General features: G+C 52.8%; 10 protein-coding genes across 26 annotated transcripts; 5 read left to right on the forward strand and 5 right to left on the reverse strand.

Annotated features, from left to right (window-relative positions):
- Positions 1 to 12769: 12769 nt before the first annotated feature.
- Positions 12770 to 34975, reverse strand: NUMBL (NUMB like endocytic adaptor protein). 4 transcript variants are annotated; one of them, XM_044257330.1, is made up of 10 exons: positions 34396 to 34975; positions 30303 to 30387; positions 28590 to 28729; positions 27464 to 27538; positions 27290 to 27364; positions 26186 to 26326; positions 19082 to 19271; positions 17184 to 17486; positions 14989 to 15111; positions 12770 to 14171 (listed from the first exon to the last, which is right to left on the reverse strand). In XM_044257330.1, the coding sequence occupies exons 1-10, from the start codon at positions 34507 to 34509 to the stop codon at positions 13546 to 13548; spliced, it is 1872 nt and encodes a 623-aa protein (XP_044113265.1). In that variant the 5' UTR covers positions 34510 to 34975; the 3' UTR covers positions 12770 to 13545. The 4 variants fall into 4 exon arrangements, with proteins under 4 accessions (XP_044113265.1, XP_044113263.1, XP_044113267.1 ...); XM_044257328.1 differs by having other exon boundaries at positions 17184 to 17489; XM_044257332.1 differs by lacking the exon at positions 34396 to 34975 and adding an exon at positions 33945 to 34066.
- An 87-nt stretch (positions 34976 to 35062) lies between these two features.
- COQ8B (coenzyme Q8B) lies at positions 35063 to 53594 on the reverse strand. Of its 5 annotated transcripts, none has more exons than XM_044257335.1 (15): positions 53542 to 53594; positions 53012 to 53116; positions 52750 to 52869; positions 52538 to 52604; positions 50805 to 50882; positions 47815 to 47937; positions 47579 to 47664; positions 46276 to 46416; positions 46103 to 46184; positions 45275 to 45368; positions 42681 to 42822; positions 42428 to 42535; positions 39691 to 39756; positions 36328 to 36414; positions 35063 to 35913 (listed from the first exon to the last, which is right to left on the reverse strand). In XM_044257335.1, the coding sequence occupies exons 2-15, from the start codon at positions 53111 to 53113 to the stop codon at positions 35632 to 35634; spliced, it is 1578 nt and encodes a 525-aa protein (XP_044113270.1). In that variant the 5' UTR covers positions 53114 to 53116; positions 53542 to 53594; the 3' UTR covers positions 35063 to 35631. The 5 variants fall into 5 exon arrangements, with proteins under 5 accessions (XP_044113270.1, XP_044113271.1, XP_044113269.1 ...); XM_044257336.1 differs by having other exon boundaries at positions 53538 to 53558; XM_044257334.1 differs by lacking the exon at positions 53542 to 53594 and adding an exon at positions 53411 to 53526.
- A 3107-nt stretch (positions 53595 to 56701) lies between these two features.
- Positions 56702 to 72869, forward strand: ITPKC (inositol-trisphosphate 3-kinase C). The gene is made up of 7 exons (XM_044257338.1): positions 56702 to 57897; positions 61668 to 61767; positions 64846 to 65059; positions 65633 to 65837; positions 68620 to 68721; positions 69329 to 69400; positions 71433 to 72869. The coding sequence occupies exons 1-7, from the start codon at positions 56818 to 56820 to the stop codon at positions 71634 to 71636; spliced, it is 1977 nt and encodes a 658-aa protein (XP_044113273.1). The 5' UTR covers positions 56702 to 56817; the 3' UTR covers positions 71637 to 72869.
- Positions 72870 to 73755: 886 nt separating this feature from the next.
- On the reverse strand, positions 73756 to 79344 carry C7H19orf54 (chromosome 7 C19orf54 homolog). Of its 3 annotated transcripts, XM_044257340.1 has the most exons (6): positions 78340 to 79344; positions 76454 to 76522; positions 75900 to 76024; positions 75457 to 75586; positions 75294 to 75364; positions 73756 to 74576 (listed from the first exon to the last, which is right to left on the reverse strand). In XM_044257340.1, the coding sequence occupies exons 1-6, from the start codon at positions 78651 to 78653 to the stop codon at positions 74239 to 74241; spliced, it is 1047 nt and encodes a 348-aa protein (XP_044113275.1). In that variant the 5' UTR covers positions 78654 to 79344; the 3' UTR covers positions 73756 to 74238. The 3 variants fall into 3 exon arrangements, with proteins under 3 accessions (XP_044113275.1, XP_044113276.1, XP_044113277.1); XM_044257341.1 differs by lacking the exons at positions 75294 to 75364; positions 75457 to 75586; XM_044257342.1 differs by lacking the exons at positions 73756 to 74576; positions 75457 to 75586 and having other exon boundaries at positions 75300 to 75375; positions 75905 to 76024.
- Positions 79345 to 79625: 281 nt separating this feature from the next.
- Positions 79626 to 90294, forward strand: SNRPA (small nuclear ribonucleoprotein polypeptide A). Of its 2 annotated transcripts, none has more exons than XM_044257343.1 (7): positions 79626 to 79723; positions 80180 to 80272; positions 82885 to 83057; positions 85646 to 85825; positions 87476 to 87649; positions 87992 to 88080; positions 89913 to 90294. In XM_044257343.1, the coding sequence occupies exons 2-7, from the start codon at positions 80200 to 80202 to the stop codon at positions 90070 to 90072; spliced, it is 849 nt and encodes a 282-aa protein (XP_044113278.1). In that variant the 5' UTR covers positions 79626 to 79723; positions 80180 to 80199; the 3' UTR covers positions 90073 to 90294. The 2 variants fall into 2 exon arrangements, with proteins under 2 accessions (XP_044113278.1, XP_044113279.1); XM_044257344.1 differs by lacking the exon at positions 79626 to 79723 and adding an exon at positions 79976 to 80091.
- Positions 90295 to 92309: 2015 nt separating this feature from the next.
- On the forward strand, positions 92310 to 94523 carry MIA (MIA SH3 domain containing). Its single transcript, XM_044260565.1, has 4 exons — positions 92310 to 93201; positions 93279 to 93412; positions 93899 to 94009; positions 94345 to 94523. The coding sequence occupies exons 1-4, from the start codon at positions 93075 to 93077 to the stop codon at positions 94366 to 94368; spliced, it is 396 nt and encodes a 131-aa protein (XP_044116500.1). The 5' UTR covers positions 92310 to 93074; the 3' UTR covers positions 94369 to 94523.
- A 691-nt stretch (positions 94524 to 95214) lies between these two features.
- Positions 95215 to 103896, forward strand: RAB4B (RAB4B, member RAS oncogene family). Of its 5 annotated transcripts, XR_006385531.1 has the most exons (9): positions 95658 to 95763; positions 96543 to 96623; positions 96866 to 96980; positions 98355 to 98417; positions 98514 to 98668; positions 99666 to 99761; positions 99868 to 100000; positions 101054 to 101561; positions 103527 to 103896. XR_006385531.1 is itself a non-coding variant. In XM_044257353.1 (8 exons), exons 1-7 carry the CDS (start codon positions 95345 to 95347, stop codon positions 99981 to 99983), a joined length of 642 nt encoding a protein of 213 aa, XP_044113288.1. In that variant the 5' UTR covers positions 95215 to 95344; the 3' UTR covers positions 99984 to 100000; positions 103527 to 103896. The 5 variants fall into 5 exon arrangements, 4 of the variants coding, with proteins under 4 accessions (XP_044113288.1, XP_044113285.1, XP_044113289.1 ...); XM_044257353.1 differs by lacking the exons at positions 95658 to 95763; positions 101054 to 101561 and adding an exon at positions 95215 to 95360; XM_044257350.1 differs by lacking the exon at positions 101054 to 101561 and having other exon boundaries at positions 95659 to 95763.
- A 1463-nt stretch (positions 103897 to 105359) lies between these two features.
- Positions 105360 to 114019, forward strand: EGLN2 (egl-9 family hypoxia inducible factor 2). The gene is made up of 6 exons (XM_044257349.1): positions 105360 to 105445; positions 106458 to 107530; positions 112153 to 112272; positions 112676 to 112812; positions 113028 to 113095; positions 113352 to 114019. Exons 2-6 carry the CDS (start codon positions 106694 to 106696, stop codon positions 113405 to 113407), a joined length of 1218 nt encoding a protein of 405 aa, XP_044113284.1. The 5' UTR covers positions 105360 to 105445; positions 106458 to 106693; the 3' UTR covers positions 113408 to 114019.
- Positions 114020 to 114064: 45 nt separating this feature from the next.
- Positions 114065 to 117590, reverse strand: LOC122912052 (cytochrome P450 2F2-like). 2 transcript variants are annotated; one of them, XM_044257345.1, is made up of 7 exons: positions 117399 to 117590; positions 116615 to 116777; positions 116033 to 116182; positions 115610 to 115770; positions 115024 to 115426; positions 114741 to 114928; positions 114065 to 114546 (listed from the first exon to the last, which is right to left on the reverse strand). In XM_044257345.1, exons 1-7 carry the CDS (start codon positions 117588 to 117590, stop codon positions 114142 to 114144), a joined length of 1662 nt encoding a protein of 553 aa, XP_044113280.1. In that variant the 3' UTR covers positions 114065 to 114141. The 2 variants fall into 2 exon arrangements, with proteins under 2 accessions (XP_044113280.1, XP_044113281.1); XM_044257346.1 differs by lacking the exons at positions 116615 to 116777; positions 117399 to 117590 and having other exon boundaries at positions 114065 to 114323; positions 114405 to 114546; positions 115024 to 115165; positions 115250 to 115426; positions 116033 to 116378.
- A 3446-nt stretch (positions 117591 to 121036) lies between these two features.
- Positions 121037 to 131029, reverse strand: LOC122912053 (cytochrome P450 2F5). 2 transcript variants are annotated; one of them, XM_044257348.1, is made up of 10 exons: positions 130978 to 131029; positions 129763 to 129954; positions 129505 to 129667; positions 127229 to 127378; positions 125770 to 125930; positions 125247 to 125423; positions 124682 to 124823; positions 123633 to 123820; positions 122929 to 123070; positions 121037 to 121500 (listed from the first exon to the last, which is right to left on the reverse strand). In XM_044257348.1, exons 2-10 carry the CDS (start codon positions 129931 to 129933, stop codon positions 121319 to 121321), a joined length of 1476 nt encoding a protein of 491 aa, XP_044113283.1. In that variant the 5' UTR covers positions 129934 to 129954; positions 130978 to 131029; the 3' UTR covers positions 121037 to 121318. The 2 variants fall into 2 exon arrangements, with proteins under 2 accessions (XP_044113283.1, XP_044113282.1); XM_044257347.1 differs by lacking the exon at positions 121037 to 121500 and having other exon boundaries at positions 122546 to 123070.
- Between the last annotated feature and the right edge of the window lie 4132 nt (positions 131030 to 135161).

Consider the following 135161-nt stretch of genomic DNA (forward strand, 5'->3'; position numbering starts at 1 on the left):
TTTTCGCTGTGATAATGGTATTGTCATTCAGGGAGTGAATATCCTTATTCTTAGAAAATACATAAAGTCCTTAGGAGCCAAGATTCAGGATGGTTCAGCAAAGGTCATGTGTGTGTGAGCATGTGTGGGTACTAAGAGAGAGAGGAAGCAAACTATAGAATGTTAGCCACTGCTGATTCTACCGAGAGGATATGTGGGAGTGTTTGTGTACCATTCTCTCAACTTTTCCATAGATTTAAAAAAAATTTTTTTTAAGATTTTTTATTTTGGAGAGGGAGGGCAGAGGCAAAAGGAAAGAGAATCTCCAGCAGACTCCCAGCCAAGCACAGAGCCTGAAGTGGGGCTCGATCCCACAACCTTAAGGTCGTGACGTGAGCCAAAACCAAGAGTTGGCCACTTAGCTGAATGAGCCATCCAGGCACCCCTAAATTTTTTCATAACAAATATTTGAGGGGAAAAATAAAAAACTTCTGCTGAAACCTGATTCAGAGTTTATGAAGGAAAGAAAGGTCTTGTTACTCTAGGGAACTCTGCCTTTTCCATTCTCTCCAAACAGGCTGGCACTTCCTTACTCTGCTCCATCTTTTGGTTGGGGGCGGTGGTTGCTGGAAGGTGGGTCAGCTTTGTGCCATCTCAGTGAATTCTTTGGGTAGGTGGCTGGTTCCAATTGTGGAGACCTTAAACTTAAGCTATGGGGTAGTTGGACACTTTGGGCCCCATCTTGGAGACTTAGTAGCAATTCTGGTGGTCCTGGAAAAATCCAATTCAGCGTCCTCTTACAGAAGTAAGAGGAAGAAGGACAAAGACTCCTGTTGATTCTCTGTAGCCAATGGCTGTGATTCTCACCCAGGAGCCGTGGCTGGGCAACATTTGGAAAATTGTGGAATCATTTTGTGACTGTCACAGTGACTTGGGAAAGATTTGCTGTGGGCAGCTCTTCTGGAACTTTCTCAGTTTCAAGATCCTTTTCTTACAAGTACTAAGGATGCCAAAGAGCTTTTACTTATGTGGGGTTACAACTACTGATATTCACTATATTAGAACTTAAAACAGAAATTTAAAAAAAAGATTTTTATTTATTTACTTGACAGAGCAAGAAGGACCACAAGTAGGGGGAACAGCAGAGAGAGAGGGAGAAGCAGACTCCCTGCTGAGCAGGGAGGGAGCCTGATGTGGGGCTTGATAGAGGACCCTGGGATTGATGAAGTTTGAGAACATAAGTGAGGTCCGGAGTCGACGACCAATAAAGAATTCTCTGTGTGACTTCCACATTAAGTAAGGAAATGCTATTTAGTGAATCACTGAGTGCCTTCACGGTGCATTTATGAAGGGGTTCTACAAGCCAGATGACATCCTCTAGCCCTACAGATGGAACAAAAATGGATGTTAAGTGATCATACCATTTAAAAGCAGATCGTGCTTTGGTGAGTGCTGTGAAGTGTGTAAACCTGGCGATTCACAGACTTGTACCCCTGGGGATAAAAATATATGTTTATAAAAAATAAAAAATTAAAAAATTAAAAAAATTTTAAAAAAGAAAAAGAAAAAGTAAAAAAAATAATAAAATAAAAGCAGATCGTGTCCATCTTTGTTTTAAATTGGGGAGATTAGTTGCAGTAGTGATGGTTTTTATTTCTTTTTATTTTTTTAAGATTTTATTTATTTATTTGACAGAGAGAGAGAGATCACAAGTAGGCAGAGAGGCAGGCAGAGGAAGCAGGCTCCCCACCGAGCAGAGAGCTTGATGCGGGGCTCAATCCCAGGACCCTGAGATCATGCCCTGGTAGTGATGGTTTTTAGTAATGCATCCATGAATCCCAGCAAAACCTAAGGTGCAGTGACCTATCCACCCCAGAGAAAGCCGGGGCCACAGGTTAGTTCCACATACCCAGTGGGTTCCACTTGGTGCTGGCCATCTGATGCCAGATTGCCTGACCCAATCAGGAGCAAATCAGTCGGTAGCCCGGACTACTATTATTTGGGAACATACTTCTAATGACAGCCATCCCAGATGTCGTGTGTTACTTGTCCAAATATCATCTGTATGATTTCTTTGCTCCCAGCATAAAACTGCCTTTTGATTGAGCTGTCTGATAGTCAGTGTGAGCCAGAAACATGGATCCCAGATTTGATACATGCTCTCCTCAGTATAGTGATAAGTAGGGTTTTGTAGCTTAGGCGCTGGTTGGTGGGTATTAATTTGTGGGTTTGTAAGGTCAGTTAAGATTTTAATAGTTCAAGCATATGAAAAAGTTTGGTCTTGGTGAGTTCCACACCTTACTGATCACGGGCAAGGAAGAAACTTCTTGACTAGTGATAGATTTATCCTGATACATGCTATTTCTATATGTTATATCTGAAATATAATCCTATACAGTGTGCTGATCAGTGCCCTGTGAAGGGGAAACCCACCAGGGTAACCCAGACGTACTTGACATGGGCAAAATTCCACACATCCAACAACCTGTTTGATTTTGTAGTTCAGCATAATGCTGTGCCCACTGTAGAAAGGAACTGTCCATTAAGATAGGTGAAAGGAAAGCAAAGAGAAGATATACAATCTTTTTCGCTTGAAGAGAAGTTTGAGATCTTCTGTGGGTTCACAGGAGGAAGAAGAAACATTAGTTTGCGCACTGGGTTCCTGTGAAGGAAGTGCAGGCTGTATTCTAGATACATGAGGCCACGAAGAGTGACCTTCTAGCTTTACCTCGGTGGGAGTACGTAGTATGACCCGATGTGGGCCTTTCCATTCTGAATTTAAGCTCTCTGCTATATCCAACTTCCAATTTTTTAAATAAACCATGTCTCTGGGATTTACATGGGGTGGGCGTTCAGTTATAGTTAAATCAGGTTTTGGGAGTGATGATTAATAGATTCATTCAGTAATTTATGAATTAAACCAGCTTCCACTGAATAATTTAATAGAGCATTATAATCTCCATCTAATAACAGATCTACAGAAAGAAATGGTTATCTGTACAATAACTCAAAAGGGCTGAGTCCTAGGGGTTGTTTTGGATCAGTTCTTATCCTGAGAAGTCCTACTGGCAAGAGAATAACCCAGTTTTCCTGGGTTTCTAGACTAAGTGTAGCAAGATGATGTTTTGAATTATGATTAGCCTTTTCTACTTTCCCGGAGGATTGTGGATGCCAGGCTGAATGCAAGAAGTGTTTAATTTTTAAGGTTTGGGCTATTTGTTGAGTTATTTCAGTGGGGAAAGAAGGACTGTTGTCACCTTGAAGAGATCAAGGAAGGCCAGATCTAGGGATAATCTCTAGCAACAAAATCTTGGTTACTTCTATGGCTCTTTCAGTTTTACATAAAAAGGCCTCGACCCATCTGGTGAAGGTATCAACAACACTAATAGAAACTTAGAGCCTTTGGAGGGTGGCCTTTGTGTGACATCAAGTTGTCTGTCCTCTCCTGGACAGGATGCAGGCCTTTGGACTGGTTTTAAGAGAGGAGGAGGAGGGCGAGCCGCGCCTTTTGGGTTTACTTGGGTACAGACAATAGGGGATCGGCAGACCTGTTTTAATTGTGGCTGTTAAATTCACTTCATCAAATATATATATATATATATATATACATACATACATATATACATATATATTTAAAGATTTTATTTATTTATTTGACAGACAGAGAGATCACAAGTAGGCAGAGAGGCAGGCAGAGAGAGAAAGAGCGGAAGAAGCAGGCTTCCGGCCGAGCAGAGAGCCCAATGTGGAGCTTGATGCCAGGACCCTGAGATCATGACCTGAGCTGAAGGCAGAGGCTTAACCCACTGAGCCACCCAGGCGCTCTCATCAAATATATATATTTTTAAAGATTTTATTTATTTATCAGAGAGAGAGAGGGAGAGAGCGAGCACAGGCAGACAGAATGGCAAGCAGAGGCAGAGGGAGAAGCAGGCTCCCTGCCGAGCAAGGAGCCCGATGTGGGACTCGATCCCAGGATGCTGGGATCATGACCTGAGCCGAAGGCAGCTGCTTAACCAACTGAGCCACCCAGGCGTCCCATCAAATATATTTTTAATTGAATATTTTAAAGCGTCTTTACCCAAATGAGTAGCTTGGTGTAGGCCCTGTATTAACTTCCACTGATTATCTTTGGGTATAAAGATTTTCCCCTCATTGTTAACAAGCCGGTCCTCTGCAGTTTTAGTATATCCTTGTTCCTGAGCTATGTGAATCTCTTGATCTTAGTAGACTGGCAGATTATGGGCTCCATTGGAGCTAAGACTACATAAGGCTTAATATCTGTTTCTGTTTTGCTACCTCTTTGGCTTCATGATTCCTGTAGATTCTAAGGCTCTATCCTTTTGATGTCCTTTGAGGTGAATCACGCTACCTCCTTGGGCAGGAGTACAGCCTCAAGAAGGGTAATGATCGGGGCACCTGGGTGGCTCAGCAGGTTAAGCCTCTGCCTTCAGCTCAGGTCATTATCCCAGGGTCCTGGGATAGAGCCCCACATCGGGCTCTCTGCTCAGCGGGGAGCCTGTTTCCTCCTCTCTCTCTGCCTACTTGTGATCTGTCAAATAAATAAATAAATAAATAATCTTTAAAAAAAAAAAAAAAGAAGAAGGAAGGGTAATGACCTCAGGCCCATGTTGGCTTGGGGAGTTACGACTTGATAACAATCCCCTTTGGGGGTGCCTGGGTGGCTCAGTGGGTTAAAGCCTCTGCCTTCGGCTCCGGTCATGACCCTGGGGTCCTAGGATCAAGCCCCACTTCGGGTTCTCTGCTCAGCGGGGAGCCTGCTTCCCTTCCCCTCTCTCTGCCTGCCTCTTTCCCTACTTGTGATCTCTGTCTGTCAAATAAATAAAATCTTTAAAAAACAAAACAAAACCAAACAAAACCACAACAATCCCCTTTCCTTCCAAATAGCCCCATGGACATGTAGTACCAGGAAGGCATATTTGGAGTCAGTATAAATGTTAATTTTTAGACCTTTTGCCAACTAAAGAGCATGGATAAGTACCATTATTTCAGCTTTTTGGGCAGAGGTATTTATTGGACTTTTTTTTTTTTAAGATTTCATTTATTTATTTGACAGAGAGATCACAAGCAGGCAGAGAGGAGGAAGCAGGCTCCCTGCTGAGCAGAGATCCCAATGCGGGGCTCGATACCAGGACCCGGAGATCATGACCTGAGCTGAAGGCAGAGGCTTAATCCACTGAGCCAGGCCCTCCTGTCATGTTTCTTTACAGACAGGACATGGTTTTAGTGGAGAGGGCTTGTTTGGACATTCTCTGCTCCGGTGTCCAATCTGGCCACACGTATAGCATGGGGACTTACCTAGTTCTCTGTTACTGGCCTTTTCTTTTGCCCCTGGTTAGTCTGGTGCAGCCATCATTTGAGCCTCTATCTTACCCTGCAGTTTAGTTCTCCAGTCCTTTTCTTGCCTTAAGGCCACATCTCTATTAGTAAAGCCTCCAGTCACTATTTCTAGGAGGTGCTGGATGGGAGTTTAAGGGCCTAAAGCCATTTTAGTTCATTTTTGGCGGATGTCAGGTGCTGACTGGCTTATAAAATGTGTATTTAGTATGGTGACTCCCTCGGGTGAGATTGGGTCCAAATTTGTATATTTCCGGATGGCCTCTACCGCTCGTCCCTGAAATAGAGCTGGATTCTCATCAGTTCCTTGTGTGACTTCCTGAAGTTTATCAAAGTTTACAGGTTTAAAGAACCCTTTTTTCATTCCTTCTATCAGTGATCATATGGTCTCATTTTTCTCTCCCTGGATCGTCCTCCTGATAGTTGCAGCATGGTTTGGTGCTAGGGATAGCAGCACCCCGGGCTAGGCAATGATCCCTGCCTCCCATCGCCAGCTCGTCACGAACTCCTGTTTCCTCCCAGATTTGTCTCTTTCCCTCAGGGGCGCAACAAGTTAAAATGATATATATATATATCCTGCCAGGTCAAATCGAACACAATTGATACTTCTTGAAAGCTCTCAATAAATCGAGAGGGGTTTTCAGAATACCGTCCTAATGGTGGTTTTATCTGAGCCAGGTCTGCCGCGGAGAATGGGATGTGGACCCTAATTGTGTCCATTTCTCCATTAGTGACTTCCCTAAGAGGATGCATCCCATTCTTAAATGGAAGATAGGGAGTCCCGCTCCTGGTATGTCCAGCTGGGCTGGTGGCAGAAGGGTCTTGGGGTTTATAAGGAGGAGGGTTAGCAACAGAGCAGATGTCCTCTTTCTTTGGACTGGCTGGCAGTCCCTCCAATATCCCAGGTTTTTTTTAAGAGGAATCAGCCTAGTTAGACAGTCCTCACTCAACATATCCACTGGGGGTTGTTAACGTGGTTGAGGATTAGATAAACTCTACAAGAAGCCTGCAGATCCTGATCCTGATTTAGGGCCATAAGCCTTGGACATATGGGATGTCAGTCCATTTGCCCTTCTCCTTGCCGAAGAGGTCTAACTGACAGATTGACTTGAAACTTAATGTCCCATTTATGGGCCGCTTTTCCTCACCTCCTAAGGAGTACTGAGGCCATTCAGTGTTACAGAGGAAGTTCATTTTTTTTTTCTTTCTTAAATCTTGTAGTCCGAATTGATACCAGTGGATTAAAAGGCATCCCAAGGGAGAATCCTTGGGAACAGATGATGATCCCATGTTCCTAGAAAAAGAAGGTCCATTACCAAAATCCCCCCCGACTCCTGGGTGGGATCCCACACAGGATACGTCAGAGGTTCCAGGTGTCAAAAGCGACCAGAGACGTCCCTCAATGAAAATCACTATTGAGAACCATCTCTGCCTTCCTGTGATGGCATTACTGCTGGAAAAGGCCCTGGAGGGGGGCCAGCGGCCCTCCTCTTCCCCATCGCATCCTAGGCTACAGGTCGGTGCCTGGTGAATGGACTAAAATATTGTGTCGTCCTACACTCTGGAAGTTGTGTTATGGCCCTGCTGTTCTCAACCCATGGAAAATACTAGAAAAGTTTCACAAGGGGAAATTACCCAGTTTTGTAGCTTTAAGTAGTAATAGAGGACATTGACAGAAAACCGTAAAGATAGAAATCCATCATGGTCTAACAGACATTCTAACACATGTGGTCCTTATAGCCAACTTCCCTAGGAAACGATCCCCAGTTGGTTTTTAATTCAGTCAGGTACTAGTTTTGGCCAGCTCCCAGTGGAGATCCCGTGGCCAGAAGTGGCTAGACCAGGGATGTGGAGGGAATCACATTAGATCAGTCAGGAGGAAGCCTCACACGGAAGTCTTAAGATTGGCAGCCGTCCTAGTGACATAGGTGGCTGCCCTGTGCCTGAGACAGACAACTTTGTGTAAAAACAGGAATAAAGAGAGGGCATCAAGTTTCTGGGTCTTACTACCATTCTGACAAGGAAACTAACTTCCAGCCAAAAGGCAGACTTTTCCTCCCTGTAGAGTAGCCACAGGCTAGATGGTTACAGCCTGAGCAATCAACATGCAAGTGTTCCATAAAGACCTTGAAGGGCGCCTGAAATGAGACTAGGGGAAGAAAAAAGAAAGTATTCACTGATTTTGCGCCCAGGCTCAGAGTCCAGATGTAAGGACTCAAATCCCCATGTTTGGGTGCCAAATGATGAAGTTTTAGAACATAAATGAGGTCTGGAGCCGACGACCAAGAAAGAGTTCTTAAGACGTCTCTGGTGCAAAAAGGTGATTCTGTTAAAGCACGGGGACAGGCCCTGTGGGCAGGAAGATCTGCTGCCCCGGGATCCCAAGTGGCTGATTATATACTCGGAAGTTGGGGAGGTGAGGACAAAAGGGGTTCAGATGGTCTGACATGGTAAAGAAGACTTTCAGGATACTGGTGGCCTGGTAATTGTCAAGCCAAGCTGTGTTTTGTTTGTTTGTTTCTCTAACGAGGTACCAACATGAAGACAGTTGGGAGGTTCCCGGTGGAATGTCACATTTCTCCTGTCACCATCCTTGTCAGAAACTCAGCTTGATTTACAGCTCCTTTCACCTCAGAATCCTTCAGTCTTATGGGCAGGGAGGGGCTTCCGGAACTGAGTTATGGGTCTTTGGAAGTTAGGCTGTTGATAAGAAAGCCTCTTCCTTGTAAGTCACAAGGACATTTGCAAACTGAGGGGGACTCCTGTCCTGCAGGATTGTGCTCTCTATTAGTTGACCATCTGTCCTTCCTGTAGGGCAGCCAGCAGTTCCGGAGGAATGTCACAGATGTCGCAAGGGGTGGGGGGTGTAGGGTGCCAGTGTCTGCTTTGTCCTTAGCCAGCCTTTTGCTCCCTCATCAGGATCACGACCTGAGCCAAAGGCAGAGGCCAAACTGACTGAGCCACCCAGGTGCCCCAAAACAGAGAATTTTACACACAAGAATCTGGGGCTCCTGGCTGGCTCAGTCAGTAGAGCATGCAACCCGTGATCTCAGGCTCGTGAGTTCAAGCCCCACATTCCATGTAGTGATTACTTAAAAAAAAAAAAGATAAAAATAAAGTGAAATCCTACCTCAAAATAAATAAACAAAATACAAGAACTTACAAGCACACGATCCATGAGTGAAATAAGCTAAAAGAACATATTGATATTATTATGGAAATCATGTGAACTTTGTCCACATGATGTCTCCGGCACCTCCCCTGGGGTCCCTAAACCAAACTCTTGAGACCTGCTCAGAAGGTGTATATAAGCCTGGGATGGCTAGGAGCACGGAGTGTGCCCCAGTGTGTGGGCTGCCCCGACATTGAGGCTCAACACTTTATTATAAAATTTATTATATATATTTATTATCAAATAGGTCAGTCTCTGATCAAATGTTTATTTCTCATAGACATGCTCCCTGAACACCTTAAAATCCTACCCCATCAATCTCTTTTAAAAGATTTATTTTATTATTTTTTGAAAATTTTACTTATTTATTTGACAGAGACAGATCACAAGCAGGCAGAGAGGCAGGGAGAGAGAGGGAGAGGGAAGCAAGTTCCCTGCTGAGCTGAGAGCCCAATACGGGACTTGATCCCAGGACCCTGAGATCATGACCTGTGCTCAAGGCAGAGGCTTAAGTCAGTGAGCCCCCCAGGCGCCCTATTTATTTATTTTAGAGAGAAAGAACACAAGACCAGCATGGGGGAGGAGGGTCAGAGGGAGAGAGGGACAGTTTTCTTTTTTTAAAGATTTTATTTATTTATTTGAGAGCAAATGAGAGAGAGTACGTACACACACACACACACACACACACACACACACACTAGCTCAGGGAGGAGGAGCAGAGGGAAAGGGAGAAGCAGACTCCTGCTGAGCAGGGAGCCCTGATGCAGAAGCTCAGATGTGGGGCTCACTCTCAGGACCTTGAGGTCACAACCTGAGCTACAACCCAGATTCCAATGCTTAATTGACTGAGCCACCCAGGCGCCCCTCACCCCATCACTTTATCCCTTCCACTGGCTTATTTCTCTTCATAAAACTTCATAATACTCAACCAGGCATTGTATCACACATCTACTTGGTGATTTCTTTATTTTTAGCCTCTCATTAAAATATCCTCCAGCACGGGCGCCTGGGTGGCTCAGTGGGTTAAGCCGCTGCCTTCGGCTCGGGTCGTAGTCTCGTAGTCTCGTAGTCCTGGGATCGAGTCCTGCATCGGGCTCTCTGCTCGGCGGGGAGCCTGCTTCCCTCTCTCTCTGCCTGCCTCTCTGTCTACTTGTGATTTCTCTCTGTCAAATAAATAAATAAGTAATCTTTTAAAAAATAAATAAATAAAATAAAATATCCTCCAGCAGAACAGGATTTTTGTCCCGCCTCCAGCCACTGCTCTATCCCTAGATCCTAGGGTAGAACATGGCACATGGAAGGTACTCAGGAAACATTAAATAGTTTTGAATGAATGAATGAGCAAATGGACATATTTTCCCATTAGCCATTGCCCCAGCTGGACTTCGACTTCCCTGAGGCCAGAGCCTGTGTGTGTCATTGTGTATTCTCAGCACCTAGTATCTGATGGAAGCAGGTATCCAGCAAATGTATGTAAAAGGAAGAAAAGAATATATATGCGAGGGAAAGTAGATGAATGGCTGCCTGGGGCTGGATGTGGGAATGGGGAGTGGCTGCAAAAGGACCCAGGAATCTTTTTAGGGTAGGTGCGCCTGGATGGCTTAGATGGTTAAATGTCTTCCTTCGACTCCGGTTATGGTCCTGGGGTCTTGGGATCGAGCCCCACTTGGGGCTTCCTGCTTAGAGGAGAGCCTGCTTCTCCCTCTCCTGCTGCCGCTCCCCTTGCTTATGCTTGCTCTCTCTCTCTGTCAAATGAAAAAATAAAATCTTAAAAAAAAAAAAAAGCTATTAAACAAAGCAAAATGTGTGTTGAGGGAGAATGTTGAGGGTGCCTTGCTGGTCATCCAAGCCTTACTTTGTGCCCCAGATTGTGGAGTTACAGTGGTGACCCAGACGGCCTTTTTCCCTTGCCTTCACAGGCCAACAGTGACAGCCCAGGGGGTGGGGGTGTAGAGAGTAAAATGGAGTCTCTCATGTCAAGCAGGAGCCTGTGTCAAGGAATGACGCAAGCAGTTGAGGCACCACAGCTAGGAGATATCGCCGGGACCAATGTCGGCTGACACCCAGACTTGATAACGAGCAGAACCGGAGGAAGTCTGCAGAGACCCCAAACCAATGAAATCCCTTTAAAAGAAATAGGATTTTGGCAGCAAACTGTGAGACTCTTCAGACCTGACTCCTCTCTGTCTTGACACTTAAAAAAGGCAGCCGCAGGGGTGCCTGGGTGGCTCAGGGGGTTAAAGCTTGGGTCGTGATCCCAGGGTCCTGGGATCGAGCCCCACATCCGGCTCTCTGCTCAGCGTTCCCTTTCCCTCTCTCTCTGCCTATCTCTCTGCCTACTTGTGCTCTGTCTGCCAAATAAATAAAATCTTAAAAAAAAAAAAAAAGGTAGCTCCTCCCAAGGACTCTGTCCAGTTGCTCTCCGAACAGAACCGAGACCCTTCTGCGCTTGAACATCAGAAGCAGTAGGTGGGGCCGCCTGGGGAGCTCAGTTGGTTAAGCATCTGTCTTGGCTCAGGTCATGACCCCGGAGTCCTGGCATGGAGGCTGCCCATGCAGGGAATCTGCTTCTCCCCCTGACCCTCTCCCCTCTCATGATCTCTCTCACTCTCTCTCAAATAGATAGTATCTTTAAAAAAAGAAAAAAAAGGCCCCAGTAGGTGCAAAGAGTTGACCCGGATTGAACTTTTGGTCCGTTCACTTCCTGCCCCCTTCTGTCCTCTTGTTTGTCGTGTGGCTTGTCTTCTGTCCGGCTTTCTGCGCTGGCTAAGAAGCCATGTTTAATCACATGGTGAGTTGTTATTGAGCTTGGAATCCTGAACCTGCTTTAGAGTTGTGATTTAACTTTGCTTCGTGATTGAACAGAGGCGACGTCGTGGAAAGCCCCAACTGGTGCGTGCGCCTCCGTAGTGTCCTCGTGACAGGGGGCCAGGTCTGGGAGGCACCGGGCAGGGTGCTCTGGGAGGAGTGGGAGGCATGGGGGATGGGAGGAGTCAGGGAGCATTTACTGAAGGAGCAAACGGCTGAACCAGAGCCTGAACAATGTCGTTCATGGCTGCGCCGCCAATTTTGTTTTTATCCACGCATGCGTGTATGTATGTGCTTGAACACTTTTTCGGCCTTAGCGTCGGTCCTGCGGGTCTCTCCTTCCGAGCCCTGGTCCGGCTTGCCGAGGACAGGGCCACAAGGGGGCGCTGCTCTCCCGGGCTCGTGCTGATCCCCGCAGCCTTGCCAGAGCCGGAGGTTGGTTTGTCGGTGGGGGAACGTTTCCGCAGAGACCCGGGCGCAGGGGCGGCAAGAGGTGCGGGGGCCCCGTGAGCCGCAGAGCACCAGCGCGGTGGGGTCTGTTCCCCTGGCTCGGGGGCTGGGCACACCTGGGCTGCGGCGCCCTGTGGAGCTTTCTCAAGAGCAGAGGGGAGCTAAGCACTAGCCCTTCGGTGGGACGTTCCAAAAGAGCCCTTGCGGCCTCCCTGGTGGCTGGAGAGAAGGCATTGCGACGGGCCGAACCCTCCAGAAAGCACGGGGAAGGGCTCACGTGGCCTGTTCCCCGAGGAGGGTTGGCGCGGGAAGCCGCTGTGAGGGTGGGCAGAGCTTCCCAGACCGAACCGAAAAAGGCGCACTGAACCAGCCTGGGCTGGGTGGTCCCTGCGAAGTGACCTTGGTGGCAGTGGGGTTGGGACGCCCCATGGGGGTTAGGCGGGAGGAGGTTCCCAGATAGGGCAGGGATGTTAGGTCTATTCTGAGAGCCCAAGCTTGGGGGGAAGTTGGGTTACCCCCAGATCTGTGATCTCCGTGGAGGGAGAAGCGCCCTGAAGAACCAGTCTCTGTGGGTTGTGGGACCCAAAAAACAAAAGAGAGACTTAACAAAACGTGCTGCTGTGTCAGATGACACTCTGGCCTAAGTTACAGAAAATGCAAATTGGCCAATTTTCCAGCTCAAAGATCTACTGTTCCAAAGCTGGTTATTGAGAATTTCCATACCCGACTAGGAAATACAAAAATGACATTTCAATACTGAACTGATTAGAAGCAGATTATAATATTTTAAATTCTTTGGTTCAGACTCTGTTAAGAATTAGAAATTGGGGTGATTAATTTTGGGTCCCCTTTGGTACCCAACCTCTCAAATGCTGGGCCAGCATTCCCTCCTACCATGTTATGACTCAGAGGTTATGGTCCCTCGTTTTAGGAGAGGACTCAGAAGAAAAGGCTCTGCCACTGCACCATCCCCCCCCCACACCCCCGCTGTCCAGAGGGGCATCATTATATTCTTCCTTTATTGGCTGTCCTTGTATAATACAAATCTGTAAGTTTAGATACAAAAAAATCTGGAAATAAAAGATAGAAAAGTACCCGCCAGGCACCCCCCGCTCCTTGTCCCAGACCCCTCCCCAGCGGGCACTGACGTGAGGTAACTGAGCATCTCCTTCCCCTTCCCCCTACCCCGCCTCCTGGGCCCCCAACTTGGCCCCCACCCCCATGAGACCTTGGCCCAGGGAAGATGTGGGCCCCCCCAAGTGGGGGAGAGGGGTGATCGGGGTGAGCACAGCATTGGCAGTGAACGCAGCAGGTGGGCAGAGGGAAGCCCTTTGCTTGTGCTGTGTATGGAAGGGGATGACCAGACGGGGTGGGCCCTAGTGCGCCCAGAAGAGCCCCGAGGCGGGCATCCCTTTTCCATCCCACCCGACACTGGAAGGTGGAAGGTCAACAACAGAAACTGGGAAATGTTGCTTGAACTGAGGGCACTCAGTGGGACTGTGGCCATCCCACTGTGTTGTGGGGTGGGGGAGGGCATTGCCAGCCTAAGTGTGGCAGTGAAATGGGTCCCTTAGCCAGGCCGGGTCCATCCCTGAATTCCATCCTGTCGCAATCTGGGCGTACAATGTCAGTTCTGTAGTGGTTGTCGGGGGTGATCAAGGGGCTGGAGGGGGTGTTGGGAGGCACAGCCCCAGGGTATGGGACTAGGAAGAGAGGCTGGGCCTCCATGCCCAGATGTGGGGCACTCAGGGATGCTGGGACGGGCAGGGCGGGTCGAGCTACAGTTCAATCTCGAAGGTCTTCTGCAGGTCGCCGGAGAAGGGGTTGGAAGGTTTTTCAACAGCTGGTTTGCCTTCTAATGCTGCCCACTGGGCCTCAAAGGGGTCCAACTCAGGGGCCGGGGCAGGGGCCGACTCTGGGGGCCATGGTGCCCCATTGGGACGTGGGCGGGCCTGGCCCCCAGGGGCAGTGGCCATGGCTGGGGGTGGGAAGGCTCCAGCCTTCCCGAGCAGGGTGGCGGGCTGGGGCTGGAGCTGGGCGGCAGAGCAGAAGGCGTTGGCCACCATCTGTGAGGGGGTGATGCCCACCACAGGCACCCGGGGCACGGGCGGGTAGCCCAAGCCTGGGTAGGCGGGCACAAAAGGGGGCTGCATGTGTGGAGGTGGCAGGAACACGGCTACCTGGGCGGGTGCCGCATCGAAAGGCCCCATGGGGGCAGGGAAGGGCTGCAGAGGGGGGGCCACAGGGGGCATGGATGCTGTTTGCTGCTGCTGCTGCTGCTGCTGCGCCTTGGCCACTTGGGACACCTCCTCCAGCCACCTCTCGGCCTCCGAAGGGGTCCGCTTGTGCCCAGGCTGGAAGGCAGTTGCGGGGGGCACGGAGGACTCACCCCAGGCAGAAGTCCCTAGAGAGAGGAGAGGGGACAGTTAAGAGAACCCTAGGTTGGGGGTTGGACCCTGCCACTCACTACCTGTGTCGACTTTGGGGCAAACGGCTTAACCATCCTGGACCACGGGATGATTCTGAGTGCTCAGAAAATACAGTTCTGAGAGTCTCAGGTCCTAAGATGGAAAAGTACAGGCGAGACTGACTGTCACCAGCCCAGCTTCCCTTCTGATGGGTCAGGGCCAAACCTGTTCCTAAATATTTTTGATAGCACCCTTAGTTCTGATTATTCTGACAATGTATCATTTTGGGAGGCTAAAATTCTAAGATGGTGTAAGTCTTTTTCGAGGGGTCCCATACGTTTCCAACATAGTGAGGTTCACTGGTTTTAAGGTTGTGCTTTCGAAGACTCTAGAACTCTAAATTTATACTGCACTTCCAAGGGCTTCTGTGGTTCTAGGATAAGCTCATGGCTCTAAGGTGATTCCAAGGCTTCGTGGCTACGAATCTGGAGGTTCTAATATCCTGTGATCCTAAGGCTGTGGGTTTCTCAATTTTATGGTTCTGAGACAGGAAGGTTTAAAATGGATCCCGTGGTTCAAAGTTGACCCCGTGGTTCTAGGATGAACCCATGGCTCTGAGATCGGCCTGGGATTCTAAGATGATCCAAGGCTCAAAATTGATTCCATGGAGCTGGGATGGTCCCCTAGCCCTTAGATGACCCACGGTTCTAAGCTTGTGGGATTCCTGGAGTCTGGGAGGTAACCCTGGACGGAGCAGGGGCCTGCAGGTGGGGTGCTGCGGGGTGGCCACTATAGGAGATGGGCTGGGCTTACCTGCTGCGGCCGGTGGCAGCCCAGGTGCTGGGGCTCCAGCGCTGGCAAAGGATGAGCTGATCTGTGTGCACAGGGCGTTGATGCTGTCGCTGTCACTGGCACCGGGAGGCTCCATCTCGGGCACTGGGAAGTCAGGGAAGGGTGGAGGTTAGCCAAGGGGCCCAGGCCCTCAGGTGGCGCCCCCGACGACCTCTAGGGTCATGGGGTGTGGGTCATGCGTCCACTCTGCAGTGGCCAAATGGATCCAGGCATGTGGCGTCTTGTGATTCCCAAGCATGAGCCAATGCAGTACCCACATGTGACCCACGAGTGTTTTCACAAGTGTGTGTGAATCTGAGCTGTGATCTCCAAGTCTGCGTGATCCTGGGCATGTGGCTTGTGAGTGTGTGTACATCTGCATGGGTTAGCTGGGTACGTGCCCAAGGGCATGTTAATGGAAACACTGGCTTCTGTGACTTCCCAGCGTGTGTGACTTCTATGTGTGGCCCCTGTGACTCCTGTGGAACTGAAAGTTCGGCGGGGTGGGGAGGGGGTAGGTCACACCCAAGCAAGCGTGCCACTGCCTCCGGGCACACGAAGCTTCCAAATCAAGGGGAGCCAAGGAGTGTGTGTGTGCCAGCCCCAGGGTGTGTGATGGCCGCGGTACAATATGGGACAGGGAGTGCGTGTGTATCACTGTCAGCCAGCACTGGCGTCTGCCCAGCAGTCACCTTTGGGAGCAGCCCAGCCTTCCGGACACAGAGCAACACCTCCCATGCCAATCCCCAAGGCCATAAGAGATGGGTGTCTCTGATTTGGCAAATGGAAACAGGACCATGGGCCAGACCACATGACTTACAGACAGCTGGGAGGAAAGGCAGCCGCTTGCCTGTCTCCCTCAAAACACAGTACTGGGGAAGAGAGGTGTCTCTTCCCACGTAGACCTGGCTTTTTAGATCATGACTTATGCCACCTCTCTCTTCTCTCTGGCCCATAGCAGATAGAGTAATCAAACACGATGCTTCTCTCCTCCCACCGCCCCTGCCACTGGACTCTTGGCTCACCTTCCGGCCTCACCCGGCCAGACCCTATGGCTAGGAGAGAGTACTGGTCCTTGCAATTCCATCTCCCCTCTAAGAAAAACAGAACAGCTACACTCTCTCCTATCAGCACCCAGGGAAGACATTACTAATCAATGAGGATGTGTTGCTTCTTTCCTCAGCACTGTCCCTGGAAGACGTGGCTGGTCAGCGATGATGGGTGCTGCCTCTGCCTGATCTTTGCCTGCCAGCGACACTGCAAACCCGTCACTATGCTCCCTGACCCTTGACCTCATGTGTGCTCTTCACCTACTGGCCAAATTCTGGGAGCCTCTCCTTGAGCTAACATAACTTCTGCTGTTCTCTCTTCTCCCTTATCCATGGCAGCCTTCACTAATTAATCATATGGTATGCCACCTCGCTCCTTTTTCTTTCTCATGGCAGACCCTCTCAGGAGACTGTGCCATAGGCCATCATTCTATTCTCCCTGTCCCAGGCAGACTTTTTTTTCTTTTTTTTAAAGATTTTATTTATTTGACAGACACATCACAAGTAGGTGGAGAGGCATGGAGAGAGAGAGAGAGAGAGACGGGGGAGCAGGCCCCCTGCTGAGCAGAGAGCCCGATGCAGGGCTCAATTCCAGGACCCTGGGATCATGGCCTGAGTTGAAGGCAGAGGCTTAACCCACTGAGCCACCCAGGCGCTCCCCAGGCATTCTTAATCCATCACAATCCTCCTTCCCCTGAGCCCGTATCCTTCACCCAGCCAGATCTCATGGCTCCAGTGGCCAATAAATGCTTGGGAGTTTCAGCCTCCTCCTGAGCAAACAGTGGCATCTAGGCAGCTTCTCCCCTCTCCCAAGTCCCTGGCACACTTTGCTCATCGATTGTGATACAAGCCACCTCTCCCCTTTCCCTAACCACAGCAGACATTACTAATTGATCGTGGCTGTGCCACCCTTCTGCTTTTCCTTGCCAATAGTAGACATTGCTCATCAATCTCTCTCTCTCCCCCATTGTTGGTGACAGATGCTGCTAATCGACCATGATGTGTTCCACCTCTTTCCCATGGCAGACAGTGCTAACCGATCAAGGCTTATACCCCTTCTTCTGTCTCTAGTGCTTACTAGAGATGGTACTGATCCCGATGTTCCCTCCCGCTGAGTCCCGGGCTCACCTGTGCCCTTCACCTGGAAGTCTGTGCGTCGCTGCAGTGTGGATGGCAGCTCGTTCAGCCGTAGGCTCAGCTGCCGTTTGAAAGGTGAGTTCTTCTGGCTGAGTGCCGGGAACCCGCGGAAGGAGCCCTGGCGAACCAGCTGTTCCAGTGGGGCATGGCGTCGGGGGATGGCGGCCGCACTGGTGCCTGCAGCCACTGGGGTGCCCGCCTCACCCTTCTCACCGGGAGATGTGGTGGCTGGTGTCGGGGACACGTGCCCAGGCTGTGCAGGGCCAGGAGCTGCAGTTGGGGCAGCTGCTGCCTCTGCTGGAGACACGGGGAGACAGGCGGTCAGATACCACACTAGGTATTTACTCCTCTCCCAGCAAGCCCCCTTGATCATCTTCCAGTGCTGCTGCCTTCACCCACTCTGTCCTGTCCCCAGAACAGGCTGGTCAGAGCCCTGAAATATCTCTCACTGTCACCGCACCAGTACTGCCTGCCCCAGGGGGCCCTCGGGGATTCCTCCTCCAACCTGACCTTTTGGGTCTCTCTAGTTTTCTGTCCCTAATCTGGCTTTCTTCACTGCTTCTGCTGTTTTCCCTTCTGAGACCTTCTATTTCCCTTTCTGATCAATTTTTTTAGATTGATTTATTTATGAGAGAGCGAGCAAGCATAAGCGGGGGGCGAGGGGCAGAGCAAGAAGCAGCTTCCCACAGTAAGTTCTTTGTAAATTCTAAGCAGTGTTTTCCAAAAATTTAAAAACTAGAATCCACAGTCAAAAAAAAAAACCAAAAAAAAAAATACTGTGACTTAGAACACAATATATTTATATTTTAAAAAAAAACCTGTCTTTAGGGTGCCTGAATGGTTCAGTCAGTTAAGTACCTGACTCTTGATTTTGGCTCAGGTCATGATCTCTGGGTTGTGAGATCAAGCCTAGTGGAGTCTGCTTGGGGTTCTTCTTTTTTTCTTTTAAGGTTTTATTTGAGAGAGGGGTGCCTGGGTGGCTCAGTAGATTAAACGTCTGATTTCACCTCAGGTCATGATCTCAGGGTCCTGGGATCAAGCCCCTTATTGGGCTCCCTGCTCCACAGGGAGTCTGCTTCTCCCTCTCCCTCTGCTTCTCCCCAACCCCCACTTGTGTTCTCTGTCTCTCAAATAAATAAAAATTAAAAAAAAAATTTATTTGGGAGAGAGCAAGCGAGCGCGCCTAGGCAAGCATGAGTCGGGTGAGAGGCAGAGGGAGAGGGATAAGCAGATTCCCTAATGAGCAGGGATCTGGATGTGGGGCTCAATCCCAAATGAGCCACCGAGGCGCCCCTCCTTGGGATTCTGCCTCTTCCTCAGTATACCCCCACTTATGCTTTCTCTCCAAATAAATAAATAAATAAAAATAAAAGCTGCATTGTTTTAGAATTTACAAAGTACATGCCACTTACCTGTAATATTAGAGACCACCGATATTTTTGTTGATGGCGACCCTTAGTAAGCAAAACCTTTTGCATGGTAACCTGTACCCCCCACCCTCCACATGCATGCAAATACACAGCCTGGACTAAAAGTATCATTAAACTGCACTTCCCCTTACTACATTCAGCTAATCTGATATTTTCTATTCATTTCTATTTCAGTTCTTTTCAGTGCCGGCCACAATCCACCACACTGACTTCACAACCCAGTAACTGGCCTTGAGCCACAGTTTGAAATGCTTCCGAACCTCCCTGGGTTAGCAGATAACCCAGTTTTGCTGGGATCTGTGGCCAGCCGAATGTTGCCCAAACAAGTGAGCTCTGTAAACTGTAGCCAAACCTTGTGGCTGGTGCCCTGCTCTGTAAATTGCAGATTCCCTGGGCCTCTGTCGCTCTCTCTTGCCCCCCGCCCAGAATGGATCCCCAGGCCCCACCCGCAGCACCCACCTTTCTTTTTTTCAGGGGCCTCTCGCTCAGTCGGCCGTCCGCCACCCGACAGGCGGAAGGACCCTTCGCGGGCAAAGCTGGTGCGGCTGGCATCAAAGGCGGCCGTGACCCCGCATTCCTTCTCCCGCCGCTGTTTCCGCTCCAGGCAGGCAGCGAAGGCACAGCCCACGGCATGGCTCAGCCTCTCGCCCTGTGGGAAGAGGGGTCAGGCCGGCTTGGAGAGGTGGCATTGTGCCTGCTGGAGGCAGAAGCCCTGGTGCTACCAGCTCTGTGTCTGGTCATCCTGGACCAGTCCCCTGCGCCCGTGCCTGCCCAGAGCCTCAGACTGCATCTGCACCCAGAGGGAAATAGGACAGCTTCGAGAGAAAAAAGAGCCAGAAACAAGAGTGCAGTGCCGTATGGCTCTCTTGATAGGAAGTTCAAGAACCAGTAAAACTAATCTGTGGTGAAAAAAGCTGGAAGCCTGGCTGTTCCTCTGGGGCTGGGGGTGAGAACTCACTGGGAAGGGGCAGGAGGCATTGGCTGGGGTAGAGGAATGTTCTAGGTCTTGATGGAGGCTTGGGTTGCATGAGTATGTACAGTTGTTAACACCCCTGGGTCTGTGCACAGCAAGCATTTGACTTCAAAAGAAAAAGAGCTGGTAACGAATGCGTTCAACTGCAGGGCAGGCAGGCTGAAGTGTCCGGGGGAAGTATTTTGATGTCTGCAACTTTGAAATGCATCAAAAATGGGACAAATGAGCAACAGAGTAAGGGCAGACACACCTAACGGTGGGATCTGGGTGATGGTGTCCAGGTGACTGGTTATACAAGTCTTTCGACTTCCATGCGTGCTTGGAAGCATTTTGTCATAAAATGCTGGGGGTGAACACAACAGCCCTGTTGAATGCCTACTTGGGAGGCTGCAAGGCCACAATGATGCTGGCTTCCTGCTTTCTAGCTGGCATACAGAAGAGGGAGCCAGCCCAAGAGCCAGGCACAGGAAATACCACACAGATACCACAGTGTATCTGTCCATGCGGGACCCTCCCGATCATGCCAGGAGGTGGCTGTGCTTACGAACCCATTTTACAGACAAAGAAACTGAGCCTTAGTCAACATGCCCATAACAATAAGCAAGTGGCAAAGTTAGCATGAGAATGAGATCGATCTGACTTCTGTTTCTTAACCAAGATGCTCAGCCACCTGTTAAACTTGGGGACAAAAATCGTCCACAAAATACCAGCACAGGAAAAGGGTTATACACCATGATCCAGTGAATTTATCCCAGGAATGCAAGGTTGGTACAACTTACGAAAATCAATCAGTAACACACCACATTAACAGAAGGATGGAAAAAAGCCACACGATCATCCCCATGAACACTGAAAAAGGATTTGACAAAATCCAGCCCCCTTTCATGATTTAAAAAAAAAAAAAAAAAAATCAACAAACTTCGAATAGAAGGGAACTTCCTCAACCTGATAAAAAGTCACAGCTAATGTAATACTCAACACTGAAAGAGTGAAAGCTTTTCCCTAAGAACAGAAACAAGACAAGGATGCCTATTTTCATCACTCTATTCAACACTGTGCTTGCTGGAAGTTCTAGAGTAATTGGACAAGAAGAAGAAAGGCATCCAAACTGGAAAGGGGAAAGTAACATTACCTCGGTTTACAAATGCCATAACCTTATATATAGAAAATCATAGAGAATCCACAGAAGAACTATTAGTGATAATAAATGAATTTGGCAAAGTTGCAGGATACAAGATCAACACACAAAAATCAGTTACACCTACGCTAACAGTGAACAATTCAAAAATGAAGTTACAACAATCCCGCTTACAACAGCATTTAAAATAAAATGGGACGCCTGGGTGGCTCAGTCTGTTAAGCATCCCACTCTTGATTTCGGCTCAGATCATGATCTCAGGGCCGTGACATGGAGCCCCGTGTTAGGCTCTGTGCTGGGTGAGCCTGCTTATGATTCTCTCTCTCTCTCTCTCTCCCACTCTCTCCCTCTGTCCCTCCTGTCCCCCTCCCATTCATGTTTCATGTTTATGCTCACTCTCTCTCAAAAAATAAAATAAAATAATGGTTATGAATAAATTTAACCAAGGAAGTCAAAGACATGTATGCTGAAAACTACCACACACTGTAAAGAAGACCCAAATAAATGGAAATGCATCCCGTGCTCATGGATTGCGATATTTAATACTGTTAATGACTGCAATATTTCCAAAGTGGTCTATAGATTCAGTGCAATCCTCACAAAAATCCCAATAGATTCTTGTAGAAATAGAAAAGCTAACCCTAAAATTCACATGGAATTGCAAACAACCGAGGAGAGCCAAAGTAATTTTGAAAAAGAACAACATAAAAGAACTCACACTTTCTGATTTAAATAGTACTCCAGAGCTACCACAATCAGAATAATGTGATACTGCCGTAAGGATAACATGTAGATCAATGACACAGAATTGAGAGCCCGATATTGACTCACACCTCTATGGTCAATTGATTTTCAGTAAGGGTACCAAGACTTCAATGGGGGAAAGAACAGTCCTGTTAACAAATGGTGCTAGGACAATAGCCACATGGAAAAAATAAAGTTGGACCCCTTCTTCACACCATTTACAAAAATTAACTCAAAATGGATTAAAGTCCTAAATGTAAGAGCTAAAACTATAAAACTCTAGAATAAAACATGGAGTAAATCTTCATGATCTTAGATTTGGCAATGGATTCTTAGATGTGACACCAAATGCATGAAGGACAAAAGAAAAAAATAGATAAACTGAACTTCATCAAAATTAAAAACATTTGTACCTCAAAGGACACTACTAAAGAAAGTGAAAAGACAACTGAAGAGAATTGGGGGAAATTTTTGCAAATCATACAACTGATAAGTGTCCAGTATCCAGAATATATAAAAAGTTCCTACAACTCAACAATAAAAAGACAACCCAATTTTTAAAAAATGGATACAGAATTTAAACAGACATTTCTCCAAAGATATACAAATCGCCAATAAACATATAAAAAGAGTCTCAATCTCCTTAATCAGTAGGGATATACAAATCAAAACTACAGTCAGGTACTACTTCACACCTACTAGGATGGCTATAATTAAAAAAAAAAAAAAAAAGGAAAGTATTAAGTGCTAGCCAGGATGTGGAGAAACTGGAACCCTTGTACTTTGCTAGTGGGAATATAAAATGGTGCAGCCTCTGTGGGAAGTGGCTTGGCAATTCCTCAAAAGTTTAAATATAGGGGCACCTGGGTGGCTCAGTGGGTTAAGCCGCTGCCTTCGGCTCAGGTCATGAACTCGGGGTCCTGGGATCAAGTGCCGCATCGGGCTCTCTGCTCAGCAGGGAGCCTGCTTCCATCTCTCTCTCTCTCTCTCTCTGCCTGCCTCTCTGTCTACTTGTGATCTCTCTCTATCAAATAAATAAATAAATAAAATCTTAAAAAAAAAACTTTAAATATAGATATAGATTTACTATATGATTTAGCAATCCAGCTCCTAGGTATGGACCCCAAAGTATTAGAAACAGGTATTCAAACAAATACTTGCACATCCATAATGCTGTCCATAACAGCATTATTCACAATATCCAAAAAGTAGAAACCACCCGAATGTCCATCAAAGGATGAAAAGATAAACATGTAATATATCCATACAGTGGAGTATTACTCAGCTATAAAACAGTAAGGACACACGCTACAAGGATGAGCCCTGAAAACATGATGCTAAGTGAAAGAAGCCAGACATAAAAGACCGATACCGTACGGTTCAATTTGTATGAACTGTCTAGGAGAGTTAACTCCACAGAGACAGAAAGTCACTAGCCGTCAGGGAGGAAGGTGTGTGGCACAGGGAATGACGGCTTAATCGGTCTGACCTCCCTTTTAGGAGCGATGAGGATATGGGCAACTAGAGAGAGGTGATGAAGGAACAAGGTTAAGAGCCTACTAAATGCCACTGCAGTGTGGGCTTTCATATGATCAATTTCATGTGAACTGCACCTCAAAAAATGAAGTTATGCTTGGGGAATCCTGGGAGTTCTACCACCTAATGCTTCAAACCCGTGGCTCAGAAGTGGAAGGGAAAGCAGAGGTCACGCTCTCTACACAGAAGAGATGGCCTTACTCTTTTCTTGCTTTGATTCTCACCCCCAAGTACTTTTCAAGATTTTATTTGAGAGAGAGAGAGCACACAAGAAGGGGGAGGGGCAAAGGGAGAGGGAGAAGCCGACTCCCCACTGAGTGAGGAGTCCCATGCGGGACTCGATCCCAGCACCTTGGGATTATGACCTGAGCTGAAGACAGAAGCTGAACTGACTGAGCCACCTAGGCGCCATCCCCCACCCAAGTACTTTTCAAATGATAGCAACTGTTCCTAGTGACTGAACCTGTGTTATATAACTCTGTTCAGAACTTTCTGGGTTTGATCCTAACACATGCTTCCCCAACACACCTGGGAGCAGCCACTGCTAACACCCCCATTTCATGGAAGAGGAGACTGAGTCCCCAAGAAGAAAGTCACCCGGGCCTCATGTCCCACAGCTATGTTGTTACGACACAACCCACACTAACCATGTGGCCGTGTTTTCCCTAAATAGCCACAGCAAATTTCTGGCACCCGCCCACTCCTCCAGAACTTTGTCACTCCCCTATCAGAGGTGGAGTCTGTGTTCTCTCCCCTTAGCCTGGGAAGACCTCTACGACCACCTGGACAGACACAATCCCACAGAAGCAAGGCTGTGTGTGTGGTTACCAAGACCAAGACCAAGCAGGTGTGAGCTCTGTCTCTCTCGAACTCACACTGGAGCCCAGCACCACCACGGAAGAAATCCAGCTCTCCTGAACCCCCTGCTAGACAGCCCTTGTGAAGAGGTCCTGAGATCCGTAAAGAGTGGGGCTATCTGGCCAGGCTCTTGGGGTCACAGTTCCAAACAACATCACATTGTAACAGCTCAGGAGCCCCTGGAGCCAGCCCCACCCAGCTGAGCCTTGTCCAAATTCCTGACCTACAAAACCCCTGAGAGATATTAAATGACAGTCATTTTAAGTCACTAAACATTGGGGCAATTTGTTCCGTAGCAACAGATAGCTGATACAACTTAGCCTGCTCTGCTCAGGAAATCTGCAGTCGCTCAGGGCCCTGGGTTTCTGCTATCTCCGTACTAGCCCCTGGCAGGCGCTTACCCATCCTGACTAATCCATCCTGATACTCTCACGCTAGTTTTCCACCCCCGGTTTGACGTCTGAGATTGTGTGTATGACAGAGGAGGTTGGGGGTGCTGAGCAGTTTTGGGAGTCCAGAATCTTTAGGGTGGGGATTTCTTTTTCTTTTCTTTCTTTCTTTCTTTCTTTTTTTTTTAAGATTTTATTTATTTATTTAAGAGAGAGACAGTGAGAGAGAGCATTAGAGGGGAGAAGGTCAGAGAGAGAAGCAGACTCCCCATGGAGCTGGGAGCCTTGATCCCAGGACTTGAAGGCAGTTGCTTAACCAACTGAGCCACTCAGGCACCCGGGGTGGGGATTTCTGAAATACGAAGGAATCCCATGAAAATCTCAGAGGGATGTGTGTTATTTTACTTGCCCAGTATCTGTTCCCCTTGCTTTTGATAACAGCACCCCAAGCTCCCTTTGGGGAGCTCCTCGTGCATGTTGGATAAGTCAGTCTGTATGCTCCACCCTCCCCTGACCAAGGGGAAGTCTTACCCAAGACAGGCCAATCCCATGCCTTCTTGTTAGAATTTTAACCCCAGGGGTGCCTGGGTGACTCAGTGCATTAAGCCCGCCTTGGGCTCAGGTCATGGTCTCAGAGTCCTCGGATTAAGCCCCAAATCGGGCTCTCTGCTCAGCAGGGAGCCTGCTTCCCCCACTGTCTCTCTGCCTACTTGTGATCTGTGTGTGTGTGTGTGTGTGTGTGTGTGTGTGTGTATGAAATAAATAAATAAATCTTTAAAAAAAAAAAAGAGGCTGGATTCATTTCTGCAGCAGCGCAGTGGAAGGAACTGCCCCTCTGTGGTGCCCCCAGGCTGCTCAGCTCCCTGACTATCCTGATGCTTGATGCTCTGATTGCCCTTTGATTTTTTGTGAGATTTCCCCCCATATAACATTTTGGAGTTAAATCAGCCAGATTGGTTTCTGCAGCCAGCCACCAAAAAACACGGGCTAATGCAGGGAGCTGAGACCATGCCTTCCTACCAGGTTGGGTGTGGTCTGAGGTCAGGGTTCAGGGGATAGGGCAGAATAAAGAGGCTATTTTCCATTATCTTTTGTGGCAAGGGATAATCATGTGACTACATGCTAACCAATGGGATGTAATTGTTACGTAGCTCCCCAAAAGGAGATGGTTTGTCCCTCTGCATGCCTCCCTCCTTTAGGTAGCTGGAATGAAGATGCAAGGGCTGGAGCATGTGCACCCATTTTGGATCATGGAGTGGAGGCCACACTCCAGTGCCACGACAAGATCATGGAGCTGCAGCCCTTGATGGGAAGAGAAAAGCCCCCCAATCCTGCACTGCCTACGTCTGGATATCTTTCACACAAGCCAGGAACAAATTTCTATCTCCCTGAACTGAGTGGCAGCTGGGGATTTACTGTCACAGCTTCAGAATCCTAACTATGAGAATGTTTCTGAGAAGACAGACCATTTGTGGCTTCTGTCAGATTCTCAGAGGGGACCCTCATGTCCCAAATATATGAAGAACCGCAGACACATTGAATCAAGGTTGAAAAGAGTGTGTACCCTGGGATCACAGAGGAGGGCCCGAGGGACCAGATGGGGTTTTTATGTAAGCAAGAGTTTACAGAGCCGTGCCCTGGACTCCTGTGCATGTTACTTACATGCGTGCGACCCTCATAAAAAAGAAAAATAAGAGACACGTGCACAACTGTGGACAATGAGGATGATAATTAATGTGTCCCTAAGCACTTCTGATGTGCCAGGCACTGTTCCAGACACTTTGTATTAACCCCTCCAGCCTCCCTGTACTCCTCTAAGTTAGGAGCTGCGAAGGACACGGGGAACAGAGAAGAGAGATGAGTGTCTGACCTGAGCCCGCCGAAGAGCAGCCAGCCAGCTTCCTCCCAGCTCCGGTGATACTCACAGAGTCCTTGAGCGCCAGGAAACAGTGGCAGATCCAGCGGCGGGTGGTCCCATCCCGGCAGATGTAGGAGAAAGCCTTGTCCAGGTTGCGGTCAGGGGCACAAAAGGAGACCTTTTCTATGGTCTGGTCTACCAGCAGGTCCTGGAAGGGGGCCGGGGAAACCAGGAGAGGAACTTGAACAGTCTTTCCTGTATTCATTCAGTGCTCCTTTATTGTCTGTTCTCTGTCTGGTCCTGAATGGGTGGGGACCCCGCACTGATTGAAACAGAGGTGGGCCCTGCTCCCATGGGGCTCCCCAGTTAGCAAGGCACTCAAGGCCCATCACCAGAGAAAGACACAGGTAAGGGGTCAGGGCCAGGATTGAGGGAGACACATGGACCCATGGGAGCCACAAGCAGGTGCCCAATTCCACTTGATCAGGAGACATCAAAACCTTCCTGGAAGAGGTATTAACTAGGCAAAAAGGCAGGGAACAGTCTTTTGGGGCAAGGGAACGGCCTCTACAAAGATGTCAATCCTGCTTAGTCGTTAACCTAACCCTTGTCATGTGCTGCTGCCTCCTTGGGCAGTTTCCGGGCAGGGAAGTCAACAGTGAGCAAACAGATGCTCCGATCCCAGCCGCGTGAGGCTCCCCTCTGGCCAGGAACAATGACAATAAACCCAGAACAGCTAACATCCACTGATCTGTGCAAGTATGCTGCCCCAGGCACCGTTTTACACGGCATGCACCTATCCTCTCATTTAAGGGCAGGGTCTGTGTTTATCCACATTTCACAGATGAGGCAACTGAAGCTCGGAGGAGTTAAATCTCATACTCGGGGTCACCCAGCAGATGCATGGGGGAGCTGGGATCCGAGCTAAGGCTCTGCTCTACAGCCTGTGCTCACACCCACCATCTGTGCCAGCTCATGATAACTGCAGAACGCGGCCCTGAATTAGGACTATGAGGTGTGCCAAGATGTTGCGGGAGCACATGGTCTAGGAAGGCCCGGGAGGGAGGTACATCCTGGAGGTGGGTGGGAAGACGTCCTAAGTCTTGATTCAAGCCGGTGGGGGTGGCGAGGGGCCCACCGGTGCCCCCTCCTACCCCCACAGGCCTCCTACCTTGGTCTTGTCATCCACCACTCGGAGTCCGTCGGCTGACACCCAAAGGACAGACTTCACAGACTTCCGGCCCATCTGGGGTGGGGGAAGAGGACAAAGGGCCTGGTCAGGGCTGCTTCCTGGGGTCTGAGCCGGGGTGGGAGGTGGTGCCTTCCCAGCTCCAGCCTCACTCACCGCCTTCAGCTTCTTCACGGCATCTTCACACACATGCATCCCCCGGGACTCCTCCACCTCCACGTGGCCCAGGTACTTGAGGGAGAGGAAACCGGAGGACAGAAAATCAGCACAGTAATCAGTACCCTTCCCAGTGTGCCCTGAGCAGCTGCGACCTGTCCTGCAAGGTACCTAGCCCATCATACATATTAATCCACTCTGCACCTCGGCCCCGTGAGGTGGCTACTCTGCTCCCATCCCAGGCATACAGACAAGGATGCTGAAGCAGGCAGGTAGTACCGAGTCCCATCTTGCCCCTATTCCTGGGCCTTAACACGTTATCCTCTTCCCTTTGGGCCCCAGTGTCTGCGAGCCCCAGAGCCCCTGTGAGCCCCGGGACTGGCCCACTGATGAACTGATGGGAGCTGGGGTACACTCGCCCCAGCTCCCTTACCCTGTGGCTAGGATGGCTCTACTTCCTAGCATTTTCCCCAGTGGCATTAAGCCAGGGCTGAATAGTGGAAGGGAGGCATTGGCCTCGCGTGCGCATCCTCTTAGAGGGCTTTCTCGCAGGGTTCGGGCCAGGAGTACTCAGGACCCCGGGCCAGGGCCAGGTGGCTGCCCTACGGGCCCACAGCTACAGGTTAGCCAAACACCCTTTACTGGCCGCCTACCCTTCCTCGGCCCCACAGTATTTCCCACATCACCAGATGGACCCCTCACACTCCATGTCTGCTTATGGGAGAAGGGAAAAGAAAATGTAGGGTTTGTGACCATCGGCTGTGGTCACCCCACCAGGAAGGGACTGAGTGGGATTTGAACCCTAATCCTGCGTTCTCCCTCACAGAGGTGCAGTATGTGTGGTGAAAAGTCGCCCAGTGCCTTTTGGAAATTGTGAGCTCCCACAGAATAGGGTGACATTAGGAAGAAGGTAACACCCCCCCAACTCCCCAGGTAATAACTTCATGGTACAAGAGAATGTGTGTTGGGTTTTGATCCCGCCTTTGAAGGGCCCAGGCCGTGGGGTCCTGCTCTAGCAGGACAAACCTTCAGCCATCCCTCTGTACAGGAAGAGCCCTTAGCTCTCTCACCCAGCACCAGGGACCTGGAAGCTCACAGCGCCCCGCCCATGGCCCCGCTCACTCACCCGGACTGGGAAGCTGCATGTGCCCTTGCGCACAGCGTCCTCGTCTGCTTGCCACTGGTGGGGGCGCGAAGCCTCGGGCACGTAGGCTGGTTTCCGCCGTCTCAGGCTCTGCCGTAACTTATTCATGGTGCCCGCCCCTTCTGGTGACACAGGACAGGGGCACGGGTCAAGGGCGGTGGCTGGAGGCATGGGTTCCAGCAGGATGGATAGAATGCTCAGGGAACATGGGGTCACATAACATGGGATCTGGGTTACAGTGGAGGGGGGGGTCACTGGGTCAGAGGGCATGCCATTTAGGGGACACCGGGAAGGCAGGGTAATGCCAGAGTAAGCAGTGGGATTTCAGAAGAAAAACTTACGACCAAGGTACATGAAGGTCGGGGATGGAGAGGGTCATGAATCACAGCTTTTAGCGGTCTGGAGATTAGGGAGGTGACAATCAAGAGGTATGAGGATCCAAACTAACAGGGAGTCAAGACACTGGAGGGCACAGGGCTTAGAAGGCATAAGGGCCACAGGTCATGTGGCCAGGAGTTTTGGGGGTAGGAAGCCAGGGGATGAGGTGGTCAGAGAGCACAAGAGTTCTGAGTTGCCAGGGTTCGATGTGGGGGGGGGGGGACGACTCAGAACATCCAGGGATTGAGGTCCAGAACCCAAGCCAGAGGGTGTGGGGCCTGGGGGCTCATCTCTGTGCCCCTCAGATCCGCCCCTCTGTCAACTGTGTCTAGTCGAAGACTGGAGACCCTGGGGTGGTGTGCACCTGCGACCATCAAATGAAGGAGGGGGAGTGGAGGTGGGACAGTCTTCATTGACTGAGATGGTCTTCACAAACTGAGAAGCCATTCTGACAGTCCCAGGAGCATGAGAGCCAACTAGGACAGAGCACCAGAAACAGATGGGGACTGTGTATGTGTGTGCACGCATGCAAGTGTGCAATTGGTGTACTCCCAGTGTCTAGATCTGAACATGCAACCATTGTGAGTGTGTGTATTTCTGAAGACGGTGTGTACCAAAGGCCACAGGTCTGAGAATGGTTGTCTGTGAAAGTGTATGTCTGGGAGTGCAGTCTGTGAGGGGGTCAGTGTCCAAGAGTGCTGTTGTTGTCCTTAAGTGAAAGTCCCAGAAGGTTGTTGCTGAAGGCTATCTAAGTGTGAGATGGTTGTGGAATGTGTGTCGGGAATGCTGCCTGTGGGGATGTGTCTGAGCATGAAGCTCTTGGCTTCGAAAGGGTGTGTCCCTGACTGTTGTCTTGGAAGCTGTGTGTCCATGTGAGAGTGTGGCTACTGCTTCCATGGCTGTCGCCTCTGACGGTGTGTGCCTGTGACTTATCAGAGAGTCTTTGTCTCTGGCCAAGAGTGCTGTCGGTGGTGAGGCTGTGTGTCTGTTGCTTTTGTCTGGGAGGATATGTGTGTGTATCAGAGTGTGTGGCTGTTGCAGAGACTGTGGGCTCATGAGTGTTGTGCTGAGGCTGTGTCTATGCAACCAAGTATCTGGGTAGATGTGGGATAGCACAAGGTTGTTGTCTGTGAGAGTGTATTAGTGTTATTTGTGAGGGTGGGCCTGATGGTCACTGAGTGTGCAGGGAAGACACTCGAGGGTGCCCACTCCTGAGTGTGAGGAAGCCCGTGTGAGTGCAGGGACAGTTCCTCCCGTCGTGAGAGGCAGACCCAAGCACACACTCAGCCCTTGCCCTGGCCCCAGCTGGTCACTCACCTGGCTCCGTCCTGGAGGTTTCGGGGGGCCCCGGGGCCCCACAAGGGGCTGGGGGCAGATGCTGCTCAGGCCTCCTGGGTCCGCCCTGCCCAAGGAAGGGAGAAGAAGGTGAGAAACTGGCTTGGGGTGGGGCTCAGTCCCCTACCTCTCCCCCTCTTTGGACAACAGCCAAACCCCCCTCCATTTCAGGCTCCCTGATGAGAGCCCCAGTTGTCATAGCAACTGTTACTAAGGAGACCAGCCACCTGGTAGCAAGAGCCCAGGAATGAGTTGGTGCATTTCCGGGGGCATGTGTTGAGGATGTCCTGGCCTCAGGAGGCCCTCAGTACCCAAGGAGATGGCGTGAGGAGGGAGTGGCCTTGACCTCTAGACACCTGTCCAGGCTGCACATAAACATACAGTCACATGCATGCATGCACACAACTCAGGTCTCCGGCTATCCCGAGCACCTGGGCACAGCTCCACACGTGTGTCTCTGCAGACACCACAGCAGGGGCACACACCGAGTCCCACAGACACACAAAAGTGGTGGCAGCCACTATAACCAGCTGGTATCCAATCCATGTTCACAGACACAGACAACTGTCCACGTGAATAGCAAGTCCCAGCCTGCCCAGGCACAGCCATAAACACCCGGTCACACCAGCTACTGGATGTTTGGTCCTTCCTTATTTTCTCGGCCATGTACTGACAGCTGGGCCCAGGCACCCCCACCGGAGCAGTGCTCACTCCCAGTGAGATCTCCTCAGGCCCCTGCCTGACACACTTGCGTCGCTGCCTCTGGAGTCACACCGGTCAGAGTTCGCCCACGAGCACAGACCTGTCACATGCGGTCCCCATCACACACACCTGTCACATGCGGCTCCGCTGCTGTGCAAGGACATGTGGTCATGGGGGCATGCAGACACACGGCCACACATTTGGTCCCACGCTACCAACCCCGGCCACGGCCACAGGTGCCTCCTCATGTCCAGGCACACAGCAGCCCACGGATTCCTGGCCCCAACTGCAGCAGCCACACCAACATTTTGTTTGGGTCACGTGCTATCACAGTCACACACACACCCAGTCACAGGGACACACATGTGGTCACCATATCAGCCAACCTTACATGGAGAGCCCTCCCTGACCAATCACACACAGAGACACGGATGGCCACGGTCTGTGCCTGGTTGAGGACCAGGCATACACACTGAAGACATGCACAGAACCACCCAGAGACGACTGTCCCTCAGGATGGCCAGGCTCAGGTACGGCCAGATGGATGCTGGCTCAGAGTCCCAGCCACATGCATTTCAGAAATGGCTGTGTGTGCCAAGTGACACAGCATCGGTGTCCCAGTACCCAGCCACATGCCCTGGCCATGCTACAGTCCCCCGGTGCCCCCACCACCCGGCTGCACCATGTCACCCCCTCACCAACACATGGCCTCTCTTCATGCAAACACATGAAGAAGAAGCCTGTGGCCACATACAATCACAGTGCCTGGGAGAGTCACTGGGACAGACACACAGCATCTCACACAGGGAGACATCGGCACGCAATTTCTGTGTCACACGTCCTAAGCACACAGTGATGATGAGACAGAACTCAGAAATGCGGTGACCCGGACATGGCACTTATAGCTGCGTCCACCCAAAAGACACGGTTCCTGACAGAGCCATGTACGCAGTCAGGAGAGTCACCCAGTCACCAAACCACCCAGGTGGAAACACAGTCCAGCACGCACACATAGACAGGAACATTCACACCAGCCACACGGCTATAGACATGTACACTCCCATAGGCCACGACATATCATCACCCAGGGTCACAGATGTGCAGGCCCAACACAAATCTAGAAGCCACCATCACCTCTATCTGCCCCCCCTCCACAGTTCCCTGGTGCCACCACACACAGCCATAAGCAGAGCTTGAGTCACACATGATAAAATAACCCTCTATTAATAATCAGTCAGGGGTTCAGACCCCTACTCCAATCTGTCACCCAGAACACACGCAAACACAACTATAAATGCGCACACTTCGTATCGACAGAGCTAGATGGAGACCTTTCTACAATCCAAGTCACATACATAGATGTGGCCATGGACACACAATCGCTGTCCTACACGTCACAGGGCCATCACACAACCAGGCATGGGGTGTCTTCGTATACGATGGCAGTTACACACCCAGAGTTGCAGGGACAGTTGTGTGTCATAGAGACGTATGTGTGACCCACATATACGATCAGTTGTAGACGCAACCACAAACATTCGCAAGTCACTGCGAGTGCAGCACATGGCCACAGAGTCATAGACACAACTCCACGTACCACCATCACAACTCCACCCACGGCTAGTCCGCCACACATTCGCCTAACCCCAGACCCAACACACACACTGTCACAACCCAGTGATATTTACCAAAGCACACGCCTAGGGTCACAAAAGATGTAATCACAGACCCAACCACACAGTTACAACCATGCACACGCACACTCGAACAGACTAAAAAGTACAGGGTTCAGCATAAGGAGCAGCTGTCTCACACACATACACACACACACACACACAGTCACACCAATGCCGGGGTCACAGACACCATCACACACATTACCAGACACAACCACAAGCACAAAACACAGACACACGCACAGGATTCCTTGGCCCCCAGCTCTAGCACACACGGACACACACCCACAGCCACAGCCACAGCCACAGTCACAGTCACACAAACACCGGGACACACTCTTAGCCACCTCCCTATCCCTTGCTTTCCCCCTTCCCCCCAGGTACCACACACAAAGCCGCCGTCACCCGCAGTCGCTGCAGACAGATAGGGCTGCGTTTGGTCCCTGGGGAGCCGCCCCCCACCCCCAGCCTGAATCTTGGAGCCTGGGGGGCCATACCCAGGAGAGGGAGGCGGCGCATTGTCTGCGGGTGGGGCTGCTCCCAGACAGCTGGGCAGCCCCAGGGATCCTTGACCAAGCCTTTGGGGGTTGCCTGAAATTTCCCTATTTTATTCAGGCTGGGTGGGGGGTGGAGTCCCGGGAACAGGGAGCTTGTTTTGAGAAGGGGCTGTTCCTGGGACACCGCCCAGGGATTGGTGGGGGGATGCTGTGCTCAGGACGTCTCTGAGGCCTGGGTACAGACTGTGCCTGGAATCCAACCCCCCAGGCCTTGGCTTGGTGGGAGAGCTGTGCCCAAGGACCCCCATCCTCAAGACCTTGTCTAGAGGGTTGTTGTGCTCAGAGACCACCTCAGGCAGGGAGGAGTGGGAATTGCGTCTGCTCTGGAATGGCCTCCTGGAGGAGGCCTGATGTGGGGGTTGTGTCCTGGACCCCATCCCTAAAGCCTTGCCCAGGGAGTTGTACCTAGAATCTGTCCCCCTGCCCTTGATTTTTTTTTTTTCTTTTGAGGGGCAGGTCTATGTCCAAGATCTCTATCTCCAGGGCCTTGGCAAGAGAGGGCCTGTGCCCCGGACCCCTGTCTCTCAAGCTTTGGCTTAGAGGGGACCTGTTCCGGACCCCCACCCACGCCCACCCTCCCCACCCTTGGCACCCTCTCTCCATCCGGGCGCCGCGGCCGCCTCCCACCCTTCGCCACATCAGCAGCGGCGCCGCCCCCCACCCGAGTCCCCCTCTCCCGCCCTTCTCACGCTGGCCGCCGCGCTGCGGGACATCCAGGGCCGGGGCACCCCCGCCTCCCGCGGCCCCAGCTGGGCCCGGATCCCCGAGCGCTGCTGCTGCTGCTGTGGCGGCGGCGGCAGCTCGGTCTGACGCGGGCCGGGGCCAGGGGCCGGGGGATGGTGCGGGATGCACGCGCGCGAGCCTGCTCCGCTCCCGGGAGGATTCCGTTCCGGGGGCGGGGGAGCGCCCCTCCTGCCTCGGCTCCCCGCCCCAGCCCCGCCCATTGGCCCACCGCCTTCGGGATATGCAAGAAAACCCCGCCCCGGCCCGGCGCCTGGCCGGCTCAAGCCCCACCCCCTGGCCTGCAGGCCACGCCTATACGCAGATATGACCCCGCCTTCTCTGGTGCGGCCACCGCCCCGCCACGCCCATTGGCCAGTCCCGGGCTGAGCCAGCACGTGAGCCTCGTAGAGACCTTACCCTAGGCCTATCCAGGCGTGGGCTCTCTTCCCCTCCGTGAACCTTGACTTCAGGTCCCCTTCTGTTCCACGTCCGTGAAAGAGTTGCTTCGGGAAGCTCTTTGCCGCCCCACATACCCAAATCTTCCAGCTAACCCCACGGTTCTCCCAGCCCAGCGGGGGCGGGCAGAAGCGGTGACGAGGCACTTTTTGCGAGGAAGGGGAGGGGGAACGAAGAGACCCTGGCGCCCTAGTGCGCGAGCGGTTCGGCTTCGGGGGTGGGGGTGCCGGGCTGGGACCAGGATGCTGTTCTGGCCATCACTGCACCCCCGCTCCCACTCAGTCCTGTGGGTTTGGCAAAGCAGCTGGCAGGGGCATTACGGTCCATTAGCAAAGGCGATGTTGCCGGGAGCCGAGGCGAGGGAGCGCGGAGCCCGGGAGGTGTGTGGGGCGGGGGCAGGCCTTCTCAGCTGCCGTGGCCTTTTGAGCAGGTGGTCAGCACGTGTGGGAGGGGCTGGAGGAGGGGAGGGTGGGAGGGAAAGGGTAGAAGGAGGATCCCGGCAACAGATGGCCCAGGCTGGGCTGGGGCTTTCAGACCAGAGGATGGGAGGGGGCTGGCCATCTGCACCTGGAGGCAGGCTGAGAGCTCCTCCACCCCCACCCCTCCCAGCGCAGAGAAAAGAGCCGGGAAGGGGAGCCGCTTTTATTCCGTCTGAAGTTTCAAACACCCTCCCCTACCCCCTCCCCAACACACAGAAAAGAGGGAGCGGAGAAGGGGGAGAACGCAGCTGGTGGAGGGGTGAGGGCAGCAAAGGTGAGGGCTGCCTCCACTAACTCCCTTCCCCCTTCATTGGCCAGATCGATGGGAGACCTGAGGCAGAGGTGAGGGGCTCCCCACCGACAGGAGTCTGGATCTGCATGCCGGCGCGCAGGGGGCCTGAGGCTCTTAAATGTGGACAAAAATAAGGTAATTCTTGGCGCAGAGTTCCTGGATGCCCGCTTTGGAGTGGGGAGATTAGGAGATGGGGGTGTGAAGCTGGGAGTTCCCTAGCCCAAGGGTTCCCCAGCTCCTAGGAAAGGAGTGAGGCAAGACAGGGAAGCTGGAGGGGGTGGTCTCCCAACCTGCAGGAGAATGGAAAGGAGACATCACAGCACCACCTCCCCTCCATGGCCTGCTTTGGGGCCAGAATCCCTGGATGGAGGCGGTCTAAGGGGTCTGACCAGGCATCCCCTTTGGTCAGGAGGCCGCAGGCAGAGGCTATGCCTGGCGACTGGCCCAGTAGCGGTGGTAGGTGTCCTGGAAGAGATCCCGGCAGGCGATGTGGGCGCGGAGGCGGGCGCAGGCCAGGAAAGCCCCTGCCAGCTTGCGGTGCAGGGCGTAGGTCTCCTCAGGCGGTGGGCGCAGCCGGTGTCGCAGCAGCACGGGGATGAGGCCCTGCACTCGGCGGGCAGTGTCACCAGCCCCAAAGTCATAGGGGCCAGGGGTGGCGAAGGGTTCCCCCAGGATCATCACTGCCTCCACGTGGGCCTCCGAGAATGCCTGTGCATGGGGGAGAGCAAGAGGCACGCAGGGTGGAGGGACGGACCTCCACTCAACCCAGAAGGGACAAACCCCTGGTCTCCCTTGTACTTTCAACTGTAAACACAAGACCCCCACTCCCTGATGAGTCGTAAGCAGACTCCCCTCCTTCTAGAGCCCCTAGGCCTTCCCAGAGTGGCCCTTTACTTCCTCTCAGAGCCCCAGTAGACAAGCAGCATACCCTCTCTAGAACAAACAGCTCCACTTCCCCACCCCCAGTACCCACCAGCAGCCCCCCACTCCCTCCCTCTAGAATAAAATGGGACCCATTTCCTTCCGGTTTCTGAGTAGTGAAGAAGCCTTCATTCCCCCACTCCTCCCCAGAGCCCCCCAGTAGAGATAAGCAGTCCCCAACCCCTCTCCAGTTTTTCCAACCTTGGTTTCAAAGCCTGTGAGGAATCTGAGATCCCGGGATTTCTGCAGGACCCGGTCTCTGTCTCCATTGGCTGCTGCCATCACCACCTGGGGAAATGGGTGTTTGGTAGAGGTCAAAGGCCAAGGGAGTGGGGTTCAAGGAGGGCTCTGGAAAACTGGCCTGTTACTCCCTACATTCTGGTCTACTTAAGCCCTCTCCCCTAGAAGCCGCTCCCTCCTCACCTTGCCCCTGTCTGTATCTCCTCCCTTGGGCCTGTTCAGAGCCTGGCAGGGAAGGAAAGTGGGTAAGGGGGTGGTCAGGGGATTTTCCCACTTGGCCTAGAATGTAGAGCCTGCCTGGAAACTACAACAGTCAAACAGCTGGAGGAAAATAAATGTCAACTGTTATTCGTGGGTCCAAACACTCAACTGGACAAGGATGGGACCATGACCCAGAACTCCATCTGAGGTGGCCACTGGGCCATCTCTGTAACGGCCTGATTGATGTCTGTCTCCTGCACTGGGCTTTGCACCCCAGAGATGCCAGACTTGTAGCACGAGGCCTGGCATTCAGGTGGTCCTCGGTGAACCTGTTTGGCAAAGAAGCACGTGGAGCACCAGCCATGGGGGCGTGTGGGGGAAAGCAGGAGTTGAGCTGAGGGCGCGGACAGACAGAAGTGAAAGCCAGCCTGTCGGGGGTCCATCCCAGCTCTGCCACTTGCTGGCTGAGAGATTTGGGGCAAGGCGCTCAGCCTTGGCCCTCGGCATCCTCATCTGTGGAGCTGGGACGATGAGAGGATTGTCCTCATGGGGGGCTGTCGGGAGGCAGGAAGAGGTGTCTGTGGCGTGTGGTGGGCTGTGCCTTCATGTAGGGTCCACCAGGACCATGAGAAGCCATGACTGTGAGGAGCCACCGCTATCAGCAGATGGATGGTAAGGTCCCTACTTCACGGAACAGCAAGGCCAGGAGGGAAAACGTTAACCACTTTCTTGGGAGGAAGGGGAATACAGGATTCAATCTGACAGTTCCAGTCTGTCTCAGCTCCCCCTGCCCGAGCCTGTCTGGCCATCTGTCAGGCCTGTGGTCTTCAGGGACTGATGTGACAGGGCTTTTTTAAACTGGAAAAGGCTGGGGAGACCAGAGGAGAGCCAAATAGGCCTGGGGGCTGGGTTAGGGTAACACACAAGATGTCCCACCCACCCAGAGAGAAAGGCCTTGGCTTTGTGCATCAAGGGATTGGAAGAGAGGGCCCAAGGTGCCTCTGTATGTGTGTGTGCACGTGTATGCGCACATGTGTGTATGCACAGGTTGGGGGTAGGGACTCCCAGCTCCTCTTTCCTGTCCCTATGTCAGGGGTGGCCCCACCATCCCTGAGTCCCCAAGCCAGAGCCCTGGGCCTTGTCCTCTACTCCCTTCCCTGGGCTCCCAGCCCCCCAGTCTCAGGAAGTTTTCTAATTCTGCCCCCCCCTCCCCCCCCCCCCCCCCCCGCTCAAATCCCTTCTGGGAGTTCCCCCAGCACCTGGATAAAGTACAAGGTGCCCAGCATGGCTTTTCAGACTCAAGCGTGATTTGGCTCCAGCCTCATCACTGGCTCCTGCTCCACCCCGCACCTGCTGGCCCAATCAGAAATGAACTTCCTTTTGGTCCTCGAGGACTGACTATTCAAAGTGTGGTCCCTATACCAGTCGCTCTGGCATCAGCTGGGAGTGTGTTAGAAATGCAGCATCTTAGGCCGGACTCCAGAGCACGATCTGCACTGAACAGGCATGGGGGGCCGGTGGGTGTCTCACAGACACTGAAGTTTGAGAAGCGCTGCTCTAATGGGAATATCCCTTCTCTCCTCTTGGCCCTTGTATGTTTATCAGTGTGGGATACCCTCCTTGCCTCTTCCTGATTGGTCTCCTTGTCCCTCAGGTCACAGTCCTGATGCCTCTTCCTCCAGGAAGCTCTCCCTGACCCCCTAGGCTGGCCCAGGCTCCCCCTCTGGGCTCCCACCATCTCCTACGCTCCCCCATTCCAGCCCTGGCCGCTCTGGGTTCTTACTGTCTCTCCCTGTCCTGGGCTGTGAGCTCCGTGAAGGCGGAGACGGGGCTGGGTTAGTCACCGGGTTGGTATTGCCCAGAACAGGGCTGGGCACAAGGGGGTGTCAGAGAATGCTGGAACTGATGAATAAATGAGTAGCAGGCCCCCGTCAACTAATCCATCTCAACAAATTAATGAGATGCCTTAGCTAGGTGGGTGGGAAGGACAGGCAGCAGATGTTCCTGAGGAGAAAGCTGCCCCTAAGGGAGCAGCCGGCCAGAGAGATATGTGAGTGTGAGGCTGAAGGCCCGGGACAGCCTGGGGTGTGGGGAGGTGGCAGGATGGCCACTGTGGGCCATCAGGGGCTAGTCAGGGTTCGGGAACACGGGCTCTGGGCCCAGGCTCCCGGAGTCTGAATCCCAGGTCTGCTGTCACCTAGGCCAAGTGATTTCACCTCTCTGAGCTCTAGTAACTTCATCTGTAAAGTGGGACTAAAAATGGTCCTAACCCGAGGCACCTGGGTGGTTCAGTCAGTTTAAGCCTCTGCCTTCAGCTCAGGTCATAATCTCAGGGTCCTGGGATTGAGCCCTGCATCAGGCTCTCTGCTCAGTGGGGAGTCTGCGTCTCCCTCTGCCCCTACCTCAACTTGTGCACCTGTCCGTGTGTGCTCTCTCTCTCTCAAATAATTTTTTTAAAATAAATACATTTTTTAAAGATTTTATTTATTTGGCAGAGATCACAAGTAGGCAGAGAGGCAGGCAGAGAGAGGGAAGCAGGCTCCCCTCTGAGCAGAAAGCCTGCTGCGCGGGGCGCCTGGGTGGCTCAGTGGGTTAAAGCCTCTGCCTTCAGCTCAGGTCATGATCTCAGGGTCCTGGGATAGAGCCCCACGTCGGGCTCTCTGCTCAGCAGGGCACCTTCCTCCTCCTCTCTCTCTCTGCCTGCCTCTCTGCCTACTTGTGATCTCTGTCTGTCAAATAAATAAATAAAATATTTTTTTTAAAAAAAGAAAGCCTGATGCGAGGCTCAATCCCAGGACCCTGAGATCATGACCTAAGCCGAAGGCAGAGGCTTTAACCCACTGAGCCACCCAGGTGCCCTAAAATAAATATATTTACAAAAAAAAAAAAAAAGCTTAAAAACGGCCCTGACCCCATACAGTTACTCTGTGGTTTAAATCAGTTACCACATGGATAGCGCCTCAAACAGCACCTGACATTATATTAAGGGCTTTTTATTTATTCGTTATTACTATTACTATTATATATGACTTCTTAATTCCAGATACTGTATTTCTCCTTCTCACCCTCACCTCAGTATCGGGCTTGAGGCCCTTCAAAGACCTCAGGGTTGGGGGGACTCACCTCGATGTAATGGTCTGTGAATTCCGTCCCAAATTCCCGGCTTGCACCGAAGTCCAACAGGGTCACCTGGGACAAGGGATGGTGAGAGGGATGCTGGGAGTCCACCACCACTCCCCACCGGCTGAGGTTAGGGGGGCCCCAGGTCCATTCCCACACTGTGCCCCTCATCAGAATCCCCACCCTGCTGACCCCCTGGATTCCTGGCCTCCCATCTCCACACTTCTTATCCACCCCCATATGAAACTGAAGGGACCTGGCTTTGTTGATTCTATCTTTATAATAATATGTTTTAGGCATAGGAAAAAAAATCTAAAGAATAATAAAATATGGGGCACCTGGGTGGCTCAGTAGGTTAAGCCTGCGATCAAGCCCCACATCCAGCTCTCTGCTCATCAGGGAGCCTGCTTCCTTACCCCCTCTGCCTGCCTCTCTGCCTATTTGTAATCTCTCTGTCTGTCAAATAAATAAATAAAATCTTTAAAAAGAAAGAATAATAAAATATGTGGGGAAAAAATGAACATCCAAAATCCCAGCGACCCACTTAAAATGTTCAATATTATCAAACCAGGTGGAGCCTCCCATGGACCCTGGCCTGATCCGACCTCCTCCGTCCTCTCTTCCAGGGTTACCACTTTCCCAGGATTATCATTACCAAACTATTATTTTCTGAAATTCCCATGTGTGCATTTCTACATTCTCTACATATGTGTGCACCTGTGAACAATAAGGAGGCATGCTACTATGTGTGTTTTAAAACTTCATATAAACAGTATTTATGATAGTTACCCTGCGGCTTATTCTTTGTGCCCAACATGGTTTTGCAACTTATCCCCGTTGCTATGTGCAGCCCTGGCTCATTCATTTTTTCCTTGCTGTGTAAGGACTTCATCATGTAAACATATCAAAGTATATTTATCTGGCTAGTGGACACTGTGGTTGTTTCTGAGTTCTGCTATTAGAAACAGTGCCCGATGGGTACATGTATGAGAGTTTCGCTAGGGCAGTGGAGTTCACACTATTGATCACAACCCACAGCAAGAAATACACCTTATAGAGGTGCCTGGATGGCTCAGTCATAAAGCTTCTGCCTTTGGCTCAAGTCATTATTTCAGGGTCCTGGGATCGAGTCCCACATCGGGCTCCCTGCTCAGCCAGAAGCCTGCTTGTCCCTCTCGCACACCCCCTGTTTGTGTTTCCTCTCTCACTGTCTCTGTCAATTAAAGAAATAAAATCTTAAAAAAAAAGAAAAGAAAAGAAATACACATTGTTTTTGGGCACCAGTACCTAGGCACACCCAAATATAAGGTCAAACAAAAGCATCCTGAAATAATATGGATCCCTCCCATCTGTGACACACTGTTATCTTCTATTCTTTGGCTTTAAAACAAAAGATCCTGTTGAGACACAATAAATTAATGTCAGGACTCATATCACCGCCCCTCTCATCCCAAGTTACAAAAATATTTCCTTGTGGTGTGAGCCTCACAGGGACACAGGCTATCTGTGCACTTGGCAAGGAGGGGGTGGCAAGGGACTGAGGCTGGGGACTCAGTGGGGCCACATCACACTCAGCAAAGGGCTCAGACTTGATCCTGAGGTGGACATGGAGCTATGAAAGGGACAGTTCAGCCAGGTTTCTGTTTTTAAAGATCCCTCTGGGGATGGGATGCATACAGACCATGTTAGAGAGCCGTTTGGCAGTCATGCTCACTGAGTCTTTCAATCCAAACTCTTACTCCAGGCCTTTGGCTACCCTGTGTCCTCTGCTGGGAACACTCTTCCCTTTTCTTCAGGTGGCCGTCCCCTTCTCTTCTATCTGGTTTCAGCTTTTTTTTTTTTTTTTAAAGATTGTATTTATTTATTTGACAGACAGATCACAAGTAGGCAGAGAGGCAGGCAGAGAGAGGGGGAAGCAAGCTCCCTGCTGAACAGAGAGCCCGATGCCGGGCTCAATTCTAGGACCTTAAGATCATGACCTGAACTGAAGGCAGAGACTCAACCCACTAAGCCACGCAGGTGCCCCTGTTTTCAACTTTAATGGCACTTCCTTCGAGAAGCCTTACTTGACCTCACCTACCCTGTGAAGGGTCAGCCATTTCCCTGGCTCCCCGCAGCCCCCTGTGCCTCCCCTGTCACTGACCACTCCGACCTGCGCTTCCCCATCATGGTACTAACTACTCAGTCATCACTGTCTGGTCACGGGTCCCTCCACAGGACTGGGAACTCTGAGAAGGTGACGATCAGGGAAGTCTTGGCATCACTGTCAAGAGGCAGTAGATGCTTGGTGTGTTAAATGAATGACGGGCGTGGTAGCGATGACTAACTGCCTTCCTAAAGCTGTTGCCGCTAGGGAACCATTGCCTAGCGGAGATTCCATTTCCCAACGTTCCTTGCACCTAGCCAGGCCGTGTGACCAGTTCTTACCAATGGAATGGTACGGGAGCGGGCAGCGACGGAGACAATAGAGACAATATGTCACTGCTGGCAAAAGCAATTAGGCAGGGCGCTACCCTCTTAACCTCTCTTTCCCCCTTCACTGGAAGGAAAGCATTTCAAGGCCTAGGGGATGGTGCCATCACAGAAGGGAAGGAGCCTGGGTCCCTGAGTCACCATGTGGAAGAGGGCCACTCCAGCCTGTCATGTGGGTCATAACTACTGTTGGGCTGAGCTACAGAAATACAGGAAACTGTCTCTTAAAGCAGCTAATGTACCATGAGCCACATCATAGGGAACCAACCTGGTGGCTGGAGGCATCATAGAGGAAGTTGGCCCAGTTGGGGTCTGTCTGCATGAATCGGAACTCGAACAGCTCCCGCAGACACAGCCTCAGGAGCTGGAAGCAGATCTGCAGTGGGGAGGAGTAACAGACATCTCAGACCCTTCAGCCCCTCTAGAGCGCTCTCTGGCCAGGAGGCAGACTGTGGGCCCGCCAGCCCTACCAGCCCTGCCCAGGGGCAGCGCCCTCCCTACTGTCCCTCGAGCCCCTGTACCTGGTTCCGGATGTCCTGGCTCAAGCTCTGGCACTGGTCCAGGGGCACCCCTCCGGCCAGCTCCATGCCCAGAACCCGCGTTGTGCACAGCTCGTTAATCACAGCTGGTACCCGGAAGAAGGGATCATCTGCCAACAACTGCCTGGAGAAGAAGGGAGGGGAAGGGACAGGACTTCATGCTTCAGGCCCCTGTGGCCCACCTTGAGGCCTCCTCCTCCTTCTCCTCTGAGAAGTGCTCCCAGAACAGTCTCTGTCTTGCCTTCCCTCCTCACACCTGTTTAGCTTGAGTGATGCCAATAGCTGGCCAGACTGACATTCATTCAGACACTTCATTCACTCATTCATCAGATTATCTCCATAGTGCTACTCTGCGCCTTTACTCCTAAGCTGGCTGCTGCCGGAGCCCCAGTTACCATTTCCCTACTGGGAACACTTCTATGACTTCTGGTTGCCCCAGTATAGAGCTCAATGTATTAAGCTTGATAAATGTAACTTTTTTTTTCCTAAGATTTTATTTATTTATTTGACAGACAGAGATCACAAGTAGGCAGAGAGACAGGCAGAGAGAGAGGAGGAAACAGGCTCCCTGCTAAGCAGAGATCCCGATGCAGGGCTCAATCCCAGGACCCTGGGATCACGACCTGAACCAAAGGCAGAGGCCTTAACCCACTGAGCCACCCAGATGCCCCTGAACATTACTTTTTCATCAATTTATTAATTAACCAACCCAAAAAAGAATTGCTGATATACCAATCTCCAAGTCCATAGTGATATTCATTGGCCACTCCTTGGAGGCATTACTTTGAATACTGGTTAATACTGACTTCTTCTTGGGACACCTGGGTATCTCAGTTGGCTAAACGTCTGCCTTCAACTCAGGTCATGATCCCAGGGTCCCGAGATCAGGTCCCACATCAGGCTCCCTGCTCGGCAGGCAGCCTGCTTCTCCCTCTACCTGCTGCTCCCCCTGCTTGTGCGTTCGCTCGCGCTCTCTCGCTCTCTCTGGTAAATAAATAAATAAAATCTTGAAAAAAGAAAAATACTGGGGCGCCTGGGTGGGTCAGTGGGTTAAGCGTCTGCCTTCGGCTCAGGTCATGATCCTAGGGTCCTGGGATCGAGCCCTGCATCAGGCTCTCTACTCAGCAGGGAGCCTGCTTGCCCCTCTCTCTCTGCCTTCCTCTCTGCCTACTTGTGATCCCTGTCTGTCAAATAAATTAAAAAGAAAAAAATACGGACTCCTTCTTGGTGTCTGTCCCTGCATGGGACAATGCGGGGTGACAGAGCAGTGAGTGAGTTCTGGGCCTGCCCTCCAGACACCAGAGACCGCACTCTAACAAGAACACACACAGACCAATAATAGACTGAGTTCAGTGTAAGATTTGGGAGGCAAAGAATATGAGCAAGATCCATGGCTGAGACCTGTGGGATGGCTGGGGCTGGGGGCAGGGGGGTGGGGAGGGCCAGGGGAATGATCCAGGATTTATTCTAAGGGCACTGGGAAATCCTGGAGGGAACGGGGCTTCCAGATCCCCCAAAGGACTGCCCTGGCCCAGCCCACTTCATCCTCTTCTCTTCATCGTCCATCGGTCCCACTTCGGGGCTTGTATTTTTGTCCTTGTTTGTAAAATCTCTGATGCTCATCCTGGGCCAGGCCCTGAGCCAAGCATTTAATTAACACAATCCCCTTTCCACCCCCTCACTCTCCTATGAGGATGCTGCTGGGACTGACCTGGGACTGGTTCCCACTTCTGAGACCAGGGCCTATGCCCGGAATCACCGCCCTCTGCTGTCCCTTCTCTCGCTCTGTATCTACAGACCTTGGCTCAGGGCACCCACGGGCCATGCAGCAGAGGACCTCCTGGAGTGTAATTAACTGCTGGACACCACAAAGCTTTGAAGATACAACCACTTTGTTCCCCTGTAATGGAGTTCATTCATTTTCGCTGCTATATGACATTCCGCTGGTGAGCGGACCGTCGTTTATTATCTACCTTGCTGAATTCAATAGATTTGAGTTGGGTCTAGTTTGGGGCGACTGCTGCTCGGAGTGTTCTGGAAAAGGCTGATGGTGTATACCAGCCTAAGTGTCCCTACAACATCTGTTTAGCAAGGAGGGCGTTTACAGGGTTGCATGTGGATGCTGGGCCTTAGTGAGGCCAGACTGTACTCTAGTCTGGTTTGCTGATGCCAAAACCTCCTCCTTCCCACAGCAGATAAGAGATGACCTGGAGCCCCATTCTCTCCCACCGGTGACACTGTCAGACTGTTAATGCTTTGTCCGTCCATCGGTGTGAGGGTATCTCATGCCTGCTGACAAATCCATCTCCCCCACCAGACTATAGTGGTCATGCATCCCATTTGACAGATGAGAAAACTGACAAGAGAGAGGAAAGTGACGTGCCCAAGCTCACAGAGGACACAGGGGATAAATCAAGTCAGAAGTGAATGGAGGGAGGAGGGATGAGCAAATGAAGAGACACAGGAGTTTGCTGGCTCTATCCCAGGCCTCCAGCTGCCAGTGGCTGTGGAAGGATCCACTTCCCACTTGGAGGGGAGCTCGGCGTCCTGGGCGGCCCTCAGGGTGCTCAGCTCACCTGAAGCTCTGGGCACAAGCTGCTTCACGACGGTAGTCACACTCCCAAGCCAGTTCCTGCTGCAAGGCCCGCAGACTCTGCTCAGCGAACAGGCCTGAGGGGACAGCCATGTCAGGCAGGGAAGGCCATAGCCTGTCCCCATCATGACAGCCTCCCCCCTGGGCTTTCCACTCAGGGATGTCTTCTCTTGCCAGTCATGTCTCTCGCTGTCTGTCATCGTCCCTCACACCTTCTGCCCCAGGCCTTTTCCCACATCATCTACCCACCCTCACCCCCACTCCATCCCTCACACAGCTGCGGCCTCTCCTGCAGTCTCCCCCCTGGGGTCTCTTTCTCGGGCACTGCACTTGTGCCAGGCCCCAGGCATCTCTTTCACAGTCCCACATGCCACTGACCCTGTCTCTTGTTCATCATTTCTCATACTGTTCTCAGGGCCTCAAAATCTTACTTCCATGGAGGTCCCCTTCCTCCCCAATACACACACACAAGGTCCCGCTTACATGCCCTTCCTGCTTCTGTGGCTCTTTTCCAGACCTCCAGGCCCTCTCTGGATGCCCTGTGTGTCTGTTTCAGACACATTTCAGTGTGGGCTTCTGTCTCTGGGTCAGTCAGAATGTCTGTTTGTCTTTTTCTCATACGTTCAGACTGTCTGGGCTCTCCCTGCCTGGGTGTCCCTTCTTTCTGTCTCACACTCATAGACTTGCACATTCACCAGCGCTCACGCCTAAGGGCACACCCTGCCCCCAGCTGGCCTCTCCCCACCCCATCAGCCCCACTTTCTCCCTGCAGGGGGTCCCTCCCGCAGTCAGGGGTGGAGTGGCCCCTCACCCTCAGGCAGGGCCACACTCATCTTGAGCACCGCCAGCAGGTTCTGGACATCACTCTGGATGCTCTGGGCCACGCCTGGGTACTGTGAGCAGGGAGGGACGGAGGGCAGGAGTCATGCCTCTGGGACCCCAGGGTGCCGTCTCCCACCCCTGCCGCTCCCCCTCCCCCCTCACCTGGATCTTCACGGCCACCTCCGTCCCATCCCTCAGTGTGCCCTGGTGCACCTGCCCGATCGAGGCTGCAGCAAAGGGCACCTCCTCTAAAGAGGCTACCTTGGCCTGCCAGTCCTTGCCAAGCTCCTCTTCGAGAACTTTCTGCAGACAGTGGTTGAAACAATCATCGTTGCAGTTAAGGACAGGGAGATTTATGGGCCGGAACCTGTCCACGGTGGCTCTGGGAGGGGCAGTCATGACCCAGGGCCACAGGGCCAGTGAGCAGAGAGATCAGAAGGCAGGCAGGCAGCTCGATCAGGATTCTGCACCCTCACCCAGTCACTAGAACAGTTCATGTCTTGGGCACTTACTTGGGGCTGGGCACTGTGCCAACCTACTTACAAACACAATTGCTTTTAATTAAGAAAACTAGTACTGGGGTGCCTGGGTGGCTCAGTCAGTGAAGTGTCTGACTCTTAATTTCGGCTCAAGTTACAATCTCAGGCTATGAGATCGAGCCCCGCATCAGGCTCTGCGCTCAGTGCAGAGTCCGCTTGAGGTTGTCTCTCCTCCGCCCCTCCCCCACTGGCCCCACTCGCATGTGTGCTCTCTCTTAAGTAAATAAATTTTTTAAAATAACTAGTAATAGGGGCGCCTGGGTGGCTCAGTTGTTAAGTGGCTCCTTTTGGCTCAGGTCATGATCCCAGGGTCCTGGGATTGAGTCCCACATCGGGCTCCCCGCTTGGCGGGCAGCCTGCTTCTCCCTCTCCTGCTCCCCCTGCTTGTGTTCCCTCTCTTGCTGTCTCTCTCTCTGTCAAATAAATAAATAAAATCTTAAAAAAATAAAACAAACTAGTACTAATAACAGTCAGAACTTGCTTTTACTTGTGGTGTGTCAGGGTCCCTTTCCCAGTGCTTTACAAATACTCACTTGTATAACCCTACAATGCAGGGGTTCCTATCACTATGGCCAGTTACAGATGAGGTAACTGAGGCACAGAGAGGTGAGGCCACATGTCTGAGATTATGCAGGCAGGACCCAGCAGAGCCAGGATTTGAATGCACGAAGTCCAGGCCCCTAACCACTGCACCCCCTGCCTCTTTGGCAGCTGTGATGGAGCCCTGAGCCTGCCCGGGACTGCATGAAGTACTCCACGTCATTCTCTCATGTCATCAACTCAATAGCTGTCTGAGATGTGTGCTTTAGTGATGCCCATTTTACAGCTGGGGAAACTGAGGCTTCAGCAAGGAAGCCAGGGGCAGGGGTGGGGGCAGGCTGGCGGAGCCCGCCTCCCTCACCAGGCTTCCCTGATGGGGCACTCACCAGCATCTGCCAGCGGGGCATGAAGTCGGCGCTCTGGCGGACGCGCTCGAAGATGCGTTGCAGCTGAGGACTGATGAAGCTGTTATCTGGGGAGATGGGGGTGTGGAATGAGGGAAGCAGTGAGGGAGGAGGCAGGGAGGGGCCCCTGTGGGGGGTATCTGAAGTCAGAACTTGCAGGTGGCTGGGAGTGCTGAAGGAGTGAGGTCAAGAGTCAGGGGTCGAGGGTCATGGCGTACCCTGGATGCTGAGCATTTGGCCGACCTTGAGGGCGGCCCCCCGCACTGTACACAAAGTCTGCACAATCCGCTCGGCATTGGCCTCTGACAGGAAAGGGCTGGAGCCTCGCCGGGAGCTGCTCTCTGGGGTGGAGAGAATAATCACTGGCATTACACCCACAGAAAAAGTCATAATAGCATCACTGCATAACCCTCAGGATGGCTAAAATGAAACCGACAATACCAAGTGTTGACAAGGATGTGGGGCAGCCTAAACACCCATAAAGCTGATGAGCGTCGTGGCTCAAATCCTTTGGGAAGTTTCCAGTACAGCACATGCCTACGGCCAATGTCACTTCTCTCCTAGGTATGTACCCAGGAAAAGGCAGATGTGTGTCCACTGACAGTTATCCCAAGATGGTTCACAGCAGCAGTATTCATAATGGTCCCCAGCTAGAAATAACCCAATGACTGTCAACAGAATGAACAAAGGCATGCTGGGAGAGTCACAGAGTGTCTCCTACAGCACTGAATAAACCACCTCCCTCTAACCACAGCAAAACGGAGGCATCCCTCCGACAGAATGTTGAGCAAATGCAGCCAGACAGGTATGAGGACATGCTCTCTGATTACACTGGTATAAAGAGCAAAACCAGTCAAAATTAATTTGGGGGGTCAGAAGTCCAGAGAGTGGTTTCCCTTGGTGGGGATGAGTAGCCAAGACAAGGTAGATAGGAGCTTCTGGAGGAGACAGTGATTCTCAAAGTGTGGTTCTGGGAACCCTGAGAGTCCCCAAGACCCTTCAGGAGGCTCTGTGAGATCAAAACTATTTTCATAATCATATGAATGTTATTTGCCTGTTTTTACTCTCATTCTCCCATAAAGGCTCAGTGGAGTTTTCCCAGAAACTCTATGACCTGGGATGATGCCATTGCTCTGATGACTGATGGAATACATGTGTGTGTGTATTCATGCATTCTAAAAATATCTTTTCTCCTGAAACTAATATTACACTATATGTTAACTAATTAGAATTTAAATAAAACTTGAAACAGAAAAAATTGTTTTAACCTCTAATGCACTAAATATCCATAAATATAACCCCAAAATATAATCTACAACCAGGTTCTTTGGGGTCCTCATTCTATTTTTTATGGCCATGTAATTCACAAACCAGGTAACTCACCAATTTAAGGCATATAGTTCAATGGCTTCTAGGACATTCAGAGCTGTACAACTATCACCACAAACAATTTTGGAACATTTTCCAGCCCCAAAAGAAACCCTGTATCTATTACCAGTCACACCCCCCCATTTCTCCCAACCACCTGCTCCGGCATCCCCAGGAACCATTAATCTGAACTCTCTATGAATATACTTGTTCTGGACATTTCCTATGAATGGAATCATACGGTATGTGTCCCATTGTGTCTGGCTTCTTTCACTTAGGGTAGTTTTCGAGATTCATCCACATTGTAGCAGCGATCAGCACTTCATTCCCTTTTCTTTCTTTCTTTCTTTCTTTTTTTTTTTTTTTTTAAGATTTTTACTTATTTATTTGACAGACAGAGATCACAAGTAGGCAGCGAGGCAGGCAGAGAGAGAGAGGAGAAAGCAGGCTCCCTGCTGAGCAGAGAGCCTGATGTGGGGCTCGATCCCAGGACTCTGGGATCATGACCTGAGCTGAAGGCAGAGGCTTTAACCCACTGAGCCACCCAGGCGCCCCGATTCATTCCCTTTTCTAGCTGAACAGTATCCCCCTGTGTGACTATAAGATATTTTGTTCATCTATTTCTACGTTGTAAGGGTGTGCAGGGATCCTGAGATGGCCAAGTTTGCGAACTGCTGTCTCAGATGTATCCACTTGGTGAAAATGAACCGAGCTATATGCTTAGGAGATGTGCCTGGCTCTACATGCAGATTATAGGATTATTCAATAAAGCATTTATTAAGCTTTTATTTATTTGATAAAAAAAATTATTGAGCTCTTTATCTAGCTAGGGCTCACTCTGTGTAAAGCAGAATTCCAAGTGTCTCTGTGGCTTCCCTGGCTGAATCCCCACAAGGAGCCCAAAAGTAAGAACTACCAATGCCTCAGTTTTCAAGGTGAGGAAGCAAGACATTCAGAGAGGTACAGAGCCTGGCTGGGGGTCACACAGCACAGAGGTGGCAGGGCAGGGGACAGACTCAGTTTGGGCTTACCTCAAGCCTAATCCTCCACTTCCACCCACCTTTTTATTTTGGGGAGAAAAAAAATCCAAATGAACAGAAAAGTCACATGCCCAGTATCACGGACACCCGCGTATCCAGCTCAAACTTTTTTTTTCCCCCAATTCAAACTGTTGACCTGTGTGTATGTGCCCAAACACTCGCCCTTATTTTTCACGGGCCCACTTCATGCAGTTGCATACCAACTGTGCTAAAAATAAGGATATTCCCCTACTCAATCACAGTGCCATCACTGTGCCTATAAAAATGAACACGAATTCCCTCCTATCTGCTCTTCAGTCCAAATTCAGATGTTCCTGGGGGACAAAGGAACTCCCCAAAAGTCTTTGATAGTCATTTTTTCTCAGGCTGCCATTCTATCATGGGTCACACATTCCATTTGTCAGTTCCTATGGCCTTAGTCTCTTTTTCATCCAAAACATCCAACCCCATTTTTGCTTCCGGACGTGGGCTTGTTGGGAAATCTTAGCCACCAGTGCTAATCTCTACTCATGTCTTTCCGTTTCTGTTGTCCACAGACACTGCCCACCCCAGACACTCCTATTCTCAGCTTTCCTCTCCTGCTCTGAGTTTTAGGAACTCGACTCCCAATTCTTTTTCTCACACAACAGGCTTCTGCTCCTCATGACCCTGACGGCAGCTTCATGATTACCCTGAGACGGGGGTACATGATCATCCATTTTCCAGATGAGAAAACGGGGCTTGGAAAGGTGAAGCCACTCAGCCCAGGTCACGTAGCAAAGCCAGAATCTGAACCCAAGCAGTGTGGTTCACTCACTCACCTGATGGTAGACGTCCTCCCAGCAGAGACTTCTTGGCCACCTCTGCCAGTGCTCCCAGTCCCAAGCCCACAGCCAGTCCTGGGGAATGAGACAGGAGTCTGGGTGCCTGCCTGCCCCCGGGCCTTGTTACCTGACCCCCGAATGCTCTCAGCCTCTCCCTAAGCAACCTGTCTCCCAGCTCTTTGCTGGCAACTCTCTGGTTCTCTCTTGTCCCCAACTCAGTCTCTTACTTACTCTCTCCCTGCCCAGGGTTCCCTTCGAGGTACGGCTACCTCTTTCTGCATCACTCTGTCCATGTCTGTCTCCTGGGTCAGCAGTTCTCACCCCTGGCTACACATCTGAGTCATGTGAGGAGCTACAAGGCCCACCCAGGTAAAAGAGGAAGTTGAGGTTCTATGGTCTGAAATGAGCCTTAGAATTTATATATATACATATATAATTTTTTTTTTGTAAGTATCCTGGATGATTCTAGCGTGCAGCTAAGGGTAAGAAAGCCCCGAAATGATCTCCCTGGGTCTCTGTCTTCCTATGACTCCCATTTATCTGTTCACACTTTTCTTCATGCTCACCTCTCCTTGCCTAAGTTGGGTTTTCTCCGTCTCTCTGCCTCCCTCCACCTGGCATACCAGTTCAGCCCTCCTCTCTCTGTCCTTTTGATGTTATCTCTCTGGCTTTGATTTCCTCTTCCTCCTCTGTCTCTTTGTCAATAAGACATCTTGAGTCTCTGCCTCTTTCACTGTCACCATCTCTGCAAATCATCATAGCAGCATTTTCTGGGTGCTTGCTACACACCGGGAACCATCCCTGGTGCCTTAGACACATAAACTCATTTTATCCTTACAGAAGCGAAAAGGAAACCGAGGCTCAGAGAAGTTAAGTAACTTGTCCAGAGTCACAAAGCAAGAGTGTGGCAGAATCACCCCTGGAACTCTGGGCAACCTGATATCAAAGCTCTGACCGCTGCATTTAACTTCCTCTTTATACTGTGAATACTGTATACTGTGAATACCTCTTTATACTGTGATACTGATCATTAAAATTTGAAACATAATCCACACTAAAGAAAACATGTGCATTACAACAGTACATATACATATATTTCATGAAATAAGAACTTCCTTTATTCTACATGTGTACCCATGTTTTCCGTTCTATTCTTTTTATTTATTTTTTTTAAGATTTTATTTATTTCTTTGAGAGAGACAGAGCACAAGCAGACGGAGGGGTAGAGGAAGACAGAGAAGCAGACTCCCAGCCGAGCCTGGGGCTCCATCAGAGGACCCTGGGATCATGACCTGAGCCAAAGTCAGATGCTTAACCCCCTGGCCACCCAGGCACCCCATTCTATTCTTTTTTAACGCTGGTGCAACCCCCTGAATTATTTCATGCAGACTGTGACCTGAAGTTTGAAAACTCCTGCTGCATAACCTGGCGTCAAGTCACTTTGCTTCCCTTTGCCTCTTCTATATGGTGTTTCCTCATCTATATGGTGGAAATTAACACGCACCAAATTCAGGACAGACAGATCGAGTGTACACGAGGCCTTGCACATTCCATGTGCCCAATAAATGTTACCTTCCTCTCTCTTTCTCTTGGCTTTGCAGGCCTTTGCCTTCCTTCTCTTTCCATCTCTCACTCCTCTCCCTGTCTCTGATTCACCCTCTCCCCCTTGTTTCGTTCTGTAAACATGGCCTCCTCTGATCTAGGTTACAATCTCCCACAGTCACACCTACCCCCAAAGTTGGCCAAGCGGCTGACACGGGAAGCAGGCACCTTGCGTTCTCGAGAGCGGTCGCTCAGCTGGGAAATGGGGAGAAGGTCTGAGGGTGGGAAGGTGAGCATAGCACCCAGGGAGTCCAACCAACCTGCCACCATACCCTTCTCCAAGCTTGGGAGGCCAGCTGCCTTCAGGGGGTGCTGCTGTATGGGTGGGAGACAACGATACCTGGGGCCGGGGTGTCTTCCTGATCCGGGCCTCCCGTATCCTGCGAATGTCCTCCTCACCCAGGCCTCTGCCAAGCCCATCCTTATGAAACATTTGGGGCCGAAAACCCCCACATGGCCCCTGCAAGAAAAGTGGATATTGGTAAGGAGTGGAGTACATGGGATCTGCGTTGCCCTTTTGGAGACACCCCCCCCCGGGTCATTTTACACCCTAAAACCTCCCCCAGCCTCTCCCCCTTGGAGACACCTCTCCAGGCTCTTACCCACCAGTGGGGCCCAGGCCCCAGGGCCCCACAAGGCAAACCGACAGTCCGTCCCAGCTGTCCAAAGGTCCCCCGCAGTAAGCCCCCCACCTCCAGCCACATCGCCTGGGGGAGAAGGGGAGGGATTACTCGGGTAGGGGTTGGCATTGACCTCCCTGCTTTGCCCTCGTCTTTGCTAAGCCCTCACATTTCTCTGTGTCCACTCTAAGATTCCCACCCACTAAAGACTTCCTTTCCTGTTTAATAGTTCCCCCAGTTTCTCCTGATTACCTCTCTGGTTGCTAGGAATCCATAGCTCTTTCTACGCACCTCCCAAAACCCATTTTCGCCCTGTCCCACTCCCCGCCGTTGCTAGGGTCCTCCCCCGTTGCTAGACACCCACAGATTCTCCAGGGCTACCTTTCCACTCCTCTGAGCCCCCCTAGTTGCTAGGCACTGCCTTCCTTTTTGTTGCTAGGCACCCACAATTCCTACCCCCTACACCCCAGTCGCCCATTACTGGGCACCTCTCCCCGTTGCTAAGCACCCACTGTTTCCAGGATCCGGGTCCGCTACAAGCGCGAGCCTCTCGCGCTTCCGGGAGTCTCTGCACACCTGCCCCCTCCGCTGAGCTAGCCAATGGCGGAGTAGCACCTCACTGACTGGCGCGTAGCTTGCCCCGCTGTGCGTCAGGGGCGGGACTAGGGGCGTGGCCTGAAGGTGGGCGTTGGGGCTTGCTGGGACTGTTGGGGCACCCCGGCAGCCGCGCACGTGCGTGCGGTTTTCTGCCTTTCCCCGCACTTCAGAGTGCCTTGTGCATGGCAGACTTTTCTTTACCCCCCACACCGTCGTTTTTGCAAACATCCCTTACGAACTCCTCATCTCTTCTCTGCACGAACATCTTGACAACCTACTTTCTTATTTTTAAGCCCAACAGACTGGACGTCTTTCCTTTGAACACACATCTTCCCAGCAAACGTTTCCCTTGCTCCGGGAGCCCCTCCACTTTGCACATCAATCCTCTGCTTCAAACACCCACATGCTGGCACCCATCTTCTTCCCTCGCGCATATAAACACACATGCCTTGCTTGCCAACTGCCCCCCCTCATACACCTTCACACTCAGCCCTTTGCACACTGCCCCCCACCCCCGTTCTCCCCGTTCTCTCATACACTCTGATCTCTCTCCGCTCCCCGCCCACCCGCGGGATGGTGTGAGTGGGAGCCCTCTGTTTCCTGTAGGCCTGACATTTCCCAGAACACACTCAGCCAAGATTCCCAGTGCTGAGTCAGGAGCCCTGGCATCCCAGAAAACCAGCTCCCAGCCCATCTGGGTGTCTGTTTGGGGGGAGGGGGTAGGGCAGGCGGGCCTAAATCCTGCTCCCCCAACAATAGGCTGACTCACCCCTCCTCACAGTCTGGAATAGAAGCAGCTTGCTAGGGCATCTCTCCCACCACTGGGAGAAGGAAGGATGTGACAGGAGGGATGGGACACTTTCCTCACAGAACCCTCCCCACCCCCAACTGTCTAACCCTTTTGGTTGGAAGTCAGACCTCCCTGTCTCTGTGCTGTGACCTGAGAAGATCCCCAACTCTTTCTGGACTTCTTCCCAGCCTGTGTGACTTGTTAGAGGGCTCCTGTATGATTCCTCACTGGTCTGTGAAGAGATGACTCACTTTAGAGCTTTAGGTCTGTGCCCAATGCACCCCCCCCATGACTCAATTTCAGGACAAAACACCCCCTGTCACCCTCCAGATGTAAGGGTCTGACTCAGGAGCCCGGTGACAGCAAACCCTTGGGGGCAAAAATATATAAAAAGCACCTATGTCAATAATTAACCCTATAGAACTGTGGCTGGTGCCAAGGCTTCCCCTTTATGAGGTCATATCAAAGGCTACAAGCAAATGCTAGAGGCGAGCAGATTTCTGAGCCTCAGTGTTCCATCTGTAAAATGGAGCTGTGTCATCTTGCTTAGTGTTAGAGAGAAAGAAGTGCAGTGAAATAGTGTCTGTAACGAGTTTCTCACAGGACCTGGTACAGAACAAGAGCTCTATACATGAGAGAAATTTCTTCTGGAATGGTCATTCTTTCCAAATTTCCTAGTAAGAACTTAGCATGTACTTTTCTAATGCACACAGCAAAGAAAATCCAGGCAAAAACATTTGCTCTCTTGGTGCTGGCTTCTGATGAGGGCCAAAATAAAAAAAATTAATAAATAACTATATTTAATAAGGTGATATGTGTTAAAGAGAAAAATAAATCAGGAAGGGGGGGCAAGGAGTAGAGAGATTTTGAGTTTTGAATGGTCAGGGCAGATTTTTGAATGGTCAGGGCAGACCTCACTGAGGAGATAACTGAGGCGGTAACATTTGAACAGAGACCTGAAAGAGGCAGGGAGGGAGCTATTGGAATATCAGAGGTAAAAACATTCCAGGCAGAGAGAACAACCAGTGCAAAGGCCCTGTGGTGGAAAATGTCTCAGAGAAATAGCAAAGAGGCCGATAGGCATAGTTAGTGAAGGGGAAAGAAGAGAGGAGGTCTGCAATGTAACTAGAGGCAGATCACTTAGGGGTTAGTGAGTCACAGAGAAGACTATGGCTTTTACTCTGTGGGTTGGGTACCATGGAGGGCTCTGAGTAGAGGAGGACATGATCCCATTTAGAGAAAAAACTCTGAACTTCTGGCCTTTTCTCTCACATCCCCAGCCTCAAAAGCAAGTTCTATCGCCCTATAGGGACCGTGGGCCTGAGTTCAAGTCTACACAACTTAGATTTATGATCTTGGACTCACTGCTTTGTCTTTCTGTGCCTTGTTTTCCTGTTTGTGCAAGAGAATGACGATGATCCCTATCCCACAAAAGTTGGGCATAAACTGTTAAGTACAGCAGCTGGCACAAAGCAAGTAAACAAATGTAAATGTTGTAAATTAATAAAACTCCCATAACTCTCCTGTGAGGAAATTATCCCCCACTATCTCCTTTTTGCAGAGATGAGAAAACAGAGGCTCAGAGGAGTCTGCAGGGAAAAAGCACCCCAGAAGTGACTGCTAAAGCCGAGATTTGAAGCCAGGCATCCTAGCTTCGGGTTAAGGTCCTGGCTTGCCCCTCATCTAACCTCACCTTTAGACAAATTCTTTCATGGCTCTGGGCCTCAATAACCCTGTTGGTAAAAATGCTTGGCTCTTGTGGCATCGAACACACGTTTTCTGAAACAATAAAATAATATTATGTATCCTCATTTTACAGATGAGAAAATTGAGCCTGGGGCGGGGGCAGGAGGGAAGGAAAGTAAGTCACACACTGCAGGTAACACTGCTAGTCAGTGGGGAGGCGGGTCTTGAACCCAGGTCCAAAGGTTTTCCAAGTCTTTGAAAGTCAGTCCGTGCCCCATCGGAAGAATGGGCTGCTGGACTCGTCATCGGGGATTACAGGGAGGCTAAACTGGTCACTCGAGGGTGTAGGAAGGTCGGATTAGTTGCGGGGGTCTAGGAAGCGGTTCCCACCGCCCCGCAGCCAGGACACCAGTGGCTCACACCCAACCTCGACCAGCTTCGAGCTCTTGGACAGGAACCTCTCCAACAGGACACCAACCTCCCCAACCTCCTGGCACCAGGCAAGGCACGTCCCCCTGGCGTCACGTCCGGGGCGGGGCCTCGGGGCTTTCCCGGTTGGGAGGGGGCAGAGTATCGGTTAACCCCTGCGCGGCCGGACGGGCAGGACTTCGCGAGCCGGAACCCGCGAGTCGGGGCTCCCCAGCCACACCCCTTGCGGGATTTAAAGGGGCAGGAGGGCCCGGGCCGGGTCGAAGCCCGAGTCTAGGGAGCGGGCATGAGGCGCTGCCCGTGCCGGGGGAGCCTGAGTGAGGCAGAGGCCGGGGCGCTGCCAGGAACCGCCCGCATGGGGCTGCAGGCGCCGCGAGGGGGGCGGCGGCGGCAGCCGGGACAGCAGCGACCTGGGCCCGGCGCGGGGGGCCCGGCAGGGCGGCCCGACGGGGGCGGGCCCCGGGTCCGGATCGAGGGGCCCAGCCTCCACACCGAGCCCGAGAGGGTCGGCCTCAGGCCTGAGCCGGGGACAGACGGACAGGTTGAGCCAGAAGCAGCTAGCCTGGGAGTGGAGACAGAGCGGCCCGGCCAAAAGACGGAGCCAGACGTGTCCAGCCTCCGGACGTATCCCGAAAGGAGCAGCCACTGGTCAGAGCTGGAGACAGCCGGTCCCTGGGCGGAAACTGGGACAGATGGCTTTTGGACTGGTCCACACAGGTCTGACCTCCAGTCTCAGCCAGAGAGGGTCAGCCTCTGGACGCAGATAGAGATACATGGGACACAGACCCAACCAGAGAGGGCCAAGACCTGGGCTGATAACGTCCAGACCCACAAGAACAGGTCCAGCCTCCGGACTCAACCAGAGGGGGGCCATCCCTCCACAGAATCGAGTGCTGATGTCTCCTGGAAAGAAGTGTACACTGATGGCTCCCAGATACAACAGGATACTAAAACAGCCTGGAAGCAGGTTGGCACTGAAGATTTCCCAACACAGCAAGATACTGTTGGCTCCTGGACACCGTCTGGCACTGATGATGCCCAGACGCAAGATATTCATGGACCCCAGACAGAATCTGGGACAGACTGTTTTTTGGGGGAGTCCAAGCAGGATGGCCCATTAGAGGAACCAGAACCTGGGGAGTTGGGGACTCACCTATACTCTCACCTGGAGTGTAGCTCCCTGACCCCTGTGCCCCGCCTCATCATCACTCCTGAAACACCTGAGCCTGAGGCTCAGCCAGTGGGACCCCCCTCCCGGGCTGAGGGGGGCAGTGGCGGCTTCTCCTCTGCCTCCTCTTTCGACGAGTCTGAGGATGATGTGGTGGCCGGGGGCGGAGGTACCAGCGACCCTGAGGACAGGTCTGGGGTGAGTGGGAACCATCCTGCCCTTGAACCACACCTCTCCAGACCCCTTATCCCATCCCCTTGCCTTTGCTTTGAGAAGTTTTCCAGTACCCACCAAAAATTTCATCTCCAGTTACCTGCCTCTTACCTCTGTCAGCCTCCTCCCTCTACCATTGGGGTTACCAACCCACTCCCAGCACACTCCTCATCCTTTCCTTTTCTCTTCCCCCCCACTGCCTCTGGTACTGGTGTCTAAAGTGGACAGCCGCTGGTTGACTTAGCGGTGCCCAGGAATTCCCGAAATTGTGTGTGATCGTGCGAGTCTGTGTGTGTACTCACATACTTCTGTATCGAGCGTGTATGACTTCTTCGGATTTTCTAGAAAGTATGTAACCTCAAAATCTGGAGTGCTCTAGTATAGAAGGACAGAAAAGGTGCACTTTTCCTCCCTCCGATTTTTTAGTCTAGAGCCTGTGACTGTCTTAAGGGGTCATGAACCTTCATCACCCTTTAGCCATTCATTTTTGTAGGGAGTGATCCCCCAGCTTTTATCAGATTCTCGAAGGGTTGTGTGAGCCCCAAATGCTAAGGACGCCCAGCTTAGCCAGGGAGCTTCTGGTCTCCCGGTTGCCCCCCAGCTCCCCATGGGGGGGCCCTGCAGACTCTTGTTTACATCCTCTGCCCTCATCCTCGGCTTGGGTGTGGTTCTTCCCTAGTGAATCAGAAGGGCTGGGCAGGGAAGGTTCAGGGAGGGTCAGCACCAAGACAGGTGTGAGAGCCTCAAGTGGGTGGGTCTGCTGGGTCCTCCCACTCTCCTGGGGCCTTTGGCTGGAGTCTGCCCTGAGGCCCCCTCTCCCCACAGGCATCCCTTAGGAACATGCTCACACATGTGGCCACAGGTAGAGACAGACCTGCCTCGACCTGCCTGCGCCCAGAGCAAAGGAGCTGACCCTATGGTCTTTCTGCCTTCGCTGTTCCCTCCACCTACTCTCTCACATTCTTGGCATCTCAGGATAGCTGATCTGGAAGACAATGGAAAAAAAATAGCAGCTAGCACTCATTTATGCGCAGCTCTGGACTAAGCTTGTTGCTCATATTAATTCATTGAATCCTAATGGCAGCCCTACCTATGAGGTAGAGACTGTTATTAATCCCATTTTATAGATAAGGAAACTGAGGACCAGACAGGTCATGACACTTGTCCAAGGTCACACACTTTGGAAGACACAGAGCTGGGATTCAAACCCTTGGAATACCAGGCACTTTCCTAGGTGTCATGTACGTGTTAACCCCAAGTCCTCAGAACAGCGCTCTGAGATTGGGATTATTATCGTGTCCACTTTATAGATGAGAAAACCGGTTTCGAAAGTTTGGCCCCTTGCTTAGGGTCGGTCAAGCCTGGTTGGAGTCAGGATTCTAACTCAGTTCTGGCTGAGTTTAAAACCCAGTTACTTCAACCTCTGGGACGTATGGGTCGATCTGTCCCTCACTTGCTTTCCTCCCAGACCTCCCTGTGTCCAGTTTTTCTTCATCCTTCCAGAATCTGCCTCCAAGACCCAGTTTTGGTCAACTTTTGAAACTTCCCTGCTTTCCATGCCTTCCATGGATCCCCAGGGCCTTCCAGATAGTGATCAGAAATTCAGTCCTCTGTTTAGAGCTTCCTGTCTCCAGGCTGCTTCCCGCGTTCAGCTTCCTTGCTTCCCTCCTGAACCCCTCCACTGCCGTGAAGCCCAAGGGCACACCATCCTGCCCTCCCCTCCTTGCTCTCACTGCCCAAAAAACAAACCCTGGCTTCCTTCTCATTTCATTTTGAAATCCCAGACAGACCCACCACCCTACGGAGTAGTCAGGGCTGGGATAGGGGAAGCCGATTGTTGTGGGAGACCATGGTGGGGGTGGGGGCGTGTGTGATTGGCCACACCTGGGGTATCAGAGAGGGCTTCCTGGAAGAGGGGGTGTGGAAGAGGAGACCATCGTGAAACCATCTGAGAAAACCTGGATTAACCATCAGGTCTAAGAAAGAGAAAAGATACTGAATCTGCTTATGATAAAAAAAAAAAAAAAAAGAAGGAAAAAAAAAAAGACCATAACAGCTAATGTTCTTTAGTCCAAGCGATGTTTTTGGAGCAGCTATTTGTGCTAGGCTGTGGCTGGGGACATAGGCATAACTATGAGAACCCCAATCCCTGCCTTCAGAGTTAATAGTCCAGCAGGGGTATAGCTTGTCAGCCCAGGGCGGTGGGTTCCGAGTTGGAACCCCAGCACTGTGCTGTGTGACTGAGGCAACTGATTTGATCTCTCTGGGCCTCTGTTTCCTCTGTAACAGAGACAACAATCCTCCTGGGGTTGGGTTTTTAGGATTAAGTAGGTTATGGCTCACCGAGTCTTTGTCATTGTGCCTGGAATGTTCCAGGTGCTTAGTAAACAGGAACCTTTATTAATCACCTCCTCTCCATGGCTGGCAGCTGGAGGGTGGAAGGAACAGCCATTCCTGAATCCTGCAGTCCCAACACCCTGCCTCTGCATGACCTTCCCACCATCAGTTAGATGTCTGCCAGGTGGCGGAGCTCTGAGGGGGTGGGAGAGAACATGGCTTTTACCCCAGGGTAGTGGGGGGATGGGCCACACAGCTTCCTTCTCTGGAAAGGACCCCTTGTCTTAACACCTGCCTTGAGGCCTGCCATGTGCTTGGAGCAAAGAGTGTGTCCGTGTGTGTTTGCATGCGTGCTCATGCATGTGAACCAGACACTGACCCCATCCCAAGAACCTCTTGGCTGAGTCAACCCAATACAACTAAATCTTTGTTTTCAGTTCGCTTTAATGGTTTTATGTTGCTTGTTCTCTCTCTTTCTTTGCTTCTGCTTATCTCTTTCTTTTTGATCATTGTTTTGTATCCATGTCTCCCTTTCTGTCTTTCTGTATTTTCTTTCTTTGTCTTTTGGCAGCCCTGTCTCTCTCTTAGTCAGGCTAGGCCGGGGTTTGCTGTAGTAACAAACAGCCCCCAAACTTAGTGATCTGGAACAACACGGGATTATTTTTTTCACACTGCACAGGGACCGTGAGCCACTGGTGGGTGAGGGAGCTCTGCTCCATGCTGTCTTCACTCAAGGCCAGGACTGAGGAAGCTTCTGTTTCTTTTTCCACACTCCCCACCCCGTTCTACAGCAGGGCAAAGGACATGGAGACTCATGTACTGGCTTTCATGCTTCTGCTCACATTTCATTGGCCAAAGCAAGTCAGAAACCCAAGGTCAGGTTGGCAGGGATGTCCCTGGAATGGGAGGGGTGGGGGTTGGAGCCATTTGGTAAGCTGTGCTCATGACTGTCCCAGTCTCCAGCTCCTGTGCCTCTCTGGCTCAGTCATTACCTTGTCACCTGTTTCTGTTTCTGTCTTTTCTCTGTGGTTCTGCCTTCACTCACCAACTCCTGCTTCTGTCATCTTCTCCAGAAGGTCTGACTTGGTTTCGGGATGGAAGGGAGGTTTCCAAGTGTTTGGTGTGTGTCTGTGGAGGGGAAGACTTGGGGACTGCTTGTTACTGCAGCGAGATCTGGCCTATTTCTACTCTTTGAGGACACAAGAAAATGGACAGACTCTTCCCCACCTTTGCTGAGGTCTTTGGAGGACCTCCAGGTGGCTGAAGTGGTGGGTGTTGCTCAGCCCTGTGACCTTGGGAGCAGCGATCCCAGGAAGCCCTCTGGCCCTGAAAGTCCACCTGGTTCCCCTCAGTGCAGCACCCTATCCCCTTCCCTCCCTGCCCTTGACACTCACCCTACCCTGCTCTGCCTCACACAGAACAAACCGTGGAAGAAGCTGAAGACAGTTCTGAAATACTCGCCCTTCATGGTCTCCTTCCGAAAACACTACCCTTGGGTCCAGCTGTCGGGACATGCTGGTGAGAGCAGGGGTGTGGGCGCTGGCAGGGGGCAGAGAAGCCTGGGCTGGGGGAAGAAAGCTCCAGAGCCGTTCTCCATAGCTCAGCTTGCCCCATCTGTCATGTGGGCTTGAGGACAGTCTCCCCATCACGAGGCTGGTATGGGACGTGCTTAGGCCTGGGTTGGGCCATCCGTACATCAGGACTGCAGGCTGTTCCCTTTTGTCTCAGTGCCTAGGGGGATGGGGAGCAAATCCTAACCCTGGGAGAAGAACGGTCCTGGGCTCAAAGCTTTATATATGGGAGATCCTGGGCCAGTTACGTTCCCTTACTAGGCCTTGGATTTCTCACCTGTGATATGGAGATCACCATACCTCCCTTGCCAGCTTAACAGAAGGTTAAAATCAAAATGTATATGCACGGGCCACCTGGTTGGCTCAGTCGGTAGAGCATGTGACTCTGAATCTCAGGGTTCTTTTTTTTTTTTTTTTAAATTTTATCCATTTTATTTGACAGAGAGATCACAAGTAGGCAGAGAGGCAGGCAGAGAGAGAGGGGGAAGCAGGCTCCCCGCTGAGCAGAGAGCCCGATGCGGGGCTCGATCCCAGGACCCTGAGATCATGACCCGAGCCGAAGGCAGCGGCTTAACCCACTGAGCCACCCAGGCGCCCCTGAATCTCAGGGTTCTGAGTTCAAGCTCCACATTAGGCATGGAGCCCGCATAAAATAAAAATAAAGTCAGATATTTAAGAAAATATTGATAAACCAAAAATTTTTTGAAGATTGAGACATGGGCCCTTATAAATGGAAATAATCCTTCCTTGTTCTCTCCTCATGGCCAGATAGAGTAGGCCCTCTGTAGACAGCAGGTCTGATGGTTTTCCCCAGGTCCTAGCATGATGTCTCTGATAGTAGCCCAATGCCCAGCAGAGAGCAGTTTCTGAAAAGAGCAAGATAATAAGTGTGTTAGGTTCTGTGGGCCAAATAGGCTTGGTCACAACAACTCAGTACTATTGTTATACAGCATGAACGCAGCCACAGATAATGCATAAACACGTGAGCGTGTCTGTGTTCCAATAAAACTTTATTTACAAAAAACAGTGGGGAGAACTAGACAAATGGGGTGGGTCCACCAGCAAAGGGAGACAAGAAGGGGACACATCTACCTGGTTCATCACTAGATCTGTCATTGAAAAGGCTGGCTCCCCCAGCCACAGGACCGCCATCTCTCTGCGTTCTCATTACTCTGGCTGAGTTAAAATACCAAAACAAAACAAAACAAAAGCCCCTCAGAAGTGAGTGCTTAAAAGAAGACTTAGTGGAATTAAAGGACCATTTTATTGCACTCCCAGCTTTGGGGTCAGGAGTCCAGACGGACCATGGCAGGGACGGCCTGTTGCTGCATCATGGTATCTGGGAACCCAGCTAGGACAACTCTTTCGAACACAACAGGGTGGAAACTTTATTTTAAAGATATTATTTACTTATTTGACAGGGAGAGATGTAGTGAGAGAGGGAACACAACCAGGGGGAGTAGGAGAGGGAGAAGCAGGGTTCCTGCTGAGCAGGGAGCCCCATGTGGGGCTAGATCCGAGGACCCTGGGATCATGACCTGAGCTGAGGGCAGACGCTTCATGACTGAGCCACCCAAAGCTGAAACTTTTGAGATGCATTCATGCCTGTGCCTTGCGATCAGTTGTCAGCGGGCTCTCAGCTGGGACCATCTCCGTGTGGCTTCTCTGTGTCGCTGCCTGGGCTTCCTCACAGTATGGTGGCCTCGGACTAGTCCACTTTCTTCCCCAGCTGCTCAGGATGGCAGAGGCAAGCGTCTCTGCCCACAGAGTGTAAATCACTTCTCCTCTTGCGACCTAGACTCTAAAGTCCCAAGGTCGTTCTGTCATCAGTCCACCCAGGTTCAAGAGGAGAAGAAGAATTAGATTCCACTTCTAGATGGGGAGTGGTGAAATTCTAGAAGAACCTGTGGGCCAGCAGCTATTGTTGCAGCCATCTTTGGAGAACATAGTCTGAAAATACACTTTGCCTCAGTAAGAATTCGTAGTTCTAATCTATACACAATGTGCAGGGGTCAGGAAATGCCAGATTTGTCAGTTAACTTTTTGAAGACTTTTTTTTTTTTTTTAGGTTTTATTTATTTATTTGTCAGAGAGAGAGAGAGCACAAGCAATGGGAATGGCAGGCAGAGGGAGAAGAGGCTCCCCGCTGAGCAAGGACCCTGATGGGGGACTTGATCTCAGGACCCTGAGATCATGACCAGAGCCGAAGGCAGATGCTTAACCAGCTGAGCCACCCAGCCGTCACTATAGCTAAATTGGCCCCAGGTGTTAGCACTGTGGGACTCCAGGCAGAAGCAAATGCAAATTTAAAAAAAATTTTTTTTGAAGATTTTATTTATTTGACACAGAGAGAGAGAAATCACAAGTAGGCAGAGAGGCAGGCAGAGAGAGAGAGAGGAGGAAGCAGGCTCCCCACTGAGCAGAGATCCCGATGCAGGACTCGATTGCAGGACCCTAAGATCATGACCTGAGCTGAAGGCAGAGGCTTAACCCACTGAGCCATCCAGGTGCCCCCAATTTTTTTTTTAAGATTTTATTTATTTATTGGAGAGAGAGATATAGTGAGAGAGCACAGGAGCAGGGAGGAGAGGGAGAAGCAGGCTTCTCAAAGAGCAAGGATCCTGGTAGAGGGCTCAATCCCAGGACCCTGAGATCATGACCCGAGCTGAAGGCAGATGCTCAACCGCCTGAGCCACCCAGGCGTCCCAAAGCAAATGCAGATCTTCTCTGGAGTATCATGCCCTCCACTCAGATCACACAAAAATTCCCACAGCCGATCACAAGCTCCTGATGTAAAATGACAAAACAAATGAGGACACAACGTGCTATGAACAGGACTCCGAACAAGGAGCAGCAGCAGGCCCTGCCCTTGCCACATCGAGGCCAAGACTGTGAGAGCTGCGGGGAGGAAGAGAAAGCCCTTCAGAAGGGTCAGGCAGAAGGAGGGAAGCCACTATCCAGTGCATCTGGGAGATGAGGAGATCCTCGGGTTGATCCAGCTTCTTGTCCACTGTGCTGCTCCTAGGGAACTTCCAGGCAGGAGAGGATGGTCGGATCCTCAAGCGTTTCTGTCAGTGTGAGCAGCGCAGCCTGGAACAGCTGATGAATGACCCCCTGCGGCCTTTCGTGCCCACCTACTATGGCGTGGTGCAGCGGGATGGCCAGGCCTTCAACCAGATGGAAGATCTCCTGGCGGATTTTGAGGGCCCCTCCATCATGGACTGCAAGATGGGCAGCCGGTAGGTTGAGGGGCAAGTGTGGGGCCGAGGTGAAGGGCCAGGGGATGCCCAACCAACTGAGCCACTCAGACATCCCCCACTTCCCTCTCTTAATTTTATCTTTTGATAAACAGAAACACTTTTAATCCAGGCCAGTTTGCCATTTTTCATTGTGATTAGGAGCTTTGTGTTTAAGAAATCTGCCTACTCCAAGATTGTGTGATCTCCTGCGTTTTCTTTTACAAGCTTTATTGTTTGAACTTTCACATCTAGCTTTGCAATCCATCTAGCATTAATCTTTATACATGGTGTGAGGTACGGATTGAAATCCCCCCATGTCAATATTGCGAAACTGTTGACCCAGCATTGTTTATTGAGAAGACCTCCTTTTCCCCACTGAATTGCTGGGCCTTCTTCATTGTAGTTCAGGTGAATGTACACATGTGCATCTGTTTTTAGGCTCTGTTTCTGTCCATTGATCCAGTTGTCTATTCTTGTGCCATGCTGTGGGTTTATTACTTGTCTTGATATCAGAGAGTATGTCCTGTGTTTTTGTTCCTCATAGTTTTCTTTGTCACGTCCTCTGTGTCCCAGGACCTACCTGGAGGAGGAGCTAGTGAAGGCCCGAGAAAGGCCCCGGCCCCGGAAGGACATGTATGAGAAGATGGTGGCTGTGGACCCCAGGGCCCCCACCCCTGAGGAACATGCCCAGGGTGCTGTCACCAAGCCCCGCTACATGCAGTGGAGGGAGACCGTGAGCTCGACCTCCACCCTGGGCTTCCGGATTGAGGGCATCAAGGTGAGGGCCAGGAGCTGCTTGCCTGTCACCAGAGGCCTGAGCGCTAGATCAGAGGCAGGGCCTCATGGGGAATATGGGTGTCAGGGAAAGCTGGGGAGAAGTAGGATGTGGAGAAAGAGTGGGAGACTGTGGAAGATGAGTAGACGGGCTCAGGGAGATCCTGCTTCTCTTTCACCCCTATCAGTGTCCAAGTTTTATTTACCTGTTTCCCTGAGCAGCTCCTGATTCCCTCTGCTCCCTTCCCTATGGCCCTGCCCTAGTCCACCCATCTTTCCCGCCTAGTCTCCCTAGTCTCCCTGGTCTCTCCTCACCCCAGCCTCCCTGGTCTCTCCCCTGATCCCCAGCCTCTCTGGTCTCCCCCACAACCCTACCACCAGCCTCCCTGGTCTTCTGCCAACCCCCAGCCTCCCTGGTCTCTCCTCACCCAGCCTCCCTGATCTCTCCTGCCCTAGGCTGCCTGGGCTCCTGGTTCCTTGTCTTAACCCCTCTGATCCACATCTAACATGGCCACTGAAAGGATCCTTACTCCCCTGTATGGGGAAAGATTTTCCGTTTTGCTTTCTCTCTTCCCTTCTTCCTCTCTCTTTTTGGTAAATTAAACCTAATTGTTTGAAGACAGATTCACACAGTTTAAAAATCTAAATAATATTAAAGGGTATGGAGGGGGAGGATCTCTTTCCTGACCCTGCTGCTCTCCTTCCCATTCTGCTCCTCCGCCCCTGCCTGCTCCTGGAGAACCACCTTCTGGTTTCTTCTGTTTCTTCCTGCAAATACAAACAAATGCAATTGCATATCCTGAATTTTCCTCCTTCCCCTCTTACATAAAAGGTAGCGTAGCCCTGGAGAATTTTCTGTATCATTCCATGGAAAGTCTGCCTGCCTGCCTTCCTTTCTTTTCCTTTCTCCCTTCCTGTCTTTCTCAGCTGTGTAATAGGTCTCTCTGGATGAGACATAGGCCCCTACGGATGGCCACCGGGGTTTCCACTTTTTTGCCATTATAAACAGTACTTCAGTGAATCACTTTATATGCAAGACACTTTGCAAGTGGGTGGGTTAAGCTGTAGATGAGAGTCCCAGAAACAGGGGCACGGTGTCGAAGATGAGGTGCATTGTGAATTTGGCTGGAAATTGTCAAACTCCTTTCACAGGAGTAAGACCATTTTGCACCCCACCAATGACACATGAGAGTACCTATTTCCCAACAACCTTGCCTGAGCCATCTTTCTGAGTTGTACATCTGATGCTCATTCTTCTATTCAGAATCCTTCCATGGCTCCCTAGTCCCCTTGAGAAAAGTTCCTGGGCCTAGAGGGCCCTCCAGGGTCTAGCCTCATCTCTCCCCAATCTTTTCCTTTTCATCTATCTTTAGGCCACACTGAAGCAGTTTGATTTGCTTTAAAAAGAGTCCTGCTCTTTCCTGCCACAAGACCTTTGCACATGCTCTTCCCGCATGTCCCCCTGATTGACTCCCAGTCATTTTTCTGTCTCATTTTATTTTTAATTTAATTTTAAAAATTCATTTGAGAGAGTGCACGGACACACATGGTGGGGAGGGGCAGAGGGAGAGGGAGAAGCAGATTCCCCTACTGAACAAGGAGCCTGATACGGGGCTTGATCCCAGGACCCAGAGATCATGACTTGAGCCAAAGGCAGATTCTTAACCATCTGAGCCACCCAGGCGCCCCTATTTTTTATTTTTATTTATTTATTTGACAGAGGGAAGCACAGTGAGAGAGGGAACACAAGCAGGGGGAGTGGGGGAGGGAGAAGCAGGCTTCCAGCTGGGCAGGGAGCCTGATATGGGGCTCAAGCCCAGGACCCTGGATCATGACCCGAGCCAAAGGCAGATGCTTAACGACTGAGCCATCTGGGTGCCCCTGTTTTTTATTTTTAAATATTTTATTTATTTATTTGAGAGAGAGAGATCATGAGCAAGGGAGAGGGGTAGAGGAAGAAGCAGACTCCCTGCTGAGCAGAGAGCCCAACATGGGGCTGGATCCTAGGACTCTGGGATCATGATCCAGCTGAAGGCAGACACTCAACAGACTGAGCCACATCCAGTCTTTTAAATTTCACTTCCTCCAGGAAGCCCACCCTGATTTCTATCGTGCCAGATCAGGGCCCTCTCTTTACTTCATTATTCTTATTTCCCTTTGTGATGATCTTATTCCATACCTGCCTCCTTCACCCAACTATGTGTCTGTCCTGTTACCTTCATGTTCTCAGCACCCACACGGCACCTGGCACAATGGGGCAGAATGACTCAGGTGGCTTCTCTGTGCCCCTCTCAGACATTAAAAAACAAAACAAAACAAAACACTAGTCTCATTTATGGAGTGCTTCTTTAACTGTGCGCCAGGCACTGTGCCATGCATCATACCCATCCAGTCTCCTCTAATCCTTATACCAGCTTTAGGTGGTAAATACCAACACAGTCCCCGTTTTCCAGATGTGGGAACTGAGGCTGAGGCCGGGGAATCAGCTTGTTTACAGGCCGCCAGCTTGGAAGTAGCAGAGGCACTGTTCAAAGCCAGACCCAGCCCTCTCCAAAGTCCACTTGGCTAGACTGGGTCAACCAGGGGTTCAGCGTTAAACTGGGAAGGACTGGTTGCTGTGGAGTGGGCCTTGGTGGAACTGGCCTGGTGAGCGAGCGGTCTCCTCCTCCCAAGCGGCCAGGAGCCCGGGGACAGGCAGGTGGTCCCGGGAGGTGCCTGAGGCGGCTTGGTGTCAGCCCATGAAGGAAAAGTTGCGACACTGTGCCTTCTTCACCCCTCGCCTGCAGAAGGCCAATGGGACCTGCAACACCAATTTCAAGAAGACCCAGGAGCTGGAACAGGTGACAAAGGTGTTGGAGGACTTCGTGGAGGGGAACCGTGGCATTCTGGTGAGTGGGACCCTCATGCCCCGAATTTTGCAGCCATCGTTGCTCCTAAGGCAGTGGTCTGCTCCAGGCCGGGGTTTTCCAACACTGGCCTGCCTTGCTTACCATCTGCGGTCGACTGGTGGCTTGGCCAGAGCTGGCTGGACCGGGAGGGCCCTGCTCATGTGTCTGGTGATGGGCTCACCATCTCGGCTCATGACTTGGCTGCTTGTCTTTCACGCTCCAGCAGGCGAGCCTGGGCACCTTCTCAGGGTGCAAGCAGGTAGCCCAGAGAACCAGCAAAAATGCAAGATGTCTCGATGCCTCAGAGTGGCTGCCATCATTTCTGCCCCGATTGACCGGCCAGAGCAAGTCCTCTGACCAAGCCCAGATTCAAGGGACTCAGACTCCACCCCTCGGTTGGAGGAGCTGCTGGGAATTGTGGGTGTTCATGTAGTCTCCCAGCCACGCTCCGCTCTGTGCCACCCAGGGGCAGCCAAGCCTCTGCCTGTCTCCCGTTTCCCCCGCACGGCTTCCCTGATCCCATTCTGGCCGGGTTCTCCCTGCTCCCTTGGGGCAGTAGGAAGGGGACCCAGAGTCCCTGTACTAACCAAGAAACTCTCTCACACAGAGAAAGTACGTGGTTCGCCTGGAAGAGCTCCGAGAGGCTCTGGAGAACTCCCCCTTCTTCAAGACCCATGAGGTGTGAGCCCCAGCTGCCGTGGGCGCGGAAGGCCCTGTGTTGGGGATGCGGTGGGGGGGCATCAGCCTCCGGGTGGCACCAAACAGAATCCCTGACAGAGTGACAGGGCAGAGCTATTAAGAGGAACCCCCACGTTTTGGGGTTTTCTCTTCAGGGTGGGCAACAGAGGGGATTTCAGGGAAATGGCATAGTTCGGAATGTGGGCTTGAGCCAGGTGGTCTGCAGTGAAGGCTGTTTGACTCTGGGCACGTGATTTACCTTCTAGGGCCTCAGCTTCCTCCTAACATGGGGGAAAACAATGTTTTTTGTTTTTTGTTGTTTTTTTTTTTTAATTTGAGAGAGAAGGAGCATGAGCAGGAGGGGAAGGGCAGAGGGAGAGAGAGAAACAGGTTCCCCACTGAGCAAGGAGCTCAAATGTGGGACTTGATCCCAGGACCCTGGGATCATGATCTGAGCCCAAGGCAGACACTTAACTGACCGAGCCACCTAGGTGCCCTAACTTATATAACTTATATAATATATATAATAACTTACATAATATATAATAATATATATAATTATATATATTATATATATAATAACATATAATATATAATAATTATAATCATAATTATTTCAATTATTGGTGTCTGCCTTCCTGTTTGGTGGCTCTCCCCCTTCCCTCTCCTGTGCAGCCTGGTCTCTTTGGAAACAATTTCTCTGGGCTGTCACAGGAAGTCTGGGAAGTCATGACCTTCCTGCATTTGCGTGTCCTCTCCCTCTTCTCTCCAAGCTCTTCTACCACCCCCGCTCAGGTCCTCCTCACTTCTTTTTCTTGGTATCCCCAACTTCCAATAGATCCCTGATCTAGGAGTTGGGCCTCCAGGTTCGAACCCCAGTCTGCACTCCTCAGCCTCCGGTGCTTGGGACCTGTCTCTGGACAGGCATGATGGGCTAACAGAGACCCTGCTTCCTGGGTGGGGTGAGGATATGGCCCATTAAGCATGGAAGCAGGACACATAGTCCACTCTCAATGTGTGCTCGCTATGACTGTCATGTTCATTATCATCAAATGTCACCCTCATCGTCCTCATCACTGCCTTGGGCTCTACGTGCAAGTCCCAACGAGGAGGCCCGGGGACCTCATCTCTTTTGTACTTGTGTTCAGTTTCACCCACTTTAAAAAATGAGTTGCCAGCATTTAAAACACAAGAATTGACACCCAAGTTGGGACTTCCAGTTTCTGCGGCCCATCGGGAGATGTGGCAACAACTGGGCTGCCCGCCATGTGCCAACGCCCAAACAGAGTAGGGCGGTGGCACCTGCCCAGTCACCTGGGTTCTCTGGGAGCGGTGCAGTTTGAAACCCGACTAGAAAAGGGGAGGGCCTTGTACACCTAGAGTCCCTTGAAGGCAATGGAAGTTGTTTCTAATTTTAACCACCACCACCCCGCCGCCCCCACGCCGGCAACTACCAAGGGCTGTGTGTCCAGCACTGCAAGGCACTTCGTGGGATGCTGCCATGACCTCAGCAGGTCGGGAGGTGGGGGGTGTTACCATCATCACCACTCTCCAGTGGAGGGAACATCACCACCAGCCGCAGTCTGAGGGGCCTGAGCTCTTCTTCCCTGGGGGAGGCATTATCCACTTCATAGTGCCAGCTGGGCTCCCTGGACCCATGCAGGGTCCTGCAGGTACCTGAGTTTGTAGCTCAGCGTGGGAAAGGCTCACGTTGCGGTCCCTCTGCTATACCGGCTGGTGTCCTAAGGGCCTTAAGTGGATGAATTCCCGCATGTGATGGGCACAGCAGCCTTTGAGGCAAATGTACTATGATCCCATTATTCCCACTTTGCATATGAGCAAGTAAAGGCAGGCAGAGATTAAGGTCGCCTGCCCAAGGCCACCTAGCCAGTAAGCGGCAGAGGCGGGATCTGAACCCGGATAGCCCAGCCCCGGAGCTCATGCTGTCAAGCACCCTGCCCAGCTGCCTTTTGGGAAGGGGGCGTGAGCCGGTGCCTGCTCCTCCCTCTAACCTCTGACCTCTTTCCCTGCAGGTGGTGGGCAGCTCCCTCCTCTTTGTGCATGACCACACTGGCCTGGCCAGGGTCTGGATGATTGACTTCGGCAAAACGGTGGCCCTGCCTGACCACCAGACGCTCAGCCACCGACTGCCCTGGGCTGAGGGCAACCGCGAGGATGGGTACCTCTGGGGTCTGGACAACTTGATCCGCCTCCTTCGGGGGCTGGCCCAGGGTTGACCCACCTGCCCGCTGCCAGGTTTATTTTATTGGCTGGTGGTGCCCCAAGATTGGCCATGGGGGCACTGACCGCGGGGATGGGAGAGGTGGCATTGGACACCGCACAAGACCGGATGTAAGGTCTGAAGGGCCTTGCAGACCATGTAGTGCCCGGCCCTTCCCATGATTCGGAGGTTTTAAAGACTGGAGCAGGGGTGTGATGTGGCTGCATCCCACAGTGAATCAGAACCAGACTGGGTCCTCCGCCCAGCCCAGAAAGTTTCTGAGGGGCTGCTAGGGACCATAACTGAACCGCAAGCCCTGACAGAACACAGATCAGATGCCACTGGCCACAGGCGTGACATGGTGCCTGTCACCATAGGAATGAGTATAATCACTGCCTCCTTGTCGGCCCCCTCCTGACTGCAGGCTGGCTCCCAGTTGGTTTTATTGCTGGTACGCTGGAGAACCAGCCTTCACCTGCAAATAAAGGCAGGAGCCACCTGTCTGCCTAGGAGAGTTCCGGCCCCATCTGCTTGTCCCTGGGAGCCACTCCAGCACCCAAGACCCTGGGGAGGGTGTGACACCACATGGGGCTGATCTGAACGCTCTGCTGTCTGGTGGGACCCAGTTCACCCTGTCCTGCCCTCTCCTGGCCCCATGGGGATCCTCCCCGCTCCAGAAAGAACTCTGCCAACCCCCTGCAGACTGAGACCATAGCCACTTCCCGGGCCTCCACTGTGACTAGCACCACCTTGTTCCTTGGGCACCGGCCTCCACCTGAGGACTTCCTCCTCCCACCCCATACCCTTTTTCCCTTGCTCCTAGCTGGCCTGTGGCAGGAAGGGCTTTCAGCCATGGAAAAGCAGATTTGGGAAGTGGAGCTGCCTTCCTCCAGGGGTGCAGGGTAGGTCGGGCCACTGGCTGTGGCCTGGAGTGTGCCACTAGGTCCATCCCACCGACCTGGCAGCACCAAGCCTGGGTGACGCCCATCCCATCCCCCCTCCTCATGCACCTGTACCTTTGGCTTCCTGGCCTCTGAGGCAGGGAACCAGGCACCTCCCTCTTCCCTAAGCTGAAGCTCAAATGTGTCTTCCAGGCCTGAGGAGATGTGCTTCTTTTCTACTGACCGTCTTTATACTTATTTATACGGGAGGTAGTCGTTAGCTGGGGCAGCGATGGGGAACAGGAGGCAAAATCGCTTTGTGTACTTTCCCCTCCTGGATGACGCCCCAATAAATCACACAGAGTCAGCTTTGTGGATTTTCTTCTTTTGCCTCTGGGGTGTGTGGGCTCCAGGCTCTGGGTTTCACTGTCGGTGCTGGGTGGGGTCATGGGATCATGGGCCCTTTGGGATCATTCAGTCTGAGTTCACCCGGCCACTGCTCTTCTAACCTCTCTGTGTTGGACAATGTGGGGAACAGACTCATGAGTGGGACAGCTCCCGGCTGTGCCCTCAGGGCCTCCCAGGACAGCATACTGGACAATGCCAACTGTGGGGTCCAAGGCGTGAGGGCAGGGGTGCCCTCTTCAGGGAAGAAACACCGCAATGGACAGCATCTCTAAACAAGACCCTTTGCCCGGCACTGAGTAGGGACCAAGACAGACCTGCTCCTCCCCTTTCAGAGTGGGAGCGACAGGTCTTTGTTCAATCAGGAACCTCTTTCTCCACCCACATCTGTACAATGACTAACTGCTGGGTTTGCATCCTGGCCCTGCCACTTGTCAGTTGTGACCTCAGGCCAGACCTCACACACTTCTCTGGGCCTCAGTCTCTCTACCTGTAAAATGGAGGAAGAACTAGTCCCTTCCTTACATGGAGAATCTGATGAGTTAAAATGGGCAAAGGGGTTGGCACATGTTAGCACTTTCTGTGTGTTTCTAAGTCAAAAGGCAAGGTGGGAGAGGAGCCGTGCCTGAAGCTAGGGAGTCTTCCCAAGGAAGATGAACCAAAATAGAGAATTAAGAGGAAGATGAGCCAAAATAGAGAATTAAGGAGTTATCCTTAGCAGAGGATTGGGTGCAGGAGAGTAGACACTCTGGGGACCTGGAAGACCAGTGTGGCTAGATGAGCTGGGGCTGGGAGAGTTTAATCCCTGTCCTGTGAGCAACAAGGAGCTGCTGGAAGCTTCTCCCGAGGTAGGTGGTAAGACCTGGTTTATATTTTTAAAGACAAGGCATCGTAGGCTCTACGGGAACAGACGCAGGGGGGCGGCAAGTGGTGCGGTGAGAAGGCTCCTGCAGGTGTCCAGAGAGAGGAGGCTGGTCACCAGAGAGAAATGTCTGGATGCAACATCGGGGTGGGGCAGACAGGGAGGACCTGCAGGCCAGCTCTGGTGAGTCTCTTTCCTGGAGAGGGAGCTTGTTTGACTGGCTCCTGGCTTGGATCCCAGCCATGCATCAGAAGCCCAATACTGCAGGGTGGGCGTGGGAGAAGGGGACTGGGACCAGACAGACTGGGGTGGCAGGGGCCTCTGCATGGAGGGTCTCTGGCTGGAGGTCCTGGGGAACACGGCCTACATCTGCAAGCTCTTGCAAAGGGAGAAACCGGGGCACTCTTCTCATGGTGACAAGGCCAAGCTGTGGCCAGGACCCTGTCAGCCTGGCTCAGGGCTGCAGCAGGCTAGTGGCTGGAGTCCCGTGGTCTGAGCAGCAGGGCCTGGCCACAGAGGCCGGCCCGCACCCCGCCAGCAGGTACCACGTACGCCCGGCCGTCGGCGGCCCTTGAGGGTGAGAAGTCCGTCAGCTGGAGGTTGCTGTCCCGGACCTGGTCATAGTCCCATAGCTGGTAATGCCAACTCTTGCCCTGCTTGGAGAGAAGGTAGACGGCTCCTGCAGAGCCTTCCTCTGGCAGGGCTGGTGGCTGGTGGGGCGTGGTGGGCACCGGGTGAAACAGACCTGGCAGCTCAGGGTCCTCAGAATAGCCGAGGCGCGGCACAGCCCGCACACCCAGCAGGACCCCTGGGAAGAGAGGGGAAGCTGTGAGCGGGAGGGCGCGCTGACTCCATGCGGGGGCTCACTGAGCTCCCCCCACTGTCCTTCATGGAAGGTGTGGGTGCTGCTTAGTGGCTGGCGGGGCCACGGGCACACAGCTGGGCTGGGACTGGACCCACGGTGTCTGGTCCCAGACCAGTAGCACAGGGAGGGGAAGGGGCGTTCAACAGAATGGGCATCGTCACCCAGTGGTTTCCTGCTGTCTAGTAAAGGAAGACTCAGAGGAGCCGAGGCCACGGACCCGGGCATGGGGCAGCCTCCCAGGCCACCCAACATGCAGGCGGCAGGGTGGGGTGGGGGTATGAGGATGTTGAGGCCGATCGAGGCCGACGCTGACTGACACATGCAGTGTGCCTGCCCCATTCAGACCTTTATATGCTTTGCTACTGTCACCCCGATTTTCAGATGGAGGAAGGAAAGCCCAGAGTCACAGAGCCAGGAGGTGGCTAGACCTGCTATGGAGCCCAAATCCCAAAGTCTGCGCTCTGAGCTTCCGTTTGTGATTAGCAGATACTGGGGCACCTGCTGCCTGCCAGGTCCCTAACTAAGTATCCTGTGGGGATGGGGACAGGCCAGCCCTGGTCCCTGCCCTGAGCACAGGAGACATGCCATTGTCAGGCTGAGAGTGTGGGGTGCTGGGGACAAACAGGGGGAGCACACAGGAGTATGGGAGGGGAGACCCACCTGTGCTCACTGCCCAATGGGCCTTGTGGCCCTTCCTATGACACGGTTCGTGGTTGAAATCCTCATCGTAGCTGGTGCAGAGGGTTAAGGCCAAAGCTGCAGTGTGGCCCTGGGACCCACCCTTCTCCCTCCCCACCCAGCTCCCTTCAGGGCCCTGGGATACGGGATGAGCAGGGGATGTCCAGAGACAAGGTGCCACAGGACGCGGGCTCTGTTGGGACCGCCCAGGCCACCATGGAGCTGCTCCACCTGGCAGCCCAGTGTCTCCTGGGCCAGCTTGCCCATGTCGGCCACTACAGGGGTGACAGAGACAGAAGGATTGCTGTGTGCCTGGCTGCAAGCCAGGGGATAACTGGGGATCAGCACCTCGAATGAGTACTGCAACCGCCACCTCTCTGGATAAATGCAGGAAATGAGGCACAGAGAGGGTAAGCTGCTTGTCCACAGTCACCCAGCAGGAGGGGGCAGAGCTGGGCTGGGAATGAAGACAACCTGCCTCCAGAGTCCACCTCCTAATATTCTACTGGGTGAGGGAGAAGGGCCAGAGGATTGGAACAGGGTCCTCTCGCAGGACTGGTTTAAGACCCTCCCATGCCCCCAACTCACCAGAGAACATCTCTCCCTGGGCCGTGTAGCCTCTCTCCATGGCCATCTCCACAAGTCTCTCCAGGGGGATGCCGCTGGGTGGTGCCAGGAGTGTGCCTGCCATCCACAAGGCCACCAGCCCGCACCTGGGGAGAGACAAGCCCGGTCCCTCCACCCCTATGTCATGTCTTTACCAAGCCCCTTCTGCCCCCAGAAGCTGGAATGTAAGGAACTGGTGTGCCGTGCTGGTGCTGGGGGAGTTTCCCTTTTCCCAGGCCTGCTGGGCTGCAGGGAGGGCAGGAAGGTGGGGAGAGAGGTCACCTGGGCTTCCAGGAGGAGGTGCCAAGTAGAGTCCGAGATAAAGACTATTCACTTACTCGCTTGTCCTTGCCCGTTCATTCCAACAGTTCACTGTGCATGCACCCAGAGCCCCACCCTCTAGCCCCCGTTTCCCTCCCCTCCACCTCCTTCCAAGATGCCTGGGACAAACCCATGCCTCCCTCCCTACAGAGTGGCCCTCAGGAAGCACACAGCAAAGGAAGAGTGGGGTGGGAGTCCCAGATCAGGGCACGTACTGAGGGCCTTCCTGGATGAGGGATGGCACGTCTGCACAGAAGAGGATCCATTGTAAGTCATTTCTGAAACTGAATCAGAGCATGCTCAGGTCACATGGGAAAGAGCTCAGCTCCTAGATCTATCCCCCCAGTCCCCCCACCTCCTGGCCTCGAGGTGCGATTGGAAGTGGAGTGTTGAGGAATGGGGAGAGGAACCCAGGTCTGGCTATCCTGAGGCCGGAGGGCAGCTCGAGGCTCTGATGCTGACTTCCCTCTCCCCTGATGAGCCACTTGTCCCTTCCCAAGCCTCCGCGTCCTCATCTGCTCAGTGGGAATCCTCCTTCTACCTGCTGCTCCCTGCTCCTTCTCTCGGTTGTTGTAGGGACAAAGAACAGATGTACAAAATCTTTGCAACTTGGAGCTAGGAAAATGGACTTATTAGAAAAAATTTCTTGAAGACGGGTGACTGTTTACCCAAACCCTTCCTGTGATTTTTTTTTCCTCCTTCTTAAGCCTGTTCAATAGGGATGAAAATCCCTTAACCCAGCCTAGAGGAGAACCACGTAAGACCACACTCCAGGCCTAAGAGAGCAGCCGGATAATGAGCGTTTGCAGGCCTGCCCAGCCCCACCCTTGGGGAAGTCATGTATAAGATTTTTTTTTTTTTTTAAAGATTTTATTTATTTATTTGACAGAGAGAAATCACAAGTAGATGGAGAGGCAGGCAGAGAGAGAGAGGAGGTGAGCAGAGAGCCCAATGTGGGACTCGATCCCAGGACCCTGAGATCATGACCCGAGCCGAAGGCAGCGGCTTAACCCACTGAGCCACCCAGGCGCCCCCATGTATAAGATTTTGATCCAATGCAGCCCCAGGGCTCAGGAGAGGCTGGGCAACATGCTTATCCAGTATTTCTGTTCCAAGGCCAGTGAAAGAGCAAGGCTGGTGGGGGTGGGGTAACCCCAAAGCTCCCGGGTCCAGTTTGGAGCACTGTCCTGATGGAAGATGGCACAGTGGTTAAAGGCACCGAGGCCTGCTGCCAGAGTGCAGATTGGGTCCTTCTAAGTGCTGCGGTGAAGTAACCACCTTCATAAGTCTCAGTTTACTCACCGGGAACATGACATAACCATAGTTCCTATCTTACAGAATCACTAACCCAATGAAATAAATGCCTAAACACACTGATAATAGTACCCAACAAACATCCTAACCAAACGGATTATAAACTTGTCCAGAGACCTGGAAGTTTCTTCCATGAGTCTGGGCAACTCACTCCTTGTTACACCAGGTCACCACAGCTCCAGGCCAGATCTAGCCCTCTCCCACCTGGATATCTGGGGGCTCCAGCTTCCTCCTGGACCCCTTGACTGTCTCACCACCTCCAGTCCCCACAGATAGCCTCCCTCTCTGTGCAAAGCCCTTCCGCAGCTCCCGCTGCCCTCAGGATCGTCTGCCTCCCTCCACGCGGTGCCCCTGCCCTGTGTGTTCTGGCTCCTGTCCACCTATGGAACTCCACATTTACCACCTCCCCCATCCAGTTGAAGAAATATTTGCAGATCCTGGAAAAGAACAGCTCTTCATTTCAGCCTGCGCCTGTGCACAGACTGTTAATTCTCCTCATCACAGCCGGGACAGCTCTCAATCCCCACTAACCCCCAGGTCTGGCCAGGATTGCCCCCAGGACTCCCTTACTACAGCTCTCACCACTTTGGGCTATCATTGGTGAGGGAGGGAACTGTCCCTGCCCCTGTACTAGGTGCCTGTGGGGGCAAGATTTCTCCTCTTTGCAGAAGGCGTGCCCTGCATGGGTCTAAGTAGGGAGCTGAGGTTTTTGACCTTGAGGAAATAGGAAACCCCAAGAGAAGACAGCTGAAATGACCCGGGGACAGGTGGTTCGGCGACATCCTACCGGTCCTGGTGCAGCTTCAGGAGCCTCTTCACGTCATCTCTGCTCTTGGGGACTGGGCCGGCCTTGTCTAAGGCCTCCTTCAGGAGCTGGCTCTTCTCTAGGCCAAAGACGTGAGGGGGAGCCAGCCCCCTGACAGGGGGTGGAGGTGGCGGTGGCGGTGGCGGTGGGGGGATAAGGGCCTGGAGACTTGAGGGAGGTGGAAAAGCTAAATTGGGGACATTTGGGGGGAAAGGAAGTGGAGTGATGGGGGTTTGGGGAACAAGGGTTTGTGGAGGGGCTGGGGGGTCTACGGGGGGAGAGCATCGAGAGATCATTTTGGGGTCTATGACATGCAAGTGCTGGAAGATCAAGAATCGGGGCCAGATGGATACTCTAAAAATGAGTTAGTTGCAGGCATGGACGTTCTGAAAGTTTTAGCGTGGAGTTCCAGAACTTGGGTGAAGAGTGGGCCTGAAAGGACCAGGACGGACACTTGGAACGATGGAAGCAGGGGTTAACAGGGCGGATCCCTTATCCGGAACTAGATTTGTGGTTTGGGGCTGGGTTGCAAGGCTCCGAGAGGAATTTAATTAAGAATTACAGTATTATCCCAGGCGAGTTTAACTCGGGGAATCAACGCTTGCCTCTAGGGTGGGGCACCTAAACTGCGGGAATTTGGAGCCCAGGGCTAAAGACCAGAGAATTCAGGCTCTGTAACCCCTCACATCCCAGGCCCGAGTTCGGAACATTGGAGCTGACCTTGATAAAACAGAGGTCAAGACATCAAAAGGACACCTGGCAGGGAAGATGGCTTAGTCGTGGAGAAGGTCCTGGAATCAGAGCGCGAAAGGAAAAGCTCTCTGGGTTGGGAAAAGCTCAGAGATCAGAGAACGCTAAGAACCGCGATACCGCCGGAAAAAGTGACAGAAACAGAAAGTAAATGCGCCTCCCCTTCCAGCAAAATGGCAGCCGCAGCACACATTATCCCTTATCACGTTGCGGGACTCGCGACTCGTGCCCACCCCCACAGAGCCACGTAACGAGAGAAGGCTGAGCGTGGGAGGGGTTGTTGGAGAGACTTTCAAAGGACCGCCCCCGGAAGCTGCCCAAGGGCGAGCGGCTTCCCCATTGGTCAGAAGCACGTGAGGGGTGGGCCTTCGCTGATTGGTCCCTAGACCCTCAGGACGGGTCGGGCGGGGCTTTTCTGCCGAGGCGGGAACCCAAATGTCGTTTTGATTGGCAAGATTTGGGCCCAGGGGCGAGATTCATTCTGACTGGTCAAGCTACTGAGTTTCCGCGCGGGATTGGCTTGCAGAAAGACAAAGGCGGGATCAGGAGAGGAAGCTTTTGTAGTCGACGCTCAGAAACCTACGCGGCGACACTTGCAGGAGCTGCGGCTCTGTTGGTGAGTAATCTTGGGCGACGGCGGCCATCGACGCCAGGCCAGGGGAGCGTTTGCCTCCTGGGCCTTCTCGCGACTCGTATGGGGAAACTATCTTCCCGCTGCGCGAGGTTAGGGCGCTTCAGAGTCGTCTCTTTACTTAACTGGCTCTTACATCCGGGTTTTTCTCCCGGGCCGCCCTTTGAGCTCCTAGGCCAATGGGATTCGCCACTTAGGACGCCCCGCCTACTGGGTCACGTAGAGCACCTTGGGACTCGTAGTAGACCTTTAGAGAGGTCCCTCTACCACGCGGGGAGGAGAAGCGGGGTCCCGCTTTCGCTTTGTTTTCCGAGCTGTGCAGCTTTCCCGCCTCTCCTCACTTCCTCCTGGCAGTAAGATCCCTGAGCAGCCCATTAAGCCCGCTTTGGGACAGAGGATTTGGAGAAACTCAGGGCTGAAGTTCTTTTTTCTTTCTTTCAGCTCTACCTCGGCACCTCTCCATGGCAGTTCCCGAGACCCGCCCCAACCACACTATTTATATCAACAATCTCAACGAGAAGATCAAGAAGGATGGTGAGTTCTGGGGATAGTACAGACTCCAGGTGACCTCGCAGGAGCCGGCCCCTTCTTCCATCCCCCGCATTCACGTGTCTTCCTTCGCCTTCTCCAGGCAAACTGTCAGTTGATCCTTCCGCCTTTGCACACGCTGCTTATTGTGTCTTTAACGCTCCTGCAGTCCATCTTAACGGTCTAGCGATTAACCTGGTCACTGTGGTTCATCCCTGAACGTCTCAGCTCACAGGACTCCTCCAAGAACCCTTTGGCGTCCCCTTACGGCTCAGGTGCCTGCCCCTGACTTCCCGTAGGCCTTGGACATGTCCCTTTGAAGCCCTGATTGTTTTGGGCTGTTAGTTGTCTGCACTGATCTGGGAGCTCCATGAGGGTAAGCACTGGGATGGTCTTGGTCACGGTGGTATTCTCAGTGATCAGCCCACGATGGAGGTGTCTGATTTCCAAAAGAAGACGGAATTATAGTAACATCGCTAACACCATCATCAGGTACTGATATGTACATCTTTACTACTTTAAATTCTCCCAACAGCCCTTCAGGAAGGAGCTATAACACCGTTTTCTCAGATTAGGAACCAGACTCAGGGGTGATGTGACTTGCCAAAGGGGCAGCAAGATAAAGGGGTTGAGGCCACCAGCGTGGAATTCGGCTTAAGAACTCGATTCTTGACATTAGATGTGTTTTTTCCATTTTCTTTATCACCTTTATTGAATTTCATTTTCTATATCTGAAAACTGAACAAAGTCCTGGTACTTTCTTTGCATGGACGTTACATGGATTACCTGAGCCAAACATCATCTATGCAGTGCTTCCTTATATGGTATCTAGTCGTTAGTAAGGGCTGGGTAAAATTTGTCTCTTATCCCCTTAAGGAAAGTCTTGGGGGAGGGCGAATAAAAAAGAAAATTCTCAGGGAGAACCAAAGGAGTTTGCTGGGATTAAGTTTGAGGTTGCCAATAAAGTTACCGTTGAAGAAAACCAGACAAGTGCTCTTAGAGTATGGTGCCCAGCCAGTGGGGCACCTGGACAGAGGCATTTTTTTCTTCTCATAGAAGAGGAGACATTTCAGAGAAGCCTTCCAGGTAGAGGAAGCTATGTGTATGTTTGGTGAGGGAGAAAAGTGTTCCGAACCTGGACAAACATGGGCAGATGTCTAACGGCCAAAGAGACCCTGGGGCATTCTGGAAATAACAAGTAGTTTTATGTGACTGAGGCTTGTGTCCAGGGAGAACCCTCCAGTGAGTAGTACCCTGATGGTTCCTGGCCCCTTGTGGGCGGTGGGCCATTAGACTTTGTCCTGAGGCCATCCGGGAGCCAGGTGAGGGACACAGTCTGGTGTGAGGATGATGTATGGAGACTGAACTTGAGTGGGCAAGAGGGGAGAAGGGAGAGAGGCCCAGAGTCCAGGGGAGTAACTTTTCTTTTTAAAGATTTTATTTGACAGAAACACAGCAAGAGAGGGAACACAAGTGAGGGGAGTGGGAGAGGGAGAAGCAGGCTCCCCAGCAAGCAGAGAGCCTAATGTTGGGCTCAATCCTAGGACTCTGGGATCAGAACCTGAGCCGAAGATAGACGTGCAACCAGCTGAGCCATCTAGGTGCCCTATCAAGTGTGGTCATTTGTTAGATGCAGTGGTGTGGGGTTCAGATGGCTTTGGGTCCCGCTCTGTAGCTTCCCAGTACCTCCGGGGCACTCTGACAATCCTCTGAGCATCTGTTTCCATTTAGTAAAATTAAGACTGTTACAGACACTATCTCATGAAGTGGTTGTGAGAATTTGGTGAAGTTTTTTCCGTAAAACATATAATGGTATCTTTACTCACACAAATGTTTTTGGAGATGGGTGGCCGCTAAAGTCTAAAGTCTGCGTATTGCAGTAAGCAATTGGGAGGGGCTCGTGGTTAAGGATAGCTAAACCAGTAAGCACATCTGAGGTCAGGAGGTGGGCAAGACTGCAAAGGAAAAGCAAGTAGGGTACGAGGAGTGGGGAGAGTGGCAACAGGGCACCTTTATTAAGACAGGATGGTCAGGGGGAGGCCTTTGAAGTGGGAACACTGTTATTGAGACCTGGTTGACTAGAAGGAGACAGCTGTGGACACAATAGGAGAAAGGTTCTTGTGGGGGAGGCAGTAGTCTGGGCAAAGGTCCTGAGGCAGCATCCATGTCCTGGCCTGGGAAAGGGCTGTGAGGCCAACGTGATTGGGAGTAGGGGAGTTGGGTGGAGTATGGGGGGATGAGGTTGGAGAAGTTGGCCAGGGCTACCTCACCCAGACCTGGGTCAAGGTGCCAGTGACCGGAAAAAGCATGCTCACGTTTATTGAGCATTTGTCATAGGCCCTTTGTTACGTGGGCCTCCTGTTCTTCATCAAGCAGGAGGTATTGGTACCGTCTGTGCTCTCAGAGGAGCCCCCACAACTCATCCCAAGAACTCATCATGTTCTTGGCTGCTGCTCTACTGTTGGCCCTTGAGGCGTCCTGACCTGTGACATTGGGTCAGGTGGCTGATGGTTTTCCTTCTGGGCCTCACTCGGCTCTGAAAAAGGATCTCAGCCCCCAAGGACAGGTACCAAGACTTCCAGTCACCCATGGGCCTTCTTCCCTTTCTCCCCCTGCAGAGCTGAAGAAGTCCCTCTATGCCATCTTCTCCCAGTTTGGCCAGATCCTGGATATCCTGGTTTCCCGAAGCCTGAAGATGAGGGGCCAGGCCTTTGTCATCTTCAAGGAGGTCAGCAGTGCCACCAACGCCCTGCGCTCCATGCAGGGTTTCCCCTTCTACGACAAGCCCATGGTGAGTGCTGTGGCAGACTGGGTGGGTCTGGACCTCTTGTCACCCGTAGTCTGGTCCCCTAAAGTCGGGAGTCTCTCTGGCTGTTTGTCAGCATTTACTCTTCTTTGTGCTGGAGCCAGCGATGGGGTACCCAGTGACCGAGGGAGCCCCCAGCTCTGCCCTTGCGACCCCAGGTGGGGACGACCCAGAGGAGTCAGGACCAGGATAGGGGAAGTGCACAGATCTTGGGGAGCTTAGGGGTGGCACCTGACCCAGTCTGGAGGTCCAGAGAAGGCTTTCTAGATGTGAGGCACAGAGGAGAAGGACTAGCTAGGGAAAGCGGGGGAGAAAGTGTTAGATAACCGAGAGCATCTGTAGTCGAGGAAGTGGGTCAAGTTGGTTTGGCTGGAGAGAAGGGTGAGCATGGGGTGGGGTGCTGGGGAGCCTTGGAAGTGTTTAGGGAGATGCCTCTGGCTGTTGGGGAGCATGGATTAGAAGCCGGAGTTTAGGGGAGACTGCATGTGCAGGAGTTCCAGCCCCGACCAGGTGGGGGCCGTGAATGGGTAGAAACGGGTAGATTGGGGTTCAAGAGACCATGTGCATGCACAGCCAGGGGGCTGCATTCTGGAAGGTAGAGAATGGCTTAAAGTGCCCGCCCTCTACTAGTGTTCCTGTCGGATCGCTGGCAGCCATCTTTTGTTCTTGGGGCCCTTTCCTTTATCCCTCTATCATCTTGAGTTTCACCTGATGGGAACACGCCTCCTTGAACCCAACTCCCTTGGGGAGGGAACAGCAAATGCTGGTATGTCCGGGTCCCAGGTGGGTCACCTCCCGTGGAAGACAGTGGGCCCCTGGAGTGGTGAGGTAGCCTGGAACTCTCCCTCTGTGTGGATGGGGCACTGATTTGCCTGCTGTCACCTCTGGGCGTGAGCCCAGATTTGCTGCATCTTACATGGCTTTTCTGGGCAGCTGGGAATTTGCTCTTGAAGTATAAAGACCATAATGTTACTGGGTCAGTCCTCCTTCTCTGCTCCCCAGATCACTGCTCAGAGCATTTCAGACACTTTTTTTTTTTTTTTTAAAGATTTTATTTATTTATGTTCTCTCTCATTGTCTCTCTCTTAAATAAATAAATAAAATCTTTAAAAAAAAAAAGGGGGGGGGGGCGCCTGGGTGGCTCAGTCGGTTGGACGACTGCCTTCGGCTCAGGTCATGATCCTGGAGTCTCAGGATCGAGTCCCATATCAGGCTCCCAGCTCCATGAGGAGTCTGCTTCTCCCTCTGACTTTCTCCTCGCTCATGTTCTCTCTCATTGTCTCTCTCTTAAATAAATAAATAAAATCTTTAAAAAAAAAAAAAAAAAGATTTTATTTATTTATTTGACAGAGATCACAAGTAGGCAGAGAGGCAAGCAGAGAGAGAGGAGGAAGCAGGTTCCCTGCTGAGCAGAAAGCCTGATGTTGGGCTCCATCCCAGGACCCTGGGATCATGACCTGAGCTGAAGGCAGAGGCTTTAACCTACTGAGCCATCCAGGTGCCCCCTGGCAGTAGAATTCTGTCCAGGAGTCTGTCAAGCCGGTCTGGCCTTTGGAACCTTCACAGCGGCCTGCTTCTTCCTCCTCTCCCAAGGCTTTCCTGGTCTCTGCTTGGACCCCTGCTCCCCACAGGCTCTTCTCCACATGTGGCCCCAGGGCTGCCTCCAGCACACCAGTGAAATTTGCTCACTCCCTCCTTGGATCTCCCTCCCTCCCTCCCTTTCTACACCAGTGTCACTTCACTGAGGCCTCTCTTAGCCACACTTTGAAATTTTTGATTTGTATCTTTTTTTTTTTTTTAAAGTAGGCTCCATGCCCAACCTAGGGCTTGAACTCACAACCCTGAGATTGAGAGTCACATGCTCTTAGCCAGACACTTTTTAATCTTTTTCTTCATTCTCTTTCAGTATAGCATGAGGGTGGGGCCTTTGCCTGATGGGCTCATTGCTGTACCTCCAGAGTAGAGGGTCTTCATAATCTGCTGAGAATGAGCTTTAGCCTGCGGGTGTAAACTTTTTTTTTTAAGATTTTATTTATTTGACAGAGAGAGACACAGTGAGAGAGGGGACACAGGCGGGGGAGTGAGAGAGGGCGAAGCAGGCTTCCCGCTGAGCAGAGAGCCCAATGTGGGGCTCAATCCCAGGACTCTAGGATCATGACCCAAGCCCAAGGCAGATGCTTAACAACTGAGTCACCCAAGCACCCCTGGAGGTCTGAACTCTTGTGTGATTGGAACCACCCCTTCCCCGCATAATGTTCCTATCCTGGCCCTGTTTCCTCAGATTTCTGCCTTTGACCCAATGCTCAGGACTGTCCCATCTTCCCTTCAAAATCCCAGCAACCCACTTACTGTGTGTCAGCTACTATTCCAAGCACTGAAACTCATTCAGGCCTTATGGTCATCTTTTCAAGTGGGAAATCTCCACAGTCCCCATTTTATAGATGAGGATGTTGAGGCCATGCGATTTCCATAACTGGACTCACTGAGCTGCTGCTGGTAAAGGTCTGCTTTTGCACCCAGGCAATTAGGCCTTGAGATCGACGCTCTTCACCCTTCTGCTCTCTGTTTGACAGCGCATTCAGTATGCAAAGACTGACTCGGATATCATTGCTAAGATGAAGGGTACCTTTGTGGAGCGGGACCGCAAGCGGGAGAAGAGGAAGCCCAAGAGCCAGGAAACCCCAGCAGCCAAGAAGGCCGTGCAGGGTGGGGCAGCCACCCCTGTGGTGGGGGCTGTCCAGGGGCCTGTTCCGGTAAGCCAGGGCAAAGAGATGCTGCCCTCTCTCCATCAGGCCTGCCTTAGCCTTAGGCCTGGCATGTGGGCACAGTCGGGGCAGGGAGGGCTCCCCTTGGGGTTCTGGCTCCCTCTCTTTCCATTTCCTTCTAGAACTTGTTTACCTCTCATTGAGGGATAGCACAGCTGGGTGATGTCTGCACTTGGAAGTGCCTCCATGCTTGTCTGACAGTTTTGCAGAAGCTTTCTTTCTCTTGTGTGTCTGTCTCTTAGTTTCTTTCTCCCCTTGACCTTGATCTTGTTGTCTGTGTCTTAATGTCTATGCAGAAAATCGAGAGGAAACCACAAACCAACTTTTTTGGATTAATTAGTGAATTTAATTTAGCAGGCTCGCCAGAGAGATCAGTGTGGAAGAAATCAGTTTTATTTCTTTGTGCTAGCAACAAACAAGTAGACTCCAAATTTGAAAATACCTCAGGATTAAATGTAACGAAAGGTGTGCAGAAACCACCCACTAAAAGTATAGAACATCACTGCGAGAAGTGGGAGGTGAACTCAGCAAATGGATGGGAGACTCAAAACTTGAGATGCCAGTCCTCCTGATTGGTCTAACATGCAACACAAATCCAGTCAAAATGCCAGCAGGAATTTGGGGGGCATTGACGGTCCATTTCCACAGGTGTGCAGAGAGGCAAGGCAAGGCAGGAGAGGAGGATAAAACGGTGGGGGGACACTAGTCATCAAGGTAATGTGATGTTGGGGAGGAAGATGGACCAGGTTGCAGAAGAGAGTCTTGAAAAGGTCCACACAGGCTTTCTCAGCCAGTAAAGGCTCCAACAAGGTCCAGTGGTAAACGGACTTTTTTTTCCCCCTAAAAAACAGTGCTGGACCAGTTGGTCCATATTTATGAGGCAAAGTATTAGTCTTACCTCAGCTATGAAAGTTAATTTGAGATGAATCATAGACCTCAGTGTGACAGCTAAAACAATAAGGCTTCTAGAAGGAAACAGGAAAATCTCTTCCTGACCTTCGTGAGGGCCCGAGAAGTAGAAACATCCTGTTTTCTAAACAGAATGGAGAAAAGCACAAGAGAGTCTTCTCCTTACGTTGGGGTCTCCACGTTGGCTCTGCTGCTTGGGTCACACATTGTTTGTACAGCTTTCGCTGATGCTGGCTCCCTTTCTGTCTGGCATCAGCAGTGGGGTTGGTGTTACGGCTCCGCTTCCCTGCTCTGACCCACTCCTCTCTTCTGCACCCAGCTTTTTGTCTGCCTTTGAGTCCTCAGCTGTGGTTCCCGCTCCGGCTGCCCCATCTCCTATGGGGGTCGGAGTTGTGCTCCCTCCGGCTGGCTCCCTTCTCCCCACCACGCCTCCCTTCTCAATTGGCATCTGCCCTGCCCAGCCCCTCCCACTCTGCCTTCCACTGTCTGTTCCTCTCTGCAGGTGTCTTCCCCCACCCAGGTGAGTTTTTGTAAGGAAAAATACAGCCTATGCTCATGTAGGTTTTGCTTCATCCATTTTCCTTCCGGTGACCTTTTGTCTCCATGCGTGCCTTGGGCTCTCTCCTTTTGTGGCTTTCACACTCTGGGTCTCCCGACGAGCTCTGGTCCTCTCTGCCTCCTGCTGATGTCACACCTGCCCCGCTCAGCCCTGCCGTCCTCTCTCCGCAGGGCATGCCCCCGATGACCCAGGCACCCCGCATCATGCACCACATGCCCGGCCAGCCTCCCTACATGCCACCTCCGGGCATGATCCCGCCTCCAGGCCTGGCTCCCGGCCAGATCCCACCAGGGGCCCTGCCCCCACAGCAGCTTATGCCGGGCCAGATGCCGCCTGCCCAGCCTGTAAGTGTCTCCTTCTCCTGGGTGTCATACATAGCTGGGACGTGCGAAGGGAAAAGACAGGGACGGGTGGGGGCTTGGTTATGGGGGCGGAGCTTCGGGTGGTCAGGGTGAGGCTGGAGGGGCGACCAGAATCTAGTCAGACTCGATGAACTGCAGAGAACCTGCCGATGGCTACAGCAGTGCTCTTTGTGGCTTGCTTCCTGGTGGGGGCAAGGCGGTATAGATAGGCAACCTAAGGGATGTCGGGTGAGGGACCCAGAAAGAGTTCAAGCAGGGCGGTGCTGGGAAACAGAAAGGCAACAGGTCCCCCACTAGACTCATGGCTCTGTCACTCCCTTGCAGCTTTCAGAAAATCCACCAAATCACATCTTATTCCTCACCAACTTGCCCGAGGAGACCAACGAGCTCATGCTGTCCATGCTTTTCAACCAGTAAGTGGGGCCGGGTGCTGGGCAGGGGCCAGAGGGCGATGGCCAGGAGATGGCACCATGTCCAGGCTGGTGGCGTCCTGAGCCTGCTTGGGATTTGCAGACAGGATACTGACTGGAGGCCTAAAATGTGGAAACTGAGGCCAGGCCCATGGCCATGGAGGTGCAATAGTGGCAAGCCTAAGGCGTAGCAGTGCGGGACCTTCTTTGACTTTGTGAGGGGTGGGGGAGCCCCTGGGCTGCCTCTTTCCAGTCTCTAAATCAGAAAAATGCTAGGTGCATATAAAATAATGGTGAGGTGGTACGGAGCAGTTGGAAGGTTTTATTTATTTGAGAGAGAGAGAGCGAGCCAGAGCACAAGGCAGGGGAGAGTCAGAGGGAGAAGCAGACTCCCTGCTGAGCAGGGAACTGGATCCTGGGATTCCAGGATCATGACCTGAGCCGAAGGTAGACGCTTAACCAACTGAGCCCCCCAGACGCCTCCTAAAGATACTCTTAAGACAAGTCCTGGGCGCCTGGGTGGCTCAGTGGGTTGAACCTCTGCTTTCGGCTCATGTTGTGGTCTCGGGGTCCTGGGATCGAGCCTCACATTGGGCTTTCTGCTTGGAGGGGAGCCTGCTTCCCACCCCCTTGCCTGTCTCTCTGCCTGTCAAATAAATAAATCTCTCTGTCAAATAGATAAATGGAATCTTAAAAAAAAAAAAAGACAAGTGCTAAGGGGTGTGGATGGACCTCATTCCTCCGGCTGCTGGGGAATTGGGGAGTTGGAGGCAGCACCAGGAGATGGGAGAGGTCAGACGTGCTCCTCGACTGTGGTCTGCTCTGGGGCAGGTCGGAGGAACAGAGCAGCACAGGTGCTTCTGTGTGAAGGTGCCGACAGGGAATTTTGCGAAACTCCGTAAGACAGAAAAAAACAGTATCACACGTATATCCTTCTGTAAAACAATATGTACTTTGTAAGAACAGCGGCAGAAGAAAGTGTACTCAGCAACTGTAAGCATGGTTGCCCAATGGGGAAGGAAGTTAGGGAAGAAAACGGGGAAATGAGAGAAACAGCGGATCGTAAAAAGGGTAGTGTTTATTCCTGGAACAGGGTGGGTGGGTTATGATTAGGGAAGGACATGGGGGGGCAGTGTCCTGTTTCTTTTTTCTTTCTTTCTTTTTTTTTTTTTTTAAGATTTTATTTATTTGACAAATCACAAGTGGGCAGAGAGGCAGGCAGAGACAGAGGAAGGGAAGCAGGCTCCCTGCTGAGCATAGAGCCCGATGCAGGTCTCTATCCCAGGACCCTGGGATCATGACCTGAGCCGAAGGCAGAGGCTTAACCCACTGAGCCACCAAGGCACCCCTCCTGTTTCTTTTTCTTAATTTTTTAAGAATTTGCTTTTATTTTTAAAAGACTTTGAGGCAGAGAGAGAGAGAGCCCAAGCAGGGGGAGGCGCAGAGGGAGAAGCAGGCACCCCACTGAGCAAGGAGACCAATCTGGGGCTCCATCCCAGGACCACGGAATTATGAGCTGAGCTGAAGGCAGATGCTTAACTGACTAAGCCCCCCAGGTGCCCCACGTGTCCTGTTTCTTGATCTAAGTTGTAGGTTAACAAAGGTATAGGTGTTCACATTAAAATATTTCCTTAAAGGACACACGTTTGTCTTGCCTATACTTTTTTCTGTGAGGTTCCTCCACTTTGCACTGTGTGCATCTGGGGGCTGGATTATCATCGCCTGTGGTGCATTGTGGGATGTTCAGCGGCATCCCTGGCCTCTATGCTCCCAATGCTAGAACATTCGGGGGAGATGCCGAATCTGGGTCCCTGAGATCTGTTCCCTTCTTTCAGGTTCCCTGGCTTCAAGGAGGTCCGACTGGTCCCCGGGCGGCACGACATTGCCTTTGTGGAGTTTGACAATGAGGTCCAGGCAGGGGCCGCTCGGGACGCACTGCAGGGTTTCAAGATCACCCAGAACAATGCCATGAAGATCTCCTTTGCCAAGAAGTAGCAACTTTTCCCCCTGCCTGCCCCTGCCCCCTGTTCTGGGGCCACCCCTTCCCCCCCTTGGCTCAGCCCCCTGAAGGTAAGTCCCCCTTGGGGGCCTTCTCAGAGCCGTGTGTGAGTGAGTGGTCGCCACACAGCATTGTACCCAGAGTCTGTCCCCAGACATTGCACCTGGCGCTGTTAGGCCGGAATTAAAGTGGTTTTTTTGAGGTTCGGTTTTTCACAACCATTTGTCGTTTTTATTTTCTTATGCTCTGTGCCTTCTTTTCTTACACATCAGAATATTCTGGGTGTTTGGACCTCTTAGCATGTTGGGGTTTGCAACCCTGGGGAAACACAGAATAGTGTAGTAACTTTGTCTAAGCTTTAGGCATCTTTACCAGTTTGGAAAAACTCCTATTTTGTCTCCTTTGAGCATTCAGAGCAGGAAATGGAAACCCTGACTGCCATGCACAGATGGGCAGGTCGTGTACTATGCAAGGATGCCACCTAAATTTAAGGGCACACTATTCATTTTGTAGATTCGTATTTTTTTTTCTAACATGATAAGAGTGTCAAGAAAGAGGTTTTTCTATGCCTTTTTTGAATCTTCAGAAAGAATGCCTCTGTGATAGTGACAGGCCCCAGAAACTATGCTGGATACTTCAGGAAAAAAAGGAAGGGAACTAGATGCTCAGGAACTCATTGGACGGATAGAAGGAGGGGTAACCTGGGTTTGAGACATTTGAGTTGAGGTTTGCAGTCTCTGATTGAGCTGCAGCCCGGCCTTCCGGAAGGAGTGGAAGTGCCGTTCCCACATGGGAAGCCACTGACCAGGCACAAAGGGTGTGGCCACTTCAAACAGCGCTAATCTTCCCTGCTGGCTGCAGGGGAGTCTAGGAAAAGGAATTTCTGATTGGACAGTCACGTAACCCAGCTGAAGCTATGGGTAAGACGGGAGATCAAAGGAGGGACCTTCTTCAATAGTCTGTTACACACCTGATCTGGAAAAAAAAATTTTTTTTAAGATTTTTTTTTTTTAAATTTTTTTGCGAGAGAGAATGGGGAGAGGGCACAGAGGGAGAGGGACAAGCAGACTCCCAGCTGAGCAGGAAGCCCGAGTTGGGGCTCGATCTCAGGGTCCTGAGATCAGGAGCTGAATGAAATCAGACACTTAATGAGGTACCCCTGGCAATTTTTTTAATGGACTAAAAAATACATGTATTATTTAAGACTCTCACTCCATGCACATAGAAAAACGAGATCATTTGCCAGAAGTAGAAAATTGATCACAGAAATGAGTTTCTGAAGCCAGTGTTCAGTACTGTCTGGTCTTCATCTGTGGAGGCTCTAATCCTAAGCTTGCTCCTGTTCTGTCTGCTCTTTTCTATTAAAGAGAAACATCAGCATTTGCAGTGATAAAGGCTTACAGCACCAAACACAGTCTCTCTCCTTCAGGATCTGAAAGACTGAAGGGAGAAAGGAATTGTTGTCTCCACTAAGAGGCAAGTCTTTATTGCTGATGGCAAGTGGAAACATCTCACCCACCACACTGGCAACCACGGGTTCTGTGGTCAGTAGATCCTGGTTTTTATTGTCTGCCAGGTGCATTCCCTAGCTGTTCCCCAGAGCAATGGATGTCCTGACTCCAAGCTTCATTTTCTTCTCATGTAAGGGAAGAGTTCCTGTATATTAGTACTTTGGTACTTATTGTTGGTACACGCCACTATCCCAAACACACACCCACTGCTGCCAGGCACTCAGGAAACACTATAAACTCAGCAAAGACTTGCCGAGTACCGCCGTTCTTGGCACAGGACACAGTGGTGAATGAAATACACAAACCAACTTAAATACTATGTTCTGATAAGACAGCTCGGGTGGTAGGGCTGGGAACAGTCCCAGGTGATCAAGGAAGGCCGGTCATTGGACGTACCTTTGGAGCAGAGCAGTTTCTCCTGTCCATGGTGGCGGTGCTGGGTATTGGAGGGCACAGAGATGGCTGAGGTCCAGGCTCTGACCTTGATGAATTCTGCCCCACCCCAAGCCCAATTTACTTCCCCCTCACAAAAGTTTGGACTTGCGGCCAAAGGTAAGAATGCTCGACAACGGGAGATGCCACCCAGGAGAATGACCTGGGCACGGAGATCTACTGGAAACAGTTTTAGAGGTTGAGACTTGAGTTCGGATCACCCTCCCCCCACTTTCTCCTGACCTTGGGCAATGGACAGCTCCACAGCTCCACATTCTGACGGGTGTGGGCCTGGAGCCAGATCTGGCCTTTCTGCTTCTGGCTCTAACCTTGAGCAAGTTTCTGAAGGCTCTCCCTGCCATTTCCATGGCAAGGGGTTATAACAGCCCTCTTAAGGTGATGCAGTGTCCATTTGAGTTAATAAGATAAAAATGACGTGCTGAGTACTCTGAATGACTTTGCTTCCCTGATCACCATTTTACAGAGTAGTAGGTGAGGCTCTCAGAAAAATTGCTTAGCCTGGGTCACCCAGTCAGGAAGTGCCTTGGGAAGATAAATAGTGATTATGGGAGGGCATTACTAGCCTTAAGATCCAGCATAAAATACTTGGTCCTTGAGGGTGGGGTCTTTTTCTGGTGATCAAAAGGCTGCCTTGTTCTGTCCTCAAGCACAGGAAATTCCAAGGTAGTTTTCTGTACTAGCTCCCTGTTTCTGTTCGTGGAAGGGGCCCAGGTACCCAAGCAGCCTCAAGAGAAGATAGAATTGAATATCTCAACCTGTATGGTTGAGGGGGTGGGGGGTGGCTGGCACTTGGAGTGGCCTGGGCTGCTTTGGGCCTATCTGGGCATTTCCCTGGGCAGGCAGCCCTCACCCTATCCTTGAAATGGTTCTGGCTGGGTAACAGCCTCTCCGTGTTGTGGGTGAAATTTGGGACTGGTTAAGGGCGGAGACAGCATGGAGAACACAGGTTTCCTTGTATTGCTGGAGAGAGGGAGGGCATAAGGAAATTAGAGACCCCATTTCCCCTTCGATCACTTTCTTGCTCGGAGCCCACGATGGCTGGGTCCCCAGCGTTCCTCGGTGTCATCATTCTGCTGTCTGCCTTCCTGGGACCCAGTGTCGGGGGCCGCGCCATGCCCAAGCTGGCTGACCGCAAGCTGTGTGCTGATGAGGAATGCAGCTGTAAGAGCTGGGGGCTGGGGGCTGGGGTGGCTAGCCCGTGTGGAGGGTGCTGTCATTCCCTTCTCTTCCTCCCCCAGACCCTATCTCCATGGCTGTGGCCCTTCAGGACTACGTGGCTCCCGACTGCCGTTTCCTGACCATACACAGGGGCCAAGTCGTGTATGTCTTCTCCAAGCTGAAGGGCCGAGGGCGGCTCTTCTGGGGAGGCAGTGTGAGTCTTCAGAGAACAGAAGAGGAAAGGATATGGGGGTGGGGTGGGAGTATGACCTAATTTTCCACCCAAAGGGAAAATTTGAGGGGGTGGACTGAAGTAGTTTGGCAGGGGTGAGGGAAGAGGGGCTATTGTGATCAACTTGGGTTTTTACCTTGAGCAATCATGGGGCACCCACTATAGTGCCAGGCTCTGTTCCCGACCCTGAAGATACAACAGTGAATGATCCCTTTTATTCTAATAGAAGGAGACAGGCCATCCAAAAATATCAGCAAATATGTGCTCCTCTGAGAATTAATACACATTGACTGGGTGACTACTTCGGGTGGTCGGGGAGGGCTGCCATGCAGTGACTGTAAGCTGAGGTCTAAGCGACAGGGATGGAGCCAACCATCTGGAGATCAGGAAGAAGAAAAGTGCTATGGTCTTCAGTAGGAATGAGTTTGCCATCTTCCCACACCCTGGCTTTGAATTTTTCCTCTCCAGGTTCAGGGAGATTACTATGGAGATTTAGCTGCTCGCCTGGGCTATTTCCCCAGTAGTGTTGTACGTGAGGACCAGACCCTGAAACCTGGCAAAATCGATGTGAAGACAGATGTGAGTGTCTTGGGGGCTGGCGGGGATCCAGAGGGAGGATCCTGGGGTTGTGATAATGAGCAAAGATTCTCCTGCCTTTGGCTCCCCGGCAGCGTAGCTGTGTGCGCTGGGACAAAGTCCCTGCCTCAGTTTTCTCCTCTGTAAAATGGGGAGTGATTGTTAAGTCCCTGTCAGATTGAGCGGCGCAAAAATTAAGGGGCTCTGGGCTAATTTGCATAGCACGCGTTTGGCCAAACCTGGCGCCTGCCGCCACAGCCTTTGCTAAAACCACTAGATCCTTTGTGGTGTGTGTGACCGCTGGTTTTCTCCCCACTGTTTTCCTTTCTCTTTTTCAGAAATGGGATTTCTACTGCCAGTGAGCTCAGTCTACCACTGTCCCTGCTGTTTTTTTTTCTTCCCGGCTTTATGCAAATATACCAGCCAAGTACAAAATGAGGGTCTCTGTGGTCTTAATGGGGGGGGGTGTAACAAAGAAAATGTTTCCCCAGCCTCCTGAATTTAGCCAGTCAGCCCCCTGACCGTGGTAACGTCAGTGGTTGCTAGGCAGAATTCCACTGACTAAAAGCTCTTCGCTCCATGCTGGGTACTGGAGGTGGGTTCCTAAACTTAAATATCACACAGCAAATGAGAAGGCAGAATAACCTGAACAGCTCGGTTGCGGGTCATAGTGTCCTCTCTAGACCAACGAGAGGGAGTTGGACTATTGGGAATGAACCAATCGGACCATGAGGAAGACACAAATCACAGAATAGAGGCATCTGCAAAGGGAGGTGGGAGGTTAGCCTGCGCGTATCTCCCCCACCCCCGAGTTTTCCTCCTTCTTGCCTTTGAGGTCAGAAAGAGCGCTCGCCAGCTCAATATCCGCGTTCTTCAGGGTCTTTCTGTCGATGCTGTCCATGCCCCGTTCTTTGCAGCCTTGTCCCCGCCCCCAAGCCCACTCCTACCCAATCCGGAGTCTCGACTCTGCACCCGTACTCCTGACCAAATCCGTTTCTCAGGTCGGCAAGGCATCTCTGTACGGTCTCTTCCCACTAGCTTTGCCAATCGCTCGTCTTGGTCCCTCCCCCTTTGGCCCCTCCCTTCTCGCGCCGCCAATCCTCGCCTTTTGTCCCGCCTGCCGGCCGTGGAGCTCACCAATCCCTGCCTCTGGGAAGCGTGGCCTGGTATCCCGCAGCCCTAGCCGGTCGCGCCGTAGGGAGGTGGAGGCGGAAGTGGCGGCGCCGGCCCCGGGAGTAGGAAGGAGCCGGGGCTGCAGCCGGAGTGGAGCGGCTGCCAGCCGAGGAGCAGGCGCGGCCGCGGCGCCATATTGCGGCCCCAAGCGGCCGCGACCGAGTCATGGCCGAGACCTACGGTGAGGGTGGTGGGCCGAAGTCGGGGTCTGGGGTCTGGGCCCAGGGAGGATGCGGCCTTTGGGGAGTGGGGCGGGGCCTTATGTGCCAGGGGGCGGGGTCTGGCATTGGGCAGGGCCTAGTGGATGCTGGGAGGGGTTTAGTGGGTCCGAGGCTGAGCTCCATCGATTTGGGCGGAGCCTGAGAGTCTGGTGTGTGGGTTAAACGGGTCTGGGGCGGGATTTGAGGGAACCAGTCTTGATGGACCTGCGCAGGCCTTGAGGGAAAGGGTAGGTCTTAATGTGTCGGGGCGGAGCCTGAGTGGATGGGGTGGGGCTGACTTTATGAATGGCAGGGCTGGAGGATGGTGGGCTGGGAGAACCCCGAGGGGATGCTGTGGACGCTGGGACTGCTCTGGCTTGAGAGGTCTGCAGTGGGGTTGGGGATGAGTTGTCCTTGAATTAAGTGGTGGGAGGGACTCGTGGCAAGGGCCGATGCTTACACTTGAGCGTGGGGGCAGAGGGAGGGGTGGAGGAACCGAGAATTGAAAGATCTGGAAGGATGGATGGATGGATGGATGGATGAAGAGGAGGAGGGAGGACAGGGTGTGGTAGAAACAGCACTAGTACGAGTAAGAAGGAGCTACGATCCTTCAACAAGCAGGGAAAAGTCGAGGGAACAAGTGCAAAGATCCTGAGGTGGGAACCAGTTTGCCATTTTCAGGGAATAGACTGAAGGTCAGCATGGTGGGAGGTGAAGTCGTGAGGGGCAAGGGCAAGCCCAGAGTCCTCGATAAGATGGCTTTCAAGAGGCTTTAACTAGGTAATAGCCAAACTTTTGAACTCTGGAGCCAGTAGACCTGGATTCGAATCCCAGCTCTGCCCAGCTATGGCATCTTGGGGAAGCCAGTTAACCTTTCTGGCCTCAGTTTCCTCATCTGGAAGATGGGGATACTTTTTAGTATCCTCCCTCATAGAGTTTTTCTGAGGAATAAGTGAGCTTGCAGTAGTGAAGAACTTTAGAACCGTGCCTGTTAATGTGGTAAGCACTGTGTAAGAATTGTCTGTGACCGTTGTTACTGTTGCTCTGTTGCTGCGTGTGTCTCTTTGTCCCCTTGTAACTGTGATGGTCTCTTGGCTTCCATTTTTTTGCCCTGTATCATTCTCTCCATATGGGTTTCCCTGATCTTGGCTCCATCTGCTCAGACTTCCTCTTCAAATTCCTGGTGATTGGCAGTGCAGGAACTGGCAAATCATGTCTCCTTCATCAGTTCATTGAGAATAAGTGTGAGTTTCTGGGAGTGGTCCTGGGAGCACTGAACTGTGGGCGTGGGCATGGCGGGGGCAGGGGCAGGGCTGGCCGTAGGTACAATTCTAGTGCTGGCTGCCTGGCCCTTGCCTTTGCTAGATCCTCCTTGAGCCTCAGTCACCCCAGCAACGAGAATGGTTTGGTACAGTCTGAGGAGGCCAGGGAGGACAGGGAATCTTTTGAGCCCCTGCACTGCCTCTTCTCTCCCTCCCACTCCCAGTCAAACAGGACTCCAACCACACAATCGGCGTGGAGTTTGGATCTCGGGTGGTCAACGTGGGTGGAAAGACTGTGAAGCTCCAGATTTGGGACACAGCCGGCCAGGAGCGGTTTCGGTAGGTGGGCTGGGCTCCCAAGGGAGTGGGGCAGAGGAGAGAGGAGAGAAAATGAGAAAGCAAGACAGGGAGAGAGAGAGGTGTGTGCAGTCACTTGGAGATCTGACACAGAGCCACTGAGAGGGCAGGCAAGGCGGGGGAAGAGAGACGGAGACTGAGTACAGGTACCTATAGCCAGAGAGAGCAAGGGTCTTGGAGAGGGAGCAGGGATAGCGAGGGAAAATGATGTTGAGAAAGAAGCATAATGAAGGGACAGACCCACAGACCCTAGAGAGACTGCAGTTGATCAACCCATATGGCTGGAGGGATGGAGACTTGTGCCCAGGGAGAGGCGCCCAGGGTGGGGGCGATGGGGTGAGGTGGAAAAGGGGAGACTAAAGAGAAGGAGACTGGAAAAGAGGTACACTCAGAAAGGGACAGAGAAAGACTGAGACCCAGAAGAAGAGCAAGGTAAGGGTGATAAAGAGACACAGAGAGAAACCATTCAGAGCCAGAGACAGGGAGGGTGGGACAGGTGAAGGCACAGAGATGGAGATATGGATGTGTGTGGCAGAGGGGAGAGAACTGTGTAGGGCTCAGCACACAGTATGTCTTCAGGAAAGGTCTGCAGACAAGGTGGTCGATGCCTGGAAACCCGGAGTTGGAGAAACAGAGACGGAGAGAGGAGGGACATGAGGGAGTCGAGTCCATGGAGAGGTGTGGCCCCAGGCCAGCACCAAATAGCTGCTAAGTTAATATTGGTGTGTTGATCCACTGAGCAAAAGAGACAGAAAGAGGGCCAAGGATATATGGCTTGTGCTGGGCTTAATGCTTATGGAATGATTGCCCAGGTTTGAGGGGGACCCAGACAGAGATTCGGGCCCTGGGAACAGGGCCTCCCAGAGATGGGGCAGAAGAGGGACAAGCAGATGTCCTTGCAGAGCACTTGGTCAGGACTGGGCAAAGGGGAGATGGCAGGAAATGAGGAATGAGCAAATGCATGAGAAATCAAGAGTGAGGTTGAGAGGACCAGAGCCAGAGTGACAGACAGAGATAGAGAGCCCTCGGGAATGAGAGAGACACACATGTAAGAGAGAGACAGAAAGACACAGACCAATGAAGAGATACAGAAAGACAGAGACACAGAGAGAGTTGAAGGCAGGCAGACACTCCGACAAGAGGCAGACAGACAGACCACTAAGAGAGGCAGAGATTGAGGGAGACAAAGAGAGCAGCAGAGAAGGGAATTGTGCTGAGACCAGACCATCGCCAGCTTTGGGGGGATGGGCCAGCAGTAAAGGGGGGTCTCCAAACCACTAGTCTCTCTCCGCAGAGGGGGGCAATCTCAGGGCAGACCCCAGCCTTGGGGGTGACTGGGTCCCCCTGGCCCCACAGGTCGGTGACGCGGAGTTACTACCGAGGGGCGGCTGGAGCCCTGCTGGTGTATGACATCACCAGGTGGGTGCATGGAGAGGGTGGGGCGGGGCGGGGCGGGGCCGGGCGGGACCCCCAGCCTATGCCTGCCTCCCTTCCTCCTCTCTCCCTTCTCCTTAGCCGGGAGACATACAACTCGCTGGCCGCTTGGCTGACAGATGCCCGCACGCTGGCCAGCCCCAATATCGTGGTCATCCTCTGTGGCAACAAGAAAGACCTGGACCCGGAGCGCGAGGTCACTTTCCTGGAGGCCTCTCGCTTTGCCCAGGAGAACGGTGAGGACCCTGTGGTGGACCAGCGGGGAAGGGGGCCTCAGCAGAGAAGCAGGGGCTGTCCACTGGGGCCCGTGGGTCTCCCGGCTGTCTGTGGCTGTGCCTAGCAGGGCAGTGTGGACACTGAGAGGTCTGGGTTCAGATTCGAGTGTTGCCACACGTCAGCTGTCTTTCCTTACCTGGGGAGTGGGAATCACAGTGTTTCTGCCTGCATAGCGCAGGCTGGTTTAGGGGATCAGTCCCTGGGGAGCCCTCAGCACTGCCTGGGTTAACTGCCGTCAACAAGTGCAGGCTGTTGGCGTGACGCGGAGGTTGCAAACTCCCGATGACCCAGGGAGACTGACCTGTTTTCTGAATAAGGGAGAGAGGACAGGGTAGACTCCAAGTTAGCAGGCAGTAGCCTTAGGGGCATGGACAGGACTGACAGCCACATCCAAAGGTATGTGAGTGTAAACTCATTTGAAAACTTCTGTGTTGGCCAGACATCTACTAAGCTCAGGGTCTGTCCGTGTCCCTCCAGTTGGTAACCTCCAGGTTTGGAGGATGGTTTTTTGCCATCTGAAAGACGTGGGCTGGAGTCCTGGCTCTTACTTTCTGTGAGGCCTTGTCATGTGGCTCAAGGGTGGACTGTGGTGGGCCTGCGCCTGTCCTAGTGGTGCTGGGAACATAGCTGTAAAGACACCCTGGGCCCAGCACTTGCGGGAAGGGAGTCAGGACCCTTTCCAGAGAGGTCAGGACTGGGATAGAGGAGGCACAGGGGGCTGTGGGAGCCCAGGGGGCTAGGAGGTCACCTGATCATGCTGGGAGGTCAGGGAGGACTTTCTGGAGGAGGCGGTATGTAGGCCGGAACCACCTGGGGAGGAGGGCCTTCCATGGCAGGGCAGCAGCCTGAACAAGGTCCTGGAGTGAGGGCAGAAGTGGAATGCTTGAGGAGCAGAATGAGAGGTGGTCAGTCAGAGTCAAGGGGAGGGTGGGGACTGACTGAGGCCCTGCCCCCCAGAGCTAATGTTCCTGGAGACTAGCGCCCTCACGGGTGAGAACGTGGAAGAGGCTTTCCTGAAGTGTGCCCGCACCATCCTGAACAAGATCGACTCAGGTGAGGCCCCTGACTGCCCAGAGTGGGAGTGGGAGCGGAAGGCAGGGCTCAAAGGTCTCCAGGGGACCATTCCTGACCTCTCCCCTGCCCCCCCCCCACCTCCCAGGCGAGCTCGACCCCGAGAGGATGGGCTCGGGCATTCAGTACGGGGATGCCTCCCTTCGCCAGCTGCGGCAGCCTCGGAGCGCCCAGGCCGTCACCCCTCAGCCATGTGGCTGCTGAGATGTGCACGGAGCCAGGTGGGAGCCTGGGGCCCTGGGACGGCAGGGGTAGGGTCCCGGGGAATACTGAACAGAGACAGAGACACAGAAAAGAAGAGGCCATGAGAGAAAGTGAGAAAGAGGCAAAAACAGTCAAGTGAAAGGACCCATTATCCTGGCCTTGGGGATGTCCTTTCCGTCTTGCTACCAGCTCTCTGCCTGGGATCTCTGACCCACCCATGCCTAATTCAGCAAATATTTATTGAGTGTCCGCTGTGTGCTAGGTCCTGTTCAAGCAGTAGGCCAAACAGACAGTCCCTGCCCCTGTGGAGCCAACATGCTCTTGGGAGGAGACAGGTAATAAGCAAGACACATGAGAAAATGACATGGTAGTTAAGAAGATAAGAGCTGTGCAGAAAAATAAAGGGAAAGTCAGGGTGGGTTAAAGGTGAGCAGTGGAGATATTCCATGATGAGGGAAACCCTCACTGAAAAGGTGACATTTGACCAAAGACCTTAAGGAGGGGAATGGAGCTGGGGGCTTCATATGGGTCTCTGGGGGATGAGTGTTCTAGGCAGAGAGAACAGCCAGTGCAAAGGGCCTGAGGTAGGGGCATGCCTGGCCTGGATCAGGAAGTCCATGGAGGCCAGTGTGGCTGGAGCAGAGTATGTGTGTGTGTTTGGGGTGGGGGGGAGGGAGGGAGAAAATGAGGTTAGGTATGGGGGGAAACAGATTGGATAGGGCCTTGTTGTCTATGAGGAGGTTCTGGGTTGTACCCTGGATTGGATGGGAGCCATGGGAGGGCTCTGAGCAGAGAAGGGACAGGACATGATTCAGGTGTTCCCAGGATCCCTCTGGCCACATATAGAGGAGAGGAGGGGGTGGGCAGGAGTGGTTCCTGAGAGACCAGTGAGAGACTACTGCAGAGTCAGGCTGAGAGACAGTGGTGGACAGGATGGGGGGACAGGCAGAGGAGGGACTGAGACATGGCTAGGTTTGTTTCCTCCCTGGTCTCTGTAGTCTTGCCCCCTCTTGATGTAGCCACTGGGTCTTTCTAAAGCACAAATCTGATCCTGTCCCTCCCCCGTTTAAAACCACCCATGGCTCCCAGGGTCCATGGGACAGAGCCGAAGCTCATAGCCTGGTGTTTGCCCCGCCAGCCTCACCTGCCTCAACTCAACACCTCTCCCCACCGCTCAGGCTGCTGCAGACACCCTGAAGTTCTTCCCGTTTCTCTGGGTCTTCATTCATGCTGTTCCCTCTGTCAGAAACACTGTTCCTTCCCTCTCTTCCCTCCTCCCCCTCCTTCCCCTCCTCCAGGAAGCCATGCTTCCCCTATGCTTGGTCCACACTTCTTGCTGGTCTTGCAGGGTCCTACAGGATAAGGTCCCATCCCCACCTCTTCGAGAGTGTGTGTGTTCTGCCAATTCTCCCTGTGCTTCACAACTCCCCCCGCCTCCCCTGCCTCCCCTGCTTCCAGCCATTGGTGGCTCCAGGGTGGCTGTGGGGAAAAGTGCTCAGACCTTGGATATACTTTGAAGGCAGAGCCAACATGAATTACTGATGAATGGATGTGGCATTTGAGAGAGAGGAGTCAAGGGTGAGTGTTTTGGGCAGCCCTGTTTCTTTCCACACCCCTGTATCCGCTGTGGCTCCGCTGGGGCATATCTGTCCTCCAACCTCTCTCTTTTTCTTTCTTTTTTTTTTTAAAAAAAGATTTTATTTATTTATTTGATAGAGATTACAAGTAGTCAGAGAGGCAGGCAGGGAGAGAGGAGGAAGCAGGCTCCCCGCTGAGCAGAGAGTCCGATGCAGGACTCCATCCCAGGACCCTGAGACCATGACCTGAGCCAAAGGCAGAGGCTTTAACCCACTGAGCCACCCAGGTGCCCCTCCAACCTCCTTTCTTGCACCAACTACCCCTTGTCATCTGGTCGTTGCCAGACCCTTGTCACCTTCCCACCCGTGGCCACTACCTCTAGCCGGCTGGTCTCACAGGTGCCCTCTACTTTTTAAAGCATTCAGCTCTGACCATTCAGTCATTATTGTGTTTGTCTTCCCCATCTGAGAAGGGAAGGAGGTGACAGGTGAGAGATCCCAGACCAGGGTGCCTGGGTTTCAACTCTGACTCTGTCGCTTCCTACCTGCATGACTCTGGGCAAATTCTTTATGTATTTTTTTTTTAATTTAAAGATTTTTATTTACTTATTTGACAGAGAGATAGCACAAGGAAGCAGAGCAGCAGGCAGAGGGAGAGGGAGAAGCAGGCTCCCCACTGAGCAGGGAGCCTGATGCGAGGTTCAATCCCAGGACCGCCGAAGGCAGCCACTTAACCCACTGAGCCACTCATGTGCCCTGGGCAAATTATTTAGACACTCTGGGTTCTCCATTTTCTCACCTGTAAAATGGTGCTAATAATAGTACCTACCTCCTTTGGGTGTTGAGAAGATTAATTACATCAATTCATGTAAAGTCCTTAGCACAGGGCCTGATGCTTACTAAAGACTTGAGAAATGAGGGCTGTTTATTTGAAAGAGCTGGGGCTTTGTAGGAATGGATGGGTGTGTCTTCTTTACCTGAGGGCTCAGAATGGTGTCCTTTTCAGGGTTTGCTCTCAATGAATCAAATGTACTAAGACCGTGCTTTTTCAAACGTTGTTGACTGCACTCTGCAAGAGAAGATACATTTTAGACGTCTTGATCTGATACGTCTTGATCTGATATGTCTTGATCTGATACAGTTCCACACACATCAAAGCTGAAACATGTTTTTCTAGTATTAATATTCTTTGTTTTTGTTTTTGTTTTCAGTCGAGGTGAAATTCACATGGCATATGTTAGCCACAAAAACGTTCCAAGAAAACGTTCCAAAACATTTTTGTTGCCCTAAGGAAACCCCGTACTCATTAAGCAGTCACGCCCCATTCCCCCCAAACTCTGACATCCAACTGCTTGGTGTCTCTAGGGACCAAATAGTCAGTATTATATATGATGCCCCTCTTATATCTTCTATTTTATTTTGTTTAATTGAAACATTGGCCAAGGCCCATCACACTGATTTCCCAGCCCACTAATGCGGTGCTGCACATTGAAATCACCTGGAGAGCTTAAAAAAAGTCTGATGCCTGGGCCTCACCCCAGAGATTCTGAAGTGCTTTCCGGATTTCTAGAAGCTCCCAGGTAATGCTATTTGTAGCTGAAGCAACAAGCACTAACTGAAGATGTCCCGCTCAGTTTGGAAAACACTGGAATGAGCCAGGGCAGTCCAGGAACATAGAGGGACACAGAGATACAAAGGGGGGGGGCATGAAATTTAGATACTGAGATACCCCTGTGTAGACTCCAGGGGTCAGCCCTCTGAGACAAACAGGGAAATGCAGGTACCCTCAGAGTGACAGCCCCAAATTACCAGCAGATGAGAAACAAAATCGGACAGTGCAGAAACTCTGGAAGAGAAAGGTATGGACAGACGGACACATATAGGCAGGAAGATACCAGAAATGAGACGTAGACACTAGCCAGGTAGACCCAGGGTCCCTTTAGTTCACCACACACTTTTTTTTCAGCTCATCCGTTCTCCAGGACCAGCCCTGCCCTTCGGGCCGGGGCCCAGACCCAGGCCCTGGGAGGCCGAGCCCCTCACCTGTCCTGGCCCCAGAGAAGCTGCCCCGCCACCTGTCCCCCTTCCCTGGCCTGGTGGGGCCTGGCTGAGGGGCAAGACTGAGCCACGGGGGAAGGGGGAATCCGTACCTGCTGCTGCTTCCTCTGTCTTGGCTAATCCCCATCCCCACAGAACCCCTAACCATATTCGAAGAGTTCCCAAAGCCTGAGACCAGGGCATTTGGCCCCAGCTCCCCGCCATTGCGAGTACGTGTTATTTATTGCCTGGAGGCCTGTCCAGTCCCCACCACCCCCATAAAGCATTGTTTACACCTGTGTCTTGGCCTCTCTTATTTTGGGGTGATGGGGAGGGAAGGGAGACAGAAGAAGTCCCCGATGGAAGAACCATGTGTCATGGTGTGTGGGGGTCATGTTCCTGGATTGGATGTAGCGTCGGGGGGACACTGACTCAGGTGGTGCTGTGGAGGGAATCTGTAACTGCCCGTGTTGTGCTAAGGCATGCTGGAGGCCCACCTGTGTAGCACTGGTGTCCTGTGACACGTGTGTGACAGCGTCTGTAGGCATATGTGCTGATCGTGTGTGTGACACCATTGCTCATGGACTACTCTGTGCCCTTGGTGACTGTATCCATGAGGCTGGGGTTGTTTGGGACCAAGGCCAGGGAACGGAAATTCAGGCCTCTAGGTGATCTCCATGCATGTTTGATGCTGGAAGGTCCCAGACTGTGTCTGACTGTTGCGTGTGACTGTGCGTTTATGCCCTGAAGTCTGTGTTTGTCTTGTGTGAATTTGGCACCCTTGATACAGCTGTGTGTGACTATGAACCCTGAGTAGGGTAGGCCTTTGTGCAACCCTGACTTGTGCATACTTCAGACTAGTGTCTATCTCTTTGTGTCCTGGTGAACTGATAGTCGCAAGTACCCTGCCAGGGACAGGTGCAACCCCTTCAGAACATCCCCAACTTCTCTGCCATCCCCAAGTCCGCACTAGCCCACCCACAGGGTAGGCCTGAGCCCCTGACCACCCCCCCAACCTGGCCGTGGTAGAGGGAGCGCGGCATTTAAATAACCTCATCTTCATAGTCCTTCCAGGCTGGGTCGCCCAAAATGTTCTTAGGCCCGAGGCTGTTAGACAAAAGTCTTCTCTGCTTGCGGGGCGTGGCTTTCCTAAGTTGCTTTTTTTCAGATTCCCACAATTTTTCCCGAAAGGACAGGGTGGAACGGGTCATACTGTGGCATCCCTTTCAGTCTCTTCCTTTATCAGGGATGTTCCTCACTTTTTTTCCTCCGTTATAGAAAGTGCTTACGTAAATTACTTACTAATATGTGTATTTACGTACATTTTTAAACTAACTGCGCAAACATTGGCCTATCAGAGCTCTATTCTGGGGCTGCGAGGAGGGGCTGACCATGTAAATAACATGATTTGCATGCCACTGTCCGGCCCGGCTACACGTCATTCTCCGGCGCTCAGGACTCTGATGGAGTGGGCCGGCCTATGCAAATAACCATATTTGTATATCCCTCCCACGTCGCTTGACCTAACCCCTGAACTACCCCCAACACTTGCAGGATCTAGCCCTTTCTAACAGACTTCTTCCCCTAGCCCATAAGGGGAGGAGTGCAGTATGCAAATGACCGACCCATTTCCCCTATCTCGAAGTGGGGGGTGTGTTCTGAACTTCTTCGCTCCGCCCCGCGCGGCTCGCGCCTGCGCACGCACGGTCTTCTCCGCGGGCCCAGTCACGTGCCCACCGGGCGAGGCGGGGGCGGAGCGTCGCGGGAGGTGGGGGCGGGGTATGGCGCGCTGTGCGGCGCTGGGCGGCTGGCACAAACGACGGCGGCGAGGCCGGAGGAAAAAGCTCGGTGAGGAGAGCTCTGGGAGGAAAGGGGCGAAGAAGGCGCTCGAGCCGGGGCGCCGACGCGAGCCGGGCGTAGTAAGGGGGCGCGCGCCGGCCCGCGTGGCCGAACGCGGCGACCCCGGGAAGGGAAGGGTGGGGGTAGGGCGTGGGGGAGGGAACGCTCCGGGCACGTTGAGTGCCGGCCGTTTGGGGGTGGGGAGCGGAGAGCGCGCGCCGGCGGAGGGGGAGGGGAGGAAGGGGGCGCTGGGTGCGGGCGGTCGGTAGGCCCGGTCTCCGTCGCTTACAGCGCCCCGAGCGGGGAGGCCCGCACCAAAGCGGCTTGGGAGGGGCCGCCTTCTCCCGTCCTGTCCCCCAGTGCGTGAACCCTCCCCCGCCCTTCCCCCCCGTCGCCACGGACCCTCCTCCCGCGGCTGCCTTCCGTCTGTCTGTCCGTCTTAGGCCCTCCCTTCCGTCTGGGTGTGTGTCAGCCGCCGGCAGGCTTCCTCCCGTTGGGCTTAGGTTGACCCTTCCGCCCCGTTCTGTCCGGCTGTCTCAGGACTGCCCTCCCAGCTTCTCCCCGGTCGGCGTTTCCGTCTCTGGGTCCCCCATTCTCTTTGTCTCTGGGCTCCCCGGTTTGCTCTATCTGTGGAGCACCCCTTCCCGCCCTGTGTCTCTGGAATCCCCAAGCAGATCTCCCGCTCCCCACTGCTCCGGCATTCCTTTCCTACTTCAGTTCTCCTGCGTCCTTTCTGTTCGCTGTGTGTCTGTCTGAGGATGCCCTCCCCCAGCCCCCACCGCGCTTCTGTCTTTGGGTCATCTCCCCAGCTTCACTCCTACGGCTGCTTCCCTCGCTGCCTCTTCTCTTCTTGATTGCACCACCCCCCACAGTCCCCATGATCTTCTCCCCAATGTGGCCTCAGGTTTTGGGGGACTGTGTAGCCAAGTCTGCCCTATTGCGCTGCTGCCCCTCACCCCACCTCACTCGGAGTGCCTCTGGCTCTTCTCACATTCCCTTTTTTTCCTCTCTCCCCCTTCAGCCACCCTGACGGGTCCTTTCCCAAGCCCCTAGGGGCAGCAGAGGACTTGGGGACCAGCGAGCACCCCCAGGGCACGAGAAGAGCCTCTGCTGCCTGCCCTGCCTCACCCTGCCCTACGCCAGGCTCAGCCACCCCAGCCCCGGGCTGCATCAAGTGGAGGAGGCAGAGGCGGAGGAGGGTGGCACCATGGGCCCGGGCCGTGCCCTCCATGCCCGGGGGATGAAGACGCTGCTGCCATGGACAGCCCGTGCCAGTCGCAGCCCCTGAGTCAGGCTCTCCCTCAGTTGCCGGGTTCCGTGTCAGAGCCCTTGGAGCCTGGTCGGGCCAGGATGGGGGTGGAGAGTTACCTGCCCTGTCCCCTGCTACCTTCCTACCACCGTCCAGGAGCACCTGGTGAGGCCTCGGCGGGGAGTGGGACCCCCAGGGCCACAGCCACCTCCACGACAGCTAGCCCTCTGCGGGAGGGCTTCGGCGGGCAGGATGGTGGTGAACTGCGCCCGCTTCAGAGTGAGGGCGCAGCAGCACTGGTCACCAAGGGGTGCCAGCGACTGGCGGCCCAGGGGGCCCGGCCCGAGGCCCCCAAACGGAAGTGGGCAGAGGATGGTGGGGATGCCCCAGCACCCAGCAAGCGGTCCTGGGCCAGGCAGGAGAACCAGGAGGCAGAGGCTGAAGGGGAGGGCAGCATGGGCTGCGGCAGTGGCAACGGCGAGGCCAGCGCAGGGCTGAGGGAGGAGGTGCTTCCCACTGCACCCGAGCGCCTGGCCCTGGACTATATCGTGCCCTGCATGCGGTACTATGGCATCTGTGTCAAGGACAGCTTCCTGGGGGCAGCACTGGGTGGTTGCGTGCTGGCTGAGGTGGAGGCCCTGAAGCGGAGTGGGCGCCTGCGCGACGGGCAGCTGGTGAGCCAGCGGGCTATCCCGCCACGCAGCATTCGTGGGGACCAGATTGCCTGGGTGGAAGGTCATGAGCCTGGCTGCCGAAGCATCGGGGTCCTCATGGCCCACGTGGACGCTGTGATCCGCCATTGCGCTGGGCGCCTGGGTGGCTACGTCATCAACGGGCGCACCAAGGTAAGGCCGCAAGGGCCTTGAGTGCAGGGGCCCCTTAGCGCTTGCCTTCGGGGGTACCTGGTGCTCTGAGTATCAGTGCCCTTGGAGGTAGGGTTGTGGGGTCACAGAAAGATGCCGGCAGCACTGGTGGAGTAAGTGTCAGTACTAGAGTTGGGTTTGGGCTCTCCCTTACGGTGGGTACTTTGGGGGTCTGTGCGCTTTCTCTTCCCCATTTGCCTTTCTTTTCATCTGTCCGTCTTGTCTGTCTTTTCAGGGGCCTGTCCCTGTTCTGTCCATTCGGTCTCCCAGGCAGGAGAAGCAGGAGACATAGTGGGGAGGGTGGCAGTGGTGAGACCCGTGCCAGGCTGAGGGAGGAGGTGCTGCCTACGGGCTTGGGGCTGGACCACTTTGTGCCCTGTGCCATACTGTGACATCTGTGGCCTGGACAGCTTCCTGGGTGCCTGTGTGCTGCCCTGGGGGTGGGGGTGTTCTGTCCTTCATCTTTCGTATGCTTCCCCATTCTGATGCTTGTCCTGTATCCTTCCTGTCTGTCCATCACTGTGTTTTTGTCCATTCTGACCTGTTCTTTCTCTGTTTTGTGTCTCTTCTTGGTTTCTTTTATTCTTGCTTTACAGTAGTTGTTAACTAATTTTTTTGGGGGGGGGGGACATGGGCTTTTTTGAGAATTCGCTGAAACCACAGATCCTTTTTAAAGAAAAATGCTCGTTTGTCTAGTTTATGGGCAGTCATCAGTGTCTCTTGAGCCTCTAGCTGCACGTTCGAGAACCTAGGTCAGGAGCTCTCCACAAGACAGTGGTCTTTTGGGGCTTTCTGGCCTTCTGACACAATAATTCTCTTCATAGAGGGGTGAAAGGGCTCTGGCCTTGAGTCCAGGACAAGTGTCATTTGGCCAAGGCCCCTGCAGGGAGTGCCTGCTGCACACCAGTGATTACTGGCTGATGGCAGGGCTGTTTGCTTCGCTCAGGGCATGTGGCTGCGCTCCTCATGTCTCCTCCCTCCTCCCTCCGATCCCATCTTGGGTTCTGCCTCTGTACAGCTTCTGTCTCCGTCTGGAACTGGCTCAGGGACCCAGGCTCCCTCAGGCCAAGGCCAGCATCCTCCCCGTCCAGCTAGGACTTGTCCTACTTCTCCTTGCCTCCTGTTACTTGATAGCTGGAGAGTCAGAGGAGGCCTTCCCTGGGCTCTGCTCCTGTGCAGGCAGGAGTGATAAGAGGGAGCCTCCCTGGCTTCAAGGAGCTCAGCATCTTCACCCCAGATCATGCATCCTCACAGAAGGGAGTGTGAGGGGAGAGTGGGAGAGCTGAACAGCCCATGGCGGCACGCTTTCCTCAGCCTCAATTTGCTTATCCACAGGATAGGAAAATACAGTTAAGTCCCCAGCTAGTCTTCGGTAGTTTTAGGAGGGGAGGGCAAAGTAGATTGAGCAAATGTTTCCCCCTTGGTGCCTTGGATGTGGTTTGGGCCAGGGCCCCGGCTAGGATTGCGGCCTGGGGAGGGTGGTTGGGACTATTTTAGCTCTGGGTGACTTCTGTTGTCCTGGGAGGTAAGAACAAACCTGGCTAGACTGAGACGGGCGGGGGAGCCAACCTGGTCACTGGAGTTCCTCTTAGACACCCCCACCAAACCCATAAGACACCTGCTCCAGGCTTCCCCACCTTCAACAGGCAACCTCTGGACTCCCTCCCCAGGCTCTGAAATAAGAGTGTGGGGTACCGAGGTGGGTGGTCACAGAGGTGGTCAGGGCCCACATCACCAGTGTGGCTGGAGCCAGCCCCAACCTGCCTGTTGGTCACTCCGGAATGGAACTCCTATGTTCTGTTCTCCCAGCTGTCTCTAATCTCTCTGCTCTGCTGACCTGCAGGTGGGAGAGAGTTGGCTCCGCTGGCATCAGGGACAACCATAGGGGACCACAGGGAGAGCCTGGCTGGCTTGGTTGCCCCTTTAAGAGCAGCTTGGAGGTGGGGCCTGCTGTCATTGGCTCAGTCCCCAGTTTCTGCTGGACTCTGGGGGTGTGGGTGTGGGTGTGGGTGTTGGGGCTTTTGGCATATTGTCACTAATAGCCTTTTAATTCTTTAGTCTCCTGGCTGTGATGCTTCTCTGAGATGGGAGGGTGAGGAGCAGGCTTTTATGTCATTCTGCTTGTTGTCCTTTTCCCTTGTGGGGGCAGGAAGTAGGTGCTTCTCTGTGGCCAGAGGATACCCCCGCCTTCCCTACCAAGGTGTATATGTGGAGCGATTGGTGGGAGTTTAAAGGGCCTGTTTCTCTGCCTAGGCTTCATGCATGACTCCCCTTCCACACCAGAATACAGACACTGTCCCTGCCTGCACGGTGGGAAACCCTGTGTGAGGGTGTGCAGGGCAGGATGCCATGGAGGCCCGGAGACCCAGAGTGCTTTCTGTAAGCAGCTACGCCTGGGCACTAGGGAGACACTCCTGGCCCCAGGGGCTTCCACGGGACTGCCTGTTGGGCCAGTACTAGGTAAACAAGCATCCCGACTGATCTCACATCTTGGGGGGGGGGGTAATGGAAAAATCAGCAGAGATGTCTTCAGCTGAAGTACTCAAGGTGCCCTTTGATCTGAGATGTGAATAATAAGGAGCACCAGGGGATGTGTGTCCCAGGCAGGGGAGCAGAGGCCTTGTGGATGAGCGTGGCCTGGTCAGAGAGCAGTTAGGAGGCCTGAGAGGCTATAGCGAGTAAAGGCAGTGGTAGCAGAGATTGGTGGCCTTGGAGGCTGAGTCTGTGGGATGTGGTGGGGGTTCTTGAAGGGATTGAGCAGTGAAGAACTGGAGGAAAGTGTCTCTGGCCGCTGTGTGGAGGTGGACTGTGGGCAAGAGGCTGCAGCCCTGGACCCTGTCGCCACCCTTGTGCAGACCCAGCAGTCTCTGCTTGGATTCTCTCTGGGGAGGGCAGTGAGTCACTGCAGGCCCCCTGGGCATGGCCACTTTTTTCTCTCCCAGTGAGGTGGTTGCTCAGAGCACTGACCCATTTGCAGGGAGTGAACAGTATAGAGAAGGTTCTCCTGAACCTGGGGATTGTGGGGGCCAAGGTCTTGCCCAAGTGCCTCCAAGACTCTCCTCTGCTGGGTGGCCTTACTCAGCTGCAGGCCTCCTGGCCTCTTTCCCAGGGCGGGTGCTGGGGTGCTTCGAGTCCACACACGTTTCATGCAGAGCTGTGGACTGCTCATGCTGGGGAGAGCCTTGGGAGTACCATGTTGGAAAAAGGCTGAGGATTGAGTCAGCCTGGCCTGCCCGGGAGCTAGGCCAGCCTCCTGTTTGGGCAGCAGATGCCCATCTTTTTGATCAGCAGTGTTTATCCTAGGGCTGTTTTTCGGGGCTGCGGCCCACAGGTATAGCTGAGTGTTAGTGGGGAGCAGCAGGTGGCAGTTTCGAGCCTGGAATAAGTGCGGGCCAAGGTGTCAAGACAGAATGGTCCACAAGCTGGAGAGTCTGCACGCCAGTACTCCCCTGTTTGCCTTATACAGCCCTCCTGAGTAGCTGAGGGTAGGACGGGGACTCTTTTTTAAAATGTAATTTCAGCCTGTCCTTTGACTTTCCATCACGTGACAGGCACTGTGCTTGGTGCCCTCCCAAACATTTGTCTTACTGAATTCCCACAACTGCCTGTGAAGTAGTTTGTCAGCTCCATTTCACAGATGAGGAACCTGAGGCAGGCAGCGTAGTCTCCCACCTGATGTTACTGCTGGTGTGGCAGCACTGGGCCTTGAAGCTGCGAGTTAGGTCTGAAGGAACTTGTGGGCCCTTTCCCTCCCTCCACATCCACTTTTCTGGTGGCTCCCTGATGAGAAACAGCCGAGGACTCCACGTGGTCAAGGGGGACGACAGCCACCAGGGAGAGGAGGTCAGAACCTGTGGCTAGACCTGTACACACACAAGCCACGGTCTGCGGGGGGTCAGGAATCGCCAGGTCTGAAAGCAGAGGAGGCGTTCATTAGTTTGTTGAATGGGTGAGGCCATTGAGGCTCATTCAGGTCATGGGACTGTCGGGGGCTACCCAGCAGGTTGTCCTTGAGCTCAGATTCTAGTCACAGTGGGGGTTTTGATACTTGTTTATATGTGTAGGAAACACTTTATCTAGTGGGGTTTTTTGGTAGTCAGGGGCAGCAGTTCTCAACATTGCTGTTCTCAACATTACGGTTATTTGGGGAAACTTGAAAAATTCCAGGCTCCACCTTAGACCAAGTATTTCTGAACCGCTGAGATGGGCCTGGGCATCAGCATCCCAGGTGATTCCATGCTGAAGCCAAGGTCAAGACCCCCAGGTGCAGGGCTGTGAGGCCACATCCCTCCATCCCTCCATGTTAATTGGTTTTATTCTGAAAGGTCTGGTTGGGGCAGGGAGTCAGGTTATCTTTAAAAAGTCAAACCCTCAGTTACTCATCAAGCGCTGTCTGGGTGCCAGGCTCTGGCCATGTGTGGGGAGGGGGCTATCGCGCCCCAAGAGCTAAGGTTCCTTGGCTGACAAAGAAGGAAGCCTGGGCCAGAGTCCTTGGAGGAGTCTGGGGAGAGACGAGGGGCTGTGAGGGGTGAGAAAGAGGAGGTAATGGCTGCCTCCCCAAATATCCCTGCCTCGCCCTCTAAGCCCCCTTGTCTGTCCGTCAGGCCATGGTGGCATGCTACCCAGGCAACGGACTGGGGTACGTGAGGCATGTCGACAATCCCCACGGCGACGGGCGCTGCATCACCTGTATCTATTACCTGAATCAGAACTGGGACGTCAAGGTAGGGGGTGGGGGAGTGAGGGTTGGGGTGGGAGGGAGGATGAGGTGGCTGCATCCCCTCCATTTTGTGCTTCTGGCATTCTCCCGTTCCTCATATGGGCCCAGAGCGGGGCAGTACAGTGCTGCCTGCTGTCTGGCTCCCTCTTCCTGGGCAATGGCACCACCTTGTCTCCAGCTGACCTGGTGGTGGCAGCACCCCCATCCCATTTCCTGTCTCCAGGAGTTTCTTGCCCGCCTCCATGGTGGTGCAGACTCTGGCTGTCATCACTCAGGGAGCCTGAGTGGTGGGAGGGAGGGATGTGTGCGGCCATCGGAGCACAGGCTCCAGGGGGCAGGGGGTGCAAGGCAGGGGCTACAGGCCTTGCATGCGCCATTTCTTGCCTCATCCTCTGGCCTGCCCTCAGGTGCATGGCGGCCTGCTGCAGATCTTCCCTGAGGGCCGGCCTGTGGTTGCCAACATCGAGCCCCTCTTCGATCGGTTGCTCATTTTCTGGTCTGATCGGCGGAACCCCCATGAGGTGAAACCAGCCTATGCCACCAGGTATGACTGGTATTTGGGGGGACGAGCTCAGGTCTGCTCTGTGCCAGCAAAGTCTTGTCCGACCCCAGGAGTGGCTAGGAAGTGAAGTGCTGAGAGGGGCTGAGGTGGGACAGAACCAGGCTCAGAAGGGTGAACTGTGGTGTCACTGTGGATGTGGTGGCTGGAATTGAAGACAAGTGTCGCTAACTGCCCTTCGGGGCTGCTCTGGTCCCCAGGTACGCCATCACTGTCTGGTATTTTGATGCTAAGGAGCGGGCAGCAGCCAAAGACAAGTATCAGCTAGGTACCTGCTTCCCAAATGGCATCCCCTCTCTCGAGCCCTTCCTAGTCCATGTACGCCACACGTCCTCAAGTCCCTTACCCACCTCAGTCTCTTCCTAAATTTTGCAACTCCTTTTTTCTCTCCTCTATCCTCTTCCCTAGACAGCCCTCTTTCTTGGCACCCCCAGCATGCGGTCCTCTCCTCCATCTTCCCGCGTTTTTCTTGGCCTCTGGGTCCCTTCCCTGATGACTCCTGTCTCCTCTCATCTCACCCCTAGCGTCTGGACAGAAAGGTGTCCAAGTACCTGTGTCACAGCCAACCACGCCCACCTAGTGGCCAGCCCCAGAGCTGCATGGACAGACAGCTTGCCCTGACTTCGGGAGAGCCTTCGGCCCCGTGCTGCCGGCCCAGCAGCCCACCACCCTTGGTGCCTGCGCCCTTTACGCCAGCGCTGCTGCTTCCAGCTTTGCCTCTGTCCTGCCTGGTGTGGAGGGCTCCCTCTGATGCTGAGGACCAAGGAGGAGGAGAGATGTCTGCTGCCCTGGGACGGGGGCTGGGCTTGTGACCTGGGCTGGAGCCAGTATCGGGAGCTGCCATCGCTGGAGCTGGGGCCCTGTGGCTCACCCTGTCTGGCTGTGCTCCTCTCGGACGTGGAGAGTTGGAAGGAGGCATTGCCACCTCCCACCAGGATCCCACCAGGATGCAGGATCGAGGGTTGGGGATGTCACGGCCTCTTACTGGCAAAGGTTTGTTGGGGGGACAATATCCCCAAGCCCCCCACTCCCCCAGCCTGGAATGTGAAGTGACTCCCCAGCCCCTATGGCCGTGGCATTTTGTGGACTAGGCCACCACTGCGTGGGCAGGAGAAAAGGTGCAGGGGGGAGCATGGGCGTGAAGAGTCCTGTCAGCCAAGAAAGAAATAAAAGTTTACCTCAGAGCTGCAAACGTGATTCTCCCGCTCCCTCTTACTGGTAAGGAGACCTGTCTATCTGCGGTTCGGGGCCTTTATTGACCAAAGCGGGTAGGGAGGTCTGGGAGCCAGTGAGCAGAGGGGCACTGAGCCCGACTCAGCGGGCCACCAGCCGGAGCTGGAAGGCTGGGGGGATGTTGCCCAGGCCCGTGCACTGCGGGGTGAGGTTGATGTCGGTGCGGCTGCCCACAGGGAGCAGGCAGAACCGCTGGAGGATGGCGGTGAAGAAGAGGAAGATCTCCGATCGCGCCAGGCCCGCGCCCAGGCACATCCGCTTTCCTGAGGACACGGGGATGCAGGGTGGGAACCACGCCCCTCCCAGGCCTGCCCAGCCTTGTCCCCTCCCTTCCTGGCCCAGACCTGGGGCAAAGGGCATGAAGGCATCGTTGCTCTGGAACTTGCCCTTGTCGTCCAGAAAGTTGGTGGGGTTGAAGCATTCTGGGTCTTTGAACTGGGTGGGGTCCCGGTGTGAAGACTTGAGCACAGGAATCACAAAGGTACCCTGGGGGCAGGGGTGCACAGGGGTTACCCGTGGACTTGGTTATAGTCATCCAAGACGCCATTTAAAAGCCAGTGGGAAGGTGGGCCTATTTTCCCTACTCCCAGGGCTATGTGACTCAGCATTGCATGTGCTCGGGGCTAATGATTTTGGCTGAAGGTCTCCCAGGCCTGCAAAGAATCCCCATGCCTGGGCACCTTGGGCAGAAAGTAGCCGCGCAGGTGGGTGTCCTTGGTGAGGGCACGGGGCAGCCCCAGTGGCAGCACACTGATGAAGCGCTGGATCTCGTGTAGCACGGCATTGGTGTAGGGCAGGTGCTCACGGTCCTCCAGCCTTGGGGTGCGTGTCCGCCCTACCACTGCATCCAGCTCGGCCTGCACTTTGGCTAGGGGTGGTCAGAGGCTGTGAGCTATGCATTCCCAGGCCCCTAGCCATCCCCACACCCAAGCCACCTCATTCCAGGCATTCCAGCTCCCGGACCTGCCACCTCTGGGTACTTAAGCAGAATGAGGAGCCCATAGCGCAGAGTGGTGCTTGTGGTCTCAGTGCCACCGAAGAAGAGGTTGTGCGTTGTCATCACCAACGTCTCCTCCTGGAAATGGCTCTCTGGGTCTTCCTGTTCCTGCGGACAGAGATGGGTGTTGTGGCTGTCTGGCACCTCCTGGTGGGTGGCATGGGGGGGGGGGTTAGGGTAGCAGACCCGCACCTTACTTATCTGATCCAGGAAGCAATCGATGAAATCGCGGGGCTCCCCAGGCTGCCGCGTCTGCTGGTGCCGCTTGATTTGCTCAGAGATGAAGACCCGAAGCTTCGTGAAATTTTGAAAGATTCGGTGGTGCGGGCCTGGGAGCCACTCAAGGAGGGAGGGGAAAATGTTGTACATCTAGGGGGACAAGACCGCAGCAGGACCTTGAGCAAGTGCACTAGTTACCGTGCAGGGAGACTGCGCCAGGATTTTGATGTTCTAAGTTCTAGAACTCGTCCCTTCCAACACTGATCCAAGGTTGGTAGGTCTGTGTACCCTAGGTTTGGCATAGGAGGGAGGAACTGAATCTGGCCCTCTCACCTCGCCCCATCTGGAACTCATGATGCAGAAGTTGTCATGGAAGAGGTCCAGGAGCCTCAGGAACTCTGGGTCCTCATAGCCATAGCGGTTCCCGAAGACCACCGAACAAATAACGTTAGATACAGCATTATCCAGGAGCCGTCGGGGGTTGAACGGCGCTCCTGGGAGGGGGAACCGGACGGGGTCTTTTTGTGGTGGCTAGGCCTACTGACTTATTTCCACTACAAATGCTTGCCCGCCCCCCCCCCCGCTTTTTAAAGATTTTATTTTTAAGTAATCTCTACACCAAACCTGGGGCTGGAACCTACAACCCTGATGGACAGTCGCTGGCTCTGCTTACTGAGCTAGCCAGGCGCCCTGCCCTGCCCCTTCTTGATCTTTGGCCACAGCCGCAAAAAGCCCCTCTCCTTTCCCAGGCCGCACCAATGGTGGCTTGAAATTTGCCAAGCAGACAAGCTGCCTCCTCCAGGATGCGCTCCTCTATGGTCCGCGTTCCCAGCCCGAACTCCTTCAGTGCTCCCAGTGCAAAATTGCGGAGCGTCCACCAGCGCGGCCCGTTGGAAAACAAGATGCCTAGGGAGAGCAGAGAAGGGGCGGGTCGGGGAGCTGGCCACGCCCCATCCCGGCTCTGTCGGGTTTTGGAGCCGGCTTCCTCGCGACCCTTCAATTCTGCGCTTTCTGTTGCTCTCGGTTGCAACCCCAGCCTTCTCGGCCCTATCCACGCGTTCGCCCCACCACGGCTGGTCTCCATCCCTGACCAGTGCTTGTCTCCATCCCTGACCAGTGCTTGTTCGCTTTGCTTGAGCTCTTGGGCTCTTCTCTTCCTTCTATTGGCTGGACCAGGAACCAGCCCCTCCAATTCGGCCTCTACATTTTAGCTCCGCCCCACCTTCTCGCTCTTTGCCTTCACTGGCCTTCTCGTTCGGCCCCGCCCCATCTCCCGACCCCGCCCCTTATCGCTCAAACTGGGTGGTCCGGCCAGCACTTCCACCGCCTGGGACTCACCGTTTCCGCGAGTGAAGTGCTGGAAAACAGCCATGGCCCCGCGGCCGGAGAAGGCATCCGCCTGCAGCACTAATGCGTCCCGCAGCGCAGAGTAGCCGCACAGCACCACTGCAGGGCGCGGGCCCAGCCGCACTGTGAACACTGGGCCCCAGCGGTCAGAGAGCTACGCGGAGCGGGTTCTCAGCGGGTCCTAGTCGGGGCTTCTGACCCCCTCCTCCACCCTAGAGCCCCCGCCCCCAGCTCCCTCTTCTTTCCGACCCAGAGTCCCCATGTCATCCCCTCATTACTGACGGAGGAGGTCAGATCCCCACCTCCTTCCTCCCTCCTCCGCAGGAGTCCAGCCCCCCAGCTTCCTCTTCCCTCGGGATCTGCAAGACCAGGGTCCGAGCCCTCTGCACCCACCGAAGTAGGCGTCTGGACCGTCGGTGGTCTCCTCCCCACCTTGAACCAGGAGAGCAGACCTCTCGGCACCCCTTCCCCACCGCCCGCGACCTAACTTCTCACTCTAGGCTCCTCCTCCCTGAGGACCCCAGAGTGGGGAGAGTAGGGGTGGGGTGGGGAGGGAGGGATCCCGGTCGACTCTGCCAGGAAGTCAGCCCCACTGGCCCTCTCCTCTCTCAAACAGATATCCAGGCTCCCAGCTTCCACCCGTAGTCTCCTCCTTTCCTGGAACACAGGGCTCCAGGTCCCTCAACACTCCTCAGAACTCAGGGGTTGGAGCCCTCAGCTGTCTTCAATCAGAGCACCAGGACTTCCAGCCCCCGAGCCCACTGTCGGGCTCTACCTCCATGAGCGCTTGGTCCAGGCGTCCAGGCTCCAGCTGCAGCAGGTTCCCCAGCAGTGGGAGTGGCGTTGGCCCCGGGGGTAGGGCCCCCGGAGTCTGAGTGCCCTGGGCACCCCAACCCCGCGTGGCTAGGGCCAGCAGGAGGACCAGCAGCAGCAGCAGCAGCAGCAACGCTGTGACTCCCATGACCATCGTGCCCTCTATCATCCATGCCTGCCCCCGTTTGCCTTTATTTGATTCCCTTTGCGTCTTGGGTGGAGCTGGGCGGATACCAGGAGTGGGTATGGCCGCTCATTTTGCAGATTCCCCCACCCAAGGTCTCCACCCAGCCCCCCAGCTCTGTCATTGTCGAGCCAGGCACAGCCGGCCCCATTTGGCAGCTTTGTTGCACTAGCATTTCCACATCAATACACCTGCCTGACAGGTGCACCCTACTGAGTCCTTGGGTCCTTGGGGTCCATCTTCCTTGGCCCAGAGGTGTGCATTACTGAATCTTCTGGCCGCCTTGGGGCCCATGACCCCCTGAAAGCCATACCCTATAACTTTGGATTCCTAAATACATTCCTGACTTCCAAATACACTTCTAAAAACACCCCCGGTGATATACCCATTAGCCTGGCACTCCTGTGCCCTGTGCTTGTGATTCCCAGGGACAGGCCCCTGACCCCTTGTCACTTCCATGCCCTTGCTCTTGAAACGGTGTATGCTGCAACCGTACACTGTTCAGGAAGGCGGCTCACCCTCCCACGGACCTTTGCCTGACCAGATCCAGCCTTCCACCAGGTACCTGGCACAGGGCCCAGACCTGGCGAGATTGTGGAGGCAGCACAGCTTTTGGGACTGGCCTTGTTTCTGGGAGTGTCTCTCAGGGTCTCTGTCTCTGTTTATCTTTGCTTCATCTCTCAGCATCTTCCTCTGTGTTTCTTTGTTCATCTCTCTCTTTCCACCTGTTTTACTCTGCCTGCTTTTGTTCTTTTCTGTATACCTTGGAGTTTCTCTTTCCCTTCATCTCCCACTTTCCCGTCTCCCTGCCCTCTGTCTCTGCCCTGGGTCTCCGGATCTGTCAGGCTTTCTTTGTCTGGGAACCCAGGTGACAGGCAGTGGGTTCAGGGCAGGACCCCTGCTCCAGGGCCCTGACTCCACAAACAGTGGGGGGTTGGTGTGGGGTGCCCTCCGTGGGTCCCACCCAGCCCGTTTTGTCAGACTCTCTGATGAGCCACTCTCTCTGGGTCTCTTCAAGAGCTGGCATTTGTCCCGCTCGTTTCAGTATCCCCAGCACGAAAACAGTGCTCGGCACACAATGGGTGCTCAGCAAACATTTGTAGAGCAAATGCATGCTCTCTTTATCCTGATTTCTGTTTCTGTCTTTATCTTAGACTCTGTTTTCCTCCGGCTCTCTTTTGCTGAATCCTTGTGACTGTCTCTCTCCTTGTCTGTCTTTGTGTCTTATTTTTTTTTTAAGATTTTATTTTATTTATTTGACAGAGAGAGATCACAAGTAGGCAGAGAGGCAGGCAGAGAGAGAGAGGAGGAAGCAGGCTCCCTGCTAGGCAGAGAGCCCAATGCGGGACTCGATCCCAGGACCCTGAGATCATGACCTGAGCCGAAGGCAGTGGCCTAACCCACTGAGCCACCCAGGCGCCCTGTGTCTTATTTTTTAAGGTGCCTGTCTCTCCAGCTCCCTTTTCCTTCTATTCTCAGATCTCTGTCTCTTTTCATCTCTGTTCCTCTCAACTTCTAGCTCTGCTTTAGAATCTCCTTGTCTTCCTTCTCTCCGGGCAGCTGTCTCTGCCTTCCTGTCAGTGTGTCCCTGTCTCTCTGTCTCACTCCCAGTCTTGGTTTTCAGGATCTCTCCCGTCTGTTTCTCTGCATCTCTCCATCTCTCCTATCTCTCTCCATCTCTTTTTTTAGTACTTCCGTGTGTTTCTCTTTGTTATTTCTTTACTATGTCTCTTTGCTCTTTGCTATTTCTTCCTTAGGACCTTGGAGTCTCTCCCTCTCTCTCTCTACCTCCTTGTCCCTGCCTGGGCCCTTGGGGCAGACTCTGTGGTTGGCTTGTGCTGGCAACAGTTTAGGGATTAAGGAGCTGATGTCTTGTGTGGGGACTGCCTATAATTCTCAGTAGAGCATGTCCCAGCTTCTGGATGGCCTTGGGGAGACCCTGTTTAGGGTAGGGTAAGCTCACCAGGGCCACCTCCACCCATGGCTGGGGGGCCACCACCACTCTGCCTGCCTCTGGCCCTGGCTCCATGGAGCTGAAGACGCCCAGTTCATTGAGAAGAGCTTCTGTCAGCAGGATGTCAGGCTGACAAAACCAATCCCAGGTTGGGAGGCCCCATGCCCCGGACTGCTGTCTCCACCCCAAAGGGAAGAATTGCAAGACAAAGGGATATTCTTCATTGCTCTTCCTCTCTGGCCTTCTCTGGCCATTTCTGTTGCCTTCTTTGTCTCTCCTCTTCTCACTGTCTCCCCATTTCTCCATCCCTGCACCCTCTGCTTTCCTCACTGTCTCTGACTCGTGACATGGAAGGGAGCAGTGTTGGAGTCTGAATTCTGTTCTTAGCCCTGCCCACTTCCGACTGTGTGATCTTGGCCAAGTCATTTCTCTCCAAGTCTCTAAAAGTGTATAATGCGGGACGCTTGGGTGGCTCAGTCTGTTGACCAGCTGCCTTCTGCTCAGGTCATGATCCCAGAGTTCTGGAATAGAGCCTCACGCTGGGCTCCCTGCTCAGTGGGGAGTCTGCTTTTCCCTCTTCTCCCCAGTCATGTTTTCTCTTGCTGTCTCTCTCTCTCTTAAATAAATAGATAATATATTTTTTAAAATATATAATGGGGGCGCCTGGGTGGCTCAGTGGGTTAAAGCCTCTGCCTTCAGCTGAGGTCATGATCCCAGGGTCCTGGGATGGAGCCCTGCATTGGGCTCTCTGCTTCGCAGGGAGCCTGCCCCCCCCCCCGCCTGCCTCTTTGACTACTTGTGATCTCTGTCTGTGAAATAAATAAATAAAATCTTTAAATAAAATAAAATAAAATAAAAAATAAAAAGTATTTAATGGGGCACCTGGGTGGCTAAGTGGGTTAAGCCTCTGCATTCAGCTCAGGTCATGATCTCCAGGTCCTGGGATCGATCCCTGGATCGGGCTCCCCGCTCAGTGGGGAGCCTGTTTCCCGTCCCCCCCCCACCCCCGCCCCCCTGCCTCTTTGCCTACTTGTGATCTCTGCCAAATAAATAAAATATTTTTTTACAAGTATATAATGCTTTTTTGTCCTATAGGGAGTTTTAAATGGGGGCATTTAGAGTGAATAGGAAGCACTGTGTGTTAAGTGTCATTTTTCAGTCTCTCATCTGTCCCGCTCTCCCTGCTTCCATCTCCGTCTCTGTACAGCACCCCCATCTCTAGCAGACTCGTTCTGTGTATCTCTGGGCTTTCTGTCTTTTTCTCTGCCTTGGTTTCTCTGCCTCTCTGTCGTCAAGCTGTCCTCCAGCTCTTACCCCAGGAAATAATTTCTCCCAGTTTCTAGCCGCTCTAAGGGCGAGGGTAGAACTAGTCAGTTCGGTCTCTCCTGTACAGCCCGACATTCCTTCTCCCCGTCCTAGGGGGCTGCCCTCCTCCCTGTAATTTAGTCCAGGCAGGTTTGAATCTTTTATAAAGATACTTTATTAGAAAAAGGTAAAAACAGCCCCCGAAAGGGTGCACAATAGAAGAGGCAAGTTCTTCCCCTTCTCCTTTGGGCTTCTCTGCCTCTGAGCGCGCAGATCAGGTCAAGATGGGGACCGGAGGATGGGCAGGCGGCAGGCACAGGTGCGGGGAAGCAAGCGTGAGAGCGAGAGGGATGGGCGGCACAGCGGAACGACCAGGGGGACAGAGCCAGCCCCAAAGTAGGCCTCTCCGCTCACGGGCGAAATCCGCAAGGGCGCGGCGTCAGCGCGGGCGCAGGCACAGCTGGAAAGGCCGCGGTAAGTTGCCGAGCCCGGAGCTGAGCGGCGTCAGGTCGATGTCCTCGGGCGCCCCCAGCGGCTGCAGCGAGAAGCTCTGCAGGATGGCGGTGAGGTAGAGGAAGAGTTCCATGCGCGCCAGCGACTCGCCCAGGCACAGTCGGCGACCTGCGGGGTTGGGGGGTAGGGTGGGGGGAAGGGTGCGGAGCAGCGTTGAGGTAAGATGGGGTGAGGGGGTCCAGTCGCAAATTCTCGGATAAAAGCATACGAAGCTAATGATTGGAAACGCCACAGAGCCTGCCTGTCAGAAGGTCTGGGAAAAATGTTTTAAGTAAATTCGAGGCCAAAAAGGATCGGGTGTTACAAGGACAAGTTCATGGATTCGAATTCCGCTTTGCTGTTACTAATTCTGCGATCTTGGGCAAGTCAGTTTCTGGGTATTTAAAATGGGAATGATTGGGGCGCCTGGGTGGCTCAGTGGGTTAAGCCTCTGCCTTCGGCTCAGGTCATGATTCCAGCGTCTTGGGATGGAGCCGTGCATCGAGCTCTCTGCTCGGCTGGGAGACTGCTTCCCTCCCCTTCTCGGCCTCCCTCTCTGCCTACTTGTGATCTCTCTTTGTCAAATAAATAAATAAAATCTTTAAAAAAAATAAAAATAAGATAAAATGGGGATGATTAAAATAAAATAAGAGTAGGGATTATAGTAGTCCCTCATTAGATTGTTGTGAATGCTAAGTGCAGGTAAAAAAAATGAGAATATGGGGCGCCTGGGTGGCTCAGGGGGTTAAAGCCTCTCCCTTCAGTTCAGGTCATGATCCCAGGGTCCTGGTATCGAGCCCCACATCGGACTCTCTGCTCAGCGGAGAGCCTGCTTCCTCCTCTCTCTGCCTACTTGTGATCTCTGTCTGTCAAATTAATAAAATCTTTAGAAAATATGAATATAATGCCATGTAGGTCATATTGCCTGTCAAATGTTATTCTAAGCCCTATACTGATAATATAACTTAATCCTAACAATTCCAAGAGACGCACCTTGGAATTCTATCATTCTCCATTTTATAGATGTGGAAGTGGAGGCACAGAGAGGTGAAGTAATGTATCCAAGACCGTTATAGCTAGGAAATGACAGATCTGGGGTCTGGCTGGAAAACCGAACTCTTAGCCACCCTCGAATAAGTCTTCTTAAGAGTAGAGCTTGGTACGCGGTAGGCAATATGGTAAATGACTTATTATTATTCCTCCCTCCCCCTTTTTATTTCTGCTACTGGGTTAAACAGGAAAGATTTTTTTTCATCAGGGGAAAGACCAAAGCCAGGAAAAGGAGAGCTGCTCGCTTGCGCCACCCAGTGGAGATACTGACTGTGACTACTTCCAAGTTGAATTAATATCCTGCCTCCCCACCACCCTCCGCAAGGATTTTTAACCATTTTATCTGACTGTAGGAACAGAGTTGGGAGGGAGAACAAATGTCTCTGCACACCCAAAGTTGAGGATGTGGTGGGATGAAGAAACGAGAGGGTTTAAAGAGTGGAATGAGGAATGTAGGTAGGAATATGGGACCCCAAAGACCCTGACTCTTGTCCGCATGGCTCTCACCAGCTGAGAAAGGCATGAAGGCAGGGTTCTTCTTGAAGGACTGATTGGCATCCAGAAAATGCTCAGGGTTGAATTCCTGGGGTGTCAGGAACTGGCTGGGGTCATAGTGAACTGTGTTAAGGAGGGTGATGATATCTGTGCCCTGTGTGGGAGGGGAGGCAGAATCAGTGGTGGTAGAAGATCTGGGAGATTCTTAAGCTGAAATTTCCACTCCACAGGACTGGAGGTCCCAGGGACTTGACAAAGGGGCATGGAGCCTAGGACTCCAACAGGGATTCAGGAAATGTGTGTCACTATTTGGGGTTCCAAGTGATGGGTGCTGGAAGCTGTGTTGACAGGGATGGGGGATATCGCCCCTTGTCAGAGCAGATTTGGGATTTCTAGGAATAGGGAGAGTTCTTTCAGAACCGTGCTTAGGCACAGGGCGTCCCTAGGATGAAGTCTTAGACCCTGGGGATGCTGGACAGGGGTCCTAGGAAGGGGAACTGTCATGGGGAAGGTTCTGAGGTTCAGTCCATTATAGTACTGAATGGGTCCTGGGAAGGGTTCTGAGGTTCTGGATTTAAGAGCTTCAGACGTCTTGCTAGGGCTTGGGATGCCAGTCACTAAGGCCCCAGGTACTGGGATCCTCTTCGCTAGAGACCCGGATGCCATTGGCAAGTCGGGGATGCCTCTTCCTAGTGTGCCAGACCTGCCCAGCACACCTTGGGTATCAGGAAGCCGCGAAAGGCTGTGTCCCGAGTGACGCGGTGCGGCAAGTTCATGGGGATGACGTCTGCGAAGCGCTGCACCTCGTGGATCACCGCATCTGTATAAGGCATGGCCGCGCGGTCCTCCAGCGCCGGCAGCCGCGCGCGACCCACTACGCGGTCGATCTCCTCCTGTACGCGGGCTGGAGGTGAGGCCTGAAGTGTTAGTCAAGGGTACCGGTGGCCTCAACTGGGCTGGGCAGAGGCGTGTGCCTGTGTGGGCGGGGTCCAGCCAACCTTTCCCAGTAGGGTCGCGGTTACAGAGCTGACTGTGATGGTTAGCAGGAGCCTCGAAGGGAAAGGTTGGTTTGGGAGACGTAGCTGAGGACAAAAATTTGGTTGGTGTAAGGGGCAACCAAATTTTGGGGTTGTGCGGGTTTATGCGGGCGGGGCTTAAGGGCTGTCTGGAATCCAGACCCGGGATGGGACTGCGATCGGCGTTTGAGGACCAGGCCCGATGGAGTTTAGGTCTAGTGGGTGGGTAGTGCGAAAGCCCCGAGAGATCGGGGATGGAGCGGTGCTTGAAGTCCAGGGTTCCGGGATCCGCCCAGAGGCGGGATTTGAAGAGGTGGGATCTCAGACAGTGCTGTGTGGGCGGGCGGTCAGACTGTGAGGGTCAGACGCATGGTTCCTGGCCGGCCCTGCGGGTGAGCCTCGGAGCCAGGCTCTAGCCGACTGTGAGATCGGGACTCGCTGTGTGGTCAGGGTCGGGGTGGATCGCAAAGCAAGACCACGAGGGCGAGGTCCAGGTTCCGGCGGACTTGGTGGACCGCGGGAGCCATGGGGATGGAGTCGGCCTCCGTGTGGGTTTGTGGACTTGGCTAGAGGGTGGGGGGGTCTCGGGGGTAAACTGGAGGCCTGGGCTATCTGGCATGCTGGGCCGGGCCGTGCCCATGGTTGTGGGCGGGGCTAAGACATAGGCGAGTAGAGGCTGGTGGTGCGCAGCGGTTGTGCCCCGCGGCCCTGTGTGCAGGATCCCCGGGCCAGGCTTGGGGCGCGCGCACCTTGCACTTTTGGGTACTTCATGAGCACAAGGAAGGCGTGGCGCAGCGTGGTGCCCACAGTCTCGGTGCCGCCAAAGAGCAGGTTATGTGTGGTCATCAGCAGGGTATCCATGTGGAAGTGGCTGTGCGGGTCCTGCTTTTCCTGCGGGGGTTGAGGGGTCGGGAGATGAGCCCGGGGCAGGGAGATCCCGGGACACTGACCACAGGCTCGGAGTCTGTGCGACCCGCTCCCCGCAGATGGGCGGGACTCCTGCTGGGTGTGTCGGTTCAGTCTCTCCTCTGTTTAACTTTCTTTCCCCGGGGAAGCTGGGGAGCGTGGAAGGACTGGGTAGAGGAAATCTCTGCCGCAGCGCCCACAATTAACAGATCCTTAAGGACTTCTTAACGAGCTGTTAATTGGCGGTGGGTCCCAAGTGGCTCTGGGCTCCGAGCCGAGCCAGGTGTTCCAACTTCACCTGCCAGTTGTAGGAAGATCATTCTCAACCCCGCTGCACCCGGGATCCTTGTTGGTTTCCGGCGGGGGCGGCAAGTCAGACCAGAGATGAGACTTCCAGCCCAGGCTTACTTGTGCCATCTTGTTGAGGAAGCAATCAATGAAGTCCCGGGGAGAGTTGGGGTCGAGGGAGTCCTGGTGGTCGCGGACGCTGCGGGCGATGAGGTCCTTCATGCACCCGTAGTTCTGGAAAAGGCGTCGGTGCGGCCCGGGTACCCAGTCCAGGAGGCTCGGAAAGATGTTGTACAACTGGGGATGAGGAGAGCGGGAGGGGTTTGGAGGATCAGGTAGAATGTGTGTCTGGGTGTGTGGGGTGGTTTGCCAGTGAGGTCGGGGTGGAGCTGGTAGGCTGGGGTCTTGTGGGTCAGCTGGGTTCTGGAGAGACTTAGGTGGGGCTGGGGCTCTGGGTGTCTCTGGAAACTGAGTGGGGAGATCGACCTTGGCTGGACCGCGTGGTGCGACGCAGGGGCGGAGCCAGAGGGAAGGGGCGGGGCCACACAGAGTCCATCACATCTTTCTCTCCCCACCCGCGGTTTCCCCTTTCCCAGGACTGGAAGAACCCCCACGCTGTCCCCCCCGATCTCGGCGTCCTGACCTCTCCCCAGGGGCCGCTCATGATTTGGAAGTTGTCATTGATGAGGCGGATAATGGTGAGCAGACGCTCATCGTCGTAGTCAAAGCGGCTGCCGAAGATCACAGAGCAGATAATGTTGGACACGGAGCGGCTGAGCACAAACGTGGGGTCGAAGGGCTTGCCTGAGAATGAGGGGCGGAGTGGGTCAGGTGGTGCATCGTGCAACACCCCAGACCCCGAGAGGCACCGGAGCGCACAACATCCAACCCATCCATGCCAGGGTGACTCGCAGCACAGAAGAAATGTCCTTGGCCACCTGACCTGCAGTGAGCGTAGCACCCCACGAGTCCTTGGCAACACACCAGGCAGGACAGAGCCCACAACATCCTTCCGCACAATGACAACCGCACCCAACAACGGAACAGACTATTCTTCATGATACAACACACAGCACACACCACACAAAACAACATATATACGATACGCAGCCCAGTATGATACCGCATCGGTTCCTGACAACACTAGGACCTCACCCAGCAATGGCACGCAGCACAACACCTGATACCCAATGATCCGATGACCGAACAGAGGGCAGAAAATAACACATTAGCCACCACCACAACAGCATGGCCCAGGAAACTGAGTCTGGCGTTAGATGGACATAATTTGGGTTTCCACTGATCTCAGGGTCGGAAGATCGAGCCCCATGTGGGTCCCCGCACTCAGCAGGGAGTAGGCTTGAAGAGTTTCTCCTTCTGCCCCTTCCTGCTCACTCTCTCTCTCTCTCTCTGATAAATCCTTTTTAAAAATACCACACAGGGGACGCCTGGGTGGCTCAGTTGGTTAAGCGGCTGCCTTTGGCTCAGGTCATGATCCCAGGGTCTTGGGATCGAGTCCCACATCGGGTTCCTTGCTCGGCAAGAGGCCTGCTTCTCCCTCTGCTTCTGCCTGCCTCTTTGTCTGCCTGTGCTCGCTTGCTCTCTCTCCTTCTGTCTCTGACAAATAAATAAATAAATAAAAATTAAAAAAAATAAAAATAAAATACCACACAGAGGGACGCCTGGGTGGCTCAGTTGGTTAAGCCGCTGCCTTAGGCTCGGGTCATGATCCCGGGGTCCTGGAATCGAGTCCCGCATCGGGCTCTTTGCTCAGCGGGAGGCCTGCTTCTCTCTCTGGCTCTGCCTGCTTGTGTTCTCCCCCTCTCTCTCTGACAAATAAATTTAAAATAAAATAAAGCAAAATAAAAATACCACACAGAGACAGCGCAAGAGAGCGGCCACCACGCACCCTATCCAGTAGTCCGGACCTCCAGGAACGCCCATGGGAAGCCGATCCACCTCCAGGGGGCGCCACTCTCACTTCGGGCCAAGTGGGGAGCCTCCAAGGGTTTTGAATTAGTGTCTACACTATCAGGCAGTTCTGACCACTAAGTAGGATGGATGTGAGTTAGGGGTATCAGTTAACGTTCCGTGACCCCAACCTTCAGTTTTCCTTAGCTCTGCCAGCAGGAAGCTGCCTTCCTCCAGAATCCGCTCCTCAATGCTCCTCTTCCCCATCCCGAAGTTCCGCAGAATCTGGACAGAGAACCTCCTCAGGACCTTCCACCGGTCCCCGTTGGAGAAGGCGATGCCTGGAGAGAGGGAAGGGGACAGCTCAAATGGCGACTTGTCCCCAAGACTGCTGCCATTCTAGGCCCCTTTCCTGGTGTCTGCTGGAAGAGAGACTGAAAATTTGGAAACTATCCCCTTCCTGGGAAGTTCTACCCAACCCTCCAGGCTGGGTCAGATGCCACCTCTGAGCTTCCACAGGGACCGGGCTTTGTCACCATAGTCCTGATCACTCTGCCTGTTTCCCTCTCACAGATCTGATCACTCTGGATTATCACAGGTCGATGGCTAGGCTGTGAAGGTGGGAGTGGGAGTGGAGGGAAGGAGAGAGGGGCTGTCTTGGTCATCACTGTGTTCCTAGCATTGCCCAGCACAGAGCTTACCCCATGGGAGGTGCTGATGATTCCTTATTAATTAATGAAAACTCAAATAAGGAAGAAAAGCAAGAGAAATAAACACTGAGACATTGGGACTTCATACAGGAACAAGACCCTGTTCTCTTCTTTCCCTGTTCTCAGTGTCTTTGCATAGGCTGGTCCTTCTTCCAGAACACTTTCCACATTCTGTCTGCTCCTGATTGGTGACCTTCATCTTTTAGGTCTCAACTTAGAGCTCCTTTCCTCCAGGAAGCCCTTGCTGGCTCTCCCTCCCTGCCCACCTCAGGTGTTTCCTCTGGTCTCCTACAGTTTCCTTAGCATCCCCCACCCAGCCCTGACCACTGTAGGTGGTCATAGTCTGTTGATGGTACTACAGTAGGCTAAGGTCTCTGGTGTGTTTATCTCTGATTTCCCTGGAGCTAGTTCTCTAGCAGAGAACTAGATGCTAAAGAAGAAAAAAAAATCTCAGTGATTGGCTTTTATTGTCTGCATTATCTCATTGACTTGTAACAACTTTCTCATGCTAGTCAACTCAGGGTTGGAGAGAGGAAGCCACTTATCCAAGCCACCTGTACCTGGACAGGTGAGGTCATAAGATCAAGCCCAGGAAGGGGACATTAATGTGGAAAGTATATTTAATACACAATAGGTGGGTTTTTGCTTTTAGCCAAAGCTCTTTACTTCCAAATTCTGGAGCACCTGGGACTCATCTAATAAAGGGGACAGGGGAGAACCCTAGGGCTTTTTTAGGGGGAGAAGAGTAGTCCAAGGAGCAAGCCTTCAGGACCTCTGCAACTTTCTGCCAACTTACTCTTTCTCTCTCTTATACCTGTCATATGGCTTCCTTTGAATAAAAGATTAATGTTTAAAAAAAAAAGAAACCCCACAATACTAGGTGATTTCCAACTGTAAAGGGGACAGGATATTGAGACAGAAGAGGTTTGGAGTTGGTGTGGGTTGCTGGATGGGTGGATCTGGGTTTGGGTTGGGATGGGGATGATGATGGAGGATGAGGGGGGATTATGGGACTCATGATAAATGGGGTTTGAGGTCGCTGATGGGAATGGAATTGTGTAGAATGGGCAGAACTGGTAGATTGGGGTTGATATTGGGCTTGGGCTTGGGTAGATATGTGTCAAGGTTGGTTTTGTTGATGGTAGTCTGATTAGGGTTGAAAATGGAACCAGGGACTGAAGACCTCGATAGGTGATTGTGATAGAAGATGGGGGCAGGGGAGGGGAATGATGGTGGAGTTCAGATTGACTGAAGGGTTAGGATGAGGTTGATAACAGATTTTAACGTGGGAACTGGGAGGGGGTTCATAATGGGAATAGAGGGAGGGAGGGAGAGGAATCAGTGTTGCAGATAAAGATGAAGTTGAGGTTGGAATGGGGAACATGGAGGTAGGGTTGACGAGGACTAGGTTGAGGTGGGTAACGTGGGCTGGGCCAGATAATTTGGCCACTTGACAGAGTTGGAAATTTGATGATGTGGTTAGGCTAGAGGTAGGGATTGGGATGAGAATGGGGTTGGAATTGGATGGAAGCGGGTATTGGTGTGGAAGTGCAATTCAAGATGGTGGTGGGATGTGGGGATGGGGAAGGTGGACCAGACTCTACCTAGACTAACACTGTCTGGCTCCATCCTACCCAGTGTCATTGGTGAGATCAGCAGCCCTGAGTGTCACTAAAACTGGGAGGACAGACTCCTACCTTTATCCCCTCCCTCAGTGTGGAATGTTTTGGGGTGGAGAAGATGGCGGACAGGCTTACCATTGCCCTTAGTGAAGTTGAAAAAGACAGGGTAGTCACCACGACCACTAAAATCCTCCCCTTGGTCCACAAGGGCCTCCTTCACAGCTTGGTACCCGCTGAGGACCACCACGCGCCTGGGCCCCAGGTGCACCGTGTACACACAGCCATACTCCTTGCTCAGCTGGGGGTAAGAAGACATATGTCACAGGGGCGTCTGGGGCCCTGAGACCCCCTCCCCCAGTTTCTCCCCCCTCCTCCAAGCCTAGGTCCCTGCACCTTGGTGAGAGAGGTCAGCATGTCTTGGGAGCGAAGCTGCAGCAGGTTTCCCAGGAATGGGAGGGGCCTGGGGCCCGGAGGCAACCGGCCCTTGCCCCTTGAACTGAGGGTCAGGAACAGACTGGTGAGAGCCAGGAGCCCAAGCAAGATGGCTATGCTCAGACTGTCCATGGTGAAAGCAGCCGCAGGTATCTGGGGGGCAGAGTGGGAAAGGGCAGGACTGGGAAGGGAGCGGGATCCAGTCACTCTGCATCTTCTGGGATTTGCCTTCCCCAGACCTTAGAAGTGAAGGCAGGTGAAGAAAAGAGAGGAGACAGGGCTAGGGAAGGCCAGGGAATGAGGGAAGAGAAAGGAGGAGGAGGGGAGGGAGAGAGAGAGGACACACATGGAGAGAGGCAGACAGCAGAGGCAGAGACAGTCAAAATACAGAGATAGACAGTAAGAGAGACAGCAACAGAACAGAGACACAGAGAGAGACACGTGGAGATAATGAGGGATACGGAAAAACCAAGTGAGCTATCTAAGTATCTATAAATGTCCGCCTATCACCTATCTATCTGTCTGTCTGTCAGTCATCAGCTATCATAGACCAAATCTCACACAGGGACAGTGATCAGAGATAGAGACACACAGGGCCAGAGACAGACAAATGAAGACAGAGAACTAGAGAAAGGCAGAAGAGAGAGTTGGAGAGACAGAGAGACACATGCTTCCTGAGAGACATACAGATGGACACTGAAAGAGAAAGGGCAGGAAATAAAGAGCTAAACAGAGACTGAGGGAAAGAGAGAGTGACAGACACAAAGGAGAGATGCACAGAGACAGACACACAGGCACACACGTGGAACATTACACAGAGATGCGCAGAGACAGGGACCAAGACAGACTGAGAGAGAGAGGGGGGAGCAGAAACGGAAGCAGAGGGAAAAGAATCAGGGGTTCTGAACCCAGGGGCTCAGTGCGGAGAGAGGTGCCCCCTGCTGGGTAAACGCTGGTACTAGCAGGTGCCCAGCCCCACTCTGGGCTCTAAAACCTGGGCGAATGAACGAACACAGAGCCAGAGAAAGTCCCAGAAAGACAAGCCCAGGGACCTCGAGGACCGTCGGAGGAGATGACAAGGGAGATCCCAGGCAGTCTATCTACTGAAGAGAGATGAAGCCGGTGAGCCCTGTCGTGAGAGCCATCCTCCTCTGCGACCTGTACCTGGCCCTTTACCTGCTGAGCTTCCGGCAGCAGAAGTGTGATCTACTCGAGGTCAGTGCCCTGCAGCTCTGCGGATGTCTGGGGGGTAGGGGCTGCCCTTAAATCATCTCTGCCCACACCCCTTGCCCCCCGCCTCGAGTTTTCCCAATGACTTTTAATCCCTTCCATTTGCTTGCTTTACCTTGAGGGTGGTGGCTCAGGGCTCGCAGCCAGCTGGAGCGATGCCTCCAGTGGTTACCACCCCTTGGGAGCCCCCCAGTGGCCTCTTTGAGGCTGACCCCAGTTCTCCTTACTGTGGTCGATGGTGGCCGTTTGCCCTGGAGTAGGACAAAATCTTTTCCGTTCTTTTCTTTAAAGATTGTATTTATTTATTCACGGGGGTGGGGTGGTGTGGGAGGGCGGAGAAAGGGAGAGAGAGAGGGAGTCTCTGAGCAGGTCCCAACCCCAGCGTGACGTTGATGCTAGCCTCCATCTCATGACCCTGAGATCATCACCTGAGCCGAAATCAAGAGTTAGAGGCTTGCCTGACTGAGCCATCCAGGCACCCCAAATTTTTTCCTTTTTTTTTTCCCATTTGGGTCTGGTTTTGGGTCTGATCTGGGGTTTCGGGGCTCGGCAAAATGAGCCAGGGATTGGGGCAGGGTCTTTTCGGTTTTTGGGGCACTCACTCTATTTCTCTGGGTTCAAGATCATTTCTGACCCTGATGGGTCATGTGACCCCAGGCAAGGTCCTTTCTGTTCTGGGCTGGAGTTCTCCCATTCTCTGTCTCTTGTGGTTTGTCTCTGAAATTCTGTGTGTCTCACTTTGCTTCTGCCTCTGGATCTTATGGTCTCTATCTCTCTTGTTCTCTCACCCTCTGCCTTTCTGGGTCTCTAACTGCTGTTCTGTCTCCAATTCTCACTGTGCTTTTTCTTTTTCTTTCTGGTTCCCTCTCCCTGTGAGTCTTTCTCAGACACTGTCTCTTCCTGGCTCTCTGGGACTCTCTCTCTTTCTATGTCGCACGCCTCCGTAAGTCACACTACAGTAGGCAGGACTGAAGGGGGCTGAGGTTGAGGGAGGATTTGGGGAAGTGGAGAATGGACCTCAGATTAGGGTTTGTTTGTTTGTTTGTTTTTTAAGATTTTATTTTACTTTAGAGAGAGAGAGCAGAGAGAATGTGAGTGGGGCAGGGAGGGGCAGAGGGAAAGGGAGAAAAAGAATCCCAAGCAGGCTCCACACTCACTGTGAAGCCTGATGTGGGGCTCGATCTCACGACCCTGAGATCATGATCTGAGCCAAAATCAAGAGTCCAATGCTTTCGTGACTGAGCCACCCAGATGCCCCAAAAGATTTTATTTTTAAGTACTCTCTGTGCTCAATGTGGGACTCGAACTCATAACCCTGAAGTCAAGAGTCTCATGCTTTCCTGATCAAACCAGCCAGCACCCCTGGACCTCAGATCTGAATGACTCCCCTGCTGCCTTCTGCCTACACAGACTTCCCCCTGCTCCGCTCAGACCCACCAGCTGTGTCTCCTCCGGGTTCCTGCCCCAGACACTGGCCAGGTCAGAAGGATAGGTTGCAAAAGTCTGGATATAGGCTAGGATGTTAGTCCTAGGAGTTAGGGTAGGGGAGAGAGCCCCTGAGGTCAAGGGTCTGGGAGGCTAGGTGGAAGCGTGGGTGCCCCCACAGGTCCGTGGGTATACACCGTGTCCATCTTTCCCATGGAGGTGAGGGAGGAAGTGCTTGAAGGTCCAGGGGAACTTGACACTCCAGGTCTCAGGCACGTGGTAGGATGGAGGTGGGGCCCAAGCTCTTGTTTAAGTCCCAGAGAGACTGGTTAGGGCGGGACCTGGAAGAGGGGTGAAGGCTTGATTATGGGATTAGGTAGCTCCAGTTTCCCTTGGCGTCTACTCCTACTTCTGGGGGAGGGGTAGGACTGAACCCATCTGAAGCCTGTAAGTTACTTTTCCCTGACCCTAGAACTGGGTTGAGAGGGTCCTGATGGGACTGCCTCACTGGGAAACTGGCATTCATGAGAAGCTGTTTTTTTGATTTTTTAAAAAATATTTTATTTATTTATTTGACAGACAGAGACCACAGGTAGGCAGAGAGGCAGGCAGAGAGAGAGTGGGCATGGGGAGCAGGCTCCCTGCTCAGCAGGGAGCCCAATGCGGTGCTCCATCCCAAGACCCTGAGATCATGATCTGAGCCAAAGCAGAGGCTTTAACCCCCTGGGCCACCCAGGCGCCACATGAGAAGTGGTTTTAAGGGGCTTTGAGTTTTTCTTGTAGTCTGACTTGCTCTCTTGCTAGAGAGAAAATATGGGGTAGAGAGGGCTGTGTTGTAGGGCTTCTCAACTTTGGTACTATTGACATTTGGGCTGGGTAATTCTTTGTGTGTGGGGGGGGGCTATCCTGTGCATGGTAGGATGTTTAGTCATATGTCTGGTCTCTACCCCTCTTTCTGATGCCTAAACTGAAATTAGAGGTTGACCTAGATGCAAGCTACATGGTTCTTTTTTTTTTTTTTAAGATTTTATTTATTTATTTGACAGAGAGAGAGAGAGAGAGAGAGCACAAGTAGACAGAGAAGCAGGCAGAGAGAGGAGGAAGCAAGCTCCCCCTCGAGCGGAGAGCCCGATGCGTGTCTCAATCCCAGGATCCTGAGACCATGACCCGAGCTGAAGGCAGAGGCCCCACCCACTGAGCCACCCAGGTGCCCAAGCTAGATGGTTCTTAGAGGTTCCAGGAGTGGCCTCGCTTTTTGCCTATAAGCCATTCTACCATGAAGGGGTCTCAGGGCAAGGTTACAAAGGAGTGGTCCATAATTACAACACCAAAGAGCTGTGGTTTAGGATAATTAATGAGGGAAATGATGTTAAAGAGTTTCAGAAGCCCCTTTTATTATCTGACTAAAAGCTCTACTGCGGTGGAAAGATACCAAGGAAGATTAAAAATGGCAGGTTAGCTGAAGAGTCTTTTAAAAAATTACAGATTTTGAAATACGTTCTGAAGTTCAGAGAAGTTGCTTACCCTTCACCTAGGTTTCTCATATGAGAACATCTTGCAAAATCATGGGACAATGAGCCAAACTAAGAAATCAGCATTGGTACAACACTACGGGCTGGAGACTTCATTTAGGTATATCCATTCTTCCATGAATGTCCTTTTTCTATTCCAAGATGCCATCTAGAATCTCAGTTGTGTTTAGTATTTGTGTCTTCTGAGGCTCCTTCAAATTATGATTATTTATAAATTCCCCACTGTGTATTCTTAGAAGGGATATTTTTTAAAAAGATTTTATTTATTTATTTACAGACAGAGATCACAAGTAGGCAGAGGCAGGCAGAAAGGGGGCAGGGAAGCAGGCTCCCCGCAGTGCAGAGAGCGCGATATGGGGCTTGGCTCAATCTCAGGACCCTGAGATTATGACCCGAGCCGAAGGCAGAGGCTTTAACCCACTGAGCCACCCAGGCATCCCTAGAATGGATATTTTAATTTAATTTTATTTTTAAAAGATTTTATTTATTTATTTGACAGGCAGAGATCACAAGCAGGCAGAGAGACAGGCAGAGAGAGTGGGGGAAGCAGGCTCCCTGCAAGCAGAAAGCCCAATGCGGGGCTCCATCCCAGGACCCTGAGATCATGACCTGAGCCAAAGGCAGAGGCTTAACCCACTGAGCCACCCAGGCACCCCTAGAATGGATTTTTAAAAAAAATCTATTTATTTAAGTAATCTCTATACCCTATGTGGGGCTCTTGTACTCATGACCCAGAGATCAAGAGTCACAGGCTACAACTCCCCTCCCCCGACTGAGCCAGACAGAAAAGTTTTAGAATGCAGATTAAAAAAATTTTTATTCTGGGGTGCCTGGGTGGCTCCTTCCGTTAATCGTCCAACTCTTGATCTCAGCCCAGGTCTTGATCTCAAGGTTGTGCGTTCAAGCCCCTGTTGAAATTTTTGTTTTGCATGGTTTTAGAGAGAAATTTGAGTCAACCAACTGTTTATCTTATAACCAAATCCTCCCAACTTCCTTTGAAAATCCAGAGCTGTGTCCTTTGGGGGTCCTCCATCCCCACTCCGTAACACACAGCATTCAGTATGGATGACATATTGGATGGTATTCATGTCAATTCCTCAACTTTTCATGAACCCTGAAACTTTAAGAATGTGCCAGCCAATTAATTTGCTGAATGTGCCACCGGTTCTTTCA

Source organism: Neovison vison, chromosome 7 (assembly GCF_020171115.1).
Source record: "Neovison vison isolate M4711 chromosome 7, ASM_NN_V1, whole genome shotgun sequence".
Taxonomy (NCBI): Eukaryota; Metazoa; Chordata; class Mammalia; order Carnivora; family Mustelidae; genus Neogale; species Neogale vison.

Bases quoted from the DNA above. Each gene is read 5' to 3' on its own strand.
- ITPKC (XM_044257338.1), top strand. From the start codon at position 56,818: ATGAGGCGCTGCCCGTGCCGGGGGAGCCTGAGTGAGGCAGAGGCCGGG. The intron at 57,898-61,667 runs GTGAGTGGGAAC...TGCCTCACACAG, and splicing joins ACCCTGAGGACAGGTCTGGG to AACAAACCGTGGAAGAAGCT. The intron at 65,838-68,619 runs GTGAGGGCCAGG...CCTCGCCTGCAG, and splicing joins TCCGGATTGAGGGCATCAAG to AAGGCCAATGGGACCTGCAA.
- NUMBL (XM_044257328.1), bottom strand. From the start codon at position 34,509: ATGTGGGGCGGCAAAGAGCTTCCCGAAGCAACTCTTTCACGGACGTGG. The intron at 19,272-26,185 runs GTGAGTATCACC...CTCTTCCCACAG, and splicing joins TCCTGGCGCTCAAGGACTCT to GGCGAGAGGCTGAGCCATGC. The intron at 14,172-14,988 runs GTAAGCCCAGCC...TCCTCTCTCTAG, and splicing joins GCTGCCACCGGCCGCAGCAG to GGACTTCTGCCTGGGGTGAG.
- EGLN2 (XM_044257349.1), top strand. From the start codon at position 106,694: ATGGACAGCCCGTGCCAGTCGCAGCCCCTGAGTCAGGCTCTCCCTCAG. The intron at 107,531-112,152 runs GTAAGGCCGCAA...TCTGTCCGTCAG, and splicing joins TCATCAACGGGCGCACCAAG to GCCATGGTGGCATGCTACCC. The intron at 112,813-113,027 runs GTATGACTGGTA...TCTGGTCCCCAG, and splicing joins AAACCAGCCTATGCCACCAG to GTACGCCATCACTGTCTGGT.
- SNRPA (XM_044257343.1), top strand. From the start codon at position 80,200: ATGGCAGTTCCCGAGACCCGCCCCAACCACACTATTTATATCAACAAT. The intron at 85,826-87,475 runs GTAAGCCAGGGC...CTCTCTCCGCAG, and splicing joins CTGTCCAGGGGCCTGTTCCG to GGCATGCCCCCGATGACCCA. The intron at 88,081-89,912 runs GTAAGTGGGGCC...CCCTTCTTTCAG, and splicing joins CTGTCCATGCTTTTCAACCA to GTTCCCTGGCTTCAAGGAGG.
- RAB4B (XM_044257350.1), top strand. From the start codon at position 95,682: ATGAATGGCAGGGCTGGAGGATGGTGGGCTGGGAGAACCCCGAGGGGA. The intron at 98,418-98,513 runs GTGGGTGCATGG...CCTTCTCCTTAG, and splicing joins CTGGTGTATGACATCACCAG to CCGGGAGACATACAACTCGC. The intron at 99,762-99,867 runs GTGAGGCCCCTG...CCCACCTCCCAG, and splicing joins CCTGAACAAGATCGACTCAG to GCGAGCTCGACCCCGAGAGG.
- LOC122912052 (XM_044257345.1), bottom strand. From the start codon at position 117,590: ATGGTCATGGGAGTCACAGCGTTGCTGCTGCTGCTGCTGCTGCTGGTC. The intron at 115,427-115,609 runs GTGAGAGGGCCA...TTGTCCCCCTAG, and splicing joins TGAGTTCCAGATGGGGCGAG to ATGTACAACATTTTCCCCTC. The intron at 114,547-114,740 runs GTGCCCAGGCAT...CCCTGCCCCCAG, and splicing joins GCGGCTACTTTCTGCCCAAG to GGTACCTTTGTGATTCCTGT.
- COQ8B (XM_044257333.1), bottom strand. From the start codon at position 53,158: ATGCCAACCCCTACCCGAGTAATCCCTCCCCTTCTCCCCCAGGCGATG. The intron at 47,665-47,814 runs GTACGCCATGAC...CCATCTCCCCAG, and splicing joins CCAAATGCTCAGCATCCAGG to ATAACAGCTTCATCAGTCCT. The intron at 46,185-46,275 runs GTGAGGGGGGAG...CCCTGCTCACAG, and splicing joins AGGTGGCCGTGAAGATCCAG to TACCCAGGCGTGGCCCAGAG.
- MIA (XM_044260565.1), top strand. From the start codon at position 93,075: ATGGCTGGGTCCCCAGCGTTCCTCGGTGTCATCATTCTGCTGTCTGCC. The intron at 93,413-93,898 runs GTGAGTCTTCAG...TTTCCTCTCCAG, and splicing joins GGCTCTTCTGGGGAGGCAGT to GTTCAGGGAGATTACTATGG. The intron at 94,010-94,344 runs GTGAGTGTCTTG...TCTCTTTTTCAG, and splicing joins AAATCGATGTGAAGACAGAT to AAATGGGATTTCTACTGCCA.
- C7H19orf54 (XM_044257340.1), bottom strand. From the start codon at position 78,653: ATGATCTCTCGATGCTCTCCCCCCGTAGACCCCCCAGCCCCTCCACAA. The intron at 76,523-78,339 runs GTAGGATGTCGC...GCTCTGATTCAG, and splicing joins CTGAAGCTGCACCAGGACCG to TTTCAGAAATGACTTACAAT. The intron at 75,587-75,899 runs GTGAGTTGGGGG...TCACCCCTGTAG, and splicing joins CCAGGGAGAGATGTTCTCTG to TGGCCGACATGGGCAAGCTG.
- LOC122912053 (XM_044257347.1), bottom strand. From the start codon at position 129,933: ATGGACAGTCTGAGCATAGCCATCTTGCTTGGGCTCCTGGCTCTCACC. The intron at 125,931-127,228 runs GTTGGGGTCACG...CCTCATTCTCAG, and splicing joins AGAGCTAAGGAAAACTGAAG to GCAAGCCCTTCGACCCCACG. The intron at 123,071-123,632 runs GTGTGCTGGGCA...CCTCCCACACAG, and splicing joins GCGGCTTCCTGATACCCAAG to GGCACAGATATCATCACCCT.